A 106,018-nucleotide genomic window follows, 5' to 3' on the forward strand; every position below is an offset into this window, starting at 1 on the left:
ATTTGGCAGATCACAGAATGGATTAGGCTGGGAGGGACCACAATGGGTCATGTGATCCAACCTCCCTGCTCCGGCAGGGTCATCCCAGAGCACACTTCACAGGACTGTGTCCAGATGGTGCTTGAATATCTCCAGTGAGGGAGATTCTACACCCTCTCTGGTCAATCTGTTCCAGAGCTCAGTCACCCACACAGTAAAGGTCTTCCTCGTGTTCAGGTGGAATTTCCTGTGTATGCCTCTTGTGCTATTGCTTGGCACCACTGAGAAAAGCCTGGCTCCATTGTCTTGGCCAGTCAGATACTTATAGACATTGATGAATGAATAGCATTTTCCTGTACCATAAAAGCTTTGAAATAAAATGTACTAGTGTTTAGGAGTTTCGCTCAAGAAATCAGAACATTTTTGTTAAAAAGGCCAAAGATTACCTTAAACTTTGCAATATGTATATATATGTTTTCTTCAAAACTTTTTAATGAAGACTTACAATAGGAATAACTGAAGATACAGTTTTTAATAACCATTTAAGAAAAGCATGCTATAAAGATTTGGTCCTATGTACTTTGGCTCTGAAAACCAGGTGCCTCTCTCAAGTTGATAGCATTTATGTTACTAGTAAGCCATAAAAGTTGACGCTAATGTTAAAATTCAGGTAGCCAAGAGATGGACACATATATCTGTGCCCATACAAACTTCCTGAAATAAGTTACAGAAGTCTAAGCAAAAGTTAGAAGTTCCAAACTGGAACAATTTTGAACAGTAATCCACAGTGCTGCTTATATTCACAATCACCATTTTTCCAGGTGCACTTGCAAATGTTTTTTCCTGAGTTGTAATTCAAATAAAATAATTTTTCCCAATTTATTTTTGCAGGCATGTTCCTTCTCGTCTTCAGTTTTAATATGTTGTTTTTCAGGCCAGATACTTCTTCAGCCAGTGTCGGAGAGGAAATGAAACAGAGATCCAAAGGGAAGCTGCCAGCACCTTATCTATGAAGAGGCTACCACATATCCATAATACATTACACCAGCTTGAGGCAAGTTCAGGCTTTGTGTATTAGTACATTTTTTCTGAATAATTTATAATTGTTGCTGTGCAAACTGGGTTAGTATTAGGAGTTCTAGAAACATCAGGTTTCAGAATAACCATTCTATTCGTGAAAGTATTCAGTGTGAAATACTGTATTAAAGGAAGAGGTGAAGCTGAGCTTTTGAAATCACTAAAGGCAGGAAATACAGAGTTAAGGTTGCCATGGAAGCCTTAACTCTACACCTTTAGGCAGGTAGAATACTATGGTTTTAATTACTTCCCCTTTATCCAACTCTATATAGGTGTCCTTTTTTTATGTGAATTCTAATTATATTAAGTGCTACTTACAATACATATTAATGGCACTGGCTACTCAGCAAACATCAGAAATCAGATGTTACCTGTGGCTGACTCTATCTGGCACTCTCGTATTAAAGTAACTGTATGAGTTGTATCTAGAAAATAATACTATGGCTAACTTATTGGCCAAGTAATTAAAATGCACATCTTCTGAGTTAGAATTTCACAGTTCGGCCATCACACTTCAAAGTACCATCACATGAAGAACTAAATCTTAGAAAACAGAATAAATCTGCAAGAGGTAAACTGAAAACAGTAACTTCAGTATACTTCAATTTAACCAGCATAATGGTATACTCTTCAACAAGGTGTGAAAATAAAACATTTGTGATTTGCAAATGTATCTTCTTCCCTCCAGCAGTTCATATTTTACTTCACAGGACATAGCTCTTTCTCCTTCCCCTCCAGTTTCCTTCCCAACAACTTGGTAAGCAGTATCAAGCCTCTGCAAAGCTTGCATTAGGCTACAAATCTGAATATTCTCTCACCCGATTCAGAATTCCTGCATCTGCCAGATAAAGGGGCAGGTTTTGTGCGGTTATGTCTTCTTTTAATTGGCTATTCTCAAATGATATGCAAGGAATGCACAGACGTTGAACATTAGAAAATTGAAATTGAGAGACCTGCCAGCAAGCTAGCAGCTTGAGTATGGTAACTGGAAAGGTGTGGAAACTGCTCAGAAAAGTCCTCTGTCCATCACAGAAGTTCATACAATGTTTGGGAGGATCTGTTTCAGGAGAGGGCACACTTGCAAATAAAGTTTTTAGTACATTCAATAAAATTTGGAAGATTGCAATCAAAATAGTATAAGTAAAAGGATGCACCATGAGAATAATGTTAAAATAAGCATCATCATGCAGTTTTTCTTTCTCAAACTGCTGGTAGCAGTTTTGTCAGTACTGTTTGTGTAATAGTCAATGTATTTCTAGAATGTATAAACATTAAAACAGGTGAGCAGGATGTTCAGATAAAATAGATCTTTATATCTACAATTTTCATTGGCAATTATTTCCTAGATAGCTGAAAAAAAAAAGGCTACAAATGTGCAAGCAAGTATCTGTAGTGGGCTGACCCTGGCTGGATGCCAGGCACCCACCAAAGCCATTTTATCACTCAATTTCTCATCTGGACAGGGGAGAGAAAATATAACAAAGGTTCATAAGTTGAGATAAGAACTGGGAGAAGTCACCAAATACCATCGTGGGCAAAACAGACTCAAGGATATTAACTGAAAAAAAATCAGAGCAGGATAATGAGAAGTAAACTAAATCTTAAAAATGCCTTCCCCCCACTCCTCCCTCCTTCTCATACATACTCTCTTAGCACTCACATGTAAAAAACACACTGTTTATTTTACAATGTTTTTATAATCTTCAGCTGAAACTGCAAAAACAAAGCTGAGTGATGTCTCTAGGTAAGCTTGGTGTAATAAAACAGAAATGACAAGTTGACATAATCAGTCTAGTGGCATAAACTGTGCTTTCTGTATGGTCAGAAAAAGCATTGGAGGAAATAACAGCCACTGATAAACCTAAGTAAGAAATAAAAGCATTAGTCAGGGATCAGTATCTTTTAAAAATTCCAGTAGGGGTGTACTGCCACAGAGCTGTGTAGGAGATGTGCAATACATTTCTGGTGGCAAGACAATGAAATGTTGGAAGTGGGTGCTGGAAAATTAGCATTCACTGGCAACAGGACAGAGTTAGAAATATTGGACCATAAGGCATCTCAGGGAATTATGTCATACAGTTGCTTTCAAAATTAAATCTAGTCTTAGTTTGAGAGTACCACATTTACTTGAATATAAGGTAACACTTATGTTTCTTCATCTATTCCAGGAGAAAAAATAGCGGTTGTAAAATTGGTCCAGAATCCCTCCAGGCCCACCTGATGTAAGAGTGAAGTTTTTTCTAGACTGATGAAAATGCAGACAAAAACCTTGGGCTCAGGGAAGAGGATGACATTTACTCTCCTCCCCTCTTTTCTCCACTTATGTATTAAATGCAGATCCTGCAAGGGAAAATGATGGAGAAGTGATCCCACTCACTGAAAGAATCCTGTGTGTGGGGAGGGAAATTTGTGATTAGACAGGAGAAAAGAGGGCAAGGAGAAGATACAAAGGAGTAGGAGGAGGGAAGAGACACTAAATAGCACCAATGGATGAGAAGTGAGGCAAGTGTGAGGGGCTGGCTCCCGCACCTTCAACATGAATAAACATCCTTGGTTTCCTTAGGGATTGTGGAATTTAAACTCACCTAGTACTGAACAAAGAGTACAAACAAACAGAACAAAATAGCTGATGTAAGGGAGGAGCAGTGGTACCCCAGCTGAGAGCTGTGGAAGAAGTCATATCTGCAGGCTGTGAGCTGCTCTAGCAAAGATACCTATGTCCTTAGTTACCTCTATTTTCTCCCACATGGAGTCAGTGATGGCTGCCATCTGTGATTACTTTTCAGTCATTGCTTCTTTTGCACCCAGTCCTTGTTTAGGGAAGCTACTCCTGAAGAGCAACAACCTTCGGAGTACCAGAAAAAACATTTATAGAAGGTTTATACTTGTTAATTCTTTTGCCCTTTAATAGCACTTTTTGCTCCCTTACTTGTATTAAACTCACTCAAAATATTTGGAGAGCATAATAATATGACATATTGGATTTTACTTTCATGAACCAAACAAGCCAATTTTAATTTTCTATTCTCACATAATTGCTCCGAGGTTGCCTAAACAACCCTCTAAGAGTTTCTTTCTGGTTTTGGTGCAGCTAGGATTCATTTGTTTTGAATGCGTCAGCTAGACCTGAACAAACAATTGCAGTTCAAATCTTTTCGCTGCTTAATATAGTTGAATGGGATTCCCTTGTCTTTTCCATGGTAATGGTAATACTCCTAGCCAGTGTGCAATCAACTGGTACAGATCTGGTTTTACATGGAGAAAAACAGGTACCATGCAAAATTAGGCAAAATGCAGACCTTTGTAGTGCTTCTTGATGTTCCAGCTCTGTACTGCTGCTCTTCCAGGACTTTGAGCAGGATAGTGGCCGTGTTGATTGAGAGGAGGCTTGAGATTCAGACAGCACAGCCATCTGGGTTTTTTTTCCATCTACAGGTATCCCACCGAGAGACTCAAAGTAGCATTCCTTTAAGAGATACCGATAACTCCTGCCAAGTTTACAGGTGTTGTCCCAGCTGGTTGGCCATCCTGGGCAAGGGTGTCAGAACAGGGTTTGGCAGCTCAATAGCTGGCTATGAATATACATGCCAGGAATATGCTACTTCAATGCTGCAAAATAACACTCTTTCTCCTGCACCACCCTGTGCTTTGCCTTGCCTGAAGCCATCCATCTCTTATTTGATTGTTGCATTACTTGATATTTTTGCAAAGGAGCAGGCACTGAGCTGCTGATGGTTTCCAAGCTTGCTCAAGCCTGCCTCCATCAAAGTGCTCTAGACAAAGAAGTGTTCTAAAATAGCAGGGGAAAAACCCCAAAACAACTAACTTAGAGCTGAAAATCTTGTCATCACTGTTAAAATTCTCCATGTTTTATCACTTCAGTCTTAAAGATGAGGTGACTGTGTATTTCTCCTGTTAATATCTATGATTAATCACCTTGCTTACTTTGTATCTGTATGTACAGTTCCACCTTAGCTGACATAGATCACCATGTTTTTTTATCATATATTAATTTAGGAAATGGCAAGACAGAAAAGGGATTTCAGTAAGCCTGGCAAGTATAAACAGAGGCTTTTCCCACAAGACAAATAATGTTAACTCAACAAAATCAACCTGGATACTAATCAAAATTATAAAAGGGTGTAATTGAGACAAAGCTTAAATCTTAGAGAAACCTGTCAGAACTGGAGGAAATGTAACACTAAATATGGAAGAGAAGTGATCAACTAGGTGGACTTTCTACACTTAAATGTGTTAATAGATAAACACTGTTTAAGTGAAGAATTAAGAATGAAAAAAAAAAGATGAATCATCAGATTTTCTTGGAGTGAAGCTTTCTTTGTCCCTAGAGCTCTGTTCCCCTACTCAGGATCTTATCTTTCCCAGTAATCATATTTTAGTACTTATAGAAGAGCATGAAATATACAGGTCATTTATTTCACAAGCCAATAAGGGCAGTCTTGGTATTCTACGTTTCTTTGTCCATGATTCTGTTCACACCTCTGATTCTCAAGTGAACACACCCCAGAGTTCAGTGTGTATTTGGCTTCTTTTATATTTTTCTCTTTTATCTTCATTCTTGGGGATTTCTGGGTTTGTACCCATGCTGTAGAAAAGTATACTTCATGCAAGACCAATATGTGAACAAGGTGAAATGCAGAGGCAGATGGAATCATCTTTGTGATATCTAAACAAAATACTGTGAACATAATGAAATACTAAAGCATTTGCATTAGTGTGTGAGCTTGAGCTGAAAGACTAAAGCTGATGCAAGTTATTCATGTGAAATTAAAGCCTTAGTTTCCTTGCTGTTGACCTGTCATTACTGCATGCAGAGTATCATTTCAGACTTTTAGAAGCTAATGAATATAGACTCCTAGATGAATCAATATGTACATATAAGCTACTTGTTTACGCTTGCCTAGTCTGCATTAATTTTGATCTTTTTCACTCTAATGATATAGAAAAAGGAGCTGTTGTGGAACTTCATCTGCACCCCCCCCACCGGACTCCAACACCAGAGAATACCTTGGTGTTATGATGGAAGCCTGTACACATAGTTTGATTTTTAGTGGAAAATACATAGAACTTCCTATTTCAGAGCTAGCAGGTGAAGCCCAACCACAGCAATTGCCATCCAGCTAAGTAACACAGCCTCATCATTACTGTGCAGGTTCTGAGTCTTGCACACAACTAACCTTAGACTGTTGCCACTCAGACGAAAGTTTTTTTAGCTCAGTGCCTTTACTGTAGCTTATGAGGTGGTGTGTGGGAAATGAGAAATGGGCAACTGAGGAAGCTGTTCTTTTCTGCCTCGGGAGGCAGTATGCCTTGCTGCTACTCCCATAGTAATGATTCATGCTGGGTTTCTTCTGTTTGTTTGTGATTGGAGGAGGTTTGCCTTAATTTCTCATCCTTGCTTTTCCCATGGTTGGTTACTTTTAGAGGTCAAAATGTTGAAACAAGAGTCTGTAAAACATGCATCTGTAAATTAACTTTTGGAAATATGCACCCTGACTCTGGGAAATCAGATTGTTAGGTGAATGCTTTAGCTGTCTTTTATTCCAGACTCTTCCTGGCATACACTTGGTCCCAAGTAATAGAGGTTCTATGAGAGAACAAACAACCCTTTGTTAAAGCAACATCTTTAATATGGCTGTTTTTGTCGTGCTTTACAAGTCTGTAATATACATTGGTAATACTCCGGGCTTCTTCAATTTTTATATGGAGATTGGCATCTAGTGTTGTATCAATATCTTCCTCTTATGCTCACTGTAGTTTAATAAGCCTCTGGTAGCTACAATCTCACTTAAGCAGAAAATACCATGAAAATACTGAAAGATATCCTTTCAAGGAACGTGTTCCACCTGGGGCATCCCAATATCCCTGGCAGTGTATTGGAGCAATTAAACCTAATGCTTACAAATTTAGGTAATCTCAGGGAGTTAATGGAAGTATTCGCAGAACCTAAAATGAGGTATATCCCTGCAAGATAATACGTGGTGCTGGAGCTTGGGCAACTCTGATGGATTAGAAGCATGCTGTTTGCATGGCACAATTGAAGAGCTGAGCCGAATATTGTAGGTCCTATCCAGCTTACAGTGCTGGCTCTTTCTTTGCTATAGTACTAGCGTCGATGTGCTGGAATCTGCATTTTTGGGGGGGACAGTTTTAGAATGGCTGCCGTGTTTCTTCCTCGTTTTCCCGGTAACGCTGTCTGTGTTGACTGTCTGCAGAGTGTCCGCAGAGCAGAGGGACGCGGGCCCGTGTTTTGGCAAGGCAGAGGGCTGGGAAGTTGCAGCAGCCACGTTCCGGAGCGGGCTCCGCGCCGCCTTCGCCCGTGACTCCGTGACACCGGCCCGAGCCGCCGGGCGCGGCGTTGCCGTGGAGACGGCGCCGCAGGGGCCGGGGGCGGGAGGAGGCGGCCCGGGCGCCGGCAGCGCCCCGAGCCCTCCCCGCTCCGCTGCCCCCCCGCCGCCGTTCCCTATTATAGAAGAGCTTCCGGCGGCGTGAACCACTCTGACATCATCCTCCGCACCCCGGTGACGTCAGCGCCGGGAGCGGGGCGTGACGTCGGTGCGTAGGGGAGCGCGGTGACGTGTTCTATTTAAAGCTCCCCGGGCGGAGGATGGAGGCAGAGCGAGCAGGTGCCGCCGCGGGCAGGAGCTCGCTGGCTGCGTGCGGCGCGGGGCTGTAGGGCAGGGCGCGGCTGCACTCCGCTCCTCTCGCCTCTTCCCTTCCCGTTCCCCGGGAAGGAGGAGCGGGACGGAGGAGCGGGCTCCGCGCGGCGGCTGCGCCTGCCCGCCGCGAGGGGACGAGCGGGCGGTGGCGGAGGTGTGAGGCGGAGGCGGGGGATGCGAGCGGGCACAAGCAGCGGCTCGGTGGCGCTGGAGCAGCCGGGCACCGCCTGAAGCGGCCATCGCTCCCTCCCTCTGTCCCACCGGCGGGGCTGAGCCCGTGGCCCCGCCGCAGAACAGCGCGAGCTCGACGGCGGCAGCCCCTCCCGCCGCTCGCTGTCAGTGACCGATCCGCCGCGCCCCAGGACGATGCCCGCCCGTTCGCTGCAGAAGAAGGCGTGACGGCGAGGAGCGGGCCCGCCGCCGCGGGAAGGAGGAGCGGCGCCCCGCATCTCCGCAGCCGGGGGTGGGCGGGCGGGCGGATCGGGGGAACGCGGCGCCCCGGTGCCCGCGGGCGACGCGCGGCCGCAGCTCGTCGGTAGCGGCCTCTTGCCGGGAGTCCGATGCCAGCGCCGGTGCCACGGCTCGCTCTGCCTTCTGGGGAAAATGCATCCGTGCCCGCCACGCTGCTGGCGGCCGTGCTAGGGGGAGCGGTGGTGTGGAGCTCTGTGCGCACCGCCTGCCCCATCCCGCTCCGCCTCTGAGGCACACAGAGCCCTCCGCGGCCGCGCACGTCCCGGCGAGAAGCGCCGCAGCTGCCGCCAGCCTTTCGCAGAGAAGGCGAGCGCCTCCCCGTTCTCCTGCAGGAGGGGATCCGTCAGCCCCCGAAGTCGCCGCTGCCGCCCGCCCGGGGCCCGGAGCCGCTGCCTGCGGGCGCCCGGCGGAGCCGGTGGCCATGGGAGCCCGGCCCGCGGGGGGCGCTCCCTAGGGCGCGGGCGGCCCCGTTCGGCCCCCGGCAGCTGCGGCGAGCCCAGAGCAGCGGCCCCCGCTGCCACGGGGCTGCAGAGCTGCCGGCGCGGCGAGGAGCGCCCCGGGGACGCGGCACCACCGGTGCCAGGCGCTGCCGGCCGCCATGGGGTAAGGATGTCGCGGGGGCCGCCGGGCTGGTGCCGGGGCTGGGGGTGGGAGCGGCTGCCCGCGGAGCTGTGGGCGCTGCTGGATGCGCACGGAGCCGAGGGGTCTCACTGGTGGGGTGCGCCAGCAGCAGGAATCCTGCTGCAGTCGGTGCCGTGCATCAGCCCGGTGAGGGGAGAGCAGCGCGATCCGTGAGGGGCGCACCACGATCTGCAGAGGTTCGTCTCCGCCGTAGTAGCCACATCGGAATTCTGGAAGAGCCGTCTCGGCTCCCAGTTCCCCACCGTGAGGACCTTTTCTGGGTTGTTAGGCGATGTTCAGACCTGAGAACGAGTGGTTTAAACTCAGTGCGCTAGGGGGAAATTCCAGAACAGCGAAGGCTCGCTTTCACTCTTCTGGAGTCTTCCGAGAATATCGAACAACGTGTGAATTTCTCAGTAAATTGAAGAAGGCTCTAAGGAAATCGGCTTCACAGCAGGTTCCCTAGTAAACTGGGGAATCCGCTTGAGGGTTTAGTGAAATGAGAAGGAATAAAATCTGTAAAATTAGTCAGATCTCATATAAATTGGTAGATAAAAAAGTGGCACAGATACCTATGAAAACTTTGCACAGTCGTATCCTTAGGAATTTGTATAATGATATGAAAAAATAGTCCATGCTGCCGAGCTTGTCTGATAGTGGAATGGAACTCATACATGTTCCAAAGCAACAGAAACCTGATATGATCTGGCAAACTGCAAGGTGAAGGCAGATTTTCAGAGCATTAAAAACACATTGTTTTAGTAAGATTTTATGACTGTAGTTCAAAGTCTACAAAAGTTACAAATCATGTCCTTTGTGTTTTGGTCACTTAGGAATTAGGATGTGAAACTGGCATATTACTATGGGAGTTACAGATGTCTGTTTCCTCAAGCTGTCTAGGACACTTGGATTCTTCAATTTATTAACTTCCTTGCATGTGTGGTGATAACAGCTGCATCCTTGTCTCTGCCCTATCACTGTGGGTCACAGTACAAGATGTAGGAAGGAATGACTCCTTACTCCTTAGGCTAGTTTTTATTTTTCTGGTGTCTTCTCTTCCATTAAAACAATTCAAACAGAATAAACCCAGACTTGCAGCTGTCTACATATCCAAGAAAATGATGTTTCAAAAATCTGCAAAAGGCTAAATGATATTATAATTTTTTTTGGATATATACTTAAAACTGCTAGTCAGACATAGGATTATGTAAAATTAAAATAATGGAAACCCTCTCATTTATTTAAAATCAATACTGTGATTGTAGATATTTGAGTTAAGTGTATCATATTACAAATCCAGGGAACTGTTGAAGAGGAGCAAACATTCTGTCTCCAGAACTCCAGTTCTGCTGGTGGTTTAGTGTCATAGCTTCTTAATAAACAGTACAAATCCCTATCTCTAGAGAGTTGAAATAATCTTAAGAACCACAGTTGTTGATGTCTTGAGTAGTATCTTGGTACATTAAGGTCAAGAAGACGAGATTTACTAGCAAATACTTTAAAGACATTTTAGACAGTATACATTGGGGTATTGCAATATAGAATTCCTTTGCAGATCATCTTCTAAAAGGGACAATAAACCCTGAAGTGTAGGAATGTGTTACTGGTGAGCCCCCATCTCTCTAAATCTGAGTGAGCACACCCAAGCCAGGGCCAGCACCCACTTACTGGATCTGTGGTTGCATATCAGACATTTGTTACTGTTCAGAGCACAGGTCTTGATTCAGTAGCTATTTTTTATTAATTTCTAAATGCAAGTGCCTATGGATTTCAGAGTATTTCTACACCAAGGTGCACTGACCTTTTAATTCAGCAGTTGATACTCTATAATCTACTAAGGTCTAAAAATTGAGTGTTCTAGAAGAAAGTTGCAAAATCATTGATAATTCAATGTACCTGGGTCACATGAGGGTCTGTGTATTATATTCAGTACTTAATGGAAACTCCTATGCTGTGTAAGCTTATAGAGTGATCTTGTAGTACCTGGCTGGTGGAGAGTTTACCTATTTCAATGGTTAGAACACAGAAAATTTGGGGGAGGGAAGCTGGCTTGCCAAGCTGGCAGTGGCTTTCTTAGTCTGATTTCATATAATGAAGAATTCACTGTTCTGCTGGTGTAGTTCAGACTGTTCGGCACGTGGAATACCATCAGGCAAGCCAGGTAATTATGCACTGGGTATGTGATGGAAACCAGCTGGTGAGTAACTGGGCTCTGGGCCATGCTGCTATTAAACATTTTTTTGGGAAACTTGAAACTAGAGAAATGGTCTGTAGAGTAGTTCAGGACACTTTCTTACTGCTGTATTCTGTATGTCTGTGGGTGTCTCTCGTCTCACAGGGGAAGGTAAGTGAATCAAGCCCTTTGGATTGTATAGGCCAGACACATAGAATGTCCTGTTTTGTTTCTCTATCTGCCAGTCTGTCTGACTTCTCCCAGTTCCTCATTCTTGTTGCATGAAGAAAAGTTCCTATCAATAGTTACTGTTGAGTGGTATAACCATTGTGGACAACCTTTTGTTGGGTTGACCAGCTACAATATAGCATTCTTTTATAGGGAAACATGGATTTTGTGTAAAAACTATGTTCTGTCCTAGTTGATAACATGTATTCATGTGTTCATTGTCAGTACTGCACAATCAGTCTTCTCTGAGCAGAAGTCTGATTGTATTAAAAATCCTCAAGAAACAGCTCTAAAGCATACTCAGGATTTATATTGGCAGTTTAGGCTGTTGTATGCATTGACCAGGTAAGTACTGTTAAAGCTGGAACCATTGCCATATTTTTGTTGTCACTGGTACTGCTTGTACTTCGATCTATGAGCAGGGAAAGTAGAGATTTTGTTAGTGGACTGTGATGCAGTTGTTGTTTAGGCTGGAATGAATACACTTCTTGCCAGACACAGTGGGGAAGCTGCACAGCTGTGAATTCTGGTAGGGATGCAGAAATTGATGTCCTGTTAGACATAATCTCAGGTATTAATTCCTGATTTATTAATGGGTAGTCTCTCCATAATTTCTTTACATGATGGCCTTTACATGATGGCTGTGGACAAATATCTAAATTTGCTACTTGCTTTTCCCATCACTCATGCTGGATTATAAGGAATTACAAGGTAAAAGCTTCTGTAAGATGTGCTCATCTCTGTCATGTCATGTTAATTAAGGTGTCTTTATAAAGGCTTCATCTTCAGTTTTGTTGGACTATATTTAGTATGTTATCTTCGTAAAGGTGGTTATGAAATGTGTCAGTTTGAGATGGCAGAATTAGAATACTAGGGTTCTTAAAATGGCTGGAAATTATTGAGAAAGATTAGTATCTTAGGGTATATTTTTTGGTGCTGTACTTGCTTAGAAATAAATATTTTAATTTTTGGTAATCTGCAGCTGGTTGATCCACTCCTAGCTCTTACACTGTTTAAAGTATGTGGAGTTAGTCAAACCCATTTCTTTAAATAGGACGAACTGCAGCCTTGTCCTGAAATGTGTTTGCTTTCTGGATCTGGGTTGCAGGACATGAACACTATAAAGCTCTTGAGAGCCAGAAGCATTACTGATCATTGAATTTGCCTAGGCTCAAATTCTTTAACCTGTTTTCCTTCCACAAGACTTTATGGTAGCTTTCCCAAAACTTTGTTTTAGCAACACTTTCATCAGCTGTGCTCCTCTGACACAAATACTGCAGATAGTAGAGCAGAAGGTGTAGCATCTTGGCACTAGTTCAGCATTACTGCAAGTCCTGGCCATCTTGCTGTCTCAGAGGTAAAGCAAGATGCTTATTGTGTGAAAGCAATGGCAGCAAAATACTTCATGTTGTCTTCTGTAGCAGAATGGAGTCTTAACAAGTTCTACAGATAACACCAACAAAACTAGATTATCTGTAAAGAATTAGTAATGTATAGATACCAAGACAGACTGTATGTAGATCAGCCTGAAATGGTTAATAAACTACTTTTCAGGCAACAATATGTGTAGACCTCTATCATGCTTAAATTATATTCGGTCACAGTCATTTTATGACTGCAAAACAAGCATGAGAAATCTGAACCAGATCTTCTGGCCTGGAACACATAAATGAGTGTCCTGAGCATCATGAGGGGATGATTGCTGATCTAGAGAAGGTATTTGTAATGACTTACGATTTCAATTAATCTGGTTTGGTACTTCCATGCATTACTAGGATTTTATAGGCCAACCCTTTAGGAAAAATCCTAACTCTGCTGAAAAGAAACATTTAAGTCCTTCCCATTCATCATGTTGAGATAATTTTTATTCTCAGTGCTTCAAGGCAAACATCAGATGTGTGTGTGTTCTTTGTGTGTGTATGTTCTTGTGATTTCATTTCCAAAACAGTGCTTGCCCTACCACAGTAACCACTATCTTTGCAGGGCTCAATTAGATGTTGAGCCAAAATCTGAGGATATACAGAGTCTTGGAGCCACAGAGATTGCAATGGCTTGTAATTCTGTAACAGGTCAGCACTTCTGATCAGGGAAGGCAATGACGCTTAACTAGAGCTAAGCAGAGTATTTCTGCCTGCTAGTTAGTAAAAGTTTTAAGTAGAATTTAGATACCATTTTAATGGGAATTTTTGTTGCAAAACATTTATTAAATATATTTGTATTTTAAAACTAATTTGATTAAAAGGTCTTAGCTAGTCACTCTTTAAATCATTGCTTTTCAAATCTGTGTCTGGACATTAGTGTACTTCAGAGAAGAGCATTATCTTATGATGTAACACTAATTTACCAGTAGTTTCTGATTAGTATAGATGCCTTGGACATCAGTTGAGGCTATGATTTTCCAATGTATTCCAGATCACTGACCATCTAAAACATTGCAGATACTTCCACCAGGTTAGAACTTAGTTTTTCTTCTCCTTTAGATATATATGTAATTTTGAAGCTGTTGAGGCCTAAAGTAATTACCAAGGACCAAGGTCTCTGCTAGTTCAAAAGTTACAAGTTAAGAGATGCTTAGTAAGGAAACCAGTGTGGTGTATTGATACCCAGCCAGGCTGAGACTAGGTCTGGAAAGGACCTTGCATGAGTATGTATCTATATGCCTGTGTTTTAACAATGTGCACTTTGTATCAGAGACAGTCTTCCATTGAAGAAGAATCTCAGGCTTCTCCATGTGTGTAGTTATAGTATTAATAGCAGGTAACTGCGACAGTGAACAAAGAAACAAAGTATTCTGTATTTTTTAAAGTGGAGAAAAACCCAGAATCCACCTTTTCTTTTTTTTTCCTTCTTTTTTAAAGATACCATGAAACATGTATTTAAATGCCCTATTTAAAAGCCCTACTTAGGTGAAAGCTTTCTGTAAAAAAATTTCGAAGAGCATGCTTTCTAGTTCAGGGTTTTGTGCTGTTTTTCCTGCAAGGCTTTTTCAGATATATTCAGTCTTAAAGGTAAGGTGTAATGGGTGTGAAAGCATTGCATTGTGAAAAATCTGCTTTTATATCCAGTTTTGATGGTAGGCTTCTTTTCCCCATTCTGTATAAAGTTTTTAAAATTTCCCAAGGCTCAGCCATGTGAGAGCCATCAAAATTTGTATTGTGTTCAGGACAGAAAGATTAGAGAGGAGAAGAGGCTAGAGGGAGCTGTGGGTTTATTCTACCTGGGCCTTGCACTATGCAGTGTTGAGCTCTGTTTTGTCTACACAGTGTCCTGGTAGTGGCATTACTCCATTCTGTGAAGTAATGGAACTGTGTTTCAATACTATATTGATTTTTGGGAACTGCATCACAATCATGCTTCCGGCAACAGAATGCACTCTGATACGCTTCTTTGGTGGCAAGTAGTGATGAATGTCAGTCATTGTTAAAAAATTAGTCTAGAAAGATACTGTTTAAACATGCAATAGATGATGGTGGATTGCCAGATACAAGCATATTTTGACATTTGCAGTAACTAGTCATGATTTTGGTTTTTTTTAGTTACAGTTATCAAGTTAGCTAACTTAAGCAGACTGCATCACTCGTTTGCTGTAACGGGAGAGGAAAACTTGAAATACATAGCTCCTTCAGGTTTTTCTTCTTCCTCCACATACATGCAAATGATTCACAGGCACTGTTTTGTTGATGTTTGTGGCTGTGCTCTTTGCCGACATCCTGATTATTAAATTTTCACAGATCCTGCCACGAAATGGTGGGAACCACAGAAGGCTAGCACTGCTTCTTCCACTTGTCTGCTACAGCACCCATGTTTGTGCAGTGGCTATGTCAGTACTGTAACCTAGCTGACTGCAAATACAGGGGTGTGCACAAGGCAAGGGCCACTACAGGTAGGATAGAGCTACCTTTTACTACGGCAGTGTCTGTTTATTCTGGTGGGAAATGTTCACAAAGATCTGAACTCAGACCTACCCCTGTTGAACTTTGATCCTCAGTCTTGAAGCTCAGGTCTGGAAAGGTTTTTTGTGATTGCTCACTAGCTTGAATCTCAGCTTATTGAGAAATGTTAATTTTTCCCCTTTGAATAGTGGGTTTTCTAGTAAAACAAAACAACACCAAAGCTGAACTGAACTCAGACCTACCCCTGTTGAACTTTGATCCTCAGTCTTGAAGCTCAGGTCTGGAAAGGTTTTTTGTGATTGCTCACTAGCTTGAATCTCAGCTTATTGAGAAATGTTAATTTTTCCCCTTTGAATAGTGGGTTTTCTAGTAAAACAAAACAACACCAAAGCCAAACGCAAACAAACAAAATCCCTAAGCCCAAACCGTACTAGGTAATATTGCTGAGTATAGAATTTGGGTTTGTAAAATGCTTTTAAATTACTTATTCTGTAAATAGTATGCTGTATTCTTGGATCCACAGACAATCTTGAAACTCTTCTTGTAATAGGACATATGATGAGATCTTCCTTGAGTTTTGAAAACTGAGGAATGAGCTTTAAATGATCAACACTTTACAGTGAAGTATTGGTGAAATAAATCATCTTTGACATGTGTTCTCACAATTCCTACTTCTTAGGCCTTAGGTTAATTTCTTAGGCCTTAGGTTCATTTCCATCAGACTGCTAGCCCTGGCTTGCCTATACAAAATTCTAAAAGAATGTACTGTGTGATATTGGAGAAAACAGTGTTTTCTCCAGTATGACTTACTGTGGAGTAAGCAGCCATGGCAGGTGTCCTAGGGTACTTTTCATGCTTATAAAAATAAGCATATGCAATAATACGTGCTGTGTATCTCTGTTGTCAAATGACTGTGTGCAGTAAACTGGGGTCCTAAGCAGATATTTGGATGATTGGCTTTAACCAGAATATCTGTGATTTTGCACTAGCTGGGTTTTTCACTGACTGTGTGTGACTAAAATGTTAACCTGCAATTAGACAAGAACACTTCTGTTGGATTAATTTACATTCAGCTTCTGCATACTGATTTCCAAGTGCTTTTTTTAGCATTCAAGTGTATGTCCCTTTTCTACATCTAGACATATGGAGGAACTGGTTTCTACGAGGAAACAGTTAGCAGTGCTTGGGAATAGGTGGTGTCCTGCTGATTTGAATTCTAGGTACTCATGGTTCTCAGAAGCACTGCACAGCTCAGCATGTCTGGCTATGCATGATAGTAAAATTCACAAGATCTTTCAGAAGTTTTCACGAAAAAGACACAGGTGCTGAAGTAATGATTATATAATGGTCTATTTTGGCTGAATTTTGTGAAATGAGCACTGAACACTAGATTCTCTAAGATAACCTCACATCTGAATGTAAATGCTGCCCATGTCTCTTACAATGGATCTTAATAGGCCACTTGAGATCTGAAGTAGTTTTTACTGAGTTATGTATTTGGTGACCTTAAATGAAAACAAACCAACAAAAACTTCTCCTTTTCTCCTCATCAATTATAGTTTTTAAAATCAGACTGCAACAAAAGCTAGAATAGTTCTATTACTGGGAGGGAATGATGAAGAGTATTATAGGGGCCTTTTCTATATGCCACTTTTATTGTTAGCAAGATTGGAGAATTAATATTATTCTGGGGTGAAGTTAGACAAGGAAAGACAATCTGCTTCTTCCCCAGTTGTTCTTAAAAAGAACAATTTTACTTGACATTAAAATACATTTGAAGAGCTCTTCCTCTTCCTCTTCCTCTTCCTCTTCCTCTTCCTCTTCCTCTTCCTCTTCCTCTTCCTCTTCCTCTTCCTCTTCCTCTTCCTCTTCCTCTTCCTCTTCCTCTTCCTCTTCCTCTTCCTCTTCCTCTTCCTCTTCCTCTTCCTCTTCCTCTTCCCCTCCTCAGTTACAACAGTAAATCCAACATTTAATGGATACCGCTGGTCTTGAGTGCTCAGAGATGGACATGGTACTCCTCAAATCACTTACACTAAGTCAGCCTTTGCAGATTGAATACACATCTAGATCTTGTAAAGGTTACCTTCTGCTCCACCATCTTGTTTGTCTTTTTGTCTTGGTACTTCTGCCACTGGCTAATGTTTTTGTAAAACCCAAGACTTTGCTTATTCAGGGAACCCTAAATCATTTTGTCTTACATCTATGCTATTCACCTTCCTGAAGAACTTACTCTTCATTTGCTTGTAACACTGGAAAAATTTTTGCAGTTAAGTCTGTTACGAGTACCTCCTGCTCATGGCATTCTATTTACTAGATTAACCAGTCTGTTTGTAACAAAATCTTTTAGTGAGTGGGAAATGGCAGTTTCTGCTATGTGGACTAGTATGGGATGCTTCAGTTAAGCCTCTTTTGGACATAAACATGTGAGCACTTGAGTGCTCCAGTTTGAGAAGACGACACCATGTTTATTATACAGCTGTAAAATGTCTTTAAATGCAGCTTTCTTTAAAACTGACTTTGCAATGCAGCCATTCTGTAAGTAGCTAATGAACCTGCTTGGTTTTGGCCACTGTTTTTTTCGTGGATACAGAAACACTGGGGCTTTGTTTTTTACATTTAATACCTGTTAGGATATTTATGCAAAGGTGTGGGTGAGGAAGGCTTTTCTAGTTCTTGTTTCACACATAGGTTTTGAAGGCATTGAACCCTACCAGTTCATTCAGGTACCATGTAAGGAAAATTTTTCATTAAAAAAAGGTCACGCTGAAATAACTAGCTCTTAACAAACGCTGGTTGCTACTCTTTGATTACATGCTTCTTAACTGTAGTAGCCAGCATTTATTGCTGAATGTTTTTATTGAGCTGTTAAATATAGGCCTCTAAAGTAGGCAATTTGAGCCAAAAATTCTGCACCAACTGTATGGTATCCATTTTTTTTCTCAGTTTTTCAAAATGCTGAGCAGTATTCTGAGATCCGATTTTTGAAAATTATTTTCATTTGAGTAAAGCCCTGACACCTACCTGCTATCTTGGCATTGAAACTAAGGTCATTGTAAATGTCTTTCAGAAGTATAGGCTAAATTTCAAAGTGATGTTTGCAAAGTGGTTGCTGATCTAGTTCTAGTACTAGAACTAGATCAGCATAGATCTAGTACACATAATACTTTGTCTTTACCACCCTCCACCAGCACAATCAAAGTAAGTGCATGAGCTGTCATGAAGAAATGTTTCTTTATGTTATTTCAATATCAATACCTGAGGGTAGTACTGATACAGTTGTGTTTCCAGAACTGTCACCTTCACAGAATCACAGAACAGGTAAAATAGGAAGGGACCACAGTGGATCATGTTGTCCAGCCTCCCTGCTCAAGCAGGGTCATCCCAGAGCACATTCCACAGCATTGTGTCCAGACAGTTCTTTAATATCTCCAGTGAGGGAGACTCCACAACTTCTGTGGTCAAGCTGTTCCAATGTGTGGTTACTTGCAAGAAGTTCTCCCTTATATTCAGGTGGAACTTCCTGTGAATCAGTTTCTGCCCACTGCCTCTTGTTCCATTGCTTGGCACCACTGAGAAGATGGTCCGCCACTAGTCCATTGTCTTGACACCCTTCCTTCCAATACTTGTAACATTGATGAGGTCCCCTCTCAGTTGTCTCTTCTCAACGCTGAACAGGCCCAGCTCCCTCAGCCTTTTGTCATAAGAGAGGTGCTCCAGACCCCTCACCATCTTTGTAGCCTCCGCTGGACCCACTCCAGGAGCTCCATGTCTCTCTTGTCCTGAGGAGCCCAGAACTGGACACAGCTCTCCAGGTGAGGTCTCGCCAGGGCTGAGTAGAGGGACAGGATCACCTTCCATGACTTGCTGGCAATGCCCTTCCTAATGCCCCCCAGGATACCACTGGCCACCAGGACACTCTGCTGGCTCATGGACAGCTTGGTGTCCACCAGGACCCACAGGTCTGCAGAGCTGCCCCCCAGAAGGTCAGCCCCAGCCTGTGCTGGTGCCTGGGCTTGTTCCTCCCCAGGTGCAGGACCTGGCATTTGCCTTTGCTGAATTTCAGATGGTTCTTCTCTGCCCATCTCTCCATCCTGTCAAGGTCCTTCTGAAGGGCTGCACAGCACTCGGGGCTGTCAGTCACTCCTCCCAGCATTTTGTCATAAGTGAATTTGCTGAGGAGAAATCTGCCCATTTTACAAGTCAAGGATGAACAAGTTAAACAGTTCTGGGCCCAGTATTGAACCTTAGGGAGACACCACTAGGGACAGGCTTCCAACTTTGCCGCTGATTTTGACCCTCTGGCATCTGCTATTCAGCCAGTTCTCAATCAACCTCACTGTCCACTCATTCAGTCCACACTTCCTGAATTTGTGTATGAGGATGTTGTGAGCAACCGTGTCAAAAGCCTCACTGAAGTTGAGTAGACAATACTGACTGTTCTCTGCTCATATGAGTTGCTTATCAGTGGCATGAACAGCCTAGTCCAGGTGTGGCTGTTCTTCTCTGCCTGTTGGGGTTCGTCCCCATGGCACAGCACTTGGCACAATTCCTTGATTGGTGCTTACTATGCAGACCTGTCAGACTTTTCCCTTGTCAGCCGCTGTAGTGGGCTGTGCAGAGCACTCTTTGTTCCATGCACAGTGTGTGCTCATACTAGTATATTTAAAAATGGATTGTGCCCTTTATCATTGTTTTACATCTTCCTACAGTGGGAAGTTGCCTGACAGTGCAAGGCATGTCATTGGGAGAGACAGGATTTGGAGCTATCTTAGGAATGCCTTTAGTGACCCAATGAGCAAACTGCACTGGAAACCTGTCAGGAGTGGTATTTGGGTGTCTCAGAATGTTTGGCATAAATGTGCTGTGAACAATCAGGGAAACAGACCTTGGACTCCTAGTTAGAGGTCAATACAGGTACAACCACTGCATCCAAAATTCAGTAATGTTTGCTAGGCTGTAAGTTGTCAGAAGGGAGGGACTTGCTGGCATGGTAATAATATGCTCAAAATGAATTAAAGAGTCTTTATAGATCCTGCAGTGCTCAATGGGTGATTCAAATTGATTTGTTATTTATGAATATAAAATTAATTTCTTTACCTTTCTAGGAGTCTAATTCAGTTCCTTGATACAAATGAAATTATCCAATTCTCATATTTTGATGTGGACCAGTGATTTTTTTCTTTGAAATTTAGCATGCAGATGTAGCACTCTGGTTGGGATTGCAAACTGTTTGAAGATCAGGTGCTGGTGGTGAAATGCATGGCTATTCAGCCCCCCCTTAGGTAAATTCTGATATTTCCACTGGTGCTGGTGGAAGCATGAGTTGAGCTTTGAAGTGTCTGCAGTCAGCATGTGGTTGTGCTAGTGGTTTATTTCAGGGTATTTATCTTTGAGGGTTAAGTGCAAAAGCTCTTAAAACTGACTGTTAACTGAAAAATTCTTAATGTCAAATAAGTGGTTTGTATTTTTAAGCTGGAAATGAAAGGCATGACAAGTGCCAGGCCCACTAAAATAAAAAGCTTTTTCATGTGGAGAGGGCATGTCAAAATTAATAACTTGGAGATGTGGAAAAAGATGGAGTGGACATGGCTGATTGGATGAAAAGTGGTAAGGAGGTGTGACTTTCTGTGTGAAGCTCTACAGGGTAGCAAAATGGACGTTTAGAGCCAATAAGGAGATGAATTTAAGCTATTAAGAAGCAAAGAGGAGTTGCTAAAGACTGTGGTGCTAAATGAGGAAACCTTATTTTACTACAGACATATATTTTAGACAAATTCCAAATGTGGAGCAATAAACAAGGAAGATATGTATTCCTTGGTTTTTTGTTGTTAACAAATTGCTAAGACATCTAGTCTTAATAATAACAAAATTATGACTAGTATTATTTTAGCATTGTCTCTCAAAGTCAAAGATGATTGGAAAAACAGCAGTTACACTAATTTTTAAATAGTATCACTGCTTACCATATAATTGCCATTTATCTCAATGGAAACACATGTTGACTTGATTCTATGATTTTGCATTTCTTCTATTACTTTCTAGGTTCTAGAATTCTCATCAGTCTATTGTCAAAAGCCCCAGCTTTGCCACTTTGCTTCATAGCTGTGAAACAGCCATCAGAACAAAATTCTTGTCATAGGCAATGATGAGACTTGATGAAGCATGCAAAATCACACTGAATGTCAAATTAGAAAAAACTGTGTTGGCATTGTTTATTGAACTCTGCCGTATTTTATGGAATCTAAGGTGATGTGAGATTGCCACTGTTATTATTTCAGTGTTCTACACAGCTTCATGTCCTAGTGCCAACCCTCTATTCTCACTTCCTTCATGCTTGTCAGTGCTGCTGAAGAATGTTATTACAGCCCCTAAATTGATCTAACCAAACTTTAGAACAGAGGGTGTTCACTTACAGACAGTCTTGTGCTTTCGTGTCAGGACAAAGCGAGGAGTTTCAGTCAGTCAATTTTCTGAATTTGCTGCTCTGGGAGGCACTGGGTGACACTGTTGTCTTATGACCCTTAAATCCCGCCAAAGACTATGATTAACATCAAAAACCCATTATGTGCTTGCTGTTTCTACCAATCTGTGCCTCAGCAACAGCACCTAAGTGGCCCCATGCAATTTGGCTTAATTCTTACCTTGTTTAGTCAGCATCAATTGGTCTAATTAGTTATTTGTGAATGGCATAAACAGCCCTTATCACAAGCTGAAAATTGTTTGGCATAGGAAGCTACTGAACTTTAAATCTTAAAGAACCCATAAATTAATTTTAGGGTGTTTGTAAAAGGTGAAAAGGAAAATGTGCAGATCATTAATTGTGGAGATACTTACAGCTTTTTACCGGCTAGGCTCGTAGTTCAATGCCTTAGAAAGCCTCGGGCAGCCTAGAGAGGTAGCACGGGCAATCCAGCATTTCAGTAGCTCTAAAAGCAGCAATAGTAGTTGCAAAGCTGATACCACCAGCAGAAGCAAAGAGGGAGAAATACAGCTTTTGGTTACCAATTCCTGCAATTAGAAGCTTTCAAATAGAAACAGAGACAAGATGTTCGCAGAAAGGGTGCAAGCCAAAGAGGCCGGGCCCCCTCTTGGTCCTTTCTTTTATTGGGAGAAGGGGAAAGGGGAGGACTGGGGGCGGACCCGGGGTGACCGGCCAATGAGACACTGCTAAAGAGTTTGAGTTACATTTGGTTTTGCCTGCGTTTGGAACAAAGGGCTTCAGAGCACATGACAGAGGCAAGTGTCTTGGGGAGGGGGAAGGGAAGCTTGGAACAGGCAGCAACAATTCCCTATCTGTTTTTCTTTAAAGCTGGGTTGTAACTCTTAGTAACTTAAAGTGCATAGAACAGTAACAAAACAACAGTGCAAAACGTAATTGGAATCTATGGTCCCTACAACCCGACAGTACCTAGGATGTCTTTAAACTAGTTCCTCAGTTAAAAATTAAGGGGTTTAGTCAGGACATCTATGGTATGGGGTATCAGGACGAAGATTTACAAAATATAGTGCAAAATGTTAGTGCAAAACAGTGCAACTTAACTTAAGGGATTAACATCAAAATCTGGAGTAGGGGGTTTACATGAGGGTGCAAAATCAGGATCTTTTTTACGGCGTTTCCTCCAGGAGGCAGTTTTAACCTCCTCGACTTTTGAGGAAGTGACATAAGGTTTTATCCATTTCCCTGGGATCCACCTCAGTCCTTGAGGGATAGATACACTGGCATACCCATGTCCCCAAGTTACAAGTTTGTATGGTCCTTGGATTTTTTGAGTCTCTGGGTCCCGGATCAGGACTTCTGGATTCTCCTTCAGTTTCTGTCTCCTGGTCTTCTGGAAATGGCGATAGATGGGAGGGTTTGGATCCTCAAAGGTGCCGTTCAGGAAGTTTATGGTAAACAACACTTTGCTGACTCTGAGGGCAGGTGAGTTGAGTTTAGTGGTCCCTGACTGTTGCAGCAGCATTCACTTGAGGGTTTGATGGGCATGTTCAACAATGCCTTGTACAGTTGGGGAGTGAGGAATACCTGTAACATGTCAAAATCCCCACTGCTGATGAAAGTTTTTAAACTCCTGAGAGGTGCAGGCAGGTCCATTATCAGTTTTTATCTCCTTACAGCATAAGCTTGGACAAGATGTTTTTCAATGTCCTTAGCTTTTTCACCTGCATGTGCAGAGGCATACATAGCACCAGAGAAGGTATCAATAGAAATGTGAATGTATTTTAATCTCCCAAATTCAGGGAGATGTGTGACATCCATCTGCCACACTTCACTGCTATTAATGCTTCTGGGATTGACCCCCATGCCCAGTGATGGAAGCTGTAGCTTCTGGCAGTTGGGACATGTTGCCACTATTGCTTTTGCCTGTGTCCGCGACAGATGGAACATGTGGATAAGAACAGGAATATTTTGATGGTACATGGCATGGCTCAATTTTGCTTGTTCAAAAACTTGGGGGAGCTTTGGTAAGTCGGCTGACAAAACTATGTCTGCTGGCATAGCCAGAACATCAGCTGTACGATTACCCTCTGCAATAAATCCTGGCAGGTTTTTATGTGACCTCACATGCATGACAATATAGGGATGCTCTCTGTGGGAAACCAGAAAAATTAGCTTTAAGACCAATAATACATTTTTTTGTTTAAGATTTCTTTTAGGAGAGCATGCTCAGCTCTAACAGTTACTCCAGCTACATATGCTGAGTCTGTGACCAAATTAAAGGGTTCTTTGAACCTCTCAAATGCTCTGACGACGGCTGCTAGTTCAGATACTTGTGGTGATCCCTGGATTACTTTGATGTCAGATTCTCACTTTTGCGTCTTTGGGTTTTTCCATGTGATCATTGATTTTTTACTCTTTCCTGAAGCATCAGTAAAAATGGTCATCGCATCGAGGGGTTTTCTACTTTGAATCTCTCGAGGGATGAAAGAGAATGCCAGGTTGAAAAATGTATGTTTTGGGTAATGATTTGAGATTCGGCCTGAGTAACTATCCAATGCAATTTGTAAATTTATATTATTTTGAAGTAGGTGATCTAATGTGTCTGTTGTTACAGGTAAGTAGATGCATGCAAAGTCACATCCTGCCGGGGTGCAGAGCTTTGCTCTACCCTTCATGATAATTTTTGCTATTAGTTCTTGTGGCTGTGTGATGGTCTTAGGCGGTTGGAGTGGAAGGAACACCCATTCAGTATGATGAGGGGTTCCTTCTGCTCTTTGTCCCACTGAAATATGAGGCCGTGAAAGCGTGGTACCTCCCCTAGAATGACAAGCTTAAAGGGTAGGGAAGGCTGATACATGTGTGCTTGTCTGGTGGAAATGATCTCTTGTATCTTTTTGAAAGACTGCCTTGCCTCTTCTGTCAGGGATCTAGGGGATGCTGGACCGCCTTCCCCTTTTAACAGGTTTGCAATAGGAGCTACATCCTCTGTGGTGAGTCCTAACCAGGGTCTTAAATAATTCGGTGTCCCACAGATGTGTTGCACTTCCTCTAGTGGTTTTGGGTTATTATTAATGGTGACGGGTGTTGGTGTGATAGAGGTTTCTGTGATTTTGAGTCCGAAGTATTTTCAAGGGCTTGTTCTTTGCATTTTTTCAGGTTGTAATTCAAAGCCTTTGGCCTCTAGGGCCTCAATCACCGTGTTAAGTGTCTACTCGAGATACTGATTATTGGGAGCACATACCAGTACATCATCCATGTAATGTAGGATGATGGCTTTCTATGCTTTGGCATGGATGGGCGATAGAATTTTGGCAATATACTCTTGGCAGAGAGTTGGGGAATTTTTCATACCTTGGGGAAGCACAAGCCAATGGTAACGTTCCATGGGAGTTTCACAATTAATAGAGGGCACAGAAAATGCAAATCGAGGGACATCTGCAGGGTGGAGTGGAATATGAAAGAAGCAATCTTTAATATCAAGAACAGCTAAATGCCAATGTTGTGGGAACATTGAAGGTGATGGCATACCTGGTTGAAGGGGTCCCATGTCTTCAATAACCTTATTGATTTCTCTAAAATCTTGGAGGAGCCTGTATTTGTTCTTTCCCGGTTTTTGTATTACAAACACGGGTGTATTCCATGGGCTGTTGGTACGATATTCCCTTTAGCCAATTGTTCAGCTACTAATGTTTTGAGTGCCCCTAAGTTTTCTTCTTTAGCGACCACTGGTTAACCCACACTGGTTCATCTGTTTTCCAAGTTAGCTTTTGTGGTTGGAACTCTGCTCCAGCGGCCGCAAGGGAAAATTTTGATGTCTAGGGGTGATATCAATTTTTTTTCCCCACTGAGATATGGCATCCCTTCCCCACAGCGTGAATTTGGTGTCCAGGACATATGGACGAAGTGTTGCTATTTGTCCTTCAGGACCTTCAATTTGAATGGTGTATTTGGATTGCTTCGCAATTTGGGTACCTCCAATCCCTTGTATGATACCCTGAGACTGCAATTCTCATTGCACAGGCCACTCATCAAATGGAATGACAGACACATCAGCCCCTATGTCTGTCATTCCCATGATACTGATTTTATGTGATCTGTGATGGAGCTTACATTCTACTACAGGTTTATCGTTTCCCAAAACCTCAGTCCAACAGATGGTTGGGATGTGACCATCTGTGGGCAGGTATTTGGGCAGTGGAATGGCCTGTGCAATGCCTTGTCCCTTTGGCATGAAGTACGGTGGATATATACATTGTACAATTAGGTTAGAACACCTGTTCTGATCCACTTTCATGAGTGTGGGTGTAACCTCTATCCCAGCAGGTGTCCCCAATAACAAAAAGGGATGTAAGGTCTGGCATGTGGTCCACATTCTGGAATGAGAGGGGTATTACAGTCTGCTTGTTGTTGTTGAAATGGTGTGTTTCATCACAGGTTACCTTAAACCTGCATCCAGAAGTCCAAGTTGCTTTGTCTGCAGCTCTATTTATGTCGGAACATGGAGCTGTTAGGACGCGTTGAGTCGCTAGTTTCCCTGCTGCTGACCTGGGGAAACAGTCTTTGGAGAGTTTTTATCAGCAATTATAATTGTTCTGCAATTGCGAGCTACATGTCCCTTTTTCTGACAACGATAGCATATAAAGTTACCTCGTGATTGAGTTTGCCCTGTACCCATAGCATTCTCCACAACCTCCCCCACCATCCCCACTTTTTGCAAAAGGGGAACAGCTGTGTTCAGCTGCACCTTCTTTGTACAGACTTCGAGGATGGATTCAACAGTCGGAGGGGGGTGCAAAGGAAGGGTCAGGATGATTTGTTTGCAAGCATCATTCATATTCACTTGGAGCAGTTCGAGTAGGAGCGCTTGTTGGAGGTCAGGATTAGGGACCTGGGAAAAGATAGCTCCGCGCAAACAGTTATAGAAGTAAATAATATTTTCATTTGGCAATTGTTTGATGTTGGTATAATGAGATGTAGGAGTCTGAGATGGTAGTAGTGTTAAGGCCTTTTCAGCAGCACGTGTGATTTCAGTAAGAATTGGATGAGGGATAAGCATTGCTTGTTTTTGGGGATTTGCCATATTATTGTCACCAGATAAAAGGTCTAATGTGATATAATTGTTGTCAAAGTCCAGGTAATCTGGAGTTTGCCACAAAATTTGCAATAAATCAGATAAAATTATTTTCCATTGTTGTTTCCACAACACAAAATCACCAGGTGTGAGAAGAGTTTGCATTATTGTAATTAAATCATGAGGTACAAGTAAGTGAGTTGCAAAAGTAGCACTTATAAGGCTCTTAAAATAATTACTATGCATCCCAAACTCCTTAATTGCCTTGCACAAATCCTTAATATTAGAATAAGGAAAGGGCATCCAGCCAGGGTTGGCTCCCGTGCTAGTACGAGAGAGCGTAGTAGCAGCTGGAGGTACTTCCAGGTAACCATGAGTTTCAGGATTTAAGGAGGTAGTCACATGACTGCAAACCTGGGGCGGGACGATGGGAAGCAGGGGAGGGGAGTGGAGGGGCAGGGAGTGGAGGTGGGGACGTGGCAGGAGGAGGGGAGGGGTTGGGGGCGGGGTTGTGGGAGGCAGGGGCGGTTCTTGAGTCATGGGCGGGAACAGAGGGAGGTGAAACATGATGCTTTGGGGGTGGGGACAGGTTCCAACACAGGAGTGGGAGGGGATGGGGACAAGAAGGGATTTGTGGAGTGGGGGAGAAAGGGATTGTGGGAGGTGTAGTTTGGGGATGAAGAAATGTAGTGTCCGCCATTATTGGAGACAAACTCGGAAAAAAGGGTTGGGGGGAGGGGGTTTTTCCCGGGCTGCGAGCACATGGCAATGGCTGTCCCTGGGAACAAAGAGATCAGGGGAGAAGGGGTTTTTCTGCGTGCTCAAAACACGAGGGCTAGAAACTGGGGACAAAGGAATGGAGAAAAGGGGTTGGAAAGGTCCTTGTACTGGCTCCGGATTCCAGTCCAAGGCAGGGTGCTGAGGAAACATGGGTGAGCCAGGAGGACGATGGCTCTCCTGAGCTGAAAAGCAGTCTGCTCTAGCTGTGTTTTCCAGTGTAGGGGAAGAGGGGTCAGGGACACAGGAGTTGGAAGAGGGTGTAAGGGAATTAAAAGAGTGTTTTTGCAGTGGCTTTTCATGTACTGCTTTTTTATCCAGCAAAGTATAACTTAGTAACAGGAGAGGAAAAAATTTTGAAACTGTGTCATCTCCTGCACGCCTAAGAGAGGAGAGTTTTCTCCCCACCTTGTCTCAAAATTCAGAAGATCTCATATCCTCGGAGGACAGATTAGGAAAGTACTGAAAAAGCTATCGTACAAAAGATTGAACTAGAATTTTAGGATATTTATGCCCAGTACAAGAAAGGTAGCTTTGAACTTGGTAGTATATTTCTCTATGGTGTGCAGAAACCTCAGATCCCATAACAAATGCAGCACCACAAACCTCAGCCCCAAATCGCAAAAAAGAGGGGAAAAAAAAAAAAGCGAAAGTTTGCACCGGCACCAGCTTAAGACAGGAGCCCCTAAAACAGCAGGGAAATACCCACCAGAATTCTGGATTTACCACAGGAAAGCAGGTCTGGAGAAAAAATAAGTGAAGAGGGTCTTCTACATTCCAGCCGTTCCCTCGCCACGTGGTGTGGGTGAGGGTACAGGCTGAGGCTCTGGGCTCACTGTTACGCAAAAAGTAACAGCTCACTACAGAGAGCTGGCACGGCAGAATGTGCAGAGCTGACTCTAGCAGACACGCAGCTACTGGGACACCCTAAAAGTCTCTCAGAACTGGGGCTCAGAGAGCACGTTGGGTGCCAGATGTGGAGATACTTACAGCTTTTTACCGGCTAGGCTCGTAGTTCAATGCCTTAGAAAGCCTCGGGCAGCCTAGAGAGGTAGCACGGGCAATCCAGCATTTCAGTAGCTCTAAAAGCAGCAATAGTAGCTGCAAAGCTGATACCACCAGCAGAAGCAAAGAGGGAGAAATACAGCTTTTGGTTGCCAATTCCTGCAATTAGAAGCTTTCAAATAGAAACAGAGACAAGATGTTCGCAGAAAGGGTGCAAGCCAAAGAGGCCGGGCCCCCTCTTGGTCCTTTCTTTTATTGGGAGAAGGGGAAAGGGGAGGACTGGGGGCGGACCCGGGGTGACCGGCCAATGAGACACTGCTAAAGAGTTTGAGTTACATTTGGTTTTGCCTGCGTTTGGAACAAAGGGCTTCAGAGCACATGACAGAGACAAGTGTCTTGGGGAAGGGAAGCTCGGAACAGGCAGCAACAATTAATAGGGTTGCATTCTGGAGATTGCAGAGATTGAAAATTATGTCCCATCAGGAGCCTTCCTCCTTATCTTTCTCATCATTCTCCATGCCCCTGGAAAGGAGAGTGCTGCTGGGCCTGCTTGTAAAGCGGTATACGAACTCCTGCCTCACTAGCAGTGTCTCTGGATCCCAAAGCACTTTGTGCTCTTGCTCTCTCTCTCTGCTTCTATATTTGGAGAACTGTGCTTATTCTGCTAGTGTACGGGGTTTCTTTATTTTTTTTCTCTTCTGTGTTTTTTTTTCCTTAAAACTGTAGATCTTGTAATGGTTCTGAAGACTATAGATATTGTCCCTGGGGACCATGTCTAGAAAATATCTATTCATTTAAACTCAAGAAAACTGGTGGTACAGGAAGACAGGAAACTATAACTTAATTGTTGCATTACTTTGTATTAAAGTGTTGTGTGAAATAGCAGTAGGAATTCAAGCTAAGCAGTTAAACTACTTAATATTCTCCCTTAAAATATTGGCAGTGGAGTTCTGTAAGAGTAGTTTGACTGTCAGAACTCCATTTCAGAGATATTTTAGATAAAGATTGCAAAGGAAAAATTGTCTCTATATAGAGGGTATCAAGGAACTAGGGGAACTAAAAAGAAAGCCTGGTTATGGATTGGTTTTGGGCCTTTCTAAACTTATTTTACTAACAGGCATGCATAACAGTATTTCTTCCTTTGTTACAGTGTGCTGTTTAGGTTTCATTCCTCCTTTTTCTGCTTGTGTTGCAAGTGTGGCTAAGTTGGATTTCCTTGCTGTAGAATGGAGAGAAATTAATATTTTTAGACCATTGCCTGCTTATTTCTTGTTCCAGATGCAGCATAGCTTAATTTACTGCATGTAAGGGCTGTTGCAGGAATGTTAATATCTTGACTTCTTTCAGAAATGTCTCATTACACTGTCATTTCAAGGTTCTTTGTTCATAGACTAGAACCTGACATTAAGCTGTTTTTTTTGTTTGCTTCTGATAAATATTTTTGGTGACTAGATGTGGAAAATAGCTGTATATCTTAAAATTAATTGTCTAGTTCTAAAGACAGGAGAACTCCTCTCTTGACTTCCTGACAAGAATTTTCGAACAGAGCAAAATTCAGGAAAAAAATACAAGTTTTTACTACCATGATTTCTTAGTATTTTACTATAGATAATATCTATTCTAGAATTCAACCTAAGATAATTTAGTTGCTCTTAAGTCATTAAAAGCTAATGGTTAACTCTCTCCAATCTTGTAATTAAAACAAATATAAGGTAAATGTTTATTCAGAGATACCTTTGTCCACTTACTTGCACCATTTAGAGGAATGATCACTTAGGTACCTAGAAAAATTCTGAAGATACCTATATCCCTGGAATAAGGTACTAAACTGAAGTGAAAGGCATGAAGATAAAGCTGAGTACTTGATAATACACTTTTTGTTACCTCATTTGATTCCCAGAACTCTCGCTTGATTCCTGCTATGAAAATGAGCTTTTCAAGGTTGTGTGGAAGAACAAAAAAGGAAAACCTTTAGAGACATGGACCATCATTCAGCTCTTGGAGTAACTTTCACAGTCAGAGATATGTTATTGCTGTGAATATTTCCTGCAGTGCTTCAGCTGGTTGTCTACCTGCTGAACCTGAGCAGCATACGATAGCAGAATATGGAGGCATTGGAGAACAGGCATTTAAAACAAACCCAGAGAACTGCTTAAGTGAGAGGAAATCCACTGTCTATTTTTTTTTTCCTTTTTTTAAAAAACCAGTATAACACTGCCCTGTACATAACCTACAGGTAACTTTATTAATCTTTAGTATAAGAAGCTCTATGTTCACTGTCATTATACCAAAAATTTAAGAGTTTTGTTGGGATTTTTCTTTGCTCTACTATATAAGCCTTAATTTTCAGTACTGGGCACTGATTTGTCCTCAGTTTGCAACTCTGCCACCTTCCATGCTGTTGATGTTGCTAAATTTGTGAGACTAATGTCTGTGCTGTCTTACAGCTAAATTAAATCTGTGCTGTGGAAAAAACTCCTAACTCTTCTAAAGTTTACTAAGATCCTTCATGAGTCCCTTATGAATGGGAAATTCAGACAGAAGAGGAATGAGTTTAGGTAAACTTTCCCATTGCTCTTCATGTTTGTTCAATAGCAAGAGCTTTATTTCCCAAGGTATGGTAATCCTAACTCTTGGGATTTCATGTGATGACAATACATTTTAAGTGCTGTCAGTGGTTGTCTTACAGTGTCTGTTTGTATGAAACTCCCCTACCTCTTTTCTTTCCCTTCCTTCTCTGGAAGGTACCATGTATGGGCTTCCTGAGTATTTGGTTGAGATTGGCACATATAGAGTCATCCATTTTTTCCCCAGACAGACTGTTTTATAGGATTACATACCTGTGAATCGCAGACTTGTTAAGGTTGGAAAAGACCTGTAAGATCACCAAGTCCAACAGTCAGCCTAGGACCACCATGATGGTCACCACTAACACATGTTCTCAAGCGCCATATCCAAATGTTTTTTTAGTGCTTCCAGGGATGATGACTCCACCACTTCTCTGGGCACCCTGCTTGATTACCGTTACCACAGATAAATTTTTCTTAGTACATACTCTAAATCTCCCCTGGTGCAAATGGAGGCAATTTCCTCTTATCACGTCACTTTTTACCTAGGAGAAGATGATGACCCCCACCTGGCTACAACCTCCTTTGAGATAGTTGTAGACAGTGATAAGGTCTCCCCTCAGGATCTTTTTTTCTTCAGGCTATATCCCCCCAGCTGCCTCAGCCACTCCTTATACAACTTGTGCTCCAGTCCCTTCACCAGCTCTGTTACCCATCTGAAGATGCCATCCACCTTAGTGGATGTGCCAAAATGTTACCTAAAGGAATTAATTTCAGAAGTATTTGAAGTTATGTGCTTTCCTGACTTGCCTCCTATGTAATATAAAACTTCTATTAATTGATGCAAATAATCATAAGTGAACAGTTTTTCTACTAATGGAAGTTCATAATCGCTGATTTAAGTAGAGTTCTGTCTGCTCATAGGCATCAAATTTAGCCTGGTTTGTATAAAACTATGTTCTTTACATCTAGCTGTATTCATACATGTTTTGCATATACTTCTTAGCCCACAGTAAAATGTTGCAAGGTTATTGTTTGGGTTTTTTTTATTTGGTGTTCTTTTCTTTTCAAAAGTGTGGGGTTTTAAGGTATGCAAATAGAGAGCAACTTTTCCCTCTGTTGTCCAAATAGCTCACAGATTTTCACTAGTCTTATAGAGACATTAATATTTCAAAGAAAATAGATTTCTGGTAATCACAAAATTATTTTCTACTGACTTCCTGTACCTTATGTCTGTTTAAGTACTGTGCAATATCCTACTTCAAGCTGAAAAAAATGGGTTAAAACTTCAGGCTCTTGAAAATGTAATGGACAGTATATAATTGTGTTTCTGGCTAAGGTAAATTATTTTTTACTTAACCTTACAGGTTTAATGTAAGTTTATAGATAATTTTTCTCCCCTCAAATCCTGAAAAATGGCAGGTATTAGTTGAGATGGTATGCTAATTCCTAAATGCTTAAAAATCTAATACTAAAAGCTGATTCTTAAATGGAAACAAAGCAGCTTAGAAAAAAGCTAGAAGGCACTGCCTGTGCGGTGTTACATAGCTACAGAACAGAGTCAGTAAAGCTTGTATTTTGAACTTCATAGGTAAATAGGCAGGTATGTGTATTAACTGATAACTGTATACACAAAACTTACCACGCTTTTTAGCAGCAGCTTCCTAAACATTTGCTGACTTCGAATAAACCTGATGGAAATCCAAAACGTAACAGCAAGGACAGGTAGAACCATTGTTGGTATAGGAGAGATTTTGATTTGGTTACTTGATTGTAACTTCCACTTTTTTACTATCTCAAAGCTTGGTTTGAGATATGAAAGTTGTTATTATATATCTATATTGGATGTGAAAGTTGTATGTGAGACAAAAAGCAAAATCTGAAGTCATACTCATTACACAAGTCCACTGAGTATGTTTGTTCTACTTTATAATTTTAACTTCAAGATGGTATTGGCAGTTACTTCCTGTCCAGTAAAAGGTTACATTTCAAACAGTTTCCATACAATGGAAGCCAGTGTTATGTAATACTTCCCCCAAATGTGTACAATTTTTATCAGACCTCAGAGCATTTTTATGAATATGGAAAAATCTATGGTTTTCTGTTGCTTTGAACTGTGTGCAGAGCTTGTTGACTTGGACTCCTTAAACAACACTAATGCTTGGATTTATGAATTAGTTTTTTTTGTAATTTATGAATTAGTTTTAACTAGAGCTGCACTTTTAATCACTCTCCTCATTTCTTTTCAGGGATCTCTTCTCAGGCTGCTTAGAGTAATAAAACTTGCTACAGCTTCAGAAACAAGCTAGGGGAGAATATTTTTAAGACTGGGAAAAAGCTCTGGGAGTAGTTTGGTGACATTTGGAAAAAGCGAAAAGGTCTTTGTCCTATCCTAAATCTGAGGATAATCAGCAAATGCCTGAAATACTGAAATACTGAAATACTAAAATACTGCCTGAAATGTGCGGTGTTCATGTTGTTTGACCTGGGGAGAAATTTCCTTGGATGACAGCTATTATGGAAGTTCAGAATTCACTATATGCAAAATGACCACCTGCACAACATGTGTGATGCCTACTGCGAGGGTTTGCAGTCCTCAGGACTGCTGCATACTCTGTGCTGAGCATGCAGTCATGTGGCAGGGTCTCCTGTGCCCAGGGCTGTAATGGCATGAGGATAGCACATTTTTTGTCCAGTCTCCACCACTCCAACCAACTTGGAGTGTGGGTGCACTCCCATTTTGAGCACAGGGATATTGTCCTGTTTTTGGATGCATGTGGCATCATCTTTCCCTGAAACTCTTCGTATGAAGCCTGATGGATGAAATCTTGCTCTGTTTGCAACAAGAAAATATCTCCAAGGCATGTTGTGTTGGACTTGTTTTGAAAACAGTATTGTATGTGGACTCTGTGTGCATCAAAGCCAGGAAGTTTGAAAAATGCCCTGGAGCTTAGAAGATCCATATTGGAGAAATAGATACTGACATGAATCTCATGGAATTTTCACTATCAACACTGAGTAAGAAGACCACATCACATGTGCTTATTCATGCCCTTTTCATCTTACTGGTTGGGGAAAATACCTCTGCTGAGAAATTTTAAACTTCCAGGTGGCAGGCAGTGCCCGTAGTGGTTCCTTTTTTTAAAAAACTCAGTTCCTCCATGGGCCACAGTCCACTCAGTGTTAGGCTGTTTCTGTGTCTGCTGTCTGCTTCTGCTTGGGCAGCTCTTTGCTCCAGGCCTTCCTCGAGAGTCATTGCCCTTGTCTCTTTTTTCTTCATCTGCAGTCCTGGCCTGGTCTTGTGTCCATACAGGGAAGTTCCTGACCTCATCCTACATAGTGCAGCAACTTCTCTGCTGAAACATTGTCAATTTAACCTGGTATGGAGGAGGAAGAGAGGGTTGTATCTAATTTTTAGTATGTTTTTTAGCGTCGTTAATACTCTATAAGGGTAGGCAAGTAGGACATCAAGTAATGTTGTAGTTCATACTTTCTTTTCAGTGGCCTTATTGTTTTCAGAGTAACTAAGACAATGGAATCCCAGCCTTGAGAAATTGTAGGCTTTATGGTATTCAAGATAATTTTGGAGTCATGGTAAGCAATAGTGTGAGGGAAGAAATAAGCAAAAAGAGGTCTTCACCACTAGTGCTGTAGAAGTACCAGACACATTAAAGAATATATACCTTTTTTAAAAAAGAAGCATATATTAATTATGGATTAGCAAGGAAACTTCTTTCTAACCTTCTATAATAACTTAAGCTTCTTTCATGCAAGCTTTAATTAGTGTAACATGTTTCCTATATTGAGCAGTCTGCATTTCTTTTTAAAGTTGTGTTAAGATGTCATAATGGAAAGAGTGGTTGGAAACTATTCATTCAACTCTTAGTAAAGAGGTTTATCTCCTAAGCTTAGCATAGGACTGATCACATACCAATGAATGAATTTCTATATTGATTATGGAAAAGCCTGTTATGACTCTGCCTGCTAAAATGATAGTTCTTTTGCTTCTTTAGTCATCACGTTGCTTCTCAGGTCCAGGAGGACTTGGCACTTACTTCTTGTTAGTCTTTGACCATTGTAATATTACAGCCTAAGGCAATTAAGAACAGCAGGATATGAGCCTTAATGTTTTTGCCATGCCTGAGCGGACATTTCTAATAGTCAAACTGTGTTACTATGGCATTCTTGTTAGTTTGTTTTCTTTTTGTCCAGCATCAGTATATTTCTGGAAAAATTAATTACTTTTCTTTGTAATTAGTGAGGAGTTCTTGTCTTAGTTCCTGTTAATGTCTTTAATGAGTACTAAATAGCTTCTGGTAATGAAAGAACAAGAAGACAAAGATGAAAGGGGAAGAGAAGAGGGGGAAGAGTAAGAAACTGATAGGGAGGTTTATTTTTTTTTACAGGATTCTTTACAACTGGTGTTTTTTACAAGATTTTTACAGGACTCTTTAAAGCTATTCTTCCTTTCTCAACTCTATATGGGCAAAAATAGGGGGATGGTGCTATGCAGGGCCAACAGTTGTACTTAATGATCCTTGAGGATCCCTTCCAACTCAGCTTATTCTGTGATCCTCTAAAAAATAGGGGACTTATTTTTTATATCTAGAAATATATATTATAATTTTTAAAAAATAGTAATTTTTTGACCACTTAAGAAGGCAAAGAGGAAGCTATCCTCCTATTTGACTACTATTCCAATAAATAATATTATTTCAGCTGAATCGATTGAAACTTCCAGGCTGGGAGGGAATCATGTCCTTGTGTGGACAATGGAAGAGCAAATCTCATAGGTAAAGATGAATTGGCTGAAGTTACAAATATTTCTATATGTTTTATATATTACCTGTTGCTTGTTCACAGATGTTTTAGGAAATACAAAATTTAAGTAGCTCTATATAGTATGTTGCTACAGAAAAGTACAGATGATGTAATTGTACAGCAGCTTTGAAGGACTTCAGTAATGCATCAGTGACTGATTCTATAACACATTTAATCCTATAGACATATGGTGCATAACTTCCATTAGTTTGCAGAAATAATCTTTATAAATGTTCATTGTCAAGTGTCAAAACAGTGGTCTAATTCTAGAGGCATCTGAAGCTTAGTGTCTTTGTCAGAAAAAAATCCTAATTTTTTTCTCAGTAATCTGGCAAAATCATGATTTATCCAACTCATTTAACAAAGGGAGCTATGCTTTTCCCACAGAGTGAAGACAGCTTGTCATTCAGTATAGCTGTGCTTAAAACATGCAAAGAAAAGACTGTAACTCTAGTTTTATCAGAAGTGATTGAAGAAGTGTAAGTAAGCTTCATTTACGCTGTACCATACCTAACTGCACTGTCTATGCCAGACCCACAATGTGCCCTGCAAGGTGCTCTGGTTTGTCGTGAGCAGCACTGCTGAGAAATCAGCAGGAACATGCAGGCCACCTCGTTGAACAAATTGAGGATATTTAGGTGGGGCTATGGAAGATTTTTGTGCTGACAGTGCTGGAGAGCAACATCTCAAGGCTGAACAGTTGGCTTTTACTGACACTTGCTTTAGTTGTATAGTACTCACCTACTTTTTACATATTAAAATCCTAACCTGTGGTGTGTTGAAAGTCCCAGTTATGTGATATACTGTACTGGGAGTGAACTGAGCATTAGTGCTGGTCAAATGTATATTCATTAACCATGCATCTGCATCTTGGATTCAGTTCTTCTTTGGTCTTTAATTAATGTGGTCAGAACCTTTGTAGTTTCCTTTCAATGTCAATATTAATCAAAACAATTGTCAGGCTTCTAAGATTTTTTCCATATTTTTTGGATGGTCTCTTTAATTTTCCAGGGGTTAAATAGCTGGTGCATTATGTTAATATGCACCCTATATATTAGCATATACTTAACTGGGAGGTACATTTAAAAATATATCTAATATTGAAGACAACTAAAGTTTGTGTGATTGAAGAAGTAATTGTAGATATTCAAAAGAGCAGAAATAATTAGTTTGTTCTGTTAGACAAAAGGTCTATAAAAGCCAGTCACCTTTGCATAACATTTGTGTGCAAGAGATTTGGGTCAGGAAATTAGCTATGCAACCTCCTAAAGCTTGGTGATTTACAAGGAGAAGATGAATTGATGCTGAGGGTACATATCTGTGGAGAACTTCCATGTGCATTGATCCCCTTGGCCTGCCTTCCTTCTTCTTTACCTTTCACTGAAACTCTGTTTTGCTGTCTTTGATTTGTTCTGCATACTTTCTGTCATTTCGTCCAATGTAGGAGAACACCATGTCTGTTGTCTGGTGAACTTCAAGGAATCTTGACTCCCAGCTGAGTAATACAATTCTACTACTGAAAGCTGCTCTTCCTGCCAAGCAATAGAGATATTTCAGAGAGTTCACATGTACCCCTTTGTAATGAGGCCAAGTTAAACCCCTTTGACTACAACTAACCAAATTCTGTGGGGTTTTTTACACTTCCTTTTATTTGGGGAAAAAATGTATTAAAAACATACCTCTGAAAAGAAAGTGAGGGCAGGTCAAAAGGTGTATTTTTTCACACCCTGAAAATGAGAGTCAAAATGCCTAGAAACTTAAATTCAACCTAAAGACCCAGTATTTTGTATCTTTGGAATTTGATGGTAGCACTCCTTAAAGAGTACAGCAATCAACACGTCATTAAAATGTAGCCAAATTTAAACTGACAGCTACAGTATCATAGAATAGTTTGAATTGGAAGGGACATTAAAGATAATCTAATTCCAACCTCCCTGCATGGGTAGGGACACCTTCCACTAGACCAAGTTGCTCAATGCCCGGTCCAGCCTGGTCCTGAACACTTCCAGGGGTGGAACAGCCACATCATCTCTGGGCAACATGTTCCAGTGTCTCACCATCCTCACAGTAAAGAACTTCCTCCTAATATCTTATCTAAACCTGCCTTCTTTCAGTCTGAAGCCATCTACCCTTGTCCTATCACTGCATGTCCTGGTAAAAAGGTCCCTCTACTAGCTCTCTTGTAGGTCCGCTTTAGGTACTGAGAGGCTGCTCTAAGGTCTCCCTAGAGCCTTCTCCAGGCTGAACAATTCCAACTTTCTCAGCCTTTCCTCATAGGAGAGGTTCTCCATCCATCTGATTATCTTGTTGACCTCCTCTGGACTCGCTCCAACATCTCCATGTCCTTCCTGTGCTGGGACCCCAGAGCTGGATGCAGCACTGCAGGTGGGGTCTCAGCAGAGCAGGGCAGAGGGGCAGAATCCCCTCCCTGGCCCTGCTGGCCGCGCTGCTTTGGATGCAGCCCAGGACACGTTTGGCTCTCTGGGCTGTGAGTGCCCATGGCTGGGTCATGTCCAGCCTCTCACCCACCACCAGCACCCCCAAGTCCTTCTGGGCAGGGCTGCTCACAGTGACTTTTCCCAGTCTGTAATCTGTCTGGGACTGTCCTGACCCAGATGCAGCACCTTGCACTTAGACTTGCTGAACTTTCACGAGATCCTCATGGGCCCACGTCTCGAGTTTGTCCAGGTCCCTCTGGATGGCATCCCATCCCTCAAGTGCGTCAGCTGTGCTACTCAGCTTGGTGTCAAGTGCAAACTTGCTGAGGGTGCAATCAGTCCCATTCTCTATGTCATCGATGAACATATTAAAACTGATGTCCATTGGGACTCTGAGCCATTGATCACTGCCCTCTAGATGCAACTGTCCAACCAGTTCCTTATCCACGAAACTGTCCATCCATTGACTCTATCTCTTCCAATTTAGGGAGAAGTATGTTGTAGGGGACTGTGTCAAAGGCTTTACAGAAGTGCAGATAACTGGCAACCACAGCCTATCCCTTGTCCTCTGATACAGTCACTCCATTGTAGAAGGCCATCTTATCACCTTCTTAGTGATATTAAAATGTTTTTAGATTTCTGTGCAATGCTGTATGTCCTGATAGTGGTCATGGGGAAAAACAGTTGTAAATTCTAAATTATAATAAGGGGGTTTTTTGCCTCATATAATTTTATTTGCTAAGCAATTTACAATTTAATTTTTTTTTTTTTACATTATTTAATGTTGGCATAAATACATTCAGGTGTAAAGCTCCATAGAATGAGGGATTCACAACACATGTTCCTGGCTTTAGTTAATGTTAGTTTTAGAGTAATTGCATTGAATCAGCCAGTTCAGATCCAGATTATGGCCTAAAATTGATGAAAATTATAATATTAGAAGATTTTGGAGAAGAAGTGGACTTGAAGTCATGCACATTCTACAGTGTATGGTGTAATGAGATGAAGTTACACAGGTATTAATGCCATTTAGTTTAAAGGGATAGATGGCCAATGAAGAGCAGGGGAGATGATGGGATGGGGCTGAATCTGTATTAGAGATGTCTCTATTTATCTGACTCTACAACTGGGTGCTGATATTTGCCTTAGAAGGCTTGCATTTTGCTTGTATATATGTATTAACAAACTTACCTGCTCTACACAGCAACACATGCAGAAGTCCTCAGGCAAGGTTTATCATGCAGAGTAACTTGTGTACATCCCAATGGGCATAACTGGCAGATAGCTTGTGTGCAGTGATAGTATGGACAAATTAGATTCATGACTTCTTCTCTCTATCCTTCAGGGAACAACCCATCTTCAGCACCCGAGCTCATGTCTTCCAGATTGACCCAAACACTAAGAAGAACTGGGTTCCCACCAGCAAGCATGCTGTTACTGTGTCCTACTTCTATGACAGCACAAGAAATGTCTACAGGATAATCAGTTTGGATGGCTCAAAGGTAAATTTTATTTCAGAAAACCTGATTGTGTGAAACATTTTTGTTATTATTTTCTAGTTTGATGTTCTTCGTATTTCTTCTCATATATTTGTATCATTAACTGACCAACAGATTACCGATGTGTTAAAATGGTAACGTTGCCTCATTATATGTTTTAAGTGTTTATTTGTAAATTCTGTTTTCCATGCAGTTGTATTGACATCAATAACCATTGCTGAATTGAAGTGATGACCTGTTCCTTGGTTAATGCTGTGAGAAGGCTAAAAACACCAATATTTGTACAAAAAGTACAAATAGGGTTACAATAACGTTTTCATTTCTGTACTCAGTCATTTATCAATATAATTAGCTTCAGCATTATGAAGGACATCTGTTCAGTGGCCATAATCCTTTAGTAAATCCTTTGTTGTGTAATCTTCCAACTTTTGCTGTAGAGAATGCAAGGATTGCCTCCTAATAAAGCCTGCCTAATAAATGGTAAGCTTTTATGAAGACTCAGTTTCATTTTGGTGGGGGTTTTTTATGGTTCGTTGGTTGGTTTGGTTTGGTTTTTTTTCTCTGTTTTAACTAAAAAGGATATTGTGCTGAGCTGCTGCTGTTGTAAAATGTGTTATCTAAGAAATTAGTTCGATGTGCAGAAAATCTTTGACTGTTTCTACCCAAGTAGCTATAATGACAGTAACTTTACAAACAGTGTCGCAGAAAATTCTGCGCTAAGGGCATTAAAGATATACGGACTGTAATCAAAAGTTGTGATCCTTTCCAGAGACTTTCATTTGAAGCTTTTGGAGATGCATCAGTTCACAATGATTGGAACTGTTAAAAGCATGGCAGTATTCAGAAAGTGTTTTATGACTACTTATTGAAAGCTGAAAATTATTACCCTGCATTTTTAAAAATATCTAGAGTATTGCTATTTTAAATGTAAAAGGAGAATTTCTATCACAAAGAAGTATATAGAAATTGATCTCATAGTCAAAAATCCCTGCTTCAAGTGGCTGAGACTGGTATCAGGGCCTACCAGAATTTTTCCAACTTTAGGTCTTACTTTGCTTTTTTCCTTCTCAGCCTTCCTTCAAATGATCCCATTAGTTCTGTCAAATAATTAAAATACCTTTTGAGTCAGTATTAATGAATAAAGACAGTGGGATTGCGACTAGATGATGTATGAAATCAAGACTACCAGTTATAAAACGTAGTGCTTTAACTGATCTGGAGTATATATGAAATCCTTATTCTGATATCCACTGGGGTTCCTCTGCCTTCATCCTGATGCTGCATCTCCTGCTGAGTGCCTGCTGAATTAAATTGTCAAGTAGTTGTTCATCTATTTAGTTGTTCTTTTGTCTACTGCAGCATTCCCTTTACATTCAGTACTATTGGCAAGGTATATTGATAATACAGTTTATCACTTTTATTTACTCTGTGGGTGCTGCAATCCTAGTAATGTTTTCATCCAAGTCTTAGAAGGCCTAGAATCCCAGTCATCGTTAAGAGAGTCCCATTCTTTCAAAGATTCACAACACTGCTCTGAAACATACACAGGTGAATAGCAGAGGGACACATGGAAGAATTTGAAGTGTGGTTCCAGCATGATTCCCAGAGAGTTCTTTTATTTTTACTTAAAACCCGTATTTTTTTAGCATGTCTGTACATATGCAATATGGTATGTACAAAGAGTTAAATGTAAATATAAAGCATTTTTAAGTTTGAGTGCACCCAGAGAGTGTCTCTGATGTATGGCATATAGCTGGGCGTCAGTAACACTACTGACAATATACATGTTGCCAAAACCACTTGTCAAACTCTACTGGTGTTGAAGCTGTCATGCTCTTCCCTTAGAGGGAATAGAACCAGACAGATTTTATTGTATACCTGGGTGCTGGCAGGGTTTACAGCAATGTTTGGATTTGTATGGTGGAGAGAAGGATGTGTATGTGACTGCTCAGTTCTCAGGTGCTGAGATTTAGCCAAGACAGGTCCTACAGACTGAACTTCTGCTTACTTTTAATGCATTCTGTGTCATGTTTTCTGAAGCTGCAATCTCCTCTTGAAATACCTTGCACCAGATATGATATCCCTCTACCCTGAGTACAAAAAATGTTTAAGGACCATAAATTGTTCAGTGTACAGGCTACATATTTTATAGTCATGTGCAATATTTGGAGCCCTGTTGCCCACATCAGAGAAATCTTGATGCAAGTAATTTGATAGAACTTGAATCTGGTTTCTCTGACCTTTTGAGTAAATATCTTTTATGTGACCTTTTTCTTCTACCAGTCCCAAAATAAAGAGAAAGCCTGAAAAATAAGATTTCTTATGTAGTATGGCATGACAACATTGAGCAGTTGTTGCTAAGGCTTTCAGTTCTTATTAACTGTATACTGATTTCAGAGTTCCTTGGAAAAATGTGTTTCAGTACTTCTTTCTCCTGGGTGATGGAACAAAGCTTCCATTATTTCTCCAGGAACAGTGCAGACAGATGTTAGGATTATTCTGAGTCCCACTGTTTTTTCCGCTTAGTCTCTGGCTGTCTCTGAGAAAAGGAAGGAGATCAAGTGTAATGTGGTTCTTGCTGTACTAATTAAGTCTCTGATTTTTTTCACAGACACAAGGTAGGAAAAAACCTTAAAATTTTATGTTCACCTAAAACAAGAGAAGACTCTGGGAAAGAGTGGTTTTCCAGTCTGCAGGTTCCATGAACCTTGTATATGTTATTACTCAGTCTTGTCTCTCATCAGTGTTACTGCAGTAGATGATCTTTTTATTTTAATCACTGTCTCACTTTAAAGTGACAATCTTTTAAATGTTCGATAAAGGTTTTAGGTAAGACCTGTAAGCACAAGCATTTAGCAATCTTCCTTTGAAGAAGTTAAACAATTCTGTGTCTTAAATTATTTTTACCATTAATTTCAGCAACCACTACTATATATCTTGCACCTGTTGGGGTAAAACAAACAGCTCAGACACATGCCCTATTTTCTCATAGATAAACTAATATGAAAGGAAAACATGAAAGCTATTTTATAATTCCAAAAAAGCCTGAAGATAACTAAATCAGTTTTCTTCAAAAGCTAAATGTCTGCCTGTCAGATTGTTCTGTTTTTAAGATCTTCTTGCTCATTTCTAGAAACAACATTCTTAAAAGTTGATGAAATATTTGACATTTGCTATACTGATAACTGCAATGAAATCTGGACTAGAGGAGAGCGGTTAAAGCAGTACCTATTTGAACGGATGAGACAGCCTTAATTAAAAATTTTGATTTTAAAAATAAATGGGTTTTTTTTAAGGTAAAGATATGAAGGTTTGGTATCCAGTTCTTTCCAGAGATAGCTGACACTGACTGTATTTGTAGGATGCTCTAGCATTATACTTTTAAAGGCACAGTTTTGCATGTGAGAGATCTAGAATACCAAGGCTTTTAATACAGAGAAGATGGAAACCCTTGATTTCCTTGTAAAATTGGTAAATTTAGTGAAAGAGGTTTTTTTTTTAATCACTGAGATCTGAATGTAGTCTTCCCAATCTTTGCACTAATGCTGTCTACTGAAGTGAAGCCTCTTTATTTTTCTCTATTGGAAAATAAAGGGAAGAATCGCAGCCAACTCTTTCTCAACACAATTATTTTTAAAAAGTTTTCTTCCTACCTTTCTCTCTTGCAAGAAAGCAATTTGACAGTTGCTATAACCCAGCCCAAATGCAGACTGCTGTCAAAAGAGCTATCCCATTCTGGACCAGGCACCAGGTTCTCTGTGCTGCAGCCAGTCATGTGGACAGTGGACTCCCATGTTTTTCCACTGGGTTAAGCTGCAGCTAACTATGTTGCTGTCACTGCAGGAAATGGCAGCTTTGAAGGCTTTAAACCTGCATTTTTCTTCGAGGCCTTAACTCTCTGGCATCGGAGTCTTCTTCTGAATTGAGGAAATTATGTCCATGACATAATACTCATGCTCTCAAATATGTCATGCAAGTTGCGATTAATCAAGCAATGGATGGGCCTGGGCTTAAGCAGACTAGACAACATAGCTAGAGCTCGAGTTGCGTGGAAGAATCTGTTCTACACGCTCCCCAGGATATTTAATTTCAAACATATTACTGTTGACAGCTTCCACAGGAAGTGAGATTGGGCATTAAATGAACTTGCACAGCTCTGTTCTGGGCTTCTGCCTGCTTATTTCAAAAGTGAGCTTCCAAGCACTAACAGTGGGAAAGAAGACAAGAAACATGCAAGTGAAAAAGAGTTCCAGAGCACCTCTTTTCTGAGAAGACCTGTCTCACATTATCTCTTTTGTCCTCTGTGGTATAGACAGCTGTTTTCTAGGTGGTGACTTGGAGGTGATAGTGCACATAGAAGTCTGCTAGCTTTTTCTGGGCTCTGAACCTTATGCCTAAAGAAAGGAGAATAATGTTTCATTTACCAGTGACTTCACTGAGCAGCTCCTATATGAAAATCTGAGGGATGTATTTTGGACAATTAATGCTTGAGATGGTTCTCCATTCTCTGGTCACACAGCAAATCCTGTCTTTGATCTGATGAGGCTTGTTAGCTCAAATGTAAGTTTTCAGGCATTCCAGAATTTTAAAGGAGTTGCCTACAATGGTAGGCAAAGTTTGTATTTAGATGCAAAGATTATTAGAGAGAATTGGCTATGTCCAGGTTTGCTCATCTTAATTAATGTGAGTATAGTGAAGCTGCCAAAGTCACCAAGAAAGGGTTTTGTTAAATTTATCTGTGCTGCCGTATCTTTGCTTGTCTTTCTACATGTTGCAATAGAATGTATTCTTCTGAAATTTCTTGCAATACTCCTCTCCACCACTCCATCTGAGAATCACCATATGAACATAAGGTGCTGTTTGTGAGCTCAGCTGGCCCCTCAGCTTTAATTTTTTCAAGCTTCCCCTTTAGAATTCATAGAAAATGTTATTTGGTGGTAGCTGTGCTGCAGTGGTACCCAAATCTCTCAGCAAAAGCAAAGGGTGCAAAGTAAACTTTTAAAAATAACGACTTTTTTTGATATCAATACAGAAGTCCATATCACTCAAGTAGTATAGACTGATTTTGACTTCTAGAGGATCTTGGTCTTACGAGAGCATTACTTGGTCTCTGTGATGTTAAAGTTTTTCAGTCATCATCCTGAGAAATAATGTTATGCTCTTCACATCTGTACAGTTAGTGCTTCACATACATACTCTTTAACATGATGGAAATACTGTTGAAATCCATGGTGAAACTTCAGTTTGCTTTTAGTAGAACCAGCATATCACCTAATAATTGCATTTTATGTTTTGTATTATCAGAAGTTATGTGCTAGACGATGATCTTCTTGCATCGTGTGGATGCAAGAACAAGAACTAGAGAAGAAATTTATAACAAGAGTAGCTCCACTTCTGTAGTTGGTATATGACCCTGCCATTGTATGCCTTGCTTGTATGTATGGAAAGGAAAGAGACTGTTGTAGAACAGAAATTTAAAAAGAAAACGTGCTCCTTTGTTTTATTGAGTGTTTTTCAGTGAGAATCTCATATGCGAAGGGGGTGGGGGGAGAGCAGCAGTGGAGATCACCAGGCAACTTGAGAGCCATTGCCTTAGGGGACAAAGAAATACAAATGTGAGACAAAAAAGGTCTTTGATAGTCCTTATATGTTGATACTTTAAAGAACTTAAAAGACTGCTTGCAATTGCAAATTGATGCCTATTCCCCTCCCCAGCTTTTCCTCCTTTTACAGAATGTATGCAAAAATATGCCTTTGCACTTTCAGCTGGGATTGAATTAGAAAACTGTTTCCTAGTTCCCAGTGTGTGTCTCATTTGGTTAATTCAGATAATTTCCTACAATATTGGCATTTTCAATTATGAGCTGTCTTTAAGAAAAATCAAGACCACAAAACTAATTTTTTACAATTATTACCTTTTTCAGGCAATAATAAACAGCACCATCACCCCCAACATGACATTTACTAAAACATCTCAGAAGTTTGGCCAGTGGGCAGACAGCAGGGCAAATACAGTCTATGGCTTGGGATTTTCATCTGAACATCACCTTTCAAAAGTAAGTATGACCAGTGGCAGCTATTCAGCTGGTGAAGCTACGTAAGTGTATTTTATTCCTGCTCACTATATCTTGACTCAGTACCCACTACTGTTGTTATTTAAAAATAATTTACGAAAAAATGTTCTGTAAAATGGAAATGTCCTTATAATGGAAAAACTTAAGACTAAGTGTGATTTGGTGTTTCTTGTGTATTTAGATCGCCTAGGAAAAAACTGCTGGTAGTCTTCAGATGCATTTTTGTCTTTTAAGCTGCATTTACTTTCACTTCTCTACTATGTAGTACATCAAATTACTGTTATTTCAAAGTTTGCAGCCTTGAAGTAAAGCTAGTGGGAAATATATTCAGTGTAAAAGAAAAATACATTTTCCATTGGAATGCAAAAGTTGAAATGTTTGCTAAAGCCGTATGTACCATACATAAGTTTCTTTTCTAGTCTACTTCTGCAGGAAGGAAATAGACCTCATTCCAAGGAAAGCAGTAATCTCTGTTTCTCAAGCTGATGGCACAGCTCCTCTGAGCATCCTTTCTATATTACTTGTTGTTTTTGCTACTGCCCTGGTATATGAGTCCAGGAACCTGTACAAGTGTGATTTTTCCTCAGATGAGGAATTTCAGTTCAGTTTAAGAACTTGTGTTTATATTAAGCAGAAAATTTCCATATTTTAAATAGAGAAAAGATTTGGGCACCCAAGTGGAATAAGATGAATACATAGTACATGTTTAAGTAAGGAATAATTGTGGCTAGGTATTTGAAGGAAGAGTAATCTTAACAGCTCTTTTGAGAAAGTACTTGTCAGTACCCAAGGATAAGCATGGCCTGCCAAAGAAACGTTAATATGAGATCCAGTACAGCTACTTTATTTGGGCAAGTGTCAAACTTGTAAGATTTCTTTCTTTCATAATCAGTTGGTTTTCCTTTCCACAAAGCAGCACAAACACATGAAATTCTGAATGATTCTGGTATTGCGCGTGCAGTTGCACACCTATCCTTTCTTCAGTGAACTTGGAAACCTCATCAGTTAATTTGGTGTGTATGTCCTAGAAGCATTTGCTTACCAACATGGTAATAACTTTTCTTAATGTTTCAATGGCTTTAGCACAAATGCTAATCTAGTTTACTTCTCTCATAGACTAGCTTAGTTTTTTTATTCACAGATGCTTCTTTGAAGGCTAAGCATCCTGCTGTAGTCATGCACACGCTGTTTGCCTGACTTTAAACACTAGGTTATCCTTGCCACTGAAAATATGTTGGTTTTTTTAATCTTCTTTGTCCTCAACTCTTCTCTTGCCCTCCCTCTGTCATCTTCTTAATTACAGTTCTTTCAATCCCATTCTTTTCACTGCCCTCAAGCAGATGTCTAGTACTTTTAAATATGCCTTTGACATAAAGCTCTATATTGCTGTTGAAAAATTAGTCTGAAAGGCTACAGTAGACACTTTTTCATAATTTTTTTTTGCTGAGCAGCTACTCAGATTTCTGTTTTCTGGAGAATAAGAAAATTTATTAAGAAAAATGGAGTCACAGACCTTTTCTGAAGATTACGGTGAATCCATGTGCCCTTTTCAGCACACTGTTCCTGTTGTATTATATCTTAATTATTAAACTGATACTCCTGTGAGTTGCAACTGCCAATTGTTGCTACTAAAATTCCTAAAGATAAAACTTTTTGTGTTATTTAAAAAAATTATAAATGTATTGATGGGGAAAAATTTTTTCTTTAGACTAGAAGCTGTTCAGCCACTGGATCTGGTAGATATGTTTGGTTGGGAATCAGAAGAGCTGAATTAGATATGCCCTGTAACTTTAGAGAAATCATGTCTATATTCTCTTTCTTGTTTCGTCTCTCCTTCAGTTTACTTACTCTTGCTTCTGTGCATCATAACCAGGTTTACCAGAGCACTCTGATAAAGCTAGCGCTTTAGGATTTTAAATATTTTAAGTTCCAGGGAGCAAAAGGCAGCCTGCAATCACATAAAAAAAGTTGGTCTAGTCTGTGTCCGATTTCCGCAGTTTAATGATGCAAATAATCAGAGCAGATAAAGTAAACTGTTTATTCTCACATCATTGTCTGCACATATTATAGTTAGTTTGACTTTTGTACTGTTTAGTTTTTGTTCACATGCCCTTGTCCTTCTGAACTAATTGCTAGGGTAGAGTGAAACAATGGCAACCTCTTTTCTGAATTATTATTGTGAATAGGAATTAGTGGAGCGAGACTGTCTGATGGAAAAGTAATGTCACTCTAATGAATTTCACATACAAACAGCATAGAGGAAAATTAATTAAACATTTATTTCTCTTCTAGGCCTTAATATGTTAGAGCACAAATTCACTTCAAGACTGCTCCATCAGATGTTGGTGATACTTGAAAGATAACTATGTTGGAGAATATTCACAGGACTACGATTTGTTAGCAGAGTCCCTCTTGCTGCTGCAGTTGGAGAAACAGAATGTCCCCTCACTTTCAGGAAAATCTACTTTCTCATTCAAAATATGTCTATGGTTTTAATTGCATCCTGATGTATGAGAAGAAATACTCCTTTTAGAGTTTGCTGTCTTACCCTCTTGAGTTAGTTGACCTGATTCATTCCATAAAACTTAAATGGGAAATGCCACCATGGATGCTGGAAGCAGCCTTTTGTAGTCTCCATGCACAATTTTTCATCTTTTCCCTAAAAACTTGATCTTCCAGAGAACTTCTCCTTCCATAACATGAGACCTCATCTTTGTTATTCAGGAATTTTTTTCAAGAGATAGTTATTATCCGTCACCTGACTATCTCAAGGAATTCTAGATAATTTGTGAAAATCTCCACTAAATTGGCCTTGTTGGCTCACTCTTAGAATGCTGTCTGTTGATCTATTATATATTTTTTTTAACCATTTCTGTGGCTGTGATACAGAAGATCATATTTACTGCCTTTGTGTTCAGCCGTTTATTCCAAACCTTAGCATCATATTTGCCGTTTAACAATCCTCTAGTCTTAAAGCTGATTTAAATAATAGGTTACCCATGAGATTTTGAGGTTTAGGCACAAGTCTTAAAAAAGTATTGTCTGGTTCTGGTGATCTGTTGCCAATTTCATCATCTGAGACTTTTTTTTGATGCTGGATTAAACTTTCAGGAAAAATAAGCTTTCAAGTAATGTGAAATACAGGATACAAGTGGAGAGAAATTAAATTTCCTCAAATACTAGTAGCCTGCTAGGAGAAGGTTTATAGACTGTAAGATTTTTTTACGTCTTGCACAGTAAGTGAAGTTCTGATTGAAAATAATTGGTGAGGTTGTGCCACACAAAAGGTAGCCTTTGTACCATCTAAATACATTGAGTGCAAAACAATTTCTTCATGCTGCTGCCAAAGAGATTTAGAAGCTCTGATATTTTTGCAGAATCATTTCACTCTTAAGCTGATCATAGTAAGATAATGTTCTTATAAAAGCAGTAGGACACAAAACCAAATGTGTGGCTAGTCTAGCAATTAGTGTAGTGGAAAGGTGAGAACTGTGAAGGCTTTTTTTTTTTTTTTCTAGCCAGAGAAACCAGGCCCTATTTGTAGTGGTTTGGTCCAAAATACTCATTACTGTTTACCTTCTGTGAGATAAGAATTAGGAGAAAGCAAAACAGGCACAAAACTTGAAAGAATATAAAGAAGTTTATTAACAGACCTAAAAGAAGGGGAAAAAAAAAATTAAAATCATACCACACCTTCAGAACACTTCTCCTACCCCACCTTCCTCCCTACTCCCACTGACAATGTAAAAGACAGCCCTTGTGATGTTCAATCTGTTTACCACTTCCATAATAACCTTGTTCAGTTCATTTGGGAAGAGTCTCTCTTGCTCATTCTATGGAGACCATCTCCACAAGAAATTCTCTCATGGCTTCAAGTATCACAACAAGACAGCCACCCAAGTAGGTTCTCTGCTTGCATCATGTGAGAGTCCCTTCCCACGACTTGCAGCTCTTCCCACAACTGCTTTTGAGGGTCCAATCTTGAGCTACTGGGGTACCATTTTAAGGTTGAGCTGTTCAGGAACAAAAGTTCTCTTCACCCATCTCTGGGAGCATTTTCATCTCTAAGAATAGAGGCCCTCCCCCTGTCCCTGGGAGACAAGGGTCCTCCTCATCTTCATCTTTAGGACTATCTCTGTGAGCATCTCTAGGAACTGAGGTCTTCTCCTTCTGATTTGGAGTGAGAGTCCTCATCACTTCCATCTCTCCCTGTTCAAACTTCTCATCAAATTACAGCTGCTTCAGCATTTGCTTATTCCAGCACAGGTGCTTTTGCTCACAAGTACAGTTTGAACGCTCCACCCCCCATGCTTTCATGAAATTACAACAGGTACTCTGATATATCATAGTCTATCACCCCCATAGCTTCACAACAGATTTTCAGCTTTAAGCATCTCCTCTTTCTCCTCCCTCAGGTTTTCAGCTCTTCACAGCACTAAAAGGGTTACTCTCACCCAGGCCTTGCAGCTGGAATTTCTCTTATCTCTGTTGGTCACATGATCTTTGCTGGGCAGAAGAGCAGCTTCAGCTGAATCTTTGGCCTCACTGGAGGGGGGAGGGGCTGCTCTGTCTGCACATAGCAGGGCTGGGGGGTCTGCAGGTGGAACAGGGTCCATCGGCTCCAAGATGGCTGTGGCCTGGCCCAGCCCGAGCAGGCCTGGCCTGGGCCCGCCAAGCCCTGTAAGGGCCCCGCAGCTACCTGTCCCAGCACTGGAAATGAGACAGACCTTCCCCTGGCTTTGTCCATTCTTAAATGTGAACCACAGAGGCAGTCAAAACTTTAAGTGGCTTAAAAAATTGTTCGTATTCAAACTAGCCAGCTGATAGGTTCTGTCAGGTCATAGAGGAGCTGTAAGCACCTCTTTGCAAGAACATCACCTCCGGGACTATGCTTGCTAATCCATGACACTATTCTTAACAAATTGATTTAATCTCTCAAATTTAAGGGGGCATGTATTTCTAAATTGCTGGTTTAGCTATTTTCTGGAAGAGGTACATGTAGCATAGAAATAAAGCCTCATATGGCCGTTCCATGTGCAATTTCTTGATTTAGTGTTCAGTGTATGCAGTTCTAGTTCAATGAATTTGTTCTTTAACTTGATTGATGTCAATGACCGTTCTAGACATGAACACAGTATTTCCATTGTTACTTTTCTGATTAGCTATTGAAATTATAAATGCAGTTAAAATTTGGGAAGAAACCAGTATTCAAGGATTCAGTTTCAGTCATGAAAGAGCAAAGTACACTGAAAGCTCTCCAGGCTCATGGTGACCGCATTAGGCTTCAGAAGCAGATTGTTTGTTGTTTGAGGAGGGTAAAACCTGAATCTGAAAGCAGGTGTGCAAGGCAGTTTGTCCCTATTATTAGCCATCTCTGAGGTGAGTTTTTTAAAACTACCAGCAACAGATCATGCTTCATTGCATTGTCATTTTCCTGGCCTATAAAGAGTGTGTATTATGCCTGAAAGGTATGTCACTGTGTAAGTCATTTAAATGAGTGTCTAATAAGGAGAAAAATTTTTAAAAATTACTGACAGAATTTGACTTTGTGAAATGCAAAGTACAGCGTTCTGTTCTGCATGTAATGTATTATTTCACGCCTACTCTTACTCTCTTTTCTTTTTTTTATTCTTTAAACATATGTACCTTCAGTTTGCTGAAAAATTTCAGGAATTCAAAGAAGCTGCACGAATAGCAAAGGAAAAATCCCATGAAAAGATGGAGCTAACAAGTACACCCTCTCAAGTGAGTCTTACTGCCTGATTCAAGCATCATATTTCATATCTGTGCTACTTACTGTATTGTTTCTTACATATGTATTAAAAATTAACAGGGCATTTCTCACTGTGAATCCTCTCGTTGGTCAGCAAGAAGTGTCAAGAAATCTTAAAAAGACATTTAATATATACTGCAAAAGAGTCAAAGGGACTTGCTTTAAAATAAAATTGGGTGCTTTTTAAATTCCTTTTCCTTTATTTCAGCTTTCCCAAGAAAATCAGTAAACATGGTTATATAAGTGAACTATACTAAACACTTTTTGTACTTTTTCCTATTGTATCCACAGGACTTCTGGTGGTGCACTGTAAATAACTTTTATAGAACGATCAGTGCACCAAAAATAAAGGTTGAAACAGCAAACTATTTTTACTTATTTCCTACTGTGTAGTTTTCTCTTGTGAAATGTGTTGAAGGAAGACGATAGATTCACAAGCTGATTCTGGAGTTTTATTACAGTTAGCCGTGATGTACAGAAGAGTTTATTAAAGGTATCTCAAAATATGAACTGGGTTAATCTAGGCCTAATCGGAGAATAAGTTACTATATTCACATTTATATTAGTTATGTCTAAAATTAATTACAAATACTTTGAATTTGCTTTGAAAATGAAATACCTTGGGGCTTTTTTGCCCCATCTCTCTTGTATTCCCACTGCCCAAGGTTTTTGACACAGTTAGCTGTTTGTTTTGTTTTAAGCAGTAGTGAAGACAAAGGTATTTCCTTCTCTTGGAGAATGCAGCAGCTTTAGAACTACAGCAGGGATTCCTGAACTGAGTAGACTTAATGTAGCTGTATCTTTTTTCCGAGAAGTCTTTTTTCATTGAATCAGTGTATCTCTTCAGTGCTTTGCACTGTAAGAGGCTCCTGCTCTTGATGGAGTAAGGATGGCAGGCAGTTTGCAGCATGCTGTACAAATAGTTTTGTTGCTACCAGAAAGCTACATCTGGTGTCCTACCAAGAGAAGTCAGTGGAAATCAGAACATACACAATGAATAAGCCTCATGTTGTTTTCCCAGTAGGCATTTTGCCCAAATGTTAGGCTGGCTTTAGCTGTTAATGGGAAACTGCTTGCTCCACTGAAATGGAAAAAAAATAAGGCAGGGGGTTTTATGAGTTTATTTGACTGTCTCTAAATTTCTGATAAATTCCACAGAGACAATGGAAGTATGTATTTCAATATTATACACTTGTCAGTTATATACACTTGACTTTGGAAACAGTGAAGTGCTTCACCCAGGCCTCTTGTTACCTAATGTTATAGGCAAAAAAACTGCTGTGCTTCTCTTTTGACACGTTGATTAATATTGTGGACTCAGAAGTTAAATCTGACACTGTCAAATGGAGTGACTTATTACCTGGTTTGGACAAAAATTTGAGCTATTCACTCAGAGACAAGATGTTTTTGTCTAGCAGCTCATCAGGGTTAAAGTTTTATCTTAAACTGTGTGAGCTATTAATATTGTTCATTTTCCTGCACAGAGTTCTTTCTACAGTTGAAACCTAACATTTTATACTGTAGGCAGTTACAGAAATGTTACTGAGTGATTCTGTAATGCCTGTTGAGGGCTGCAATTTCATTATGGCACACTTAAGAATAATTTCCTATTCAGGCCTTACTTTTCTTCTCTTGGCTTTTCACTGTGTTGATAAGCTGGTGTATTATTCTGACTAATACAGTTAGTGCAAGTGCTGACACATAAGCATAGTAGTCTTCACTTACTAGTTCCCTAGAGAGAAAGGAATCAAATCAAGAACTTCAGAGTTTAGAACAGATAAGAAGCGATGACATCATGGCAAACTCCAGCACTTCTGTGGCACTGGGCTCATTCAGATGGGTTTATGACTGGGAATAGGATGAGTGCTTGGTGCTAGGGAGGGAAGATGGGACCATGAAGACCTTTGAAAGAGCACCTGCTCTCATTTTCATCAGCTACCAAAAAGTGTCTGCAAGGCAAACAATTCAGCTGTTGTCTTTTTCAATCATTTTATAGCTCTCTTTTCCCTTTTGCATAGAGAGCCATTGCAGAGGGGGAGAGTAAAAGAGGAAGGAGATATTTTTAGTGGTCAGTCAAGGCGTTGCAGAAACCTGGCTTTTTTATTGAAGCTTTGACAGGAAGGACATTGAGAGGTATATGAACTCTGTAATGGTAACTCAGTTATCTAAAAGGATCAGTCCCTCTACAGTGTTGGACTTTCAGATACGTTCTGGCATTAAATTAATAATAAGTAGGAAAATGTGGCACATCGAAACTGGAAAATACACACATCAAACTTAAAAAGAATGTTTTATTTCTCTTGGTACAGCTTTAAAAAATGTCCTGATTATTTACCAGTTAATTCAAGTACTGGATATGGTACATTTTCCATCTTCTCTACTACACAATTCTAAAAGAGTAAAAGTACGTTTTTCTGCCTCTGTATGCCCTTACAGGTTGAATCTTTATGAGATATTTCTAAAACTAATGTAACAAAACACTGCACAAGACATTTGCTGTTCAGTATTGTTTGATGCAAGCCTGCAAATACAACTGGTACATGTGAGTTTCAATTTGGAATGCCCTGCAAAAACTTGGGAAACTGCAGAGAAATAGAGAGCAAGAAATAACAGCAAAAATATCTAAGAAATTGGATATGTATTTGTAGTTCAAATATTTAGCAGAATCAAGCCATGTTAAAACTTCAGAGCAGTTTTGCCTGAAGTCCACTGAAGTCAGGCTGCTTCTCTCAGGTGTTAGGAACTTTTAGCAAAGTGTTGCTCCTATAAAGTGCCTCAATGGTCAGGAAGTAGAAGTTGTGTGGGCTTTTTGGATACTTTGTTTCATCTGATGAAATATGTTCTTCAGATTTTTTTCAGTGTGTGTGAAACACATAGTAGAAAGAAAACCATACATAGCCTAATTTGCAGTTACTTAATAGCAGGAGTTCCTTTTTCCCTAAGCAATGCTGCTGCTAATTTTAAACTCTTCATTCTCCCTGTTTCTTTAATACTGCCTGTTCTCTGCCTGTCTACCAGCATGCTTTGCTTTAAGTTTCCAGAATATCAGATAATAGATAAAATCACCATTTACCTTGCCTGTAAGGAGAACGGAACTTTTTCAGAGAAAGACAGTGGCCTGGACCACCAAATTAGTAGAGAGATGCTGCTTTGTTATATATGTCCCTTTGAGTGTGTTGGGCTTTCTTGGTATGAAAAGTAAAGCATTGTTTCTGAGTCAGAGAACCTGTAATTTAAACCCATCTGTATGAAGACAGATTCATACAATAGTACACAGTTTATCCATATCTGGTATGTCTGGAGGCTTTGGTCTAGAAAGAAGCTGTCTATTTCAGGACTTCTAAGACCACCTATGCGCATAGCTATACCATCTGGTGTCCATTTAAGTGAGCCTTAGGTAATAAAAACTTGGAATCCTCTTACCGTGTTTATATAAAACTAAAATACTGGCTCTCCTGCTCTGTCATTTCCTATTTCCCAGATCCATCTTGTAATATAGGGAATTATTTTTCTCTTGTCATAAACTCATGGATCTTGCAGTGGCAAGCCAGCCATGGTCTATTCTCAGTTACAAGCTTTCCTATACACTTACATTTAGACCTGGAGTTCACTGAGCTGCAGGAAGCAATAGCCTGACAATTGTGTCCACCTACCCCCACCGTTTTTTTTATTAAAAGTAATCATAATTAGGTTTGAGTACAGAAACAAATAGAGCAGTTTGTACAGTTTGCAGTTGCACCCCATCAGTCTTTGAGAGGTTTCACCTCAGTCAGTTGGCTTCTGAACCTCAGGTTTTTTTTCTGAGTGTGGCTGTACTCTGATAGGTTTTTTGACCGTAGTAATTTCAGATTAAGACTTTTTTTACCTTCTGAAATTGTGGGGCAGATAATTTAGTCAAAATAGTCTTGTCTGTGATTGTGAGCCCCTCCCATGCAAACTATTAGGAATAGCTATTGCCTGAAAAGTTTTACAATCACTTAATATTTAGTGCAAGAAATGGATTGGTTTTGGCAAAATGACCTGGATTTATAATTTTTCATCTTTTTCTCTGTAGAAATTCAAAATTTACTTAGAGCTTGTGAAAAACGTCGCTTTCTGGGATGTTATGTGAATTTCTATAGAGTAACAAATGTTTCATATGTGTTAGGGTGGCACTAGCCGGCAGACTTAACGCCATTGCCAGCCAGTACAGAGAAGCACTATGAAGAATAGCTGTGCCAGGGAAGTGTATGGAATACTTACTGAGAAGACAGTATAATACTCAATAACTAAACATGCTGGACTTGTTTCTGTTTGTTCATGATTTTAGAATCAATGACAACTCCTTTTTTTTTCTGCTCCTTATTTAGTTATCACTAAAAGCTGGTTTGATCTCTGCTGTAATGTCTACTTGTTTTACTTAAAGGACTCTTTTGTAAGTGCATGTGGGGTTTTTTTTTAAGGTGTAGACATTTAATATGTCTTTTGATGAGTACCCCACTATAATGTTTAAATACTAAATACCACTATGTCTTCCTCAACTTTGTAAAATCTGGATTGGATATGTGAAGTTATAATGGTATGGAATAAAAACTTCATTGCAGAGCACAAAAATGTTCCTAAAATACTTTTACTTCTCTAATTAATATTAAATGGGAACATATTAGTTGTAAATACTTGTGAAAAATCTTTTTGTAAGTGGCTTTTCCCATTATATTTGGTGCTTTGTTCATAATCAGCTCTGTTAGGATTGTCTGCAAATAAATTACTTATTGGCAGGTGTAGTTGTGATGATTAATGTGTACTTTTTGTGGAAGAGAGACACACTAGGAACTGATGTTTCTTTTGTTCATTAATTTGCAGACCATGATCCTTTAGATATTACGTAGACTGGGATGTTTGTCTGCCTTAATTTTTGTTACTTGAATTTCATTCATATTAGAAGTCTGTGGAAGTACTTTACTGAAAAATAAGCCTAGATGGAACTTGCACATTTTTTTCCTTCTATTGAAATAATTTTTGTGCATTCAAACTTGAAACATTTGAATTTGAAACATTTGAATAAGTAGGCTCCGATTTTATGTATTTAGTAATAGTGTAGGAATTTCATCTTAAAGATACAAGCCATCCAAATTCTTTATAGTGTGGTATGTAATTTTTTAGAATGCATAAATAATGTAGTTTGAGAAGAAGAGAAAATAGAAGAAAAACTTTTAGATCCAGAAAGTCTTTCATTTTTTGTAAATGGGAACTGTCTATCCTATTGGATGATGACAATAATAACAGTAATAGTAGTAGTAGTAGTAGTAGAAGACAAAACCATGCCATTTGTATAGAATAATTTATTTGCCTTTTTATTTTGTCAACTCTCTTCTCTTTCACACTTACATGTACACACAAATGTACATGCTGGTGTGATAAAGGGTAATGAAAACCACAGCAACTCCCAGCCTTCTGCTGGGAGGCAACCATTAAGTTCTTTGTATGGCCAATTGCATAGCAATAGCTATGTGTACACCTGGGTATAGCTGGAGTATTCTCCTTCCCAGATAATACCATGAGTAGCAAAAGCTAGGCCAGGCTAGCTGCCTATGAAAATTTTTGCCTGCACTTTGTTGATCAAGTGTTCTTTGCAGATGGCTCATAGGTGAAACTGTGAAAACACCACCAATGGCCCTTGCACTGTTCACTTTGGTTAATAAACAGTGCAAAAGCTAGATTTTGAAACAAATACCAGAATTGTTTGTTTCACTGCATTAGAATGTAAAGTATGAGACAAGAATTCTAAGTGTTGGGAGTCCCCCACCGTGTATCAGAATGAGGGTGGAATGTAATTCCAGGTAACAAGGTGGTCTGTAGTAAGTGGAAGGATGGATCTTGTAAAGAATTCATAGGTCACTTGTGTTTTGTACAAGATAATGTGAATCTTTTGGTAATGTACTTCTGTATGAAATACAAATGAAATGTGACCATGAGGGATGCTGGAAATCTGAACATCATATTAATACTACCTAAAATTTGTGTATTGTTTAAGAATGAATGTTAGAGCTTTTATGCACATAGCCTTTCTGGGCAGGTCAGTTTGTAATTTTAATGTGTTGTTTGTTTCACTTAAGGAATCAGCTGGAGGGGATATTCAGTCTCCTTTAACTCCAGAAAGTATTAACGGGACAGATGACGAGCGAGCGATGCCAGAAGTGACGCAGAACTCAGAACCAAGGGCTGAACCAACCCAGAACGCATTGCCATTTACCCATAGGTACAGATTCCATTCCCACATCCTGATTAAGTGATACCTATCTCCTTCCTTGTTAAAGGGACTTTCTCCCATGTTGTTTGGGAAAACGAAGCAAACCCATATCTCACCCCAAAAATGGACTCACTTTTGGATTTGTAATATTTTTTTAATTAAAAAAAAAAGAAAAAAAAAAAAGAGAGAAAACATCTCTTGAAATGAGATTTGGGGGAACATTATAGTTCAATCAGCCCTTGAACACTGGTTAGTGTAGGTGTCCCTTTAACAGGAAACAGTATTTCGATGTCTGAGATCTTAGTAAAATTACTTGCTTCATAGAATATTCCAATTAAATGATTTTTGTACACATTCTTTAAATGGCTGATGGGATTGGACAAGTTCTTGGAAGAAAAGGGCATTTTTGGATTTGGATTACAGCGTTTTTGGATTATGAAGTTTAAAGCAGGCTGTAATTGAACAGTTCTCTGACAGTTGTAAAATCTTTCACCTTTTTTTCAAAATATGAGAGAAATGTGGCTCTACTTCAAAGTGAATTCTAATTTGTTGCATTAGGAATGCTGTGCTCTGTTCTTTAAGAAAGGTAGGACTTATTTTATTATAGAAGTAGCAAGTTACAATGGATATATCTTGCCTATTAGAAGTAATTGTAAAGGAGTCACTCTCAATAAAACACATAATTTATTGGGACCATGAAGAGTAAGTGAAATATTTAATAAAGTTAGAACACAGCTAGAAATACTAGGTTATTTTTTTTTAAGCATTGTGTAATTCAGCCTAAATAGCGTTTAAGAGCTCTTCATCAAAGTTTGGGGAATATTAACCCTTCAGATATGTAATGCAATTCAAAGTGAGCACAGTGAAACTAAAATTGTGCAGAACATCTCAGTTTTTGTAAGAGAATAATACTGTTAAGCATCTGGAAAAAAAAATATTCATTTTTCAAATGAGAAAAACCCTCTTACACTATTTTTTTTAACAGAGTGATTCTGTTTATTTTTATACTGTCACCAGTGCATGTATTATATGTTTCAGAAGAAAAGGTGCATTGTGACAATGCTATGTGCATGTTGAAGGAGTATTACAAATGTTGCAGATCTATCTGTGTTCTGTAACAAGTTCATTTAAACTGTTTGAATATTGACATTTTCTATCAATATTTTTGTGAAAAGGAGTTGTGATAAAGTCCACACATGAATAGTGTGGTTTGCTCTTATCAAAAATGATAGTTTGAAGATTTCCCATCTGGTTCTGCATATGCAAATATGTTTTCTGGTATGCCAGTGTAGTAACTAAGTTTGCTCTCCATTGAGCATGAATGAAGACACTTTTGAAACTACCCAGTTGTCATTTTTAACGATGTAGAATAGAGTTTACAAAACTTTTACATTTATTGCATTTTTCTATCTACTTAATGTACACAGTGTAAGTGCCTAGTTTTAGGTTCTTGTCCTATTAGATATCACTAGCTAGAATTAATTTCCAACAATAACTGTGCATTTTGAGGTTTACTTCTTGTTAATTCTTAAAAGACCAGTGTTTTGTCTTGCTAAGGATACCTTCAAGTTTGTTAGTGAATTATTACTGAAGAAACCCCAAGCTTATAAACCTCTTTGAAATAAAGTAATTTTTGGAATAGGTAAGGATTTTATTATAAATAAATAAGTATTATTTATTTATTATAAATAAAGATGCATGAACATATGCACAAAGGAGATGGAAAGTGAAGCCTCCAGGACTGTGTTAATCCTGGTTAAATGGGCATGTTTTTGTAGAGGCTTTTCCTAATAATAAATTGGCAACTAGGTAGACACATCTAGCTGCTTGTGCTGTCTGAGAGGGTGCTCTCTGCAGGCAGTCTGCTTTCCCTGACTTAAAAAGAAAAATATTAAAACCCTGATTATTGGAGACTCCCTGGACTTCTCGTGTGTCAGGAGTACAGAAAAGTACTGTGCTTCCCCTTGCTCCCTGCCTTTCTGATGATGTGGTGTGTATGTGGCACTCCATGTGTGATGGAGAAGAGCTGCTAAACTGAGCCCTTTCCTTGTGCACTCCGGCAACTTCTGCTGATCCTGAGCCTTTTCCTTCTGCATCCTGCATTTCAGCAAAGGTAAAGTTCGGTCAGCGCTTCTGGGTGAGGACGGTACTGCTGCAAGGGCATTTGAGTGTTGTCTTCTTTGTGGCATTTCTTTTCACTTATTTGCCTTTAGTCCAGAAGCTGCTGGTCAATCTCTAGGTGCTTTTCAGAAGAAAAGGCATTGTGGATTTCCCTACAGTGAGTTTAGCTGCAGGGCATGTGAGAGTCACCCAGGCTGGTTTACACTGCATTGAAATAACACTACCATAGCAAGTTCATTTATTCAATAAATGTGGAAGCTCCATTCTGCTCTGACATTAACACTAGATACTTACTGTGTGAAGGATGAAAAGGCATGGTGTTCAGTGTGGGTTGGAGCACATGGAAGCAGGTGTGGGTTGGCACAGGAGGAGCCTGTGCAGTCATGGGGCAAGTGTTGTATCTTTGTGTGCAGGATGAGGTGAGCAATACTGTGTGTCGGGGTGGCTGGCCAGGTGAGAGCTGTTGCTGCCAAGAGGATTGTTGAGCACAGCTGAGGCAGGTGCCTCTGTGGCAGAGGAGAGGGAGGGCTAAAGGTTTGAAGGGGGCTACTGTCAAAACAGTGATTTAGGTAAGGGGTTTCATCTCCTTGTATGAACTGGAAGAACCTGACAGGAGTGGAAAAGGTCAGAAATCACAGGTGTGAAGGTCATGCTTTAATTTATATCCTATTGTTTGTCATTTTTAACCTGCACACCTGAAAAATGTTCAGTTGGATTTTGTTATATCATGTCTTCGCTGGCCAGACATGTTTTCTTCAGCCCTTTATGTTGTAGCATAAACAGCTGAGGTCTGTTATTTCAGCAGCCTAAGTGTAGACTACTTTTGTATTTATAGTTATTTTCTGACCCCAAAAATCAGCATTACTTGAGTCACCAGAGTTTTCCTAGAACTCAAGTGTCTTATTATTTCAGTAAATAGTTGTGAGAATTGAAATTAACATTCTCCAGAATATGTCTAAAATTCCATTGATATCCCTTGAGCATAACAGTGCTGAAGTCTAGTTGCTTCAATTTAATTGTCATCTGGAAAATCCTAATGCTCTTCAAAAGCAGTGTAACTCAGATCAACTGCTTGAGAGATAAGTGTACTAAACAGTTACAAGTCTTGCACTGAAGATAAACACTTGTAATTAAATATCTTGCCTTTTTTTAAGCTATGTTAATGTTGAACAATTATGTAATATTATTGTGAACTCCCATATCGTACAATATACTATAGACTGAGTACTGCTGTCATGAGTAAATGTTGCCAGAACAAATGGAAGTAAAATGTAGCTTAAACATGGTATTAGAATTCTTTGGAGTCTTGTCTGAGACAGTGATCAGTCCTTTTCTGAACAACAGCTAGTCCAAGAAGACATTTTTCCAGCAGAATCTAGGTAATCAAATCTAATGTTTAAAATAATTAAGACTAAAAAATATATATTTTTGTTCTAGCTACATATTTCTGTTCTTAAGTAAAATTTAGTTTCCTCAGATATATTTCCTGTTAAAAAAAGATTTTCCACATTCTTCAAGTTGTGATTTTTTTTTTAGTTTTTCTCCAACTGAAAACTATTGATCATAAAGTGGGGTTTGGAGAGAAAAAAAAGTTGCTAAAAATTTTTAACTACTTCAGAGATGACTGACTTTTAAAGTTTTCACATGACCAGGAATTGTCTGTTATGCATCATGAGGATTAAAATTTTTAATAAAAACTATTCAGTTTTAGTATTTGAATTATAGTCTAAGGCTGAATAGTGTATCTGGTGAACTTTGCAAGTACTGCTTCTTGATAACTGTTGAACTTGCTCTTTCACTCTTGAAGAGAATATGTTTGCTTCTAACAAGCTTTATTCCATTTTTGGCACCTTAAGAAGCTGATAAAACACATTTTCAGAAAGAAAATATAAGAGGATTCTTCTGGGACAAACTTTGAAAGTCTTCAATTTCCTGTCAACCATGACTTGTACCTGTTACCTCATTTTTTCTTGTAATACGTAAACTTGGAATTTCTATTGCATAATGTTTTGATCAGACAACATATATGTGTGTGTTTGTTGCTTGTTAGTTAAAACTCCTATTTTTGTATTCAAGCAAGTTTTTAATAGGGAATTTTGACTCATTGCCTTAGTGAAAATGGACTTAATTGGAATGATGCTTATATCTTAGATATGTTATTGTCTAGATAGGCTACTATTTAATAATGCTGCATGTAAATCCAATGCTGTACAACAAAGAAAAACCAAAAGGTCTTGCTGCTAGGTCATGCTCTTTCTCTGAGTTTTCATTAAAAGTTGTATATAGAAATCTCTTCAGTAGATTTTTTCACTGTGTGTATTAAAACTACTCACTTCTACAAGCTTAAATATTATAGCTGTGTTATAGTAGAGGTACTTTGGGAACCAGGCAGAACTGTTAACTTGGCTTTAAGGAAAATCTTCAAGTTAATAATTATTGGGGTGTTTCATATTTTAATTTAAACTCAAATCTTAGTATTTGGATGTTTATTATAGAGTTATGCTTCCTTATCAAGTAAGGGGTGCATATTCCTTTTTTTGAAATTATTGGGTTTGAATGTTATTTAACCTGATCAGAGGATAATTTTTTGTTGTGAGGAAGCTCACAGGCTCTCTAATCAAAGCTCCTGCTCAAAGAACAGCTATGAAATGAGATCAAGATACTCTAAACTTTATCCACTTGGGTTTTGAAAGCTTTCTGGAATGGAAACGGATAGTTAGGCATTTTTTGAAAGGTTTCTGTATAACGTAAAAGACAGCAACTTCTTCACATTGCACAGTACTATAGTGAACTGTGACATTTTAGGGCACACTAGAGGAATTCTGGTAAATTCAATGGCTCTGTTGAACAAGATTATTATTTCTTCTGTCACATTCAGAGAAGAAATTCAGAAGTGATATGTTCCTGCTGTCACTGTAAGCAAAGAACAGATTAATATAGAAACTTAGACCTAGATCTGACTTGGCCTCAACCAACCTTTTTTGATGTTGTGATGGCCGGTGGAGGCCAGCTGTACTGTTCTGCTGGCCTCTTGTGCTCCACTGGAATGAGCCTGGTGCTTTCCCCTCCTTCTCTGACCCGATTCCTGCTGCTTCCCAAACTCCTGCACTTTTTCCTAAGCTGCTGGAATCTAGCTCAAGTAGGGTCTCCTTCAAAATAAAAGTTCTTGCTAGGAAATTAGTAATTTGAAAGGAAGATCTTACATTGTATTTGTGTAATTATTCTTTTTATGTCTGACTTCCCTGATTTTGGCAATTTCTGGTGATTCTTTAAGATATCATTAAAATACACAGTAAATAACTTTCATAAGATGTCTCTAGTAATGGAAGGAAAGGTAGAGAGGAAGAATGCCCATGTTGTATATGTTGCTTAACTCTTCAAAATTAAGAAACTCTGGAACTAATAGAGCTAATTTTAATAGCTGGGCAAATGGTTGAAAGCAAAACACTAAAAATAATCTAATGCTTAATAGAGTAATTTCACCATCTCCCTTGCACACCTAGGCATGTTCTTATTTAGGGTATGTGAATTGCCTGCTTCCTGAGGTTTATTTAGTGAGAACTGCAAGAGAATGATGTAAATTATGTGAGCTGGGTGTCTGAAATTAGATGATATAACTACTGTCCTCAGGGACAGGAAAGTGCTCTTGAAACATACCTGTCAAGTACATTCTTAGAAGAGGAGTATAATCCTTATGCAATTTATATTTAAAAAAAACCAAAACAACAAAACAAGGCAAAACCATTCTACTTCTCCTATGTAATTTTCTCCCCTTTAACCACATACCTAAGAAAAAAAAAGCCCAGTTAAAACCAAAGGAAAGTGATCTTGCTTAGGAATGAAATTCTATTTCTTGAAGTAAATCCTTTGGGTCCAACCTATTCAGAGTATGGATGACATTAAAGATTGTTAGCACTTCAGCAGCTGTAAACATTGGCTTTGTGAATTGGAATATGTGATACTTAACATTAAATCTGATTCTGTAGGGCGAGTGGCTCAGGTTGGATTTTTTGGTTGCATCTATTATTTAACAATCATTACTTTTACTAATATTCTCAATAATACAATTTTTGAACTGCATTAATTCATTTTAGGAGTATAGTCTAAGTATGAAGTCACCTGGTTTTGTCATTTTTTGGCAGTAGTGGAGGAGCTACTCTCTTTATTCTAGATTTCCCAAGTAATTTACTTGAATAAAAAGTTTTTTTCTATTGTCCATTTTGATACCAATGTGAATAGTTGTTTAACTTTGTGAGCAGTGTTTGTGAGGTTTATATATGACATGATTTGTACATATATTATTTAAAATCGGATGGTTTTTTAGTTGTAAGCTTAAATGTCCAATCATCTTTTCAAAAAGAATTATTAAAACAATAGTTCTAGAAGATCTTATGTAGACAGTTGATACCCCATATCTTCTTTACTCATACTTCCGTCAGTGTTTATGATATTGTTTAGTATCATTGTAGGAAACCTTTCAACCAGTAAGAAGGGATTAGTTATAAGGATTAGGATTAAGGCTACTGGAGCACCTTCTCTATGAAGACAGACTGGGAAAGTTGTGACTGTTGAACTTGGAGAAAAGAAGGTTGGGTGGGGACCTCACAGTAACCTTCCAGTATCTAAAAGGGCCTACAGGGAAGCCAGAGAGGGACTGTACATCAGGAGCTGTAGTGATAGGGCAAGGAGTAATGGGTACAAATTGAAAGACAGGAAATTAGATTAGGTATTAGAAAAAAATATTTCCTGTGAGTCTGGTGAGATACTGGAGATCAGGTTGCCCAGGGAGGTTGATGTCCCAACCCTTACTGTGTTCAAAGGCAGGTTGGACAAGGCCTCAAGCAACCTGGTCTAATGGGATGTGTCCCTGCCAGTGGCATGGGGGGTTGAGACTAGATGATCTCTATGGTTCCCTCCAACTCTTAGCATTCTGTAATTTTATTATTCTATACACTGCAAACTGAACTTCCCTGAGGCACCATGAAGTAGTCCAAGGTCCTGTCCATGACATATCAGAGATCTCTTTGGGGTGTCTTTTAAAAATTGTTTTGTAAACTGAAAAGTAGTGTTAATATCAAAGAGAACAGATAGACCAAAGAAATGCTGCTGGTCTCAACACACTATTCTCCAGGAAAGAAAAACCCCAAAAAACTTCAAGGGGAAATAGTCACTCTGTGGAATTGCTTTTCATTTTAAAGTCTTCTGTAGAAAGACTTAGCACTTTGAAACTACATGTCATGCTTTCTTTGCATTGGAAACTTCACTGCATACTTACCATTTTTCAGCCTTCCATTAAAGAAACAAAACCAGAAAGCCAATAATACCTGAAGTTGCCAGGGAAGAAAAAGCCCAAAACAACCACAGAGCTATTGATCTCCTGAGTCTCGATGGACTTTCCACAGTCTTGACCTTGAGAAGACAAGCCTCTTTTAAAAAGAAAGATGGAGGGGATATTTTGCAGGACAAACATATTTTTCACTAAGTCTGATCACTCAAACATCACATTATCCTCCTCATTGGCTAGGAAAGAAATACATGAAAGTATTTCAAGACCAAGGTAATATGAACCATGCATGTCTGTAAATTCAGCCTAGAATTAATTCCTGATGAGAAAGCTGGGGGCTTTCTTCAGAACCTGAAATTTGGACTATTTCTAATGAGACTTGTTTATGGCAGTCTGTTCTGCAGGTAAGAATATCACACATTTTGCACCCGTCTGCACACACACATGCTTTGCCTCACCAAAGAGACCTCTTCAGTGCCCCATCCTATGCCCCAGCAGCCATTCAGAAGTGTATCTTAGAAAATAAAGACTTCTAGTAGCTGGTGTGTAGCTGTTTCGTTTCAAGTGCAAGACTTAGTCCTCTTACCTTTGCAAACACAAAATACAACACTTGTGCAACCATCTATATGGGTAGGCAAATACTAAAGAAACTTTTCCAGACTTGTTCATTTACTGTTTTCTGTCTCTAAATTGACTGTCATTATGATGCATTTCTGTGAAACGCAAGAATAGTCTGGTCTTTGTTTACAGGGTACATATTCCCATCCACACAGAATTTATTGAAAAGGCTATACAGTTTTAGGAGAATTGAAGATTTGTGCAGAACAATCTCCATCACTATCATACTTCAATTCTTGTGTATTTTACTCAATCTCAAGGTTACATCTCAAGGTTCACTTCATGGTAACTTTAGTTTATTTAGTAAAATTGGATGGACTTCCACAACTTACAGTCAGTAGTCAGGGAAGAATGCCTCTGTCACATGCCTTAGTAAAGGCAATTCAAGTGTTGGTAAAGAGTTTTGAGTTCGAAGTCCACAAGCTCAAAACATCTTTAAAAAAACTTCAGCAAGAGAAAACTTGGCCTTTTTGTCAGTTTTGTTGTTAAAATATGTTACAACTCATAGCAACAATATAGTCTCAAAATACACCCTTACTCCTTTAAAGTCTACACAAACTTGCTTCCCCAAGCCCTACTTTCTTGAATATTTGTGAAGTGTATGTTTTCAATGAGGAAACATCTCCAGTTGTTCAGTTGCTCAACTTGAGTGTCTTCACCCAGATGTTTTACAATGAGGGTGGTTAGGCACTGGAACAGGTTGCCCAGAGAAATTGTGGATGCCCCATCCCTGAAAGTGTTCAAGGACAGGTTGGATAAGACTCTGAGCAACCTGGTCTAGTGGAAGGTGTCCTCCCTGCCTGTGGCAGGCAGGTTGGAGCTAGGTGATCGTTAACATCCCCTCCAACCCAATCCATTCTGTGATTCTATGATAAATAAAACAAACCTGGATCTTTCAGTTAGTGGGTCTTTTCAAATGTAGGGTCTTTATGTTTCCAAGTCGCTTGGCCCCTCTACCCTGCACCAGGTGTTGTGTCAGTTTTCCCTGCTCCCATGCTCTTCTGAAACTTCCCTGTGTTGCTGTTCCTCATCTGCCTGATTTATTCTAAGAGAAAGGATGTATGTTATCTTTTTTTAGGCAGTGGGGCCAAACCCTGTAGAATACTTGAAGTATTTTTTAGGAGGCAGTGGATAAGAAAAAGTCTGTAGCTGAGTACATTTTAGCAAAAGTGAAGCTCCACTGGATGCATATAGCAGTTTAGATCTTTTTTACTGATACCAACAAGTTACTCTGCTTCCTGTGTTATTTGAGGTATGGTGGTGGATCACGAGATATGTGGACTTCTCAGATGAGAACCTGCACATATAGATATATATCTGCTTCTGAAGTCTTATGTATACTGCGTGATTATGGTTTCATTGCCATTTAGTAGACCTGATGATAAACAAACAACTATAATAACAATGTTAAAGAAAGACTAATTAATTACTATACTTGAAACAGTGTAGAACTTCCAAGCAGAGAATAAATGGAACTTCATCCTTTAACAGCTCATGGATGTTAAAGAATCAATTTAGTCCATGGATTTTTATATTCCTTTTAGAATTTGCTGTATTACTCCCTTCCTATCTGCCCTTTCTCCTTGAAGAAGAGATAACACTCTGAAAACAGAAAGGGATGGCTAGCACCATCCTCTGCAAGTATTTAGGCTTAAGAGCCAGTCTTTCATTTTTTTCCTGATGTCATTTATGAGAATACTATTAGATATGTGAATGGGCAATTTACATTACATCTGTCCTGAGTTACAAGATGCCAAGCATCTTAAGTCATGAAACATTTCCAGTTTGAGTCTCAGTGAAATGTTAACTGTGGATTCCCCTGAAACATACTACATGGATTCTTTCATCCATGGGCTTTGCCATTTATAAAGTGCCTAGATGGTGTTAATGAAGCCCATATGGACTTCAAATGAGCTAATTTTAGTCAATTAGATACCTTAATACTAGAGGATTAACATGAAAAGTTAAAAGCAATGAGAGCTGGCAAGAGTTGTTTACGTTATTAATTTTTTCTTGTCGAAGGTATGAGGTAGAAGTGCTGCTATACCAAATTCTGCTTGAGATAAGAGGAGGCAGAAACGGTGTGTGAGTTCAGGAGATGGCTGCAGCTCCTGTTCCTTTGCTACCTTTCTGATGCCAGTGTAAATCTTCAGAATTGACAACTGTACCTTGAGCTGGTACAGGCTCCTCCAGCAGTCACACAGAATGGAGGATTGGATAGAGTTGCATGAACACTTCTGTCCCCCAAAACATTTTTCATTCACAGGCACATGTATCTTAGGAGCTAACTTTGTTGTGCCTGCTGACTTTACTAGTTCAGAGCCAACATGCAGTTGTCTGTGTGGTGCAAAGAAATCGTGTTGATGAAGCCACTTGTTGGTTTTAGATATTTATTGATAGGATTCAGTCAAATGGATTACCTCTGCCCACTTCTTGAAAGAATGCATATATAAAAGCTAAAGTTTAACAAAGCAGAGAAAAGCAGTTTCGAAAACTCTTTTTATTAAGAGTACTAACATAGTGTATCTTTAAAAAGGAATATCTCATATTTAAATGAATCACTTATACAAAAAATTGCTTTCATCAAAGTTCTTTTTTCTAGAATTTATCTGGAATTCATAAAATGTTTATATATGTGTGTGTAGATATATGTATGTATGAATAGAAGATGTATATATTCTTTGAGGGATCATTTTGCATCCCTGCATGACCAATGGACCGAGGACCAGAAGATCTTAATTCTTACATGAAGTTAAAAGCTTAGTTTCAAGTCCAAGACAAAAGATTCATGCTGTTTTACTTATATGACACTCTGTAAGTGTCTTGGATTTGTCAGATGAATTAAGATTGCTGAAGATTTTTCCCTTATTTGGTGATAGGTTAAGGTAATAATTCCCTCGGAGGATGTTGAGGCCTGGTTTCTCTGGTGGAGAACCAGCAAATTCTGCCACATCCATGTGACAATGAGGTCACAAAATAACACCTGAGGGGCTTCCATAGTGCCTGATGCCTTTCCTCCTAGATAGGCACCTGACTGGTGCATGAAGTGCCATATTGGGATACTTAACCTTTCTTAGCTTTTAAACATCCAAACCAGCTGAAGATAGGTCTCATCCACTAAACCCTCTTTCCCAGGTACAGCCTTTATCTGTACCTCCTGGCAGTGTTGCAATCCACAGTTTTGCTTTCTGTTTTCTACGGAGGCAACACAGTGTCATATTCCCTGGGATTGCGGTCACCCTACCATGGCTCCCTGATGGACTGTTTCAATTACTCTCCCTACTCTCCAGGTGAAGGTTCCTGTCTAGACAGTGTAAGCCACAAGAAGACTAGAGTAAAAGCTCAGTGATTAAGTAAACATCCAAAGCAGCTTTCTTCTAAGCCATTTCAGGATGTCTCTAAATGTGCAAACAGCATTCAGTCTGCACCTGAACAAGTTTTTTGATTGAACGTAATTGTGTCATGTTGATTTTCTGTCACACTGTAGTAGGCAGACCCCTTGAAGTGGGACTTCTATGGTGTCAGTGTTGTTCTGGCAGACATGGGTAGAGGTTAGGGGCGGGCAGACATAAACACAACTATTTTGTGTGTCAAAAGACGTACTTAATGTATTCTCTTTTTGAGGTTAAGAGTATTTCAGTGTGTCAAAAGACGTACTTAATGTATTCTCTTTTTGAGGTTAAGAGTATTTCACACCAAACAGCCATCAAGTTTTGTCTGTAATGAATTGAGTTGGTACAAATCAGCAATGAACTAGAATATGAGAGAGTTTTTTAATCAGCTCTTAAGCCATTTCACAAATGAAGCTAGAGCTGTGCGAGGGTGCTGAAATAAAATGTCTGGAATGTCCAGAACTCTGGTTTCTCAAGTACACAATAATAAAGCATTATGAGTGGTCCACATCTTGTGATTAGCTTCGATTGTACAGTTGTTGCCCTTGCAGATTTTACTCCATGGCATTGTGATGTAATGATGTTCTGTGTTTCTGATATGAAATGCAGAGGGTTTTGTTTCTAAATTAGAGTAGTGGAAACCATTCTTCTGGGAGACTGCAATCCCACAGGTAATTAAGAAGCAATTTTCTTCAAATAACATGGCTCAGACAAAAAAACCCAACCCAAACCAAAACCCTGAAAGTGAATTGACTGAATTCTGCTAAGTTATCTAACTCTAAAAGGAAGTTTGCCAAAGGAAGAAAAATAGAAGTTTTTTTTCCCTTCACTATAACGCAAGTAGATAGAAAAAACCAGGATTTTGTCTGGAGCCAAAAGCATGTAGTCAGTACATTCAGATCAATTTTGCCTGAATTTTAAGAAAATAGCCAAAATAGTTTCCTATGTTCATGAAGTGTGATCTGACTGATCACTGTGTGTGACTGCAAGTTACCTGTTCACTTTATTTAGGAAATACTTCGAATTGTAAAACTAATGTAATTACATGACAACACCAATCGTGTAGCACCTACCTCCTATACTCTCCAGAGGTTTTAGTATTCTGGTTTAATTATTCTTTCACACTTTAGGAATCATTTGTGCTGGGCTTATGATCAGCATAGTGGGAGGCTGAAGAAAGCTGTCTTTTAAACATCTTTTTGTTTGCCCTACCCTTTCCCTAGTCAGAGGCCTTACCAGGGAAAGTGAAATAGAGCTTGCAATACTAGAAAACAAACATGCTGAAATGTGGCACATAGGCACAGCCTCATGAGAGGGTGAAAATTCAATCTCTGCTCTGCTGTCTGTGAATTCACAACTAGCAAAACTCATGTGCAACTTCATTCTTTCCCTTTTGGGTTGGGATGAGTTAAGTAAGATGGGACGAGGAAAGAAGAGGGGAACCAAGCTTTGTATTCTTCTTTGGAACCATTATATCAATTAAGTATTGAATTGGAAAGAACAGATCTATAAATTATCTTATTTTAACTTCCAGCTGAATTCTTGAGCCAAATTGTCTGCATTATTCCAAAAAGAATATGAAGGAAATCTAAAACCACTTCGTCTAGACTGAGTAAATAAGACCTATTAACTACCAGTTAGTTAAAGAAGGTGCAATATTTGTCTTTTCTTTTAAAATGGGATTTTTTACAATTAGGGAGAGAAACTTACATAGGGACTGCTTCCTCTGAGTGTTAACCTGTAGTTAATGAGAAAAGTATCTGTATCAGCAACTTCCCATGTATTAAATTGAATCTTTTATTTCATCAATTTAATTTGGTTTTAGTAAATTTGACTCTAGGATCAACATAGTGCAAGCAATATAGTCTCTTCTTGGATTCAGATTTGGTTTAAACAAGGAAAATGTAATACGTCCATTCTCTTCAAGAACTGGAATGGAAAAAAATATGACTTGCAGTATCCGCATGTGTTACAACTCACTTGTGAATTGTTTTATTCAAACATATACAGTCAATAAATATTTTACTGTGATCATATCATGTGACTTACTGCTTGTTCTTCAGAGTACTTGTGAGAGTTCCATAGATGGTTTAGTTTGGACTTTATATATAGGTTATTGACTCTTAAGTAATTGCATGGCTACCACAGGAGATAAATGAAACTTAATTAAATTTTCTATGCTTCCATGTAGCTTCAGTTCCCTTAATGGAATAAGCTTATTTTGTTGTCAGCATGTAAACTGACAGTTCATTTCCGGCACTACCTGTGCGATTAATGCATGTCCTTGTATTTACTGGGATAAGCAAACTGGCAATTGTAATGCAAAAATGAATCGCACCAGTAGTTATTATTTGATATGGTAAGATAACCTAATGTACTATCTGGTGGAGGCCCAGTTGTCATAATTCAGAATCTTTATGCAATTGCCCAGTGACATAGAGCTATTTCTGTAGGTCATTCTATAAAAATGCCTTTCTGTTGTTAGTAGTGGAGTTGTGAGGCCCTGCAGCTGTATTGAGTCTTCTGCTGAGGTCAGTGATTGCTATGAAAGTAAGATGGTAACCAGCACTAAAGGGTCTTAGAGGCTGAGCTGTCCCATTGTATCAATAAGAGAAGGTTCAGCTAAGAACTAAAATAGGCATTTGTAAATCTTTCACATTGAACCACTTGTAACAGCTTCTCCAAGTTCAGCAGAGGCACAACACGCTCCAGTTACAGCTGTGACAGCACCTATAAATGCAGGCAAAGGCTGTGCTGAGGATCTCCACTACTTTTGTGAGGTTTATGTCTGACTTACAGGCTTGGGAGAAGTCTCTTTAGCCAGGTCACTGCTATGCATGTGGCTGTTGTTGCCCAACAAGTAGCTCTTACTGTCTTCACTCTGTTGTTGCAGAGCTGAAAATCTATGCTGAGCCCCATAGAATTGACCTGTAGCTGCCACAGCCTCTTGAGCCACATCTACACAGTTAAATAAAATGTGCCTTGGCACTGAGGTCTGTGGGCTGAACAGTTTCCTCATGTTCCCTCTTCTGTGCCCATTCAGTGTCCTTGCAGGTGTAAGACACAGTTACTGTGTTTTGTATAGCATCTTTTTCCAGTCCAACATACCTGCAGTGAACTGAGGGCTTCATTGCCACCCACTTGAGTGGTATTCTCCTGCACAAAAACACTGATCAACACTTTCAGGAGTGTTTCGGATGGAAATAGAAGGGTTACAGATCCCATAAGGCCTCAGAAGACTCTGAAGATGGAAGGGTGCTAAACCTTACTATGGGCAAACTGTGCTTAGAATCTCCTCAGCCAGGTATCACTGAGCAAGGCAGTTTGCAGAGAGTGCAAACTCCCCAGTCCATACAGCCTTTGGGAGCTCAGGGCTTTTGGCCCTGTTTTACTAAGTGGAGGAGGTGGTCATGGTGAAAGAAGTTGTTCCTTTTCCTTATTACCACAGCATTTTTGTGGCAAAGCTAGGTAAGTTTTTCAAACTCACTGAGGTGTAATTGAGAGCACGGTTCAGTGAAACTGTTAAAATCTGAATAGAACTTAATAAAAGACAACCCAGATAAGAGATGTATAGGGAAGTCGAATACTCTGTTACATTGCTGACAGAGTGCAAATTGAATCAATGCACACCCAAATTGTTATTATTAGTACAATTTTTGAAAGAAACTTGGTGTTTTGCCTAGCCAGGGGCCTAACAGAATTAATCCATACTAATTCAGAGTGTGAATTTGCAGTTAAATGCTTTAAATTCTTCTGTGTACAGGTGAGTTCCACAATGAAAATGTCCATAATTCAAATCATTTTAGTGTCAGGGTTATCATGTCCTAGTATCTGACTTGCCGATAGCCACATCATCTAATTGATTTCTTAAAGTGATTAAGTGCCATAAATGCCAGAGTAAATTTTACTTTCTTTGTGGCCAAATACCTAGTCCTTTCAGAAAATAAGATGTAAGTTCCTAAATAATTTTGGTTGCTTTTAAAAATGTAATTTTTTTGGAATATTTGAAGTATTCAGCACCATAGGAACAGCAAGGAATTATGCCTAATGTTCAGTGCACTAAAAAAAAATTATTTGGTATCTGTTGTACACCACAGATCTGAGAGTAAACTACTTCCAACTATAACAATATGCTATTTCAATAAGGGAACAAGGACAATTTCTTTTTTTAATTTTTCAGAATATGTGATAATTGTTAGGTCAATAAGGCTTTAACGATTACTGCAAAAAAGCTAGAAATTAATTAGCCATGCTTGTGCTTTCAGAGGGCTAAAAGTTATAAGAAAGAGTTAGTGTCCTTTGTTTATACTCTGTGCCTTCATGAAGAGAACAAATTCTGTTTACTTTATAAAATTTAATGACTAAGATAAAAATGAGATCCTTTTTAAAAGTATAAAATTAAAAGTTGAGCCTCTTCAGAGAGAACAAGGGTTTTGTTCAGGTTAAATACAGGTTTTTTGCTTTGTGATATAGTGTACAAAATCACGCTTAAAACTGTGCTGAACAGCGTAATTTAAATAAGAAACAGGGTTTAAATGTTACCTGTAAACACATCCAGAGTACATTAGCATGCAATATGAGAAATGTTGTAATGTCATTATTTCATGTGAAGAAGAGTGACTCTTCCCTTTGTCCCTCCCTTTAACTTGGGTCAGGACTGGGACCTAAGTCCTTCAGGGATATAGATCATTGCTGAAGTATTAATTCTTTGTTAATACCCAATCTTCTACATCCCATGAAGTGTCTTTCAAGAGTTCCTCTGTTCTGCTGACTCTTAGTGTTTCAATAAGCAGTGAACACGTGCTTAGCCATTTTTAACTCTGGTTCTGTTGCCCTTTGCAGGCATACCATGCTGAGTTACTAGAGGTAGTATTTACGTGAAAATTCCCATTCTTAAAAAGAATTTCGTATCCAGTCTACTCCTCGGTGATAGATTCCCATATTGAAGGCAGACTGTGTTATGGTGGTTTCTACAGCCCCGTGATGAATAAAGGCTGTATTACAACATACAGAGCATGGCTTTAAGTGGTGGATCTAATTATGGTATGGCCACCCATTTTCATTGCATAGTTGTCTGCTCTATAGTGTATCATTACTCAGCTTCTTTTGTCATTTTCATCCATTAAGTCCACAAAGATGTTGATCCTTTCCCAGTGAGCTGATAAGGCACAGTACAAGAGCTGCCTAAGAGCAGTACTGCCTGTAACAGAGCTGGAAAGGCGAGTCTTCTCCTGTCCATGGGCTGCATGGATACTCTGGGTAACTGAGAGTCCAGTCAAGAGGTTGGTCAAGCTGAAAGGCTAAATGGAAGTGAAAGCTCACATGTGAAATCGAGGAAGAAATCTGTTATATCTCCTTATATTGTAGCTGCACAAATTTGCAGAAAAATCTTCTGCATTTGCCTTCTACATTGACATAAAAATTGGGAGCTCGAGCATATTGTAGCTCCAAGTTGAACAAAGGTGTATGCAGAACAAAATAATGTATCCTGGAGTGGGATAAACCTTCAATATTTGTACAGAATGATAGACTCCCAGACACATAATGCTCTCACCTGCTGATTGCTCATTTAATCCATTCAGCTGCCTTTCCTGCTTTCCAGCAGGGTGGCTTTGATACCCTTTGATACCTCACCTAAAGTACAATGTGCTTCAAGGGCCTCCTTCGTCTCTTTTGCTATGAGCTGATTCGCAACCATGTTTCTCTGGTTTTGTGCTGATGTAACTCCACTGAGATCATGTAGATATTCCTTATCCCAAAGGGAAGAACAAATCTTTCATGCTCTGTTAATGTTCCTCCTTCTCTCCCCGGGGGACCTATCCTCCTTTGCTAAAAATTCTTTTGAATACTCTAATTAAGGATAAAGATCTCTTTGAATATTAATTAGTTTTTCATTGGCCTCATTCAAAATATTTAACTCAAGGCAATTTCCTGGTAATTATCTCTGGATTATAATTTTGAGAAGATTTACTCTTTTTTAATAAATTCCAGTTTATCAAGTAAGACTTCCTTTTGTATGTGTCCAGTTAATCACAACTACATGTAAGACAGTGAGTGAGCAGTGGCTGTGAAGAGGCAATTGTTTTGTGTCTTAAGTTTTCTTCTTAAAAAATCTCTTGTTCTTACTGTAGCTTTCCCTTTTGCTGTTCTTTAATTATTTAACTGGGTGACTGTGCCGCATGCACATAAATTCAGAGTTGGGCCCCTACAAGGAGACAGCTCTGTAGGGAGACAAAAATGGCAGAACAACTCAAACCCTTTCTTTCTTGCCTCTTCCTGGAGTGGTGAGATAGAACCTGGTCTACTCCACAGCTCCTTCAACTTCTGGCTTATTACAGGGCTCCTCCTCTTCTATAATTTAATGGAAGATGAAACTCCCTTCTGTTCCCTATTGCTCTTAATATTCAAGAGAGAGGGAGAGATTTCCATTTCATTACCGAGGGCTCATGGTGCTTTAGACCAGCAAGAACACGAACTCCCCAAACCCATCACGTTTAAATCCTTTCTGTCATGAAGTTTTACACATTTGATAGATGGCCACAGAAGATGCTTTTTGAAATCTCCAAAAAGGGATGTAATTCCCAAATTGCTTGTTTAAATTTCCTCTAAATCAGGACATAAGCTCAGGAGCTTGAGTCTCATTTTCAGCATGACTGAGAGGAGGTTTTTTGTGAGCTTTTAGGAATGCCTTGAGGGATGCTGCAATCCCTCACTGTGCCAGCAGAGTTAACACTTCCATCAAATGAGGCAGACACATAATTTCAATGCAGGCAATAGCAAGCATAGCCTGTTGCAGAGATCTCACCCTTCCAGCCTTCAGCATTAACTGAAGCTTATTTGATATGGAGGATTTTGTGAGGACCTTTTGCAGGATTCCTTTCCAAATGCACACGGGAGTTTCACATAAACCCAAACACTTGCCTTACACTTCCAAGGACAAGAAGCGGTGCTATGTGTTCGCTGGATCTCTCAGATACGACTGCAACAGAACCAAATGGTTCTCAATGCCCCTGTGCTTTGTTGAGCATGAAGAGCTGCTCTGTAAGGCTCACCAGCATGGCTGTCAGAAGGGGTCATTTCTTGCTGCCAGCACAGCTGATGCATTGTTGCCAGCTGGTTGACATACTACTCCCTCTGCTTGATAATGCTCACTCCACCAGACTCTTGGGCTGCTTCCAACGCGTGCCACTATTTATGATCTGGGCAGCTGCTACCAGGACTCTGCTCTTTTAATATTTATCAAGTCTTATGAATTTAGTTACTATACCAGAATCCACATTTTATGTTGAAAGTACCCCATTCTTCCTTGGATAAATTCCTCTTCACATCTGCTGTCCCAAGACAGGGCTGCTCGCCACACACCTGCAGTGCAGATCGCAGTGACACCTGAAGAAAATAATTTACCCGCTCTTGAATAACAGTAGTTTCTTGAAACTATGACTATGCTATAGAATAAATTTTAAACTAACTAATTTTATGCAATGAATGCAATATTAACCCCCCGAAATATTAATAAAGCAGAATTCTTTGCACATTTTATTGCTATAAATCTGAAATAAACCTTAAACCATGTTTCACAGTGTTGGTACTGCATTCGACTAAGCAAACAGTGAATAAGCAATAATGATTCAAAAAGCAGAAACATAATTTGAAATGCTTTTGTTTCTTTGTTTCATGAAGGCATTTCTCAAAATAACTCCATTCTGAATGCAATTCATCAATGTGTGCTTATCCCTCCTTCCCTTCGCAAGCCTTCTCCAACTGGCTAAATGTGGTGACTGGAGCTTTTCGGATTAATTTTCCTTAAGTGACCTACTTTGCAGAGAAAGATAATCATGCATTTATAGCCTCTGGCACACTATTCAGGTCACAGATGGACAGATACCAAAGCTATTCCTCAGTGACTTACTAGGCTTATAACTAATCCCCAGTGAGAAAGGAGATTGGCCTGATGTTAATTGGTCAGAATGCCTAAATGTATGGAAGGAAGATCATTGACTCCTACTTCAATTTTCAGAGAGTATCACAGTTAGGCTGTGTGGTACCAGCTAGCAGTTTTTCTATGTGTTTTCTGAAAGTGATTGAACTACTGGATGTCACAGATGTTAAATATTTGATTTTGAATCCTTTGCCTTGACAGTGGGCCACATTGTGGTGTTCGGACTGTGGACACATCTGATGTTATGCATATACCAGACACCATGGTGAAAACCAAGGATTGGAGATTCAGGAGAGTTTTGACCTTTTGCTTACTAAAGGGTGTTTGAGATCCCATGAAGACTTGTCATTGCCCTAACCTCTACTAGGAAAGCTTTTTTTTTTTTTTTTTTTTTTTTTTTTTTTGGTATTAGCATGATAGTTGAGCAAATAAAACTCATATTTTGCTATTATCCTTTAGAGGATCCTTTTCTCTTGTATTTGGCACCAATGGGATTTATGCAGAACAACTTGTCCTTGTTTTTTCAGATGTTCTGAAGTTTCACAAGGGAAATGACCAGGCTTTATTCTCTATTAGGGTATTTTTAAAATTTTGGTGTAGTTTTTCATGCTGAAAAACAGGCAACAAGCCTAAATGTTAAGGATGTTTCTTTTTTTGAAGGACTGTCTTGAAACTTTGGACTTGTCAGGCAGTCAGAGATGTTAATTCTGACAGGTTTCAAGAAATAAGTGTTAAAATTATGACACTGCCAGCAAAGGGAGGGATGGCTTTCAGAAGTAAACAAAACATGTATGCAGGTTGAATTCTTGCACCACAGGATTGCAAGTGTGTATGACTGTGTGTTCCCCAGTGTCTATATACAGCTTTGCACCACAGTGCAGAGCTGGAAAAGTGCTCCGGTAGAAATTACACTGTTTGGATCAGTGTGATCGCTGAGTAAGTGTTCATATTTCAAGTGCTTTGTAGAGCACATTGTCTCAGAACACATGAGGGATGATTCAGATTAGGTTTAGATATTTACAACTGTTAAGACAACCTGTCAGGGCTGTGTATGTATTTTCTGTGACAGAATCTAATGCAGTGAGGGCAAAATCAATTCCTTTCAGACAGGAATTAAGTAAAAGGTTTTAGAGAGAAAGAGTATGTGCAGGTCTCCTGTACCTCTCCCAAAGGACTGTAGTGCACCTCTTCCACTGTCAAAATTCTGGTCATGTGCTTTAGCAGTTTCTGGGACTCCTTTGGACTTTCCATGTGTCCATCTTCTGGATCTGTGTGTTCCCTTTCACAGGGGTTAGCCACAGCATCTCCTCCTCCGAGGGAGAATTTCATTGTATCTGAATCATATGTTTCCCAGTGTTTCCTCAACAGGTAAGGAAGGGTTGGTAAATTTGAACCAATGTAGCTCTACACATACAGGCTTCAATGCAGATACTCTCAGTCTAACCTAAGAACAGCCTGCTGTAAGTGTGTTTTTATCTGGTTCTAACATAATTAATCTAAGTCCAGTTTTAACCACACTAATCCACAGAACATAATTTAATTATATTCTTTGTTGTTTTTATTTTCCTTTTTTTTTAAATCTCAAGAAAGTATTTGAGAAAAGAAAGTCAGAACAGTCAGGACTGGTTGTGGGCTATTTTAATAAAATTTTGATTTTATGAAACAAAAAAATCCACACCTTTGAGACTGTGTTTCCCAGTATGATATCCATTAAGAGAAAAAAGGGTAAGTCTAAATAGTTAGGAAGTCATTGTATATTACCAGATAGAGAACTAGACTAGTTTAAGTAATATGTTTCATAAAATGTTCCATTTTATGGAACTGTAGTAGAATCTGTAGAAGATACAGTAAGAATTATTCGTAGAAAAAAACCCAGGATATGCTACAAACAAGTCACACCTGCATTACAACAGGAACGTTCCTACCCACTATGTTGATTGCTTAGGGAAAAAGAATACAGTTGAGAAATAAAACTGATGCATTCCTGTTGAGAATAACCAATTGAAAAATAACCAGATCCAAAGAAACCTTACAGCTTTTGAACTAGGGTAACCATAGCAGTAATAGAAAATACATGCTTCATATTTCATACTGACATTCCATTATACAAGGAATAACCTAAAAGCTCCTGGCTATTTTCTTGGGACGCACTGTAGTAGGGGCACCAGACAAAGGTGAAAATGATACACACCACAAATCACCCTCACATTATTACTCATCACTACCTGAGGGTCTGACTTCTGGGTTCTTTGTGGATTAGAAGGGTATCATTGTGGATATACGCATTATTAGATTAAAGAAAAATCCTTTCACTTCTTTAGGATAATAAATGATCAAACAGTTCTCAGCCCTTGACTGTCTCAGATACAGCTGTGTTACATCAGTTTGTGTGCATGTATCTTCTGAGGGCAAAGATGAGTAGTAAGGCACATTTTGTAAGCGAGTATCAGTGTCACATATTAACTATTTGCTAGTAGCTAGTAGTTGCCCGTAGTCCTGCAGGACTGCTAAATGGAACACACTTGCATCAAACTACTGGATTGGATATTTTTTTTTGTCAGATCAGAACATTCATTGTGAAGGAAGTATGAATATAATAACTACAACTAGATATTTTGAGCATTCTTTTAATACAATTTGTTGATCTCCTGGGCTACTGTAAGTGAAACTTAAATCTGATTAGAGGAACAGAAGAGTACACATGGTTACAGAAATTTATGCTTATCTTCTTGGATATGTGAGTCTGTGTTCCCTAGTGAAGTAGGATCATCATTATTTTAGCTTAGTCCTTTAAGATCTGAAATTTCCAGTAGTGAACTTCTAATTAGTTTTATCACTGAATTCTAGAGCATGTTCCTCTTCTGGAGGAACGTGTGTTCCTGTTCAAGGGGACAAAGTACCATTTGGAAGGAAATGCTGGAGCACAGAAGAATCAGTTACAATATTTTAGTGACACAGTATACATGGTCTGAATACGTAATGAATGTTCCCTTGTGGGTTTATTTTGAACACCTAAGGAGCATTTATAGGAATCATAATGTTTTTAAAATATGCTTTCTTGGGATGGACTTTGCATATGCAGGAAGTGGAAGAAAGAAACTAAGTGGACAAAATGATGGCAGAATATTTCAATATACAGGTGTACAAAGTTCAGATAAATCTATAAACTTACATGCAAAATCATAATGAATTATAATTAATTTAATAATAATAACATATATATTTAAATATATATAATCATATTATAATAATTCTTCATACAATATCACTTTGGTCAGAGTTATAGATCTTTGGTTTTCAATTATGCCTTTAATAGTGAGCTAATTAGACAAAATGAATTCTTTTCTGTTTGTATTGTCCATGTAGGTATACACCTCACATGCTGTTGGCATTATATGAGTACACTTTAATGAGCTGTTTGCATCTAATGCATATAATGCATTCACCTGATGCATCTCAGATACTTTTCCCTTGCATACTGAATGTAAAGATATGGTCTGTAGATTACAGCAAACTAATTACCTGTGAAAATTAAAGTCCTGTGTTTGCTAAGAGAACAACTAAATTGTAAGCAGGAATTTTCCTCTATAAGATACTTCAGTAAACCTCAACATCAGCTTCCACTTTGAAATAAAGCAGTAGTATATCCATCCTACTTGATCTCTACTCTATTTGCTGATATTTGTGAGGAAAAATATATTAACAGTATTATGAAATTCAAGATCTTTGCATTTGCAATAACAAGTTAAATATGGTATTTAATAAAGAAAGTGTATTTCAGGGATGGAAGACTTACATTAAGACAACAAGGCTGTACTTCCAAAGCACTTGATTTGCTCTCATTAATCAAGTTAATGACAAATATTTTCCTACAATATATTTAACAAAGTAGTTAGATTAAGAAAGCACTTTCATTCAATATGCATATTTCAAGAGTGACTAATTGTATACATATTCTCGAATTGCATGCTGTTACTTTTGGGAAGCTGACATAGATTTCATAAACTTTATTATTTTATTTATAAATATACCCTGTTGAACTGCAAAGGTAGATGTTGTTTTCCAATAAGGCAATACCCATATTTTCTTAATTTATAGTTTTGATGATTTGAGCATTTGGACTCTCATTTTGTTATTCAGTCATGTAATTTTTTTTTTAGTAATTCTCTTTTTGCTGGATATTAAATAATTTCATAAGACTTTTAAAAAGCATAAAGGAAGAGATTTGGGGGTTCTGACCATTCTCATTCTGTCTGTGCAGTTCGACAATCAGCAAGCATTGGGAGGCAGAACTGGCCACGCTCAAGGGTAATAACGCCAAGCTCACAGCAGCCCTGCTGGAGTCCACTGCCAATGTGAAACAATGGAAACAGCAACTTGCTGCATATCAGGAGGAAGCAGAACGTCTTCATAAGCGGGTAAGTCAAGGCAAATGGCCAGGATCCGTGAGGTGAAAGTTCTGGTGACTGTATTCTCTCATTTTCAAGTAAAGCAGGTTTACTGTTGCAGCTTTAGGTTAATCTTTGAGACAGAAATTAATGATTTCTTTAAAGCATTTCCTCCAGTTGGAAATTATTTGCTTAATAGGAGTTCTTTTTCTGCAAAGGTTATTTTTGCAAGAAGTTATCAAACATTATGACATGTTTGGCAGCTTTCACTCTTCATTTGATGCCCCCACATCTGTTTCATTACATTCTCCATAGCGTTGAAGTCTAGTCCCTTTTGCATTTAAGCCCTCAGAAACTTGACATCAAATCTATAAGTTCAAGAAACCTCATTGTAGTATCCTCATATAACAAAGATAAAAAGCTTACTCTCCTCCTTGAACACGAAGGACCCTGAGCAACACAAACACAACTGAAAGCCAAGGACATTATATGCAAGTTGAGATCTGCAACTATTTCTATACAGAAGGGACCGGGTCCTGTTCCCTTCCTAACAAATTTTGCAGAGGTCATTTGGCAAACCAGAAGTTAGTTCACAGTGGGGGAAGGAAGGACAATGCTTGAGGAAAGGAATAAAACAAGCAAAGTTGAAGGCTAAGTTATGAAAACAAGTATTCAATATCTAATTTCTCTTCTCTTTGCACACATAACTCTCTATATTGTATAATCTGTCAACCTTTATCCATGTGAATTTGTCATAGCTTAGGGCACATTTCTCTGCAAAGTGAAGGCATGAGTAACGTGTGAAGGAAGGATGTCTTTGATGAAGCTTTATCACTTTTGTTAAAAAAATTAGCTTAGAAAAATATCAAGGAGATGTACTTAACACTGGAGTGGTACTATTAACAAGGGCATGTAGTGATAGAACAAGGGGAGTGGCTTCAAACTGAAAGGTGGTAGATTCGGATTACATGTTCGGAAGAAATTCTTTACTGTGAGGATGATGAGGCACAGGAACAGGTTGCCCTGAGAAGCTGTGGCTGCTCCATCCCTGGAAGTGTCTAAGGCCAGGTTGGATGGGGCTGGAACAACCTGGTCTAGGTGGCCCTGCCCGTGGCAGGGGAGGTTGGAACAAGATGATCTTTAAGGTCTATTCCAACCGAGGCAATTTCTATGATTCTGTGATACTCATTTAAGAAAAAAATGCAGTAAAACCAAAATAAACCACTGCAATTTTATGCATGTAAACAGGCTTCATGAATATGTTGAAAAAGAAGGGTTAATATTGCAGACCTATCAATTTGGTTTTATATGCTGTACTGACCTATAGAAAATAAGGTATGGCAATTACAGCTAGCCAAATCCTGCCAAATCCATCTTTCAGACCTTTGCTGGACTTGTCTAACTGGAGGGTGTTTAGGTAGTCCCAAGAATAATTCTGTATTACTCATCTGAGTAATATGGGCCAACTGAATTTCTCACACCTCGTCTGAGGTGTGAGAAATTCAGTTGGCTATGCCTAACCAGGATATGTGAAGAGAAACAAGAATACCTTGAAGCTTAAGAAACCTAGGGAAATGGCAAGTTGCTGAGGATGTCCTATACCTACCTAGACTGACTTGCAGACAACACTCCTCAAGTCCCAGGCAAAGGATTTGATAGGAAAAAACAACAATTTCCAATGGACTGTGACTGTGTGTGCCATAGATGACTGGACAAAGCACATGAAATGTAATTAAGACTGGTGCTTTTTGCAAAGTGCTTTCAGTTCAAGAAATTGGCAGTTGCTGACAAAACTTTGCTTTAGAAATGTTCCAGTCAAGCAGAAGCTTGTCATGTGTGTTTGTACAGAGGGAGACTGTCACTTTTTCTGTCATCTCATTTAAGCTTCTCATTCGGAAAAGTGGGAGTTGTAGCCTGTGCTCCAGGCTTGTGAATATATGATAACAGCCACTGTTGATAAAATTATTTAAATTACAGCCTTGTATGAAAATTACTACAGTACAAATGTTCAGGGGAATTTGAACACTAGATAGGCTTTAATGTGAAGAACTCATTTGTAAAATATGGACATAATAAGGTAGCATTCTTCCTAATAAAATGTACTAACAGCTTGTGCTGCAAAGCTGACACAATACAATCCTTACCTAAGAAAGAAAAGTAACGTACAACAACAGCAGCTGTGTTTGCCCTGGGAGAATCAACCAGACAAGACAGGCAAAGATCCCCCCCCAGGCAAAGATCCCCCCCCCTTTTTTTTTTCTTTATGTTACTCCCACTCTTGGTCAAATCTTATTTAAAACCTGCTATTGGAAAATAAAATCAATGCAAATAAAATTAATGAATATAGGCGTTTTTAGCATGTCATTTTGCTTTTATATGATACCACATTTAAGAGTAGTGATCAAGTCTTTGAGGCTACATTCATTAATAGCTGATGATTTTCATAACTTTTTCTCAGCAAATTTCCTGCAATTATTTTGTATTTCGGAGAAAACACAAAATCTATAGCAGGGTATAATCTACACTGTGCTCTTTTGATCACTGTTTACATGTCTTTATTAAATGATTCTGTAATCTGTGACCTCAGGGTTGCTTGATATCTCACAAAGAATATAGGAATGTGCCGTGCCTACCTCTCTCTGGGAATGCCAGTAAATTACAACAGGGTAGTTCATTGGGAGTACTGCCCTCTGTTGGAATTGCTTTTAGAAAAATGTAAACTTGGCCAACCCAATAAATTGAAACGTCTAGGCAAAAAAACGCATATAGTATTAAAAAAAATTTAAATCTCAATCTGTTACCATACAGTGCAGTGCAATAAAAGAACTCTTCTAACCTGGCTGATCTTTCAAATTAAATTAGTGCCTCACTTCAAAAAGAAACTGCAAGTCAGATGCTGCTTCTTTCTTACACAGATAAAAATGTGCTGTTGAAATGGCAGATATGGAGACTGTTGGTTACAGTACATGTGGTAGCAAGAAGTGTTCAGTCCCTGTCTTTTGCCATCTTTCTGTGCAGTTTATCTGTTCAGTATCAACCAGTAGCTGCAGTTGATCCAAAAAATGCTCCCCAAACTGGAATTCATCTCACCTGAGATTATGTGTAAGTTACATATCAAGTCTATATTACGTCCTGCCTTAGAAGGCAAGGGTAGCCCAGGTTCTTGGTAATAAATTCCTTGGGGCAGATTAGACTGAAACGACACTGAATAGTCAGTGTCTGTAAATATATATATAGTTTGTTTTAGAACAATTTGGTTGGGAAGGAAAACAGCTATGTAGCCATTTTAGTTGTTATTATCTGTAGTAACATAGCAATATCAAAGTATAAAAATAGCACTTTAAAAATGTGTAAGGAAAAAGAGAAAAAAAGGGCAAACATAGAAAGATTTGTAGTCAGTTCCCCCCCTGTTGGATCCAGAAATGAGACTTGGTACAATTTTGATATCTGTTACTTGCAGTGAAGATTTTGGTCCATCGAGGATGGGGAAAGCCCACAGAACTCAAAGATTTCATGAGTTTTATATGCTCAGATTCAGGTGAGAACGCCCAGTACCTCCCCTGGGGTGGAGAGGTTTACACTGGATGGTGTAGTAGTGTGAGTCACTAGATACTTCAGGAGTCTTTAATGGTCTGAGTGTTACAGCTGCCTATTATGCCAATGCAGTTTAGTTCAGTATGACCCATTATGGCCCATCGGCGAAGATGAGCCTCTTCAGGCACATGTGAATGTCCCTGATACTTCCCCGGCAGCCCTCTGCACCTGGGTGGGAATTTGCACATCGTGAAGTACCCCCTGAATGTCTGAGACTTTAGCATTCCAGTATTACTTGTGGATATATTCTTCTCCCCAGATGTGGGATGATTGGACAACAGCACCCCTTTATCCTACCTCAAATTCCAGTCACAGTCCAAACTCCAGTTAGTAGATGTATTTGGGAAGGGGTGGGCTTCAGTGATCACAGATGAACAGCTGCTTCTCTGCAGTTTGCTATAGTGTGCAAAAGCCCTCCAGTGATTTTAGCAATGTTTACCCACTAACAGTTTCAGTCTCTTACAGTCTAAGATAGTCAACTTTTTTTCTAGTAGTTCTTGTATAGACAAAAGCATGAAGAGTAAGTGTCCCACTCTGAAGAAAATTGTCTAAGGTTACTTGTCTAAGTGGTTGTCTTTATGTATAGGGTAGACATATAGACAGTCCTATATGCATATTTCTAGTCAGAGGAAATGAACTTCATCCCTATTTCATAGAATCACAGAATAATTTAGCATGAAAAGGAATTTTGGACGTTATCTGATCAATCCTCCACTGAAATTAGGGCCAGCTTTGAAGCTGTGAATCATGTCTCAAAACATGAAGTTCCCACAGCCAATCTGGGCAGCCCATTCCAAATGGCACCGTTGACCACCAACAGACCACCTTTGCCAAATTATTTTTCCTAATATATGATTGAAATTTGCCATGCTGCAACTTGTATATGTTGTCAGTTCAGAAATAAAATGGGACCATGTTTTTAGAAAAATGAATACAATAGGTGATTTAAAGGAGAAATAAACATTTGGAAATTAGTTTTCATGCTTAGTTGTAATGTAGTTGTTTCATGAAGAACTGATTGTCATGACATCTTGCCCACTGGAGAATGTGTGTAAATATTATATGCATTGGGGGCTATGCTCACTTACAAGATCATAGTCTTGTATAACATAGACCAGCCTCCAAAATCAAGACTGATACTGCCAATATCAGCTGATATATTTAGCTCAATTTAATAATGTATGATAATGTGGTGGTTTATACATAATGTAATTGTGGTATTCACTACTTACATGCTTTACGTTTATGTACAAGTTTTGGTGCCCTGGGCATCTGTCTGCAAGGTACAGCAAACTCTATCCTTTATCAAATTTTAGGGGTATGTGGGAATGTAATGGATATTGATTAGCACTCTTTGCATTACTATTTCTATTTTTAGTTTCTTCTTTCTAAAAATTGCCATACAATTAGTGTTGTTACATAAATACTTTCTGCTTTATATTAAAAAGAATTATTGTGAATACTGTCTTACTAGTTGACTTCTTATAATACTTTTTCTACAGTATGAAATTCATCATGTTTTATTTATAACCATCCTTTTATTTTACATTATATCTCATTCATTTATCTTCTATTTTTTTCATTCACTGTGGTAAACAGGGTCTTTTGTCTGGTGCAGTATTTGTTGTAATCTTTGATTTTGAAGTACTTTTAAGTTAATTTAAACCAACACTTTTTACTCTGTAATTGTTTTCAAATTTGACGAGAAGAGATTTTTTGAGTATCACAGTTTGCTACTTCAAAATACAGAAGCAAAGCTAAAATGCCACTTTCTTTGATTTTGATTGCATTTTTGAAATTAATTTCACTTATTTTTTGCCATCTCTGAATAAGTGCAAGGTTTACTCATCTATCATTTCAGTTTTTCATGTTAACCTGCTTTTGTTTGCTTTATTTGAAGCCTTTATCTTCTTTCTTCCATTTGTTCTCTGCCTTAATAATGTCTAGAGCTGAGATAAAACAGAATACACATTCAGTGTGGCTGAGTGAAACATACTAAGCAAATCAAAGTTTTGTGCTTTCTCCTGATATACTCTAAGCTTAATTCAGAAATACCATACTTTGATATTTTGTCAGACAGTTTATTTTTCAGAAGTTTGCTAAATGGGGTATGGGTTTTTCCTCTCAAATACAAAGACATAATTCTAGGAAAATATGATGCCCGGTCACGAGCTTAACTTGGAGCTCTCAGCCTTCTCTAATCTGCTCAGAAAAAACAAAAAATTTCCCTTAAATGGGGCTGGTGAGCACTCCTACACACCTTGCATAGCTTTTTGACATCAAAAGGGATTCATGAGTTTAGAACAGCTCAGTAACAGAAAGAAAAACTGTGAAGTAAGCTACTTCAGACAAATAGAATAGCATTGGCCCTAACATTAATCCTGATACCACAAAGAGGAAAGGATTGAATGATGATATAAATTATGGAAAGTAACCCAAAGTTCTGTCTTTGTCATGTTAAAAAAGAAAATGATTACTTTTTTTCATGCACGCTATCTGCTAAAGTAAATCATCCTATGACACTGGGCAATAGCACAAAGTAATAACACCAGTGCATAATAATAAGAGCTGCAGTCCTTGAAGATCATTCATCTTCAGGAAAAGAAACCTAAGATAAAAAGAGATGAAGGGAAGTGATCAAGCTCCTGGGCATTCATGAAAGAACAGAGAAGTAAACTCTTGAATTCTAGCTTGTTATTTTACCAGAATTTCCCAGAAAATAAGATAAAATTAGGCTATTGTGTTCTGTCTCTTTCATTCAATGAATGAAATAAGTGTGAGATATCTTACATAGTTATTAAAACCACCTGACAAATAATGGCCCATGTTTTTACTACTGTTAAAAGAATTTTAAAATGGATATTAAAAAATTGCATGAGCATACCGAAATAAAACCATGTTCATTTTATTGGATGGTTTCTGTGTCACTAAAAGAAAATGACAGTCTGTAAAAGTACTTGTTAAAGTTCACAAGAGGTACGGAATGCTGTATAAACCATCTGTTCAGATTATCTATAGAAAATCTTTGCAGACCCTTGAGAAGTCACCTCCACATTTCCATCAGCTGCATTAATACTTGAATAGCCAAAACTAAATTTTGGACATGCAAATGTCATGTGATGAAGTTGCCTGCTGAATTGGAGCCCATATCATGGACTTCATATTTGCTGAGAAGTCTTATTAGCAGCCCTGTGACTACTGTATAGAACTGTTTGGTTTTATATGCCCAAGGAAGAACATTATCTAAGAGCAAAAATATGAAGGAAGAAGACAGAAAGCATGATAACAAGAAATTTATGAATGGATTCTAATCCAAAAAATTAGTGGTAATGCACCTTTTTTTATGTGATGTCTGTCTCTTGTCATTCTCTCTTTAAGGCTGTGTCCCTCCTATTGAACAATTTAAATTTAGCTTTGAATAATTTTTGAATAAGTTAGGTTTGATTGATTAAAGAAAAAAGTTAACCAAGTATCCTCTTCTTCTTAAGATGCTGTAATTACCATGTGGTTAGATAGCAGCTTTGTACTTTCTGTTTACAACGAAAATAGGTTCTTTGCATGGCATTAGGGGATACGAGAGGAAAAAAATACAAGCATTTTATTTCAGACAATATGTTGGGTTTTTTCCTCACATTTTTGCCCCCAGAATATCCATTTCAGCTATCATAAGTGCTGTATTATTTTTGAAATGGTATGTGTTGTCAGTCTTCAGATTATCAGAGCATTTCTTAGGAGAAGAATTCTGAAATCCAGCACATAGTTTAATCTCCTTTTGTGTGCGTGATTCCTACCTAATACAGATAATCCACCTAGCATTTACAGAGATTCAACCCTTGGTTGATAATTACACTTTACTAAAAAGATGGTTTCTTTTCAGTCAGAGCAGCTGTATCAGGTTATGTTCCTTGAATCAAAATGTGAATTTGCCTAAATCCATGGTGAATTGAAATCTTTTTGGTCTTTTTCAGTTTGCCTTAATTTATTTTTAGAGTAGATTTGCATTTAGGACACAAGACTGTTTTGTTAGGGTTTTTTTTTTTTTCTAGGAATTCACTTTCACTGAATGTGTCATTTACAAGATAATAAATTGGAAAAAAAAATCCCAACAAACCAGCAACTAAGTGACTGGCTAATAAAAAAATAAGTTTTCACAGAAGTACTCTTTCATCCCCCATCTTCTTATTTCTAGAAATTCCTAAGAAAAGTATTAAGATACGTTTATCTGCAAGCTCTAAAACACAGGCTTTGTGGAGGCATGCGACAAGATGTTTACATAGTTAAAGCTTGCAGAATGAAATACATCCTGTAATACCAAAACCCTGCAGGAGAACGAGAAAATTACTGGATTTAGATCCTCAGGATTGAAACATGATACCTGTACAGTGTTTGCCATTGCATGTGTTTCATGAACTGGCCAGGTGACTGGAAAAAGTATTTGCTAATTAGATTGTAGCGAAGGGGATGTGCTCTGAATTTAGTATTACCTTATCAATTGCAAATAATACTGCATGCTGGAAACTGAAATCATCAGTTCTGGTAAACTTGCTATATTTTCGAAGACTCCTACTGCAGTTCCATTACTTTCTTCACAAAAATCAAGCAGATGATAGGTTATTCCTCTTTCATCTGTATAGAAATGAGTAACTGTGGAAAACATTTTGGTATTTTCATGGCTTAAGGCATCACTGCCCACAGAGAAAAATGTGTCCTTTTCAGCAAAATCTTCTAACTGTTTTCTCTGTTGAAAAAAGTAATAAATTGCTGGTAGTGCACAACACTCACCCCCATGTTATGATTTTATCTATGGGTAAATCTTGGAAAACTACAATAATTAATTTCCTGTCAGAAGTGATTTATATGAATAATACCATTGTGTGCTTTTTGTTCTTTCAGTATCAGCCTTGAAAAGCAATTTTCCTTGTTTTCTGCATTTTCACATTTCTTAAAACCAAAAATCATTCCAGATATTTTTATTCTTGAAGGCTACAATGGAATATTTTTTATGATTAGCTTGTTGCATGCTGTTGTACTTCTTACTGTCTACCATTAAGAACTGAGAAGTTTTCTCTGCATAAATTATGTGAAACTTTATGCAGTTATTCACAGTTTTGCTGACCCATGAAATAGCTTTTCTCTTCTCCTCATGGAAAGGCAAGGGCTCTTTTTTCTTTGTGGGAGGTTCCTCTTCAATTATTGATGGGATAATACTGTCACAGTCATAGTTACGATCTGTTTAGGGATGTAACTTAATCGGTTAAAAATACGTAATTAATACTTAAATTCAGTCTTGCATGTGAGCACTCTGCACTGTGGCTTGGGCTAGTAAACCTTGAATATTGCATTCTACAGTAAATAAAAGGGAGAAAAATGCATTATAGAAATAACAAATTAGTAGTGTCAGGTATAGAAAACAGGCTATGGCCACACTGAATATATATTGCTAATATGGGTAAAAAATTGGATGGCCAAGCCCAGAGAGTGGTGGTGAGTGGAGTTACATCCAGCTGGTGTTTGGTCACAGGTGCTGTTCCCCAGGGCTCAGTACTGGGGCCAGTTCTGTTTGGAATCTTCACTGATGATCTCATGGAGTGCACCCTCAGTCAGTGTGCAGGTGACACCAAGCTGGGTGGGAGTGCTGCTCTGCTGGAGGGCAGGAAGGCTCTGCAGAGGGATCTGGACAGGCTGGATCATGGGCTGAGGCCGATGGTGTGAGGTTCAACAAGGCCCAGTGCCAGGTCCTGCCCTTGGGCCACAACAACCCCAGGCAGTGCCACAGGCTGGGGCAGAGTGGCTGGAAAGGGCCCACAGGAAAAGGACCTGGGGGTGCTGGTGACAGCGACTCAGCATGAGCCAGGGTGTGCCCAGGTGGCCAAGAAGGCAAATGGCATCCTGGCCTGGATCAGCAATGGTGTGGCCAGCAGGACCAGGGCAGGGATTGTCCCCCTGTACTTGGCACTGGTGAGGCCACACCTCAAATCCTGTGTTCAGTTTTGGGCCCCTTAGTTCAGAAAGGTCATTTTGATGCTGGAGTATGTCCAGAGAAGAGCAACAGAACTGGTGAAGGGTCTGGAGTATAAGTCCTCTGAGGAGCAGCTGAGGGAGCTGGGCAGTGTTTAGCCTGGAGGAGACTCAGAGGGGACATTATCACTCTCTACAACTGCCTGAAAGGTGGCTATAGGGAGTTGGGGGTCCATCTCGTCTCCTGAGTAACAAGCTACTGGACCAGAGGAAATGGCCTTGAGTTGTGCCAGTTTTAGTTTAGTTTGTAGGAAAAATTTCTTCACAGAAAGGGTTGTCAAACATTGGAACAGGCCGTCCAGGGAAGTGGTATATTCACTGTCCTTGGAGGTATTTGAGAGACATGTAGATGTGGTACTTGGAGACGTGGCTTAGTGGTGGAGTTGGCAGTGCTGGGTTAACTGTTAGACTCTGATCTTAAGGGTCTTCTCCAACCCAAATTATTCTACAATTTTGTGATGCACTCTTGTGTTCTAATTTGTCTTGCTTTGCCTTTCTGTAGAAGCTGAAATAATTTCTGTATGTAGTTTAAAAGGAATTTCACGATCTGTTGGTACTGAATTGTACAATTCATCTCAAGAAAGTGGTTTGAATCCAGCTGGTGCAAACACAGCACAGAATCATTCAGTCAGTATGGGGGCAGGTCACTACTTGAAATATTTGTGTCACTCCCACTTCTTTGCCTCTCTCTACCTGAAGTCTCCACCTGTGAAGTAGTTTTCTGTGGTCAGGATTTTCTTGAGAGTCTTTTCAGTTTTCTGAAGCTTTGGGCAGTCACTGTCTTAAGCTCACACCAAGGCTGTTATTCCTTGTTATGTGGCTTGAAGCCTCACTCCTCCCCTCTTCCCAGCAGCCCAGTGTATTAGCTCTCTGCTGCCATGAAAACCTCTGCCTGGAATCCTCCTGCATTTATAGGTTGTTGGCCCTGGACTAAAATTTTCAGAGAACTCTAGAATGGCCTCTGCTAGGAGGGTCTAGGCTCTACCAGAAGTTGCCTTCTGTCCTACTTCAGCTGATGCATTTCACACTGAAGTAAGCAGTTAAGCATAGTGCCATCCATGTGCTAGAAGAGTTTGCACACTAAATAGTCACTAAAAAGCCCTTTCAGAATATTTTCCTTACATGCAATCCTTACCTAGATGATAAATGCAAAATAAAGAAACAGAGGCTAAGAACAGTACCTTTTTTCTTTTTTAGTCTCAAATACGAAGCCACAGTTATCAATTTTTCAGATATGCAAGTTGGTGCAGTCTTAGGATAGCACAATAGTACAACTTTGTTTAGCCAGTTACTGTTCAAAGACTGTTCTTTCAGTCTGAATTCTGTACTCAAAATGAGGCGTAATCACAGGTACATTGCTCGATACTGCTGTGCAAGGGTTTGAAGGATTGATTGAGCCTTGCTTTTAAACCTGAAACACTGAGTGAGGAGGTGTGCCTGCAAATAGCTTGTGGGAGGGTCAGGCTAAAGCACTCAACTTCCTTTTTTGCCCCCTTCTGTGCATAATGCATAAACAGTTACTTGTAATGATTTTTGGACCACTGGTCATGAGAAAATTAAATGCAATTTGAAACAAGAAACAGAACAAGTAAATGCTATCCAGCTTTTGCCTAGAGCTTTATCTTTTGTTACTTCTGTTTTCAATTGCATATTCTTTATAACACATAGTTTTCCAGCCCATCTTACTCTACAGATCTTTTTGAAAGGGTCACAATATGCTTTTCTTCTTTATAAGTGCATTCAAGAAGATAAAAACATAAAGATATTTGACATCTTTTTAGATCTCTGTAGAAATGGGCATTTAAATAAGACTGATTAAAGTAACCGAGTTTTTTAATTGAGTTTGTTCTTTTTCTTCCCAACTTACTGGTTTTTTCAATCAACAGTAAACAAAACAGTTGAACATTAATTTCTTGCACAAGCAGTAAGAGATGGATGTTTGCCCAGAGAAAAGCTGGACTAGAGTAAGGCACCATAGCCCTTTTAGTGCTGGTAATTAATTGTCCTTCTGAGAACAGTTGCTTCTGTTGCCAGAATGTTTGTGGGGGAGCACGGCCTGTTCTGCTTAAGAATAATCATCTGTTTGCTTAAGCAATTTCAATAAGCGTGTTGAGTTAGTGTGGACCAGAGTGTACTTGGGAGTATTCATGTGAGCTGTGCACCTGGCAGGGCTGCTGCAGGAGGTGTTTTTAACCAACAATAATAGATGCAACCTAGAACAGTAACATTTCATCCAACAGTTCAATTCATCAGCCCCTGGGATTCCAAGCTTGCACCAATACATACATTGCCTCTGCGTGTACCAGCCAAGAGGGAACCACGTGGAGAACAGTGGGAGTCCAAGTGCTTCCTTAGTTACAGGATGAGAGACCTCTGCAGGCTTGCTTCAAGGCATGCAGTTCTATCACAGAGGTAGTTTGGGGACTGGGCTTGCGTTTGTCTCTCCAGTTGAGGCTTTGCAGTTGAGCATTTTGTGCTGGTGCTTGGTAAGGGCCAGAGGGTCTTGCTGAGTGCAACAGCTTTAAAAGAGAGATTGTCTTCTTGGAAGGTACCATTCAATATCTTAGCAGGAAAGCTTGGAAATGTTTATGTTAAACATTTAGAAGGGCTGAAGGTGAAAGGGGTGAATGAGTTTGACAGTTCCAGCAAAACTTTGGAAGGAGCTAGAGCTCTTAATCAACCCTCAATGTCAGAACTGTCACATCTTTGCTTGATAGTGAAGGGTTCTTGACTGGGCAAGACCCTAAGCAAGCAAATGTGACCTCAAAATAGGCTGTATTTTGAGCAGAAAGCCTTGACCAGATGACCACCAGTCATGGAAAATAAAACAAAAGTGCATACCACTTCCAGGTGTCTTAACTTATCCAAGGGCAGATGGAACATGCTTGCTGTCTGCTAATAAAAGGGGAACTGAGCAAATCCAAATTGTGACACTAGCTGTTGTCTTTTTGACTGAGAGATGAGCTCCATTACTAGGGAAAGTTAGAAATTGGCAGCTGTGCTTTGGTGGCTGAGTGTCTGCTATTACACTGTTGATGCAGAGTCAGAAAGTGATGCTGTGAAATGTTAATTAGCTTTCTAGGAAATGTGTGAACATTGTGGCTTAGTAAGGTGACAGAACATTAAAAAGTGTTAGGTGGAGAGGTTAGGTAGGCAGACATCTGTGTTTAGTCATCAAGCCATTACTGTTTGAAATGGTAATTCAGAACTTTCTTAAAACTTTCAATAATTAGTATAAGTCTTAATTAATGTTTTTTTCAGCCTGTAACAAATAATTTTTTTTTATTTCCAGGAATTCATAACAACCACTTACATAACAGTATATTTTGGAATGTTATGCTTTGTGAGAATACCTTCACCATTTTAATTAACATAAGTCATCCAGAAGTTAGGGTGTATTTGAAAGGCAGCTATTGTTGCAAAGAAGTAATAGTACCTTGAATATGTTGGAATTTATTCTATGTGTGTTTCTTCTACTTATTTCAACAGGTGACTGAGCTAGAGTGTGTGAGCAGTCAAGCCAATGCAGTCCACACACATAAAACAGAATTAAACCAGACAATACAGGAGTTAGAGTCTACGCTGAAGAAAAAAGAAGAGGTATCTGCTAGCATTTATTTTTGGCTTTTCTATTACATCATTTCTAAAGTCTTTCAGTATTACACTTGTTATGTCTGCTAGATACTGAATTATTTACTAGAAACGTTATAAAGTGATTTTTTTTCATGTTCTTTGAAATTGTTAGTATTTTTCATTTATATAATTACATCAGTCCAATATAGAGCTGGGTATCTAAATAACAACAAAAAAAAGTATAATATTTTTCTGTTTGCTTTTACCAAAAGCAAACTTATTTGCAAAAGTAAGTCATAAGTGGTTTCCACAGGCCAATCATCACACTGATGCAGTCCAGATTCCCTAAGAAAGGAAGCTGTTGTAACCATGCTTTCTTTTTTTTCTGGAGAATAGGGTTTGAAACAAGTAGTAGATCAATGCCTTTGTCCAGCCAGTCTATTTTTCACACTCTGTTAATAGAGCTGACCTTTATGGTCCATAAGATCAGCATTTTCCTTAAACACATGCCAAGCCCCCAGCCTGGAACTTGGTGTATTGTGCCTTGTGCCTTTGCCTGGACCAGCAGCAAGAAAATAAAAGGAATTGGAGTAACACTTGCATTGGCATAGGTCCTAGAGGAAAGCATATCTGTGCCACAGAAGGATCAAGAATCACACCTTTATGGATGGAAAAAGAAGGTGGATGCAGTTGCATAGGAAGGATTATTTGCCCCGTGTAAGATACCATGGGCACTGGTGTGTATGCTTGGAGGGACAGTGTGTCTTGCCAGGCCCTCCCTCAGTGCTGTGAGGTGCTGCCAAGGAGGATGCAGGAGAGGCACAGTCATTACAGAATATCCTCTCAAAATGGAACAAAACCTTTTCCAAACTCCCTCATACTTAATAGATTAGGCTCAGCTTAGTAATGTTTCCCCTTTTGTTGCCCATTCACTTTTGAATTATGCTGAGCTGTTGGCTGCAAAAAAAGTCTTGCCAAAGGGAATTCTGAGAGGTGAATATGCCAGTCTGGGCAAGAGTACTTAATAGTTTTAAGTTTAATACCTTTTAGTTTCATTAATTGTTTCTATTCTTGTCTCCTGAAAGTAAGCTAAGAACAGGTTTCTCTTCTGTTCATTTTTTCATCTATATTTCTTATTTTTATACCTTATTACTTTCTTATTTCTAAATTAAAGATACCATTTCTTTTAGACTCTCTTTTTATAGAAATCAATGGTCAAAACAGGCAACTTTTTGATGTTCAGCCCTGCTGCTGGTGACATAATAAGCAGTTCACATTTGAAAATTGCATTTGTTCTTCTTGAAAAAATGGAGAAGGATAGATTTTAATAGAATTTAAAGTATAAATTTGTTTTTCTAATTAAAAGGGACCTTAATTTTCTGGGCAAAAATTATTTCATATCTCCTGTGGAGGAAAAGAAAACTTGGACTTTTATAAAAGAAAATGCTTATCTGTATTGTTGTTCATTCACAATGGAATTGCTGTTTTGGGATAGCAATTCAGAAGTATTAGGAGCAGGGCTTACACTTCATGTTCTGTAATGGGCAATAGCCAACTGCCTGTTTTGGTATTGTTGCAATGACTTGCTCAGAAGAAGAAGCAGCAGCCAGATTACCAGCACCAAGGCCAAGCCAGGTAACACATTGCTAGCAAGGTTGTTTCTTCTCCCTCAGGAAATAGAAGGATTGAAGCAAGAAATCGAAAATGCCAGAGAGCTCCAGGCACAGAGGGATTCTCTGACCCAGAAGTTACAGGTGAGATATAGTGCATCCATCTTAACTTAGAAAAAAAGGAAAAATTATCATCAAGTGAGCAGTTCACATATGCAACTTGTGCTATATTCTCTGAAGGTGCCAGATGAATGTGTTAGACTGCCCTGAAGGTGCTGGGTTGGGATGACCCTTAGGAATTTGTATCAAAATTTCTACCTTCTGTAAATTGCTTTTTTTATCTGAGGAAACAGATCCACATTTCTTTTACAAGCCCAGAGAGTACTCACTGCTAGCACTGCTAGTAGAAGGCTAGCAGACTTCTTTCACTGATACATATCCTGGACAGTTCTGGTCTCATTTTCACAGACGTGTCTTCCCATAGTTTTTGCATGCCGCTGAAACTGTCTGTCTATGTATCATCAGGCTGGGAGGGGTTTGTGCTCAGCTTTTAAAAATACCCTGAGAAAGTAAGGGTTAAAGTGCTCTTGTGTGGTACAGGCTTTAAAAACACACCTTCTGCATTTTCTTGGAATTATTTAGAAGCATTGTGCTTTTACTGTTTTTTAGGAGTTGCTTCTTACTGTGTGTAATGCCAGATACTTGAGGCTGCTGGAATTGGTGTGCTCTCATTATATCCTTCCATGTGCCACCTGAGCTCTTGCCTGTCTGTGGCTGCACTGACCTAAGAAAGGAAGCACAAAGCCACATTCTGTGTCACACCTGCCTCTGCAATGAGGCTGACAAGAAGCTTAGGTGGATTAAACTCTGGGTTCGGACTTCAGAATTTTGAAAGAACTGAAAACTCAGGCATTAAATAGCTCCAACCCTAAAGTGCTGAAAGGGAACTCTCTCTGTTCTGTGGCTTAGCATGCTGAAAGCACGCCCCATCAAAACACAGCCAGAGCTTAAAAATCATTAAGCAGGTATTCTTTGAAATGCATGACATGAATTGGAGCTCCCATGAATCAAATTTTAACCTGCAGAATAAACCACTAAAGATCAAAATGAGTTTATTCATTTTTCCCCATTCTTTCATCAACTTGTTTGTACAAAGTATGTTATTACTTTGAACAGTGTTTAAAGTGTGTTTTGAATACACCTGACCTTGCCTGTTCCAAAAATTGTTGCTTACTTTAGGCTAAAAATACAAGTTTTCATCTGAAAAGGCATTTATGTGAGAGACTAAAAAGAGAGATTATAATGAGAGTTGAAAATTGTTCTAGCAGTAGCAAATGCAGTAATTTCATTGTAAGATCATATGAAAAGTAATACTGAGCCAGGAATTAGCTGTCCTTAGCAAGCAGAATTATGAGACTAGTAAGAGATGAAAGATTAGAAAATGTTAAGGTTTTATTAAAATTCTACCTTATGAAGTCGGTAGTTCCATTTTGGTATATTTATATATAAGTGATTGAGAGCAGCCCTGCCCAGAAGGACTTGGGGGTGCTGGTGGGTGAGAGGCTGGACATGACCCAGCCATGGGCACTCACAGCCCAGAGAGCCAAACGTGTCCTGGGCTGCATCCAAAGCAGCGCGGCCAGCAGGGCCAGGGAGGGGATTCTGCCCCTCTGCCCTGCTCTGCTGAGACCCCACCTGCAGTGCTGCATCCAGCTCTGGGGTCCCAGCACAGGAAGGACATGGAGATGTTGGAGCAAGTCCAGAGGAGGCCATGAAGTTGATAAGACGACTGGAGCACATCCCCAATGAGGAAAGGCTGAGAAAGTTGGAACTGTTCAGTCTGGAGAAGAGAAGGTTGCATGGAGACCTCACAACAGCCTACCAGTATCTGAAAGTGGCCTAAAGGGAAGCCAGAGAGGGACCCTTCACCAGGAGCTGCAGTGATAGGATGAGGTCTAATGGCTTCAAACTGAAAGAATGTAGGTTCAGATTAGATGCTAGGATGAAATTCTTTACTGTGAGGATGGTGAGGCACTGCTTCAGGTTACCTGAAAAAGCTGTGGATGCCCCGTCCTTGGAAATGTCCAAGGCTAGGTTGGATGGGGCTTTGAGCAACCTGATCTAGTGGAAAGGGTTCCTGCCTGTGACAGAGGGTTGAAACTAGTGTTTTAAGGTCCCTTCCAACCTAATCCATTTTAATCACCAAATGGATATATTTTGTATATATGTCCATATGTCACATTGTAAGTGATCAGTTTCTGGAAATGGCCCTATATAGTTCTATTAAAATAAATTTAAGGATCACTTAGGATCTGAGTTAAAAAGTGCCTCTATTAAGCTTAAACTTAATTACTGCCCTGATGCTACCCAGGAAAAAGGTCTTGAGTCTGTGCTTTACTGTAATTATCATGCTTTGATTATACTGGCCTTCTCTGAGCCACTTCACCCTGCATCAGTCACATCAGTCTACTATAGCTTCACACTGTCTCATATCTGTTCAGTTACCTGACTCATCATTTATTTTCACAGTGATTCTCTGCAGGACTTGTATCTGTTTCTCCCACTCTTTGTTCTTGTGCTTTATTTTTCCTTCCTGTGCTTTGCAAGTGGATTATGTAACTTTAAAATATTTTGGTAAAAACCCTCTATGAAAAATGCTATACAAAGAAATTAGTGTTTCAAGGTGTATTGCATTTCTGATACATGCATATCAAGGATTAATTAGATATCAATAATTGGCAAACTCTAGTGAAGAACAATATGTTATCACTGTGAAGGTTAAGTATCAGGGTCCTTTTTAATGATTTCATTAGTAACACAGAGAAGTCATATCAATGAGTCATGATCAGTGTGACTCTCACAGTAGGAGATATCAGGATATCTTTATTAATATGGCTGATTCCTAAATATAGCTGTTGTGTATGGTTTGAATATTTTATTCCAATCCTTGCACTGAATTCTGCAAAAGATTATTACAGTGCAAACAGCAAATATAATTAATAATAATTTATTTATTCTGTAAGAGAAAACTATATGAGAAATTATTGCATCTGTTGAAAGAAGAGCTTAAAAAACCAAAGGTAAAAAAAAGGAAGTGCAAAGTACATTCTGCAAAGGGCCTGAACCTATCAAAGAGTCAATTTATTGTTGGATGAGATCAGCTGCTAGTAAAGGGAAATGGCACAGCTAGGGAAATAGATTATATTGCATGGACCTCTCCATCTCTTCCAATCAAGAGGCAAGTTTTGAGGTTGACTGATTTGAAATAGGAAACTTCACATTAGCTAGACATGAACTTACAATGCAATAACATTGCAGAAATACTAATTTAGGGTAAATATACTGAGGGATCAAATGTAAATTTAAGAAGAAGCATTTTTTGAGAAATTAAAAGCAACAGCTCCTGGCATATTTCATTAAGAATGTCTGAGAAGAACCTGAAAGGTGTTCTTCAGTGCTAGATACAGGCCAACAGAATGCTCTCTTCAGGCCCAGATATGACAATGTAAAGCCATGTAAGTATCTGTAGATTTGTTCCAAAGTGGTCAATTTCATCACTGGCTTGCCTGCTTATGGAAATTAATTATCTCTGGGGCGAGAGTAGTGGCAAGGAATCTTCCTAGAGCACACAAATTTGGTGACTGTCTTTTTGGCAAAGCTGAGAGGACCTTGGATTTAACTTTTATGTCCTATACTGTAATCATTTGGCCCTCAGAGGGTCAGTTGCTACACGAGGTAATACTTGTAAGTACTTGGCTTGGAAGACAGGAGTAGACTCAATGAAGGAGAGCCTTTGTATGGTATGACTGGGTTATATCCAGTTGTCTTCATCATTTGTAGCAGCAGTGGAGTAGCTATTCACTACATAAGCGTGTATGTATTTTATTTATATCATTTCTACAAGTGGTCTATTCAGTTAGCTTCTTTTAGTGCTTTGGCAACTAAATTATTCAGTGCTAAACAAATTAATTCTTCTCTTGATCCTGGCAGCAAGGGGTAATTCCTGCTCTCAGGTGTGCTGCTCAAGACCAGTGCCCAAAACTCCATAGTTTTTTGCTTGCTCATTTGCAAACAAGAAGTGAGGGAGGCATTCCGTTTGGCTGGGATGTTACCCTTGGCTCCACAAGCAGCCACAACTATGAGGCAGTGAATACCCTGATGTTCTGTCTTCTCCACCTGCACCACTGCTGGGGGTCCCAGAGCTGCGCCCCGCTGCAGAGGCTGAGAGCTGAAACTGAGCACTGGCCACATCACCCCATCCCTCCTCTGGCCAGGGATGGAGCGCACAACTGATGCTGCCATCAGATCCCTCACAAGTCGATACCTTTCTCAGGCCATGGACTTTGACACAGGGCTGCCATTACATACCTGTTACTCTTGAATGACCAAATATATTTTCTCTGTAGGTCAGGTTGTTTTCTGTGGTTAGTTGAGATCTCTCCAATGTAAACAATTCTTAGCTTTGAGGGTGACAGAACAATCACACCAAAAACAGTGAGAGAGTTGGAGGGCTGAAAGGGGAGCTGCTCATGCTGGGATGATTGGCTGCTGCTAAGTCTCCCTTCCTATTTGTAAAACTAATTGTTGTAAAATCTCAGAGCAGGCCTGTTAAAGCCACTGTTAAGGAAGGAAGTGTTGAAAAACATGTTGCCGTACATAAATATGAATTCACTATGCACTTTTCCAGAGATGGCTGTACAGCATGTATGGTGTACTAAACATGCTGTCCCTGTGCTGCCTTTGAAAGTGGTTTTTGTAACTGGAATCACAAAATTTAGCATGAATTTATGAGGTGTGCAATGAATGGAACAAAGAACAATATGCTATTCCAGACCCAGGTGTCTGTCCCGTTTGTGATTTGATTGAAGAGAGGGCCCCTGGTTTGCCCAGGGCAAAGCAGTTGGCACTGTCCCCCATCCCGTACAAGCTGGAGCTGGGAGCAGTCCCAGAGGCTGATGCCAAGGGCTTCTCCTTGTGAGTGAAAACTGAGCCTGCTTAGGGTCAGATCCGCTGGGCTGTGTCCAGCATGCTGGCTGTTCATCTTCCCCCACTGCGTGGGAATGGCATGTCTGTACAGTAGTGGTGGCTCTCCCATTGTCCCTGCTCCCACAGGTGGATGCTGTGCAGCAAGGCATGATGTGCAGCTTGCACCTCCTGGTTTGCATATGTTAAAGTCACCTTGACATCCAGCTTGGTTGGTTATGTCCCTGCGTTAAGTTTTGGAGTGCAAAGCCTGTAATGTGGGACAGGAATAAGGTGGTGCTCCTCTGTCTCAAAGCAGTGCTCTGGATGGGTTTTTCCGTAAGAGCTTTTGATGGTGAACCATGTCCTTGAGCAATTCGTGTAGTCTAAATCAGGGCATACTTGAACATAAGGAAACTCTGAGATGTTTTCTTTAGGCAGTACATTTCTGAATGATAGAGGCAATAACATACCTGAATAAGTGTATCATCTGTTCGCTGACTAAAGTTTGTCCTTTTCTGAAAGTTTCCGTCCTTCAGATAATTATGGAAAAATAGGTAAAGTAGCAGTACATGTGCAATTGTAGTAAAAGTTCAGGTTCTGGTTTTGACTTAATGAAAACTGTAAAGGGTCACATATTATTTTAAAAAGCAGTTGACAAAAATAGCACTTGAGTACCAACAGGACATTAGACTGCTTTCTGTTTGCAGACAACACATTAACATGTTATGTATTTTCTCTGAAGGAAGTAGAAATTCGAAACAAAGACCTGGAAGGCCAGCTGTCTGATCTAGAGCAACGTCTGGAGAAAAGTCAGAATGAGCAAGAAGCTTTTCGCAATAACTTGAAGACACTTTTAGAAATTCTTGATGGAAAAATATTTGAACTCACAGAGTTACGAGATAACTTGGCCAAGCTAATAGAGTGCAGTTAAAGAAAATGGGATTTCAGTGCCAATCAGCTTAAAGATGCACTGTCTCTCTTCATAGGACTGTGTTGGGCTCTGCATCAAAGTTGCACAAAATTAGAAAATGCTCCTCTGAGAGGGATTGTTTTAAATTTGATTTGTAATTCAATGTAAAATTTAGAACTCAGCTTGTAGCCAGTTGAAGAAAAAAATAACAAACAAAAAAAACCACTTGAATTGCAAATTACCTCCTTTTATATTATTGGCCACAAATAACTTGAAAGATGTTAACAATAATTGAATGCAATCCTTTTCTAATTATCAGTGATGGAAGACTTAGCAGTGTCCCAGGACACACCCCATTTGTGACAGATACAATATAGGTTATTGGCTGTTTTATTTAAGATATTTAAATGCTGTGTTTTGTGCAAGAACTCAGTGATGACAGCCCTGTATTTTGTTGTTCTTAATAATTTCTCAGGATATGTTGCACTGTGGAGAAGCAGTGCCAGAACCAATTTATTCTTGCAAGGAATGAGAGAGAGTTGCATCTTTAATTGAAACAAATTTACTACAACTGCTTGTATAAACTTCTTCCTTTTTGTTTTTTGGGGTTGGTTGACTGGTTGGTTTTTTGATTTTTTAATAGCTATGCGTATATACTGGAAGATACGGTATTTCTTTATGGAGCTTACTCTGGTGTTCTACAATATTGTCCAATGTAAGGTTTAGTTTTTCAATTCCATGTAATTACAGTGAGACAGTATCTTCCACGTAACTAAATTTTGAAGCCAACCAGTGATGGAAGGTGAGTCCTACAAGAAAAAAAAAAAAAAAGCCCAACCTCCCCTGAGAATTTTAAATGTAAATTTAAAATTTTAAATTTAACCTGCACAGATAACAAGGAATGGCCAGTTGTTTGTTTTCTGGCCTTGATACTTACATTGAACGTTCAATTTGCTGTTAACCTGTTCTGCAGGAGACTTTTTCAGAATGTCACATGAAATAGAGGTTCTGTGAATAATGACTTATGGGGAGCACTGTTTTGTTATAGATTGCATTAAGGGCATAGAGCTACTGCAAGGAGTTGTTCGTACACTGAGCGTGTCTAGCCAAAAAGGCTGTTTCTTGAAGTTCTGTTGTCATAGCAAATTGAACTGAAGACGTGTTTCCTCTTTTATGGGTCTTCATATCACGTCTTTATCAAAACTACACCAGGCAATATTCTGAACTGTTAACTAAGTGTTTAAAAACAGGAAATTGAATTCAATTATCCTCAGTGAGCAGGTTTTAAAGTTGTTTTGGAGTAATTTTAGCAGACTTTTGGCAAACACACATTTCTTTATATAATAGATTTATTTTAAAAAACCAACTCTTTGAAAGGTAAGCCAATTGTCATGTGTCTTGCATCACAGTGCATTCTTGCCATAAATTGCTTGTAATGCTGAAGAGGGCTTTTTTAAAATGTGTGAATGAGTGTCAGACCTCAGAGTTGAGAGATGCACGAACCTTTGTTTGCTCCCCAAATTAATTTGAATGTTAAACAGGAAATCTAGCTGCTTATTAAATTTGTACAACACAGTTTTCTTCACTTAGAGACTGATACTCAAAACTAGAAAATATAAGTTTGTTTTCATGTATGTACTGTGTGTATATACCATATAATACACACGGGTTGTCATTTATATTGGAAAGACATGCTTTATTTCTAAAATACCTTTTTATTTTCCCTTAACTGATGATTTATCAGGTCTCCCCTGACTAGTCAGGGAAGTGGCTTAGGTTAAATGCTAAACTGTCATGTATTATATGGTATGTGATATACACAATGTTTACGCTTTCTCCATATTTTTTAGGGTATTTTCTCACATTTATTAAAGGGGTGGGGGGAGCTTGTTTCATTGTGCTACTGGTTGAAAACTTTGTGGTGAGCTACATGTTTATCATTCAGGGGATTTTAGACAGTGGTGTGTATATCTTCATCAGGTCCATGTGAGCAGATACAGCCAGTTTTTAATTTTCCTGGGGATATTTGGGCCTGATTCTCCTGTCACTTGTGCTGCTGTAAACCAGATGTGTCCTTGATGTGATGTCAGCAACATTCTGTTGGCATAACATCTGTGGAAGTGCAAGGAGAATTTGGCCTGTTAATGCTCAGTGGACATAATAAGGATGAAGAAAGAATAAAAAAACATAAAGTAAATGATGGAATAAATGTAATATTATTTTTAATGATACTATTATTGACATTTTTAAAGATATGATGTCATATGTGTGGGAAAAAATAGTGGACAGAAATATTTCCACTTAAATTTTGTGAATATGTGTGGTACATGAGCATTTCTATGTATAAGTACACACACATATGTATATACAGAACATGGAAAAAATTTAGATGTGCACATTTTTAATATTTTCCTATTGAAATTAAATTTAAAATTGGAAATTGATATTTGAGAATTTCTTTTTCTCATAGAATAGATAAGCTTCATTTCTTTTTTTTTTTTAATAATACCAATACTGAGGGCTGCACCTTTGAATTCCCAAATACTTGCCAAACATAAATATGGGATGAGGTGGACATAAGTGCACATATAAATAAAATCCTATGTCTAAGACTATTTTTAATGCTTATGTACAGTAGGCAAGTGTTTAGAAATTGTGATCTAAAGTTCTTAGGTGGCTATTTCTACTGTAGCCTCTTCACTTCTGTTTTAAGGTAAAGGTTTTCCCATTTGAAACATTACTGTCCCAGAGACAAGTACTGTACATTGTATCTATCTTTAATGAAACTATGGGAATATGTATACAAGAAAACAGTGTTCAGTACTGTAGCCTGAAAACATGACCATGAACTTGCACTGGAGGGGAGAGCAGTCACTGTGTATAATATGTTACATGGCAACTACAGTCTTGAAAAAAAAAGCCAGAAAAACAACAGAAGAATTACCATAAGCCTCACAGAAATACAGAAATAGAAAAAAAAAAAAAAAAAAGAGAGAGAAAAAATAAATCAAACCCACAGTTTTTTATTTTGAAATACACTTGCGATTCTCTGGAGAATGTACTACTCTTTTTTTTTTTTTCCCTTAAATCTTTTTTGAGTATGTGCAAGTGATAGCAGCAGCTACCTTAATCTTTCAGGTGCTACTGGATTTTGCATTAGCGTGTTATGTTGTGAAATCCTGACTTTGACATAAAAGATTTTTGTAAGTATATCCCCGTCTGGATAGATAGTTTTTGGAGTGTATTGTTCATAATCCATATGCCTCAATGATCCAGAAATTGCGTTTTTCTATGTGAACAAAGTAAAACATGTGAATTAAACTGTCCGTTATAGACTGGGAGTTCCTTTTCCTGGCCAATATATCCAGGAAAGAGGAGAACAAAATGAACTGATAATGCAGAACTGCTGTTATAAGGTCTCTAAGAAAATACATTTTCAGGTAAAATATAAATAAATAAATAAATAAAGGGCTAAACCAGTTGTTACACAAAAAAGTATCATTTAACGCTATCGGTGGCATTCCCAGGAGAATTCCTTTAAGAAAAAAACCTAGAATGAACAATGCATCAATTAAAAATTTTGGGATGTGTCTTTTCAGTTGTCAGTTGTGAAAGGTTTCTGGTTTCTGCTCATTTTTGTACCAGTTGGGGATTAACTTCAGGTTTGCCTTCAATAAGAGGCTAAACCTCATTTCATTCTATCATCTTATATATTCTGTACTGAAGTGGCTGCTGAACAGCACTCTGTGAACACTGCATTCAAAAGTCAAACTCGAAGCCATTTTTCAGAA

The 106,018-nt window shown here is 39.2% G+C and overlaps 1 protein-coding gene across 2 annotated transcripts; it reads left to right on the top strand.

Moving 5' to 3' along the window:
* The first annotated feature begins 8,702 nt into the window (after positions 1-8,702).
* On the top strand, positions 8,703-105,818 carry HOMER1 (homer scaffold protein 1). Of its 2 annotated transcripts, none has more exons than XM_069002362.1 (9): positions 8,703-8,810; positions 39,586-39,742; positions 45,664-45,795; positions 51,466-51,558; positions 57,682-57,824; positions 81,431-81,587; positions 94,659-94,769; positions 96,416-96,496; positions 97,022-97,228. In XM_069002362.1, exons 1-9 carry the CDS (start codon positions 8,806-8,808, stop codon positions 97,106-97,108), a joined length of 966 nt encoding a protein of 321 aa, XP_068858463.1. In that variant the 5' UTR covers positions 8,703-8,805; the 3' UTR covers positions 97,109-97,228. The 2 variants fall into 2 exon arrangements, with proteins under 2 accessions (XP_068858463.1, XP_068858462.1); XM_069002361.1 differs by lacking the exon at positions 97,022-97,228 and adding an exon at positions 102,060-105,818 and having other exon boundaries at positions 8,707-8,810.
* Positions 105,819-106,018: the final 200 nt, after the last annotated feature.

This window comes from Aphelocoma coerulescens (genome assembly GCF_041296385.1).
Source record: "Aphelocoma coerulescens isolate FSJ_1873_10779 chromosome Z unlocalized genomic scaffold, UR_Acoe_1.0 ChrZ, whole genome shotgun sequence".
Classification (NCBI taxonomy): domain Eukaryota; kingdom Metazoa; phylum Chordata; class Aves; order Passeriformes; family Corvidae; genus Aphelocoma; species Aphelocoma coerulescens.

What these genes read in the sequence shown, in the direction of transcription:
- HOMER1 (XM_069002361.1), top strand. An exon ending in GCATTGCCATTTACCCATAG is followed by an intron (nt 57,825 to 81,430) that starts GTACAGATTCCA and finishes CTGTCTGTGCAG; the next exon opens with TTCGACAATCAGCAAGCATT. An exon ending in CTCTGACCCAGAAGTTACAG is followed by an intron (nt 96,497 to 102,059) that starts GTGAGATATAGT and finishes TTTTCTCTGAAG; the next exon opens with GAAGTAGAAATTCGAAACAA.